The 112,132-nt window shown below is 31.3% G+C and overlaps 3 protein-coding genes across 9 annotated transcripts; 2 read left to right on the top strand and 1 right to left on the bottom strand.

The window, feature by feature from the left end:
* Positions 1-1,101: 1,101 nt before the first annotated feature.
* Positions 1,102-11,892, top strand: LOC143235477 (uncharacterized). The gene is made up of 5 exons (XM_076473691.1): positions 1,102-1,330; positions 7,110-7,214; positions 7,917-7,990; positions 9,763-9,859; positions 11,606-11,892. The coding sequence occupies exons 1-5, from the start codon at positions 1,144-1,146 to the stop codon at positions 11,875-11,877; spliced, it is 735 nt and encodes a 244-aa protein (XP_076329806.1). The 5' UTR covers positions 1,102-1,143; the 3' UTR covers positions 11,878-11,892.
* A 3,135-nt stretch (positions 11,893-15,027) lies between these two features.
* On the top strand, positions 15,028-98,902 carry LOC143235473 (nucleoprotein TPR-like). 3 transcript variants are annotated; one of them, XM_076473686.1, is made up of 47 exons: positions 15,028-15,225; positions 19,439-19,661; positions 20,675-20,853; positions 25,398-25,502; positions 26,966-27,073; positions 27,655-27,794; positions 28,716-28,817; positions 35,245-35,398; positions 36,857-37,017; positions 38,045-38,123; positions 45,182-45,325; positions 48,617-48,790; positions 50,079-50,219; positions 51,199-51,309; positions 52,071-52,140; positions 52,571-52,630; positions 53,120-53,214; positions 54,080-54,134; positions 55,512-55,609; positions 56,090-56,224; positions 56,707-56,781; positions 57,367-57,555; positions 59,538-59,635; positions 59,853-60,000; positions 61,443-61,580; positions 62,770-62,954; positions 63,398-63,623; positions 65,434-65,658; positions 67,036-67,141; positions 69,647-69,739; positions 70,446-70,579; positions 71,405-71,457; positions 75,510-75,754; positions 78,162-78,347; positions 78,952-79,059; positions 81,275-81,377; positions 85,225-85,490; positions 85,817-85,920; positions 86,832-86,924; positions 87,923-88,079; positions 88,523-88,812; positions 93,319-93,517; positions 94,785-94,880; positions 95,010-95,139; positions 96,812-96,912; positions 97,111-97,170; positions 98,559-98,902. In XM_076473686.1, exons 1-47 carry the CDS (start codon positions 15,136-15,138, stop codon positions 98,804-98,806), a joined length of 6,480 nt encoding a protein of 2,159 aa, XP_076329801.1. In that variant the 5' UTR covers positions 15,028-15,135; the 3' UTR covers positions 98,807-98,902. The 3 variants fall into 3 exon arrangements, with proteins under 3 accessions (XP_076329801.1, XP_076329800.1, XP_076329799.1); XM_076473685.1 differs by having other exon boundaries at positions 57,355-57,555; positions 85,820-85,920; XM_076473684.1 differs by having other exon boundaries at positions 57,355-57,555.
* LOC143235475 (uncharacterized) lies at positions 98,903-111,820 on the bottom strand. 5 transcript variants are annotated; one of them, XR_013019210.1, is made up of 8 exons: positions 111,447-111,820; positions 108,247-111,143; positions 107,776-107,885; positions 101,769-101,905; positions 100,990-101,135; positions 100,222-100,386; positions 99,520-99,667; positions 98,903-99,310 (listed from the first exon to the last, which is right to left on the bottom strand). XR_013019210.1 is itself a non-coding variant. In XM_076473689.1 (8 exons), the coding sequence occupies exons 2-8, from the start codon at positions 111,059-111,061 to the stop codon at positions 99,063-99,065; spliced, it is 3,726 nt and encodes a 1,241-aa protein (XP_076329804.1). In that variant the 5' UTR covers positions 111,062-111,143; positions 111,447-111,820; the 3' UTR covers positions 98,903-99,062. The 5 variants fall into 5 exon arrangements, 3 of the variants coding, with proteins under 3 accessions (XP_076329804.1, XP_076329803.1, XP_076329802.1); XM_076473689.1 differs by having other exon boundaries at positions 100,990-101,092; XM_076473688.1 differs by having other exon boundaries at positions 100,990-101,092; positions 108,247-111,091; positions 111,447-111,813.
* Positions 111,821-112,132: the final 312 nt, after the last annotated feature.

Raw genomic sequence — 112,132 nt, 5'->3', positions numbered from 1 at the left:
GGAGTTGTCCATGAAAGTTCTTCAGTAACAGATGGTACATCATTAATAATAATAGATATACACTAAATTACGTTTTCCTTTTTTTGATACATGGTCTTTTAGGTTGTAACATTGTTGGCTTTACTGATGTCCTTTCACATTGTGTGATCTTTCTGTACATTACATATTGCTTAACTGATCTTGTCTTTAATCAGATTTATTCGTATATTTAATTTTTTTAAATATTATCCCTTTCTCTTTTAACTATTCTCTTAAATTCCTGTCACATACCCTTTCATAATTTTTCAGTTCTCTATAAATCTCCTTTTGGTATTATTTTATTTTCTCTCTCTTTCTTTTTATCTCAGTCTAGTCTTCTTTCACATTTTTCTTTACTTTTAATTTTTTGTCTCGTTGTTTTTATCTTATTTAAATTTTCTGTCTTGTATTAATAATTTCGTATTCTCGAGTATTACTTAATTGTCACTGATCATCTCAGGCCCGGCATGGCCAGGTGGTTAAGGCACTCAGCTCGTAATCTAAGAGTCGCGGCCTCGAATCCTTGTCACATTATAACGCTCCCACGCCTGAACGGGTGAGCGTGTTGGTAAAAGAGTAGCCCAAGAGTTGGCGGTGGGTGATGATGAATAGCTGCCTTCCCTCTAGTCTTACACTTGAAAATTAGGGACGACTAGCGCAGACAGTCCTCGTGTAGCTTTGCGCGAAATTCAAAAACAAACAATCATATCGACGCTTCACAGAATGTCGTATTTGGAGTATGTGTTCGAAAGTTTTCAGAACAAAATTTGACACCAAATCTTAGAACTTTCTAGCTTTTCTGTACTGCCTAGCCAAGAAATTACAACATTTAAAATACAATTTTCTACAACATTTGTAGGAAACCTACGCTCTTAATACTGTAAAACCATTTTCATGTAAATTAATCAACTTTCATGAATAATTTTTTTTATTGTCAATATTTGGCACACTCATTAGATGAAGTAAAAGTAACTAATAAGAAATACTTGTATTTTTGTTAGGAGTAATAAAAATATCTTGTATAGTTTTTGAGTAATTAAATTACTGATGATGTTTTTGTATGTTTCTGTATTTTAAACTATAGATGGTACTGAGCAATACATTGGAAATGCGGACTTGCTCTATATGATATGTTTATTTTCTGAGATTTTCAAAATGGCAGTAAATGCGATTTTAGAGTCGGTATTAAGTACAGATGAAATTAAGTTAATTTCGCCCCAGCTAGTGTCCAAGCTTGAAAATTATTTAAATCAGCAATTACAAAACATCGAAAGCCTTAAGAATCAAAACATTCAGTTACGAGCTAGCTCAGGTAAGGTTACCATTCGTATTTGTACTTGTATTTGTTTAACAGTGATAGTGATAATTGATAGATATACTGCAGGATAACTTCTGCTTCCAACTAAACGAACAAACCGATCTCAGTAAGTTCTGGCTACACTTAAAAAGATTCACAAATGAACCCAACACTGGAATATAACAACACCTTAGCACAAACCAACAAAGAAAAAGCAGAAGCCTTCAAACATCAATTACAAAACAACTATTACTTCAATAAAATAAAGAACCACGTAACAAATAACATAGAATTATATAAACCACACTTTCCAGTCAACATTATGAACAGCAACACAAATAATACAAATTACTACAATACAAAACTACTCACCAAAAAAATCAAACTAAATGAACTTGAACAAGCAATCAAAAATTCAAAAAACAAAGTGCCAGGAAATGATGGAATACAAACAATACTTCTCAAAAAAGGCACTTCAAAATTATTTGACCACCTATTAGCCATATTTAACTTATCTCTATACTCCAGATACATCCCAGTTTCTTGGAAGCAAGCTAACATTTTAATGTTCCACAAAGACAGAAAACCAGCCAATAAACCAGTTATCGACCGATCAGCCTGACCAGCTGTGCAGGCAAAATTCTTGAAAGAATAATAAGCAACAGACTCTCCACATTTTTGGAGATTAATTCAAAATTACCAGAACAAAACGGATTTAGAAAATATAGACAAACAACAGATCACATAATTAGATTGACTGAAACATACAATAAACAGCTTTAATAAAAAAGAATGCACTGTCACCTGCTTCCTTGATATCAAGAAAGCATTCGACACTGTATGGTACAATGTTCTTCGGTTCCGTATGTATGAAATGGTACTACCACGTGAAATTATTCGCTGGTTATCCAACTTTTTGGAAAATAGAAAATGTAGAATAAACGTAGAGGGAACTTTTTTGGAGTTCTTCACTCCAGAAGCTGGTATCCCTCAAGGAGGGGTGGTTGGTCCCATTCTCTTCATCATGTATGTAAATAATATGCCACTTAAAGACCCAAACCATGGATACACGTCACAGTTTGCTAATGATGTAGCAATTTGGAAAAGTACCCCAACACCAGAAATAGCAGCCACTAACTTACAACCACAACTAAACAGATTATGTGAATATTGTGAAAAATATAGAATTAAAATAAATACAGTGAAGACACAATTAGTAATATTTTCAAAATCAATGAAACATCATAAAGTTCAACCTCAGATCTACACGAACGGAAAGCTTCTCCAAACTGCTACATCTGCAAAATTTTTAGGGTTAACATATGATTCGAAACTTACATGGATAAAACATGTAAATAACATAAAAACAAAAATTTGGCAAAGAATAAACTATGCTAGGAGTTTTAACTGGTAAAAACTATGGAACAGCACTAGAAAACATTATTAAAATATACAAGAAATACATTAGACCTGTAATAGACTATGCAGCTCCTGCATGGATCAATGTAAGTGAAAAACAAACACAAACCAAACTCCAAACATTACAGAATACACTAATTACATCAGCATACAGAGTACCTAAAACCACTTCCTCAAAATTCATGCACAATTACTCAAATACACAAACAATAACAGATAGACTTCTACATAGTACAATAAAATATTTTGATAAAAATTTGTGAAAAAATGAGGTGTTATGCAAACTAGATAGATATTGCATATATGATGAAGAGAGAACTAAACACCTCTCCCCAATAAATTTGTACAGAAGATCATTAAGATAAAATTATTTAAAATAAGAATAATAATAGTAATAATTAAATAGAACTAAAATAAAATGGGCCACCTATGTTTTAGACTTATTATAAAAAAAAAAGAAAGAACAATATAAATGGACATTGTTCTGAAAAGGACCAGACTAAAATTATTATATTATTCCAGCCATTCAGTATTTACTCGTAATATATTAATCAGGCCACTCCAACAAAGTAATGGAGGAGGAAGAGGTCTAGTGTACCTGACCCTTCTGGGGATACAAGTTTATATACCCAAACACCACAGAGAGAGAGAGAGAGATACACTGCATTGACATGTTGATTTTTAGCATCATATCAATAGCTATAGCTTACACTGTTAGTGTTACATTTAATTTACGTAAGTTACAGTGATCAGAAGTCACACTTGTTAAATCCAGTTTTCATAAATGCTTCATCCATACATTTCCAAATATATTGCATGATGTTACATTGAAAGTTAAGAGAAATTATGAACACCATTTTCTCCATGGAATCATATATGGAATGATTGCTGAAATTTTAATTTATAGGTTTTGTGAGCTGTATCACTGTAGATAGTATGTGTACGTACAACTACAAGTGAAGATACAAGGAGCATGATTGTAGATAGTATGTGTATGTACAACTACAAGTTGAAGATACAAGGAGCATGATTGTAGATAGTATGTGTATGTACAACTACAAGTTGAAGATACAAGGGGCATGATTTTTATATTAAAGTAACAGAAGGTGAACACTTCTAGTGTTAACTTATTCATGCTCCAGTCATTCAAAACCCTGTAATAATGTTTGTAAAGTAGGTCTGTGTTTGTATTTATCCAAGAGTAGACTTACTAATTATTGTTAGTAATTTGTTTATTAATAAACAGATTAAGTGGTGTTGAACATTTAGTACCTTTAACTTCACAAAAGTTACAAATCACGGAAGTATGATGAGGTTTTTGATAAGTCTGTCTGGGTTAATTCATTTAGAATTTATAGAACATTAGTAACTACCACAGAGATCTTGGTCTGTGTGTTTTTGTGAAACTTTTTAAGAATGACTTACATCTTACTTTAAAAAGTATGCCAAATATTTCAGATAGATGGGGGCATCTTAGCTTTTTTTATAAATGATTAATTAGGATGTGGTTGTATAAATTGAAGTGTGGGAATGTCTGGTGGACTGTGATCATTGCATAATTAGATTAGAGGTTCTTGTATATATTGAAATTAAAATAAATGAAACTTTAGCTCTAAAGTTTCAGAAAGCCAATTTTAAGGCCATGAGGGGACTTGGGAAGTTAAAGTATGTATATATGTTTGAGCACAGAGACTAAGAAATCATAAACCATTATAGTTATAGATTTTGTTGGATTTTACTTAGGTTTTCACTTTCTTTGTGCTATATTCTGAAAGTGTCAGGGTTATAGGACATATGATTTACATTTGTAAAAAGCAGATTACATTCTCTTTGAGACAGTTTTATTTTTCTAATAGGGTTATTGACTTATGGAATCTGTTTCAGTGGTTCAGTAGTAAGTCTTAGGGGTTACAATGTTAAAAGTGTGTACAGCATAGATTGCTAATTGTATAGCTATTTATGTAAAAATGGCTTGTTTGGGTTGAGAAAATTTTTTACATAGAGGAGCGAACAATGTTTTTTGATTTTCTTTGGTCATCGTCAGGTTCACAAAGAAAGAAAGAGGTAACTGACTTGAAGCTGACCACATGTTTGAATTAGCTATTTGCTTATAAGCAAACGTATTTATGGAATGTCTTACCACTGTAATTAATGGAGGCTAGCACTTTACATAAGTTTAAGAGGGAAATTTGTAATTTCCTAAAAAGAAATAATGGGTTTACATTTTCACTTTTTCAGTGATGACTTTGCAAAGACATCTTTAAAGGACTAAATGGTTTATAATTTATGTTAATATTTTTTTGTATAAATATTGTTTTGTTGTTATTAAAATCTACAGTAGTTATTTTAATTCTGATTAGGCACTTTCAGGTTTAATCAAGATATTAGGCATAATAAGTTAATACTTGATCTTAAGCTTAATTTACTGTTGTTCTGAACTTGTAATACAAAGTTATGGGATATTAAAGTTATTAAATGTTAGTACAAGCAGAGAGATGTAGTGTACTTGGAAGTAATAGTATTAGGGTTATTGAAAAGAGTAAATTATAAATTGTGAAATAATTAAATATACAATTATTGGTAGATAGATTGGAAATAAGAGAACAGAAACTAGTAAACTATACTGTAACTAGAGGTAGTCCAATGATACATGGTATTCAATGTATAGGATGTAGTGGGTTAATAGAAGTGGATTATGTTTGAAAATAGTGACTTTAAGGAGGCTCAGAAAGACAGTACACTATAGTTGCAGAGCTTGCTCAATTGAGAATAAATTGGATGTTGCTATGGGATGATTGCACTGTTGAGTGTGAAAATAGGTTGTAAAAGGAAATTAAAGAAACAAGACAGAAGTTGAATATAACTAAGGTAAAAGTTCCATTTGAGGAAATAGTAATAGGTTTGAACTGCTGACTTCTTACAATTTGAAACAAGATGTTCAAGAGGTTTAGGTACTGGGTTGTTAGTACATGAATAAAGTTATATGTAGTAGGAAGCATAGAATACTAGGACTAGAATTTTCTTGTCAGGTGCTGAAGTGCAGGACATTGTAGAGCATGTCAACAATTTAACTTATAATAGGACAACAAGGGACTGTTTGTCCATCAAGGCTTTCCCATACACTAAATAAACTTGAAAGAAATGAGAAACACCAGAGTTATATTAAGGATGGTGAGATATTACATAATGAAATGGATTAATTTGTATGTTTGGCAGGTATTTGGTAAACCTTTAATTATAGTAACTACAAAGTAATGCATTTGGATCACACATTTAATATACATGGGAACCCATTCAATAGCATGACTGAAGAAAAGTGTTTCTTGGTATTGATGGCTAAATTACTCAAGCCAGTGAAGTAGTTTATTGTTACTTGTAGTAAAACTAATAAAATTTATGATATTTATAATGGTAACAAGTAAAAGAGGTAATTATTTCTGGACAAATAATAAGTTTAACCACATTTAAAATACTGTGTAAAGCTTTGTTTACCTTTTCAGAGAAAGAGGATGTTGACTTATTGGAAATAAGCATGATTCTGGGAATAGAAGGGTTATCTGATAGTGATAGGTTAAGATCTATTTTTTTTGAGAAAAGAAGGTAAGATGGGATCATACTGAAGTTTTCAAATTATTCTTGGAATCAGCAATACAAAGGTAGTTTTATTTATTTGTGCTGCTTTATGAAGATGATACAATTTCAGATTTATGAAAGACTTGTTAGAGATCTAGTTAAGACAGATTTATTTTTTTTTACCATTATTGTACTGGATGCTAGAACCTTAAGATTTTTAAAGAGGAAGAGGTTATTTCTTGAAAAAATAAGTGGTGTATTTAATTTTTTACTTCTTATTATTTATAATATTTGTATTTGAAATATAATTATTTGTAAACAAATCATCATACAGAATGGTAAAGGTTACAACTTTACAGAGGTTAAGGAAAATACTGATGAATAAATGAGGGATCAGTACTGTTTGTTGATATAAATTGGGAGCTGGGACTTGAGGGGCCAAAAAAAAAAAAAAGCAGGAAGTCCTATAACTCATGGTAATTAATAGTTTTTTCATATAAAAGAGAATTTGTGCATTGGGATTTCTTGTGGAAACTTGTGTGTGACAGTACTGTCTTTCTGTGAGAACAGTAGGACATTATATAAATTGATTTGATCAGCTGTGTTATTGATATGTTATTTTATAATTGAGAGTACATGCTGTAACTCACTGTAAAAGGCTCTAAACTTATAAATAATTTATTTACTGAAAAGACCAAATGAAGAAAGTTGTTACTTGTTCACGTACCATTATTAATTTCTTCCTTACATTGCACATTTCATTTATAACCATTGTAAATTCTCTATTTTTCTTTTTCTATAGAACGTTATGAATTCCAATTTGAAAAGGAGCTCTTAGAAAATCAGAAGAAGTTGAAAGAAGCTGATGAGTTAAGTGAAAAGTTGAAGTCTCAGTGCTCGAATTTAGGTAGTGTTCTCCACTGATGGCCACTTAAAGGTCCTCATTACATTCACTATGTGTTTTATGGTTAAGTACTGGTAGGTTTATGTCACTTAAGTATGTAATAATGAGATTTATCCAGGGTTCTTACATTTAGGTAATGTTTGGAGCTATGTAAAGGTCCTAATCTCATCAGTATATATTTTCTGGTTAGGTAACCTTGCTTGTTAAGTATAATATGAGAAAACATTATTATAACAAGTAAATAATTAAGCAAAAATCAAAGAGCAACCAAAAAGTTTGAGAGCTTTCAGCTTTCTTCAAAAGTCATGAACAGTTACAAATAACTCTGTAATTAAAACCATAAACTTGTTTCAGGTCATTTTGGGATTTTGAACTTACAACAATGTTGATTCTAACTTAATATGAGGAATTGATGGTTTTATGGATGTGGTGTTTTATTTTAAAATAGTTATTAAATAATGTTGATTCTAACTTAGTGTGAGGAATTGATGATTTTATGGATGTGGTGTTTTATTTTAAAATAACTTCATTTGGTATTAGTGTCAGTCTCTAGTTGAATTGAATGTTTACTGGTATATGTATGTCTTTTAACTGTAGGCCATTTTTAGCAAAATACTTGTTTTTGGATGTATCAGTCCCATGATATCAGAGTTAATGAGTGATATGACTAATGATTTTTAAAGAAATAATTGACTTGTTTTATAGAGGAGAAATACTGTCAGAGCCAAGCTGAAGTGCAGAATCTAAGAGAAACCCTCAAACCACTTCAAAATGAGTTGGTAAGTTGATGCATACTTTTGGGACTTTTCTGTTTAGTTTCACCATTTATTGTAAACATGTGCAGATAATTTCAAGTTCAGTATCAAAATTTATGTATATATAAATGTACATGTACAAAACAAAAACAATATGTAACTAAAATTCAAACTTATTCCTCCACTACCATTTCTCATTGTCATCTTTAAGTCTGATGATGCCTGTGGTCGTTATGCTCAAATGCATTGGGAATATTCCATTGATCAGATAAAATCCTGATGCCAATATTAAATTTACTATCAATCAAGGAGAATCAGTTAAGTGTTAGGAGTTGATTGTTTGAACCCACATCTCAACTCCAACTGCCTTCTTTGCAGCCAGTTATGGGAAGGCAATTACCCTTAATATTTAGAAATAACCTTAATTTTGAGTTAAACCAACCTAAAAATTCTACAGTGTAAAACTTCCAACCTCTACTCTTTTATTTGGTATTGTTAAAAATAAACAGTCTTTTATTAGAAATGGGCCACCTTAAATTTCTACAAAACTTACTGAAGGGAAAATAATTGTAATTAATTATTTAAATATTTCATATGTCATGTTGGTGGGCTGATGTACTTATATTATCTTCCCTATGTAAGACCTGCTACTGTTTGGATACCTTGAGAACCATTGAAGATTTATATAGTAGCATGGAATAATGGAGAATGGGAGCTAAGCTACTGTTAAGATTGGGTTTAGTAATACTTTAATATTGTGTGTGTTCAGACATCATATTGGTGGCTAGAATGCTAACTTCAAGAATAACTTTGCTATACTTCTCATTAATGTCTTATATTCCAATTCTTTCTTTCTTATTATTGTTTTTATTTTATTTATTTTTAGTGAGCAATCGCATTTCTACATCTGGCTGTCAAAAGGGTCAAGATGTGGGATGTTGTTGGCGAGAGCACCCACATCTGTTTCTTGTTTTTTTAATTGTGAGTCTGTTAAAATTGAGGTTGAACTGATAGATGGTGAATCACCTATGCAGTTTGAGTCTTACACCTGCTGGTACCTCAAGAAACCAGAGCACATTACATAATGTTTGTTTTGCGACTGCATTTATGTCTGTTCATAAAATTACACTTTATATACATAATTTAGTTTTTACCTTTGAACTTGAATATTTAATGGATTGGCTCTGCTATTTGGAAAATATATATACACACACACACAAATATATGTATATTTAGAGAAAGTTAAGTAAACAAATCAAAAGGAAGGACTGCATTAAAAATAGCAAATCCAAACCTCTGACTAATTATATTAGTTTGTTATACCCAAAAACAAGCTGAAACAAGAATAGATAAAAAAAAACACTGCACTAATTGAAAGGATCCCACGGTACAAGCTATAATGTGGGATATAAAATGTACCCTATGTTTTGGAGGTGACTATGGAAGTAAGACCTACATTGTTGTGGGGATACATTGTCTTTCAGTCTTGACCTCCATTCACCAGTCTCACATAAAGAAAAATAAAGGGATAGCAATAGAAAAAACAGATATAGAAATAGAAATTAGAAGAGTGAAATGTGGGTGCTGAAGCCCACAACATCCTAAATCTATATCACCATCCACTGCCTGATATATTTCTATTTTTTTTCTGTGCTAGATCTTTTTGTGGGTTAATGTAAGAGTTATAGAAGCAAAGAGAGGTACTAGGAAGTAATTGAATAGTATGAGCAATAATTAACCTAATTTCATCTGAGACGTGAATAGTTTTTGTGAAACAGACTTTTTTTTTTTCATAGGATTCCTTGAAAAGATTGTGTGAGGAACTGAAGCAAGATAAAAATAATTTCATCCAACAAGTGGAAAGACAAAAGAAAGAGTATGAAAAACTGCAAGGTAAGATAGTATTATTGCAAATCTTATTAACTGGTATTATATATTAATTTGTATAAGTGTTGTGTCTACTGCCAGTTGAAGAGTCACATAAAAGAAAAATAATTTTCTCTACTGGTCGTATCCACCTTTTTGATAATTTTTCTTTGTTACAACACATAGATATCAACCATTTCTTGTGCACGAAACATAGGAAACTGGAGCACTATGTAACAGATTTACCATTATAGATTTATTAAAATGCCTATGCTTTTTTCTGTATAGTTTTCTTTTTTGAATGTGATGTATATTTTTTACTGTGTCTTGCACAAATCCTGCCTGTTCTCAAAATTGCAGGGTGTTCTTGAGTAAGGATAAACAATGTACTATGTGTATATAATACTTGTGATTGACAGCATTATTGTGAGTTATGGTGAAAGTTCTAGAATCTCATGTGATTTGTATAAAAGGCAGCTAGCAGAGAGATGAGAGTAGTGAGATTATTAGACAGCTACAGTTCGTACGGTATATGCCTAGGAAGCTACACCTGTGATCAATGTCTATCAATCAGAAAACTACAGAACTGGACAAAGAACATTATACATTTCAAACTATTCAACTTTAGTGAATTAATTCAAATGTTATAATTTCTACAAGGACATCAAATATCATCGCTGGAAGAAGTCAGCTTGTACCCAGTGTGAGGCCAATCAGGTCTAGTTAGATTAAATAAAGTGCAACAATATCAACTTAGAATTAATTTGTTTGTGATTGACTTGGATCATCAATAAAATATTTAGTTTTAGATTGGATATAAGATTCAATGTTGTTTGAAAGTTTGTATACTGTTATATATAAACCATCATTTATAATAACTATTAGTAATAACCATTATTGTAAATTGTATTGCTTTTATGTTTATATATTAAAATATATTTGTGTTAAAAGAGGAAGTTGTACCTATCAGTACTGTTGGAAAATAACATAAATTTAATATATATTAACATTTAATTAACTACTAAGCTCAAACAAAATTTTTGTTGTTTGTGATACGTAACGTACATAGCATAATAAATCGGAGACTCTTCAGAAATAAATAATAATGTGTAACAAGTATTTAGTGGAATTGCAATACTGATAGAATTTTGTTTACTACTTACGTGGTTCATGTTATTAAGAGATTCTATAAAAAACAAAATGTATCAAAAAAGCTCATTTATTTTTGGAAGTAAAATCGTTGTTGGTATGCTTTTTTATTGATGGTTGTTGTTGTTTTTTACAACAAATAGTTGGGCATGACCTATCTGTTAGGGTGCTTAACTCGCATTCTATTGGTTGAGAGTTTCAATCCTGTTACCAAACATTCTCACTTTTTCAGCTGTGAAGGTATTCAGATGTAGTAGTTAATCCCAATTTGTTGTTAAAAAAGTAGTCCGAAAGTTTTGGTGGGTGTTGCTGATTATCTGTCTTCTCTCTAGTCTATCACTTCTAAATTAGGTATAACTAATGCAGACAGTCTTTAAATAGCTTTTCACTGAAGTCCAAAAAAAAACAATATTTAATATTTGTTCCTTTGGTTATAGTGGTTTTTACATATTTAAGATTAAAAAAATAATTAATAGAAATAAACTTGTAAGATAGATGGTATTACTTTGCTCAATATTTTGGTTTCTGGTCTTTCATTGGGAAATATAAAATATACTTTAAATATATTTTTAAGGTTATCTGTTATTTTATGTAATACAGTTACAGACTGATTGGTTTTTGTAGAGGAAATTGAATCTTCCAGAGAGCAGTTTAAGTCAGCAAATGAAGCTAAGTATGAAGCTTTAATGAAAATTCAAGATGTTGAAATGAGAGAACTCAGTGTTCAGCAGCAGGAAAAACGACTTGAGCAGGAAAAAGAATTTCTGTTTAAGCAGAATGAGTCATTAAATCAAGAACTGAGTGAAAAATGTCAAGAAATTCTCAACTTGAGGAGAAAAAATTCCACAAAAATCATGGAATTACAGTCTGAGTTAGAGGAAAAAGTGAAGAGGTAAATTAAATCTGTGTACATAGATATATGTGTCAACTTGAAGGTTTTATTTAATCTTTTTGCCACAGGTATCCTTTACTGCTCATGATAGAATGTTTTTAATGTCTTACATTCAAAATTTTATTAAACTACTCTTTGTTTATGTTATACCAATTAGTACAGCATAAAATCTTAGATAATAACCTATATTTTAATAGTTTGATATCCTTAAATTAATAAGGCAGTAGTTAAAGAAATCCTGAATTTTCTGCAGTGTTACTCACATGACACATTTTGCTTGGTATCTTATCTTTTCTGTATTACCCCCACCACTACCACCACAAGAAACAACAAAATTAAACTTATATTACTCACTATAAAATTTTCATTACTCAGACGAACTTTAAATTTTCTCGCCTTCAATTTTGTTTGGATACAGAAGTATCAAATAGAAAATCAGACACCTTCTGTCACACCCACATGTCACATCCTCTCTTTAAGGATTTGTTAATAGTTCTTTCTGATGTTTAATACTATATTATTTACATGTAATAGAAGGCCAAGCGTGATGAAATAATAATCCGTGATGACGAGAAAACCCATTTGTAGAGAAAAATATATATGACGATGACCGAAGAAGGTTGAAACTTTCTCAACCCGTACCAGCCGTTTTTACATATATAATAGAAGTTCATGGTTTTAATTTGTTACTTGACGTATTATATACATTGTTAACTGCCCAGAAAATTGCATTTTTCACTTCAAAGTTTGTTCCCTTGGGAAACACATTGACAAGCTTACTTGAATTTTTAACAGCTCTTGTCAAAACGATTATAAAACCAGAAAAATTGTGACAGTTATAGGGCATTCCCACTTTTTGCAAGAGATTGTTCTGTGTTCTTTGGTGCATTATGTAATTAAATAAAATGATTATTTTGTGCATTAATGTCATTTGTACAAAAAAAAAGTAGGGCTAAGTGTTGTCAACAGCAAAATCAAACTTAAGTACTTTGTTTTTTGTTTTTCATGTGTATTCTTTATTATTGTAAAATTAACTAAAGTGCAAAAATCAATAACTTTTTAGATTAGATAAGTGTAGATCAGGTGAAATAAATAATAATAATAAATTTTCATTATTTAAGCTCACAAGTAGTTTGTGCATCATGTAATTCAATAGGGTAATGTGAGCTACACATACGTTAAGTGATTTATAAATTTTTTTGGTAGGAATATCAGTTTGACATGGTTCAAAGAGATGTAGAACAATAAAATTTAAGTGTAAATAGATGTATACTGTTATGAACTAAAAGCTACTGAGGATAAACAAATTTAGTTTTATAGATACAATTTGAAGTATATTTTAATTGTATATTACCCATAACCAATAGAAAGTCGAGGTGTTCATCTATGAAATGTCATTGTATTATGATGTGTTCCGAATAGATAGGTGTCGGTTTCATTTATAATTCTACTTTGGTTCCCATGGGAATCGTGGGAGCTAGCTTGCATGAATTTGCATAGTTAGAAAGCTAGAAAAAATTGTGACTATTAGAAACATGTCTGGTTTCTTCATTTTATTAGTCTATGCTGTTTGGTGAATGATTTAATTTAAAAACATTATTTAAAGCACTGCTATCATTAATATAAAAAAGTAGGGTTAACTGTCACTAAAGAAGAAACAGAATACTTGGGTAAGTATTTTATTTTCGTTTATTTTTATTTATTATTATAAGTAACTAAAATCTAAAAAATAAAGATTTCTTTAGGCCAGTTAAGGTTAGATCAGGTAAAACAACAGTAATAATGTAACAAAAATATTTTTTGAGCCACACATGGAGTAGCTCATGGGTAATGTAATTTGATAGCATAATGTGAACTGCATGTTTCCTAAGCGATTTACAACTTATAATGGCAAAAATAATAGTTATACACTGTTCAAAGGGCAATGAAACAATAAAATTTAATTCTAAATAGAGGTATATTATTATGAGTGTAAAACTACTTTGGATAAATTAATGAAGTTTCATTCTACATTTGAAGTCTTTTTAGAAAGAAAACAAGGGTAATTTAAAATTATCTTGACTTTTTGGGGGTTATGAAGGCTGTCAAAGTAATCAACCTTGTATAGAATTAGGGTAGAGAAAATAATTTTATTGAAAACAAGCATTTAAAATGTATTTAGGAGGTTTTAGAGATCATATGAAATAAATTTCAGAGTTTTGAGATGAAAAAAGTATTTTTAATCTTAACATGAAAATGACCTCATACACAGATTATTCAAGACAAATCTTCCTTTAGTTTGTTTAAAAATCTTTAATAAAGGTTTTTTTTTACATGTTAAAGGCTTGTAATATTTACTGAAAGATTGCCAAATTTCATTAAGAAATATGCACTGTATCAGAAGTTAGTCGTATCAAATCTGTAAAGACTATACAAGTGTAAAACGGTTACATGGCTGGTCAAATTGATGGAGGTCTTGTAGAGAGAGTTAAAAGTCGAAAAAATTCTACAAAAAAATTATCTTTGAAACCATTCCTGGTTTTATTTATTAATGACTTTTCATATGACATTTGACCTTTAATTAGTGATGGTCACATTTTTCTACATTGTTTGTGGAATTCATAAAATATTTTAACTTTGAGTACCATATTTTCAGGGTAATATATCTATAATTAACTTTTGAGCATAGATTATATTGTGTTTCAAAAGAAGTATGTTTAACTTGTATTGTGAAGTGGTTTCTAATGATGTTTAGCTTCTTAGGATTTTGTGTAAGTGATACAATTCTCTTCAACACAAATCAAATGTAGTTTATGTCAAAAAGTTAATTTTTATAAAGTTACAATTAAATTTCATTGTATTGTGTAATACAAACAATAGCATTTAACTTTATTAATTAAATTCATATTATATAAACATGCCACTGGGGTGATCGTTTTCTTTTCACTTTTTTTGAATCTCTTTAATACAAGATTAATTTTCTTTTTAAGCACTTTATAAAATCCAGTTGATTGTATTTTAAGTATTTACTCAGGTGGGTTTTCTTCTTTGTTTAAACTTTGTTGGTGATTGTTTTATTAAAAATTCAGTGAATATTAGGATTAGTTCAAATAAAGAAATAAAATTATTCTGAAATTAGTTTCCATTGCATCAAAAATATACACTTTTTACATTTTTATCTTTTTTCTTGTTTTCTCAGTTAAGACTTGCTCGTAATCAAAACTTATCCCTGAGGAGTACTCTTGAAGAGAAGAACCAGAAGGTAGAGGACTTGATAGAGAAGATGAAAGAATTGCAGGATTCATGCATTCAGTCAGATGAAAATTTTCAAGCAGAAATTAGAGCACAGGCAAAACTGGTTGAACTTTACAAGGTATGGTTAGAGACAGGAATCATAAACTATTTATGAAACTGGTTGAACATTACAAGATACAGCTGGTTACAGTATATATGCCACATTGTACTGTACATTGTTTATAATGGCCTTTTTCTGGTTATGTTTATGTAAATGCTCAAGTCATTTGGGTTAATATACAGCTTGTTATTTAGGTTTTTTAGTTACAATTGAACCATGTGTTGACTGTGGTCCTGCATATATATTTTTTAATGAAAAATAACTGTGTTCAATGTGGAGAAAGAATTTTATTTTGTTTTATGTTATGATTTTTATTGTGAATAGATCTTGATGACATTGTAGTACTCATTTTATTGAGTTATAACAAAATTTAGCCATATTTGTCAGATAAAACAGAAGAACTCAATATTTTTCTTGAATTTGAATATAGTGATATCTAAATGTAATAAAAAGAAATTTGTGTATTTAACTATTCCTTTTTAATTATGCCAATGAATGTTTTTGCTGTTATACATTACTTCGTAACCTTCTTTTCATCCATTGATTCTGAATGGCAAAATTCGTTGTCACTTCTTTCCCAAAATGAACACTCACCTTTACATACAGAATAACTTCTTTCATCTCTGAGTTCCTATGATTTCCTGAAGAGTCTTGCAGGCCACCAGCTTTGTGAAAACTCCCACCTAATCTCATGTGAAACAACTTCATCTTATGCTGATGACTTATTCATGAAGCTAAACCCTCCACCAGTAGGAATGCAACACGTCTCTTTGTTCAGTGGCTTCCCTTATGTTCGCACTCATGAGTCCTCGTTCTTTTCTTTGATACTGTTAAAAACAGATGTGTGACTTTCAAATATTCATCCTTTACTTAATTTAATTATAACACACTCAGTGTGAACTCAGAGTTCAATGTGAAGTTTTCTTCTGGTCATCTCTCACTGTGAACAAAATACCATATCTTTGGTGAAGATGTGATGACCATTGTCCAGTGTCAGGACTCTTTATTTCTGTCAGTTCTATTCACTTCCTTTCCTCTTCTTTTGAGCACAAAATCAAGGATGCTGAAATTGAGCACTTTTTTCTGCCTCTAGATTCTGCTTTGAGAACGTCCTTATCTTCTGGAAAACACACTCAGTCTTTCTTAGATTTTTCAAAACCTTGTTACTCAGGTTTGAACAGTACTTTCTTTTTTTACCATATCCTTTTATTTTTACCATTCTTTATTATACAACTCTTCTTTGTTTTTTCCCTCTTTCTCTGACAAAGCTGGACATCAACTTCGTTCATGCAGCCTTATGTCTTGTCCCATTTACCTTACTAACTTTCATATTCTTGCATATGTGCACTCGTACTTCATATTCCTTGACACTCGTTCTTTGGAGTCACTCTTGCCAATTTGGGGGATGGATTCATTATCAGCTGTTTCCCTGTCTGTGTACAGTTTACCAGACTTTGAGCCTTTCTCTCTTATCTCCTTAACTTTTCCCCTTCACCTTATGATGGAGATACTTCACTGCTCCCTTAATGACTTTTCTGAGGACTCTAGATTACTACTTTTCTCTACAATGGCCCATTACATTTTCTTTACTCTTTCTATTCTCACTTGGTTTATATGTTGGGACTTTTGGGGAAAGAATATCCCACTTTCTCATATGTGTTTCCTTTTTGTTTTCTTTCAGAATGCTTCATTTTGTCTCTTTTCATCCTCTAGAGGTTTTTAATGACATCACTGATCTTCTCATGAGCTGCAGCTGCTTGCCGGTGATAGTCCATTACTTCCTTAGTTTCCTGTGTGTCTCAGTCTTGCTTTTCCACTTCTCTCTCTTGTTCTTTTCCTGCTTCCTGTTCTGTTCCTATGTTCCAACCTTACATCTCTCCATCTCCCACTTCCCTCAGATGTCTCACCTGCTGATCTAGCTGCTGATGAACATCTGGTCAGTTTGGAACCCATGGGAGTCCATTTTTCCTAGTTTGCAGATCTACAGGGTGTTCGGAAAGTCACTGTGCACTTATATATTTATTAACAGACAAAACTGCACAGTGACTTTCTGAACACCCTGTATAAGCACATTTTTCTGCTGACAGATGAGCTATACAAATTTTTAATATGGATTTTCTCATTGTTTTCCCCCTCTTTTTTCTTTTTTTTTCCCAACCTGTTGCCTTTATAAACCTATCCAATCTTGCTTATCTTAAACATATGAAGTAGGCTGTGTTGCATGTGTTGGAGGAACAGACCATCAAGAGTGTTCATGACACTTTTTGGGTTATTACTACCTCTTCTTTGGTGTTCACAGGAATATCAGAGTCTGACACCCAATTTTTGACCTTTCCTTTATCTTTCCTTGCCTGACCTGTGGTTGACTGAAGCTTGCATATTGTATGCTCTTCTCTACATCCTCACAATATTTTCTCTGATTTATCCATAGGGATTGCATTTTCCACTTCTGTGCAATTCCATTTGGGATAGTATTGGACTTTTAGGTTTTCAATCATATTATGCAGGTTATCACTTGACATCTTCATTTGTATTTCCTGTGATTCCATTTTTACGTGGACATGGAATCTTTTGAATATACTTCTCTCCTTCATGGAGCCACTCATTTAGGGTGGCTTATCAAGATTTCCAAGTCCTCCTTATCATGACCCAGTATTTCACCCACTTGGGGTTTCTCTGCAACTCTCACCTCAGTTATGCCACACTATCTTCAGTTTGCTTACCTGACCTCAAGCATGTGGTTACCAAAGTTTGCACCTTGCTTTCACATTCTGAATGAGAAGTTTTGTCTTTTTTGGGGACCGTGGCTTATTTGGAATTTCTCATTCCACTTGGCTATCCAAATGTGTCCCCTACAGTGAGTATTGGGTGATAAATGGAACCTTTTAAAGGAAAGGATCCACTTTTCCTTTACAATTTTCCCCCCTTCTCTACTGGAGGATTTTGTTTGGTGATTAGACTGTTCCAACACCACCTTCAACATTCCTTCACTTCATATAAAACTGTGCCCTCACTTGTTTACAGACACTTTTCTTTCTAGATAGAGAGCATTCATGAACAACTGTCTGACTGGGTTCTTGGACCTTGAAAGAACATTTGCTGTATATCAACTCTGTTAAACTGTTCATTGTCTGATAGACTTGCGATAATTTCCTTTTTCTCCTTGTGTATTATACGGTGATGATTCACTCAGAAAGCTTCAAAATTGTATCTCATATCAGCTACCAAGGGGACACTTGTTCCACATTGTAGTGTGAAAAGCAAAACAAATAACACCCCCATCAAACCACTGGCATGTGACTTGCAGAGAATGATGGTATAGTTGAGGTGATCACACTGTATATACCAATATGTATCACTCACATATCATACTACAGCAGACAAGGGGCCCATAGTTACTGATGGTTAAGTAGAGTTTTATATAAGTATCCAGTATTCATACTGACTTGATTTCATAATTTCTGAGGGTGGAAGAGATGAGTAAATAAGGTATAGTTTGAATAATCCCCAACCTTACTAAACATATTGGCTTCCTGACAGCTTGTGTGCAAGTACTAAGATGGTTATGTACTTATTCAGCCCATACATGTAACTTGTTTTTGGTTCTTCTGTTGTAATACCTGGGTGAAGAGTAAACTTTGGAGAGAAGAGATGCTGTTTCCTGTGGGCGTGTCCCTGCTATTGGGAGTAATACCCCATGGGCTTCCTTAAAACACTTTCTGAATGGAGCTTTTCAAGGTAATTTGTGCACAGCTCCTCTGCTATCTCAGTGTGGAATTTTAGCTATTCTTTGTATGGAGGTGAGTGTTGATTATAGATGATAGCTTTTTCTTACCTGAAAATGTATTTCCAATAAATACTTACCTCTGGACACATTCCCACCCATACTCTCCATTGACCCTGTGGACTTTCTTATTGTATTGTCAGAGAATTAGGATTCACAAGCACGAATGTGTAGGGAGTCATTGAGCACAGAGGTGTGTTACACTTTTACTGGTGGAGGGTTTTGCTGCATGATTATTTCATCAGACAGTAGTTTAAATCATGTGGTTTCACTTTAGGTGGGAGTTTTCATGTAGCTAGTAGCTTACAAATTTCTTTGGCAGATTGCACAAACTCAAGAGGGAAGAAGTTGTTCCATGTCAAGAGGTGAGTATCTATCAAAAATCATTTTTAAGTAAGGAAAATGTTAGCTTTCATTATATCTGAAACACCATTATTTTTTCTTCAGCAATCTTATGAAGACAGTCAGCAGAAAAATCAGGAACTTCTTCACACAATAGAAGAGATGCACAAGATGCTAAGAGAGGTTGGGGAAAATCATTCTCAGTTAGAACAAAAACTCTCTGAAAGTGATACAAAGTGGGAAGGAATTGTGCATGAGAAGGAACTGGAAGTTCAGTGCTTAAAGAAAGAGCTAGAACATGCTAATGACCTTCTGAAGAGACCAGAGGGTATAAATCTTGTTGTTATCCTATAACAACATAATTTGTTGTGTGCGTGTGTTTGCTTTTTTTTTTTTTTTTTGATAAACCTATTTATGGTTATATTTTGTAGATTTATATTTTTTAGGCCAAACATTTATTTGATTTTATGAAACTAAATCTCATTTTCACATTTTTATGATTTAGGAAGTGAAAAATACACTCTAAATATCATTTTGTGTATTTTACAAAGCATTGCAATGGAAAAAATACAACTTGATATTCTATGGATACATTATTTATATCGTGTTTAATGTCTAAAGTTTCAGAGTTTACTGAAATATATATTGTTTAAGTAAATGATCACTGCTCTCAGAACCTTTTTATTTTACAGTTATAGTTTATACTGGAGCACATACAAAGTTAGCGTTTGTATAAATGATCTGAAACTCCAGAAAACTATTTTACTGTTGTAGTGTATATTACAGTGTGCACACTTTTATTGTTTCTATAAATGACCACAATAGAGAAAACTTGGTTTCATTTCCCATCTGAAATTGTAACCAATATCAGTTGAGTTTGACTAAAACTGTTTCTTTATCTGCTGCTGAAATGTGTATCCAGTGAATACATGATTTTAAACATCAAGCTTGAATATAATAAATTATTTGATATTTGTGTCTCTCACACCAGTACTTACATCATTCTGTATGTAATGAAAGTTTCAGTGTGTTATAAACTTTTTCTGTACCTGTTATAAGGTATATGTAATGAATGTTTCAAATTGAACATCAAGCTTGAATATAAAAAACTTTCTGATGTTAGTGCCTATCATACCAGTATTATGTCTTTCTGTATAGTTATCAGAGGGCTCAGTGTGTTATAAACTTTTTCTGTACCTGTTATAAGGTATATGTAATGAATGTTTCAAATTGAACATCAAGCTTGAATATAAAAAACTTTCTGATATTAGTGCCTATCATACCAGTATTATGTCTTTCTGTATAGTTATCAGAGGGCTCAGTGTGTTAACTTTTTCTCAGGTGTAAGTGAAGAAAGTATTGAAAAGATGTTTCCTATGGCAGCAGCTACCAGTAAGATCTTACGGACAGGGATGACATTGACCCAAGTGTACTCAGAGTTTATTAGAGCTGAAGAGGAGCTGCAGAAGGAAAAGAGTGAAAAACAACAGCTACTTGAGCAATTGCAACAGGTTTTAAGAGTAGGTTTTACTTTTTTGGTCAGGAATGTATAATTTGTTTTATGGGGGAAGTCTGTGTAAATGCTATATAGGTTCTAAAAATGTTTCACTTCAGTATTTCTAAATCAGTGTTGAAGTTCTTTAAGTGCTAACTTTGTGCTTTTTTGTAATTTTAATAAGGTATAATTTTTTTATATGTAAATTTCTGTTCTTCTCACAGTGTATACTGGATGTATTTTATTAAAATAGTATCAATGGCTGATGAGTTCAGAATTTGTATTTTATTTCTGAGATCAATGTAGATATTGTGTGGCTGTATTTAAAAGCATAAAGTGAAGTTTGTAGCATTACATTACACTGTTATTTAGCCCTAAAAAGTTTTAATGGTTCCTAAAATAACTATTAAGTAAATAAAAAGTAATTTAATGTTAAATTATGTTTATTTTTAACTTGATTATGACTATTTTTTAAGCATTATGTTTATTGTTAAAGTATGAAATGATATGTAGTGTTGACTTGGAATATGTAGTCACTAAAACTATTCTTGGAATACATAGCATTATTACAAAGTATTTCACATTATGTAAAGTTGTTACAAGGCACCTTGAAATGTACAGACTGCAACAAAGTGTCTCAGAACAGGTAGAGTTATTACAAAGTGTTTTGAAAATATAGAGTCGCTACCAAATATCATGGAACATTTCGAGCTGCTGCAAAGCATATTTGGAATGTATGAGTTGGAACAAGGTGTGTTAGAAAGTGGAGGGATGCTGTCAAGTATCTTGGTAGAGTTGTTACATGTTGTGTTGGAGTATATAGAGTGCTACATAGTGTCTTGCAAATTGTACTATAATATAGAAGTGTTAAAGTTTTCTGGAGTGATTTGCTTTGAATCATTGCTATAATTATTTCTCTTCTGGAAATAATAGTAAATCAGGCCCCATAACTATTGAATATTTTTTTCTTTCACATTTGTGTCATAGGTTATGTGATGATGATACTACAGACAGATATGTCAGTGCCACGTTTTCAGGAAGTGTTATTTTCCTGTAAGAGATGTTATTTAATTTATCAATCTTGATAAGTCCTCAAAGCTATCATATTCATGTGACAGTTGTATTATCTTCACATAAAACATAAATAACACTATAATCTTCAGAGTTCCTGAAAGTATTCTGTTTCAAAAGTAAATAAAACTAAAATTAAGAGTAACAAATATTTTTATTTCTTGCTTTTTAATTCAGATGTGATGCTGTGTTGTAGCCCACAAAGTGCATAATTATTCTTGTGATTTATGGCATGTGCATATTTTACTGATGCCATGACATTACAAATTGCAGTGTTAAGCATCCCTTGTGTGATATCATTTAAGTGTCTAATGACTGACTGATTGCACACTACTGTAGGGTGATGTGAGTGATGAAAACAGGTAATTCCTCCAGGCATCCTTCAGTACCATTTTGGGAAAAAAATGAAAATAGATTCAAAACCTACACTTGTCAGGTGAAATACTGCTGTTGTATAAGTGTTACATTTGGACCATCACAATAAAGAATAAAGAAAAGCATATCAGCAGAGCACAGGAGGACACATGTGGGCAAAGAATGTTGACCATTACATCAGTAAAGCACATGGAGACACATGTGAGTAGAGAATATCAACAATCATGTTAATTTAGCACAGAAGTATACACGGACAGAGAATGTTGACCACCATTTCTCTGTAGCACAGCTAAACACATTGAGAGGGAATGTAACAACACATCAATATAGCAGAGCAAAACACGTGGTCAGAGAATGAAACAACACATCACTTGAGCACAGGAAGATGTACACGGACAAAGAGCATAATTATATACAAGTAGAGCACAGCAAGTTGCATATGTGTGGATCTCTCTGGAACTTTTGAGAAACTGAGTTACACTGTCATCTTTAATATCGAGAACATCTATAATAATGAGGTATCCCTAGACCCCATGCTACTTTTAGCTGTTGTGGATAAGGAAAAGATGTTACTTTGAACTTATGATAAAATGTCTAATTTTTCATTGTTTTTAAAATGAAATTATCAGAGATAAAAATCTACTTACAGGCTCAATATATTTGAAGACATTTTGTGGCTAGGGTTGATGGACTGTGCATGAGTACTTAAGGGTTAGGCTGTTGACATCATAAAATAATATAAAAACTTACATTCACTCATTACTAGTAACATTGTGCTCCATTGTCTATTGTTATTTAGTTATAATAGTTTTAAGCTGCTTAACACATTCACAGCTGAGTATGCACGTGCACATGCATATTTTTTGCATTTGTTCACATGTATGTTCCTAACTAGTTCATATTCCTGATGATTGAGTGAAATGTCTGTGTAACTATGAACATTAAGTATAATTGTCATACTTCACATTTCCTTGCATGTCTGCATGTGTGTGTGTGTGTGTTTAATTATATGAATGGAATTCACAGGCAAAATAAGATGTTATATTTTTCTTGCTTGAGAAAAACCATAATGTGGTATTAGAAAACTTGTATTTACATATTACAATTTACTCTGATATATTAATTTTTTTTTTTGTATAATCAGTGTTCTGGAAACAAAGTGATGCTATATGATTTTCATTTGGTGGTAATGAAATACCTTTACCACCTCCCTTTATAAGTAAATTACCGAACTGAAACATTGTGTGTATCTTCCCATGTATTCAACAAACCTTCATGCCAAATTTGGTGAAGATTCATCAGCAGGGAATGACTTAGTGGTAACAAATGGGTAAACATCCATAAAATCTGCAAAATGCAAAACTGTTTTCTCATAGACCCAATGAACCTCCATACATCCACCCATGTGTTTACCATGCATGGAGATCTGTGAAGTAAAGGAGAGGATTCTGGTGGTTAGAGGTTTACAGGAGTTGAGGTGGTTATAAAAAAGAAATGCAATAATGCCCATAAAAACTGTAAAATGCAAAATGTAAAACTGAAAATTTGTATGTCTTCTTGCATGGACGTAATGAACCTCCACACTGATTTCGGTGAAAGTCTAATCACACCCTGCAAAGTAGTTACATGGACAGATTACATACAGTACATTTATATTTATATAGATAATAAAATTTATATTTATTCTCCAGTTTATAACATTGTGACTCATTGTGTATTGTTACTTAGTAGCAATATTTTAAGCAACTTATGTTATAAAATAATAAGAAAAGTTACATTTACCCACAAGTTTGTTACATTGTGCTCCATTATTTACTGTTATTTAGCTTTAATCTACTAAGGGTTATAATAAGGAAATTTCACATTCACCTACATAATTTGAATGTTTTTTACTTGCTAGTGTTTTAGAAGTTGCATTTCTTTATGTTAATGACACTTTTCTTGATTGTAAATAAAAACCAGTTATGATTTTTTAATGTTAAGGATACTTTTCTTGATTGATTGTCAGTAAAATATTTGATATTCAGGGTGCAAAAATTCACTTGCCCAATCTCAGAGGTTCCAGTTTTGAGTTCTGCTTGCATGCTTTGAATTCCATATGTTCTATCCTGTGGCTAGTGTAGTTCTGCTTGCCAGGTGTATGTGTAAAACCTAAATATATTGTCAAATAACTACAAGTTATTTTTGTTTCAAATAATTGTCTACCTTCATTGACATTTACCCTTTACTGATTGGCTTATTTACTGGAATACTAATACATATGGGTAACTGACTTGTAAATTAAAATGTTCAATTATTTAGTTTTATTGACATATTGAAAGAAAGTTTATGTGATAAGAGGTGAAATAGCTGTATTTCAGAAAAAATGACTTTGAACATCCAATTAACTCGGCCATTTTAATGTGTATGACGTAAAAGGTTTTTTACATATATATATATATATGTATACATCTGTAAGGTTGTTTTTGTTTTATTGTACATTCACAGACTGGATTATCTAGCCATAGATTTGAAATGTTTCTTTATTTTGAATTGTATCATATTTTTGGTATATCAGTAAAACCACTCTTTCACTTTGGTAAACCTAGTCATAAACTTCACATACCATGTCCCTTAATGGCACAGTGGTATGTCTGCAGACTTGCACCTCCAGTAATTGAGTTTCAATATCCATGAAAGGCATAGCACAGGTAGCCCTTTGTGCAGCTTTGTGCTTTATAACAAACAACATATACTACATTAAATTTTATTATTTTCAGTTTTGTAATAATGAGAGAGAAGTTGCATTAATATGTATATATTTGCAATGTTTAATAATTTAGGTGAAAAAGTTGTGTTTGCAGAATTTTAGCTTGGGCTAGTATATTTCTTTTGTCTACCAGTTAGAGGCTAATATATTATTTTTTTTAACATTTATATTATTTTCCCTTAATGTGTGAGTTTTGATTTTGACTTAATCTGGCAATTTCTTCCCCACCAAGTTTTTTCACAAGTTACATTTTAAAATATTGAAATTATCATTTCTTTGGGCCAAGCTCAATATTTTTTAACTTATAGTACATAATAATGTTATTCTTGCTTCTTTGGTAGTTATGAATTTAATGGTACATCACTTTAAATTAGGAAATTGAGGAGAATACTCCCATTATTAACCAGCGTTGCCAAGAGTATCAGAAAGCCCTGGAAACTATTTCTTGTCTTCGAACCCAGCTTACAGAGTCATTGTCAGTGAGTATTTTTATTGTGAAGTTTGAAATGGATGGTACATAGCTAAGGGCATACGTTACTGTGGTATGAGTAATTGATTTTTTTCTTGTTTTTTTATTTTTATGAGATTATATTATCCTATGTAAAGGAAGTCAGTTTTAACCTGTTCAGTGCTGTAGTTGAGATAATAACTCGTCCAAGCCGATCCGTAACACAGTGCCATGGACGAGTTAATTCGTTTTCAATGATACCTAACTTCAACGCTAGATGTCAGCACCATATGCACATTTGACCTACTTACAAATTGTTTCACTTTCGATCCAAAATGTCGTCACAAAAAATGTTACAAAATGAAGAAGCATTAGAGTTGTATTGTAGCAGCTGAAATACTTGGTAATCAACAGGTTAATGGAGGTTACTTTTCAGGTGTTATTCTTAATAAAGGAGCTTTTTAAAGAAACACGTATAAAACTTATGTTGGTAATACTCACATACTTCATCATTAAGAGTTTTTTTTAATTAAAATATTGTAGCATAACATTCCTGTTACTATTTTTTTTTTGAGGGGAAATGAATATAGGATATAAAGATGTTTAAAAGACATTATTATAAGGTCCAGATTTGAATCTTCTTGAGGGCAGGTATTTGGTTATAGTGTGTTCAGAATAGAATGTTGTAAATTTCAATTTCTTTTTTCCTCAAGTAATTGGGGAAATTTAATTTTTTTCTCTTAAAAATGAGGATTAAACTTAGCAGCAGTGTAATAGAACAAAAATTTGAGTAAAACACTCATTTTGTCAAAAAAAAATCAAAGTAACTAATGCACATATGTTCAGTTCAAAGTGCAGTATAAGTGATAAACCATTTATGTGGTTGTTGCTAGTAATTACTACATAGTCAAATAATAAATCTGTACTTTGTCTAGCTAGAACTAACCTGCAGTTTTGAAGAGAAAGTATTAAAGTAATAGGTATTCTACTTATTGTAGTGAATCAAATTTACAATTTCTTTTGCACAATTTTGCAGTAACTTTGTTATCAAAATAACTTTTTAGCTGCAGTTTTTACTGTTGCATACTAAATTTTTTTCACAGTTATTAGATACAGTTCTTACTCCTTCACATACAAATTTTCAGTTTAACTGTAATTTGAACAGTGTCACATTGAAACTCCAGAAATTTAGCTGTAATTTACACAATTTCACATTGAAATTTTCCATAACTTTTAGATGCAGTTCACAGAGTTTAACATTGAAACTTTCCATACTTTTTGCTGCAGTTTATGCAATTTCACATTGAAACTTTCCATAAATTTGGCTGCAGTTTACACAATTTCAGACAAAAATTTTAACTGTAATTGCAGTTTAAACAATGTAAACGAAAACTTTCTTCACTTTAGGTGTAGTTTACACAATGTCAACAAATATTTTCCATAACTTTAGCAACAGTTTACATCATTTCATACTAAAACTTTCCACAATTATAGATGCAAGATAAACTTCAAGAAGAACGGGATGATGCATATCGTATTCGTTCTCAGTTGGAGAAAGAGAATCAGCGAAAGACACAACTTACTGTGGATCTATCTCAGCAGGTGAGATATTCATGACACAGATTTTTCTTTCTTTTTTGCTTGAAGTTTAGTCTTTATGATATTTAAAAATAACATTTAATGAAACCTATCTCTTGTTGTTATTAATGTAATTTAGCCTTGCAGAGTTTAGCAGTTATGCATTATAAAGACATTGTCATGACTGTCAACAGTTTTCTTCCATAATAATAACGTTGTCCAATTTCCAGTAATAATATTGAACTATACTGTGTTTATATGAACATTATACTGCCATGAAATATTTATGATTAGTATCTATTTCTGATTAATCCAGCCAGAGTGATTTTTTTATTTTGATAAAGATGTCAACTAAGTATTATTTTTATATAGATTAAATATGCAGATATTTATTTAATTTAGAATTATTTGTTTAAAGAGGCTAGTTAATTTTGGTTTTAATAAATTAAATAACAGAAAAGGTGAAGATTTCTTATAATTACTCTTAGGATCACTTTGTATTTTGTGAGTTGAGTGATTTAAGTTTTAAACAAAAAATGTACACAAAATTTACTCATGATAGTGATAAGGAGAGCTAAAACATTGGTTGATTCAACTTTATTCAGGTTCGAGTCCTCATTAAAGAAGTTGAGGAGGCACGAGGGGGTTATGTGGTAACAACTAGAAGTAACCAAGATGAAGAGGTTACCTCAAGTGATCAGTCAGCTTCTAGTAGTATAATTACAAAACAACTTGTTTCATTTAGGTACTGCACTTGATAAAATATCCATGTGTTAACAAAATGCTAGTGGACTTTAGTTTTATTAGATAAAATGTTTGTTTTTTAAAAAATATGAAGTAGCATAATTTTATTTGATAAAATACTCATAATTAAACAGAAATGGCTTAGGTTTATTTAATAAGATTGTTAGTTTTATTTCAAAAATAAAATATCATGTACAAACAGAAGTTTGGAGTAGATTTAGTTTTATTAGATAAAATGTTCATATGCAAGCAAAAGTCTGAACCAGTTTAGTTTTAATGGATGAAATGTTCTTAAGTGAATAAAATTCTGGAGTAGCTTACTTGAGTGAAATATTTGTGTCAGCAAAAACCTGCCCCCAGTGGCACAGTGGTATGTCTGCGGACTTACACACTAAAAACCGGGTTTCGATACCCGTGGTGGGCAGAGCACAGATAGTCCATTGTGTAGCTTTGTGCTTAATTCTAAACAAACAAACAAAGCAAAAACCTGAAGAAGCTAATTTTAAACATCAAGATTGTGACATGAAAGTGTTAAAAACAAGTGTTGAATATTTCAAACAGTAAGGTCGTGACATAGAGGTGTAGGAAACAGTTTTTGAATATTTCAGACAGTAAGATTATGACATGAAAGTACAAGAAGTAGTTTTTGAATATTTTAAATATTACTTCCAGTAAGGTTGTAGTGATTAGATTTCAAACATTGCTATTGTCAGTTGCCAGTATCAGTATCTAAGGTTATGTAAGTGGTACTGATGTTTTATATTTTTTAACTAGTATCTGTGAAGAATAATAGAATGCAAAGTTATCAATTACTAGTGTTTAAAAATTAAACTAATAAAAGTCAAATAATAATAAGGTTTAGATGCTCATATAGACTACTGACATGATAACAGGTTTAAACAGATTCTTTTTTAACTTTTAGGGACATTGAAGAGCTGCAAATGAAAAATGAACAGCTGCTGGCAGTAGTTCGAGAACTGAGTGAGAAACAGGAAGAAATTGAGAAGCAGGCTACTCAAGACAAGTAAGATTGGAAATGCTCACTTGTTTAGTTTTAGTAGTTGAGGTATCAGCTGCAAATAAATGTGACTTAAATTATATTTTAAGTTTATTGTGTGTTTGTATGATTATATATTGTGTGTTGCACATTTTACAATGTCTTTTTTTATGTTAATATCATTTTTACTATTCAAATAATCTTAAGTAGGAGCAATAGAATATTCATGGTAAGTGTGTATATCGTTATTATAATGATTGCAGTAGTAAGAATTGTAACGCTAGAATATGCATGGTCAGCATGTGCAGTGTTATTAGAATGACCAGAAACAACATCAGTTGTAACATTAGTATATCAATGATGAATGTAATGTTATTAGAATGGTTGGTATGAGCAACAGTTGTAACAATATAATGCCCATGGTAAGCATGTGTAGCATCATTGGAATAATAAGTAGCAACATTTAATATTATAACACTCAGGGGTAACAATATACAATATTATGTGAGAAACCACAAGTAGCAACAGTGCTAATACAGGAATATCCAAAGATAGTGATGTGCAGTAATAGTATAATTTTTCATGGATAGTGGTCTTTGCCCATGAATATATAATTGTTATAGTAACTTGTGGCTCATGTCTCTAATTTTTGTTTTCTTTGTCTACTTTGTATGCCTCTCAAGGTGGATTCTTGTACATGGTGAGGGGAACTCCCAGAGAAGGTTTTGTACTTTCAGCTTACCTCCTTAGAGATCTGAACATCTATACAGGTTAGTCATCTGTGGAGACCTGTAAAGGGGGAGAGAGGATTCTGGTGGTTGAGGGGTCCAACCCAAACACGTCATTTTGCCCTTGAATTCTTGTAGATGGGTGGCCATGAGTTGCCCTCTCCAAGGCCTGTTAGCTGGTTCTGTTGGGCTAGGGTCAAATGAGTATCAGTGTTCGACATTCTCAACAGGTGTTGTGGACATTGTGTCTGATGCTGGTGTTTGGATATGGTGCTCATGATACCCTAACATTGTTGCAGTGTCCTTGTTTGGTATTGTAGTGCATTTTCTAGCATGACTCCATGGTGGGTGTGGTCAATGGGCACTGAATCTTTCTTCATTTGTTATGGATCTTCCAAATCCGAATAAAAATGAAATAATAAAAAACCTGCTCATTGGTAAACGACCACATATTGAAGACTGAAGAGCAGTCTTTATCTTATTCTACACCTGTATCTCATTTTCTCATTTTGCATTGTTTGTTTGACAAACCTTTTTTATTCAGAAGGGATAAGAGGGGCTTCTTGGCTTTCCTAAGTCAGTTAAGAAGCTGTGTTCTGGGGTTATTGTGGTGGAAACATCTTCTCCAAAACACAGTAAACTCCTCTTGAATTTGAAGGCTATTGGGGATGTACCCATTATGGTTGCTCCCCATGTTACCTTATATTTTTCATGAGAAGTTATTGTAAAGAGGGATTTGAAGAACACCTCTCAGTTGTAGATTCTTGTTGGTTTCTCCAACCAAGGAGTTTCTGCAATAGAGCATATTTCCACTTATAAAGAAGGAATTATGCTGCTTACCAATGTTATAATTTTGATGTTTACATCACCATGTCCATCTGCCACTGTCAGAAAAGGTTATCTGAATTGTACAGTATAGCCATATATTTCCCATCCTTTTAGATGCTTCCAGCATCAGCATCTTTTCATGGTTTTGTGGTGTGTGCTTATTGTAGTGGCAAAGATCACAATGCGTATGAGTGAGAAATGGACCCTCTTTGTATTAATTGTCGTGGCTCTCACCCCTCTTAGTCTTGTTCTTGCCCTAGGTGAGTGGAGGAAAAAGAAGTACAGTGTTTAAAAACTGTTAACAACATTTTTATCTTGAGGATCAAAAGTTATTGCCACCTCCTCCATCATGGACATATGCTGATGCACTAAATTCCACTGCTGTGGATTTGCAGACAGTGTTTTCTGTACCTCTGTCAAAGATTTTTCACATCATGTGCAGAGTCTTTTGACCTTGATGGATAATTGAGTTAGCAATTCAATGTCTAATCTGTTTCTGTCTCCACTCCTTCTAATGACTGCCAAGTGCACTTCCTTTGTCCCCTGCTTCTAGCATGTGTCAGGTTTACCTTCTTTGGCCCATAGGATGTAGAATGATTATATTTTTACACCCTCATTCTTCAGAATCTACTTTTGCTGATAGACGTCTGCTCACTGAATCAAGGGCAGGATCCTTGGAGGTCAGTATACCTCCTTCTATTAAAGAAAAACACTGTAGTTGTAAATCAAAGGGTTCTTCACCAGTTCTCTTCCACATAAATAAAAATGGTCATTTTAATACACTGTCATAGTTTCTGTTCTAATTTGGATGGCATTAAGGCCTTGATTGATTGATTCCTAACATCCTGCGTGCATTTCCTTACAGTAAACATTTATGAAAGCTGCTAATACAGTCATCTTTTGGCAGATTTTTTTAAATACCAGATTGATTGGTTGTGTGATGGATGAGTGCATGGAGGGATGGCACTGCTGGTCAACCAGCACATGCACACACCCTGTCATTGCAGCTCATTTTACCCTTGGAGGCCATAGCCATCTGTGATTTTTGGGTTGTACCATCACTGTTTCTCTCTCCATCTTTCTCTAGGAAAACCTTAGGTTCAATCAGACCATAATTCTCTTGTTGAATAGTTGCTGTTTTCCTTTTTAATCCTGGGGACTTTAATGAATATAATCCACTCTGGGGTGGTTCTTGATATTCATGGGAGGAGTTGTTCCTTAGAATGTATGCTCTCGGATCACAACATTTCTCTCTTCAGTATTTTATCTTATACTTATTTTCATGCATTTTTCAATATTTTACTGCCATTGATTTCTCTATCTGCTCCCCTTCACTTATCTCTTGATTTTCTTGGAAGGTTAATAGTGACCAATGGGGCAGTGATTATTTTCCTATTGTTTTGAGGGAGCTTGACTGTAGTAAATGCCATCCAACCATGACTTGGTGGAAGTTGTACCAGGCCAACTTGTTGTATTTCGCCACTTTCTCAGAATTTGATCCTGCAGTTGTCTATCTGCTATCAGTAGTTAACAAAGTGGTAACAGTGACTGATTGTATCATCCAGGCAGCTGCTCATTGTGTTCATAATCACTCAACACATTTTCCATGTTATCTTTGTCCATGGTGCCATGAAGCAAATAAAGCCTCAGAAATGGAACTGTGATACCTTCTGACAGTATCTCTCTCTTTTCTAACCACATTTTTATCAGTGGGGCCCATGCCCATGCTCAGCAGTTTAGGCATGAAAATCAAAAGAAACCTTGGATTAAGTTCACAACTTGCATTTTTTCTACCACCAGTTCCAAAATCATATAGGACAGGGTTCAGAAGGGTCCAATGACCAAGAAATTGCTGATGTACAGAACATTGCCAATACTCTCAGTGAGAGCATTTCTCATGCCTGCAGTACTTCTGCTTCTTCTCCCCACCTTCTTGGCTATGAAATCTTAAGCAGAGCAATCACCTCTTTTCTTTTGGGCTGATTGTCTATAATCACCCCGTTACACTGGTGGATCTCAGACTCACTCTTCACTGGTTGGAACTGATGATATTCACTATGTGATGCTGCACAGTCTCTCTCTCCTGCCTATCTTGCTATTCTTCTGGTTGTTTTTAAACTATTCTTGTAGGAGAATGTTTCCCTGTGCTGGGTGCCAGGCTGCTGTCCTCTCTTTATCTGAGCCTGGGTGGGAAGGATCTCACAATTCCTTCTCATTATCATCTAATTGCTTTTACTGTCTGTCTCTTTAAGGTCTTAGAGAGGATGGTTAATGCTCATCATGTTTGGTTCCTTTACTGAAAAATTCTCCTCTTGCTCACCTAGTGAGGACTTTTTTGACAGTGCTCTACCATGGACCACCTGATTCCACTTGAAATGTTGATCATGAAATTCTTCCTCAAGAGGGAACATTTTTTTTCTGTTCACTTTGATCTTAAGAAGGCTTACAACACTACATAAAGGTACAGCTTTTTGGAGGACCTTCTCTCATTTGGGTTGTGTGGTCCATTTACCCATTATTATTTGGAACATTTTATTGGACAAGTAATTCCAAGTCCATGTTGGTTTGACACTGTCTTGTTATTTTCCACGGGAACATGGAGTCCCTCAGGGATATATCTTGAGTGTCACACTTTTCAGTATCAAGATTAATGTTATCACTACCGAAATTCATCCTATTGTTGCAAATGGGCTCTATATTGATGACTTCCATATTCATGTCAGACGTAAAACATGAAGTTTATTGAGCAGTAGGTTTGGACTGCCCTCAATCACTTGTTGAAGTAGACCATAGCAAATGTGTTCAGCTTTTCTTTCTCTAAAACTGCTTTCATGTGCTTTTGCCACCAATAGGGTATACACCCTGATCCCAAGCCCTGTCTCAGTGATGATGTTCTTCCTGTGGTCCCTGAGGCCAAGTTCTTGGAGCTTATCTTTGACCATAAACTGACATTCATTTGTCACATCAAGCAGCTACGTGTAAAATGCATGAAGAAACTGAACATCATCCATATCCTCCTTTCTTGAACCTCTTGGGGAGAAGATTGATGTTCAGTGCTCGAGATCATTCATGTCCTCATTTGATCGAAACTGGAGCATGGGTTTCTGGTTCTGTCAGGACCTCAGCTTTGAAGATATTGGACAGCTTTTAACATCTTGGGCTTTGACTCTGTATGGGGATTTTCTGCACTTCTCAAGTTTAGAATTTGTACACTGAGTCTCATGAACCTCTTACCCTCTGCCATTTGCAACTTTTTTTACCATATGCCTCTGAACTTATTTTCTTACCACAGCATCCCAGAGTTATGTCTTCCTTCTTAATTAGACTATGCTCTATAAGAAAAAATGTTTTTCCATTCTTTGTTTTAGCCTTCATATCTGGACACAGCTGACTGAATTGGATTTGTTGTTGGATGACATTGCTTATCTTCACTGGTCAACCCATCCCACCATGGCTTATTACCATCACCACCTGTGGCCTTTCTCTGAATCATCTGAAGAAGGCAGATACTCTTGATTAGAAGTAGTGTTTTCTCTTTGCTGAACATTTTTCGAATTGTCCTGTTCTTCCAATTTATGTGGATAGTTCAAAATAAGATGACTCTGTGAACTCTGGCTTGGTAGTTGCTCTTAGGATCCCCTCTACAGTTTCTGTGTTCACTGCTGAGTTGTATGCTGTTTATCATGCCTTGGATCATGTAAAAGCTATATAGTATATTGATTGTACTGTTTTTACTGACTCTCTTAGGTCTCTGCCAGCCTTGGAATCATGTAATGTTTGTTCTTACCCTGTTCTTGTTGGTATTCAATAATGGCTTATTCAATTTTCTTTATCTTCTGTTAGTATTCAGTTTTTCTGGATACCTGGCCATTTGGCATTTGTAGGAATGAGCTTGCTGACACCATGCCTGTCTGTCTGCTCTGGTGCTAACACAGACATGCCTATCCCACATATGATCTGTGGTTCTGTATTAAAAACTCGGTAGTCAACTAGAAGTGAACGACATCATAACAAGCTTGCTGACACCATGTCTGTTTTTCTGCTCTGGTACTAACACAGACATGCCTATCCCACATATGATCTGTGGTTCTGTATTAAAAACTTGGCAGTCAACTAGGAGTGAACAACATCATAACAAGCTTTTCTGGATAAAACCATATGTTGTTCTCTGGCCGTCTTGTTTTCATAAGGATTGGAAGGAGAAAGTTGTCCAAATTATATTTTGGATTGGTCACAGTTTTTTAATTCATTGTTTTCTTTTATCTGGGACTGCCTTACCAATGTGTGGCCCTTGTGTCACTGAAGTCAAAATAGTCCAGTTGCTATTACCATGAGTGGCAGCACCATTTTATAAATACTTTTTCCATGGGTTTACCCCTGACAGTGAACAGTGTTATTAGTGATAGTGACATTGCCAAACTTATTCATGTTTTTAACTCTTTATGAGCCATTAACCTTTTTAATTGTATTTAAATCTTCTATCTGAATTTTGTACATCCTTTCATTTTACCTTGATTTCTTTTCACATTTTATAACAATTTTACTTTTTCCTTTTTTTTACTGATTGTTTAGTGCAGATAGCCTAGTTGCTTTGTGCCAGTAAATGTCAAACAACTAACCAGTCTACTTCTTTTGTGTTTGTATTTGTAAAACAGTGACCAAATTCAATATATTTTTAAAGGCTAAGACTTTTGTGTGTTTTTCTTTTCTAAATTCATTTATATTGTATGCTTGTCATTGGAACCATAATAGTTTCATATCCTTTGTAGTATTTTATATATTGTATTTGCAGTTGTAAGTGTAATAGTTTGACATTCTCTACAGTATTTCATGTTATGTCTTTATGGTTAGATAGTGTACATTTTTGTTTAAATCAGGTTTCTTCTATTGTTCTGTAGAATAACAGATTATAAGCACCAATTGGAAGCTGCACTGTTGGAGCTTGAAGATTTAAAGAAAGATAGGGAACGTCAAGCTCAAATGGTTGAGACAATTGTTCAACAGAGGGACATGTATCGATCCTTAATTGCTCAGTATCAAGGAAAACCCCTGGTGAGTTATTTAGTTTTTTAATGCGTTTCAGTCGTAAGGTTTAGATTTACTTGGATATTTTATGGGGGCAAAGCAATTCCTAGAACTTCATTTAATATTTTCCATCAAATATAATGACAAGAAATACTGTAAATGTGTTTCAATAAACCAAATTGGATCTTGATAGGAAGGTTACTGCATTTTACTTTAAAAAAAAAATTGTTTTGTCATAGAGAAATGACACTTGTCCAGTATTAGGACTAAAAGTGTATCTTGTATGTGTTACGTGGACAGTATTTAACTGTAACTTATGTGTGTTATAAGTTATTGTTGACATTGTTTTTACTGCTTACACTATGATCCATTTATTAGAACTCAAACCATAACTTGTGCATATTATCAACACATGTCAACTCTTTTTCCTCTTCACATTATGATCTGTTTATTGTAATTCAAGCTCTAACTCATGCATGTTGTCAATTCATGTTAATAGCCTGTTTACTGTTCACAGTACGGTCCATTTATTAGAAGTCAAACTATAATTCATGTATGTTATCAATTGTTTGCTTATTGTGCTAATGTGGTTTTCAGTTGACTATAATTATGTTTATGAAAATGTTTCAGTAAACATGGGCTGTACTGTTTAATTTTTTAAGTAATTTGTAAAATATTAATTTCTTTTGATGAATTATTTGGTTTCTTGTTGAGTGAATTAAAGTTGCTTTTTTTGGCGTTCAGTGAATGTTTTTGTGTATAATCCATGAACAGTTTGTGTTAAAAGAGACAAGTGTACTTATTCTATTGTCTGACACTGATTTTAATAGACCCAGTACTTTTGGTTTTGTAGATTAAATCATCTTTATAAAAACTATTAATTCCATTATTTTATGAGTGAAACAAAATGTTATTTTTATTATATTGACATTAAATCTAATAGAGTAAAAGGTGTGGTCTTGTTATTTAGTGGGAAACTGATCAATTAGAACTAACATTAATTTAATAATCTGGTAGAAAAGACTGTCACTGATTTCAATTTTTAAAATATTAATTGTTTCAATTGGCTATCTTTGACAAAATGTATGTGTAAAGTGGTCAAATAATGTGAAGCAGGATAAACAAAGAACTGCATGTGTGAGAAGATGTAAGATTAGAAATAAAACAAAAAAACATTTATTTACACTTGAGGTTATCTTTGGACCAGAACTAGCCTGACGATATGTTGCTCATTAACTCAGTGGAGTCATTGAAAATGCAGTGTTACATGAAGTACTTAAAAAAAAAGTGTTGTTTATGGGTTAATACTAAAATGTTAATCTGAAGTTGTTCATCTGATTTGTTTTTAATGTAAAGAGTTATATTCTGAGTTATGTTTTAAATAAATAGGACTTTAAAAGAGATTTATCTAGACAATAAAACAGCTGAATTAATGTTTTCAAATGAACTGTTTAGTAAACAGTATTTTGTTCTTTCTCCCCGTAGCCTCTTATAAAAAGTCCGAAAGAAAAGCAAACTCCAACACAAGGTGGAGCTACCCTCATATCACATGAAGAGGATATAAAGTTGGTGGAGGTGAAAGCTGAACTGAAAAGGCTTCAAGAAGATTATGAGAATTACAGAAAAGAAAAATCAGAAACTCTCAGGTTGGAAACCTTTAGTCATACAAGTAGTTTAGTCTTTCTTCATTTTTTTATTATTAGTTTATTGTACTACTAGAGAGTACTAGTACAAGATTATTTCATGAACTAGAGATGCTTAAAAGATTCTCACTTCAAAGTAAATGTCACTGAATTTTAATATGTTTGGCAATTTATGAGTTTTGCTTTATAATGAGCTGGTTAATTCAAGAGAATAATAATTGATATTATATGGTATTAATATAAATAATTAATATAGTATTAAAACTCCACAACCCCAATTCTGATGTATTTTGTTTCACACCAAATTGATGAAAAATTAAACTTTACCATTTTAGTAATCCAGTTCCATACAGCAACAGGTAAATAGCATTTCAATTTTGCAACTTCTGTTACATCTTAACTGTTTTGAACAATTCTAGTGTTAGACTGGATGTAGTAGATGTGTTGTGGTTGATATGTTATTGTTTACTCTTCATTACTTTTACTTATAAGTTCTCATAAATAGTATTACAATAATTTCTTATATAATCAAATAACATTCTCAAGAAACATGCCAAAGAGATGGCCATGCTTTTTGTAATTAGCTGATGATTGTGTATAACAAGATCACTATATATCAAGCTGTTCTTTATTATGTACATTATTTGGTAAGTAATATATTTGTTTTTGGAAACAGTTGTATTTTATACTCATAAGATATCATCCAATGCCATTTTCTTAGCAATTGGAGCAAATTATTTCCAAAAGAGATAACTGTTTATATTTAAAGCTTTAGATGTTTGATCTAAACTTGTTTAGCCTGTTTACTGAAGAAGTATTCATCCAAATGAACAACAGTTGAAACTTAAAGGTTTTAGGAGCTGTGTGGTATAAACTTTCATCACATATATATTGAGTAAGTCATCCCAAATTGAATGACTACTTCATATTTAAAGTTATAGAAGATTTGTGTAACTTAACACACTAATTGTAACATTTTTTTATTATTTAATGAAAGATTTGTTTACCTGTTGTCATTTTTTGTGAACAGATTTGTCAATGAGCAGCTTAATAAATTTCGTGAAGAAAACTCGGACATGAGGGTGAAGAATACAAAGTTGACATCTCAGGTCTGAAACCTTTGTCATTTTGTATATTTGTTAACTGCCTTTTTTCAGAAGATTTACAGATTAGGAAGCAACAGGTTTAACAGCATGGCTGTCATATCTAATGAAAGTTTATTTTTGTTCAATGATTGTAAAATCCTCTATATAAAGTGCAGAATGTAATAGAAAGAAGCATGTTTGTTATGCAGATTTGAGTGTAGGAAAGTGTTGTATTACATTTACTTGTAAACCATCTACACACACTTGCAACTAACATTATGTCAAAAACTGTTTTTTTGAGTAGCAGTAGTGAAGTGCATGCACACACACACACACCCATAAATATATATAATCATGTAAAAAAGATAGGACACCCTATGAAAGCCTGTGTATTGTTGTAACATTTTTGGATATATAGATATTTAATCTCAATTTTAACAATACTGAGAGATTATAGGAATATAACTAAACAATTAACACTGAAGAAAAGACTTTTCAAGATCTTCTGTAAATGTCATGCTACAAAAATGCATATTTGAACTGAGGAAGAAGTTAGGACACCCTACCCTCTAATAGCTAGTGTTGCCCACTTTAGCTGAAATAACTGCAGTGAGATGCTTCTTGTAGCCATCTACCAGTCTCTGACATAGGTCTGAAGGAAGTTTGCCCACTCCTCAATGCAGAATTCTGTCAGCTGTGAGATGTTTGAGGGGTTTCTTATATGTACAGCCCGTTTCAAATCACCCCACAGCATCTCAGTGGGATTAAGATCTGGGCTTTGACTTGGCCATTCCAGGACATTCCATTTCTTAGTTTTCAGCCAGTCCTTGGTGGATTTACTATGTTTTGGGTCATTGTCGTGTTGCAGGGTCCAGTTCTGCTTCAGCTTTAATTTTTTTACAGATGGTCTCACATGATCCTCAAGTACCCTCTGATACACAGTAGAATTCATGGTGGATTCTATGATTGTGAGCTGTCCAGGTCCTGCTGCAGCAAAGCAGCCCCAAAGCATGATACTTCCACCTCCATGCTTCACAGTTGGTATGAGGTTCTTTTCCTGGATTGCTGTATTTGGTTTATGCCAAACATGTCCTCTGTTCTGGTGTCCAAATAATTCAATTTTGGACTTATCTGTCCAAAGAACATTATTCCAGAAGTCCTGGTCTTTGTCTACATTTTCTCTGGCAAACTTCAGTCTGGCCTTGATGTTTCTCTTAGAGAGCAAAGGTTTCCTCCTTGCACACCTCCCATGCAAGTTAAACTTGTGCAGTCTCTTTCTGATTGTAGAGGCATGCACTTTCACATCAACAGTAGCCAGAACTTGCTGTAGGTCCCGTGATGACATGTTAGGGTTTTTGGAGACCTCTTTTAGCATCTTGCAGTCTGCTCTCAGGGTGAACTTGCTTGGACGACCAGACCTGGGCATGTTGGCAGTTGTTTTTAAAGCCCTCCACTTGTTGACTATTTTCCGGACAGTGGAATGGCTGATTTCAAACTCTTTTGAGATCTTTTTAAACCTCTTACCAGACTCATAAGCTGCTACAATTTGCCTTTCTGAAGGCCTCAGACAGCTCTTTTGCTTTCTCACCATGGTGCTCACTCTCATTTCAACAGTCAGGAGCACACCAAACTAAATGTCTGAGGTTTAAATAGGGCAAGCCTCATTCATAATGCTGAGTAACGATCTTCTAATCACGTGCACCTGGTGTGAAACACCTGTGTGTGAGTTGAGCCATTTTATGTGGGTATAAATGTTGGGGTGTCCTAACTTTTTCCTCAGTTCGAATATGCATTTTTGTAGCATGACATTTACAGAAGATCTTGAAAAGTCTTTTCTTCAGTTTTAATTGTTTAGTTATATTCCAATAGTCTCTCAGTATTGTTAAAATTGAGATCAAATATCTATATATCCAAAACTGTTACAAAAATACACAGGCTTTCACAGGGTATCCTAACTCTTTCACATGACTGTATGTGCGTGGGTGTGCTGGGCTAAGGATTCTTCTATAATAGGTGTCAGTGATTTGTTGATGATAAATTCAAACAATAAACAAATAACATACACTCTGCTTGCTTTAAAATAATATGTATGTACTAAAAACAAGTTGAAACTTGTATACAAAAAACTCTTCACTATGGAGATTATAGTCATATTTTAAATGCTATACAGTTTTCTTGTGTCAAAAGTCTGCTTAGGATTATTCAATTGCTTTAGAATTAAGTTGACAAGCCACATTATTTTTTTCTCTTTTTTTGTTGCAATATTATCAGTATATAATTATGCTGTTGCTGAGTTATTGCTATTGTATACTCAGTTTTCAATAATCGTATGCTTTTTCGTCAAAGTCCACATAGATTGGACTTTAGAACACCATTTGACAAGATAAATTATTTTCTTTATTTCTTTCAAATTGTTGACTGCACTCTAAAATATATTAACTGCCAGGCCTTTCACTTCTATGATGGTTAATTTTACGTTTTCCAACTTTCTTTAACTGAACATCTCTTTTTTTTTTTATGACTGTACTCTTACTCTGTTTGCTGATATTCATGAAGTTGCAGCTATTTATAAATCTGTTACAGAGAACTTCTGGAAATTTCAACAGCCATGACATCAGTGTATCACACAAAAAATAAATAAATTAGTAATACTGCACTGAACATTCATTTATTTCTGACACATTAGTTATTGTTAGCAATTTTTATACAAAGTTGCATAAGGGCTATCTTAAAAGTATCATGATACATATTTGCCAAAAACTAATTGCCAGTAAGTTGTTCCTGATGGCAGTTATTCGTTAAAATTGTTCAAGTCACTTGTCATCATCAAGGTGGTTGAAAATTTGATTGGATGGTTTCTTTTCCTCAGAAGACATGTTGCTGAATATTTTCTGCATTTTAGATTTTTCATTGTATATCTTTTTTCTCTTTGTTTTACTTTACCTGATATACATTGTAATACAATGTACTCTTTGCAAAATAACTATCATCATTAGATATGGTAGTAATGTTTCTACTGGTTGTAGCAGCAATATAACAAGGGAAACTTGCTATAAACAGCAACTAACAACATTATCAAAATCTGATTGAGTATTTATTTAGTTGAACTACCTGTTTGTTTGTTTGAGTTGAAGCATTATTATTTGACCCCTAGGTGTGGATTTCTGTATGTGGTGAGGGGACCTACCATAGGAGGTAAACTGAAAGAACAGAACCATGTATGATGACCTGTGAAGGGGAGGAGAAGATCCTGGTGGTTGAGAATTTCAACTTTAACACACCACTTTGGTCTTGAATTCCTGTAGACGGGCAGCCTTGGGGCAGCCCCACCAGGGTCAGTCGGCTGGTCCATGTGGGCTAGGGTCATCTGAGTACCAGTGTTGGATGTTCTCATTAGATGTTGTGGACATTGTGTCTGATGCTGGTGTTTGGGTATAGTGTTCATGAAACCTTGGCATTGCTGCAATATCCTTGTTTGGCATTGTCATGTGTCCCCTCCAAGAGCATAACGGGATGGGTGGGGTTAGTTGGCACCGATATATTTTTTCCACACTATGAATCCCCAAAATCAAAATAAAATGGTGAAAAACTGACCATAGGTAAATTACTGCATCTTGAAGTTTTTGAACAGTAATCTTCAACTTCTTCAACACTTGTCCCTCATTTTCTGATATCACATTCTTTATCAGACAAATCTTTAGGGCAAATGTCTCACGTTTTTATTCAGAAGGGATTAGAGGGGCTTGCTGGCTCTTTTGAGTTAGTCAAAAAGCTATGTTCTGGGGACATCTTGGTGGAAACATCCACTCCAAAACACAGTGAACTCCTCTTGTATTTAAAGGTCGTTGGGGATATATCCATTGAGGTTATACAGATGCTACTTTGAATTTGTCACAAGAAGTTATTGTTAAAAGGGATTGGAAGAAAATCCTTGAGTCAGGGATCTTATCTGGTTTTTCCACCCAATGAGTTTCTGCAGTGAGATGTATCTCCTCTCAAAGAGATGGAATTATGATGCCAACCAATGTCCTAATTTTGATGTTTTCATCACTATGCCCACCTGCCACCATCCAGGCAGATTATCTAAATTGCAAAGTATGGCCATATATTCTGTACCCTCTCAGCTGTTTCTAATATCAGCAATTCAGCCACTCAAGGACATTTTATGATGCCTGTGAGTGCAAAATGTACCCTCTTTGTATTAATTGTAGTGGCTCTCACTCATCTTAATTTTGTTCATGCCCTAGGTGGGTGGAGGAGAAAGAAGCACAGTGTTTGAAAATGGTTCACAACATTTCGTACCTTGAAGCTCGAAAGTTACTGTCCACCACTCCATCTCAGATTTATGCTGTTGCACTCCATTCCATTGCTACATTGGGAGTGTAGAGAGATTTCATGATGCCTCCGACAGCTGTTTTCAGACCACGTGAAAAGTCTTTTGCCCTCTGTGGACCCTGATGCTCAAATTGAACAGTTTTTGTCTTTTTTTAATCCTGGTGGACTTTGTTGGACCTTATCCTCTCTGGGATGGGTGGGGTCTATCTGTAGAACAAATGCCCTCAGATCAGAACCTTTCTCTCTTCATTACTGATGATTATACTTATTTTCATGCACCTAGTCAGTCTTTTATTGCTATTGATCTTTCTGTCTGCTTCCTTTCACTTTTCTCTCATTTTTCATGGAGAGTTGACAGTGATTCATGAGGCAATGATCATTTTCCTATCATTCTGAGAGAGATTGACCGTGGTTGATGCCACCCAACATGTGTGCCATGGTGGAAACTGGATCATGCCATGTAGCCCTTTTCACTGCTCTGTAAGCCATCAATAGACAACTGTGTGGCAGCAGTAACTGATTGTATTGTCCAAGCAGCTGTTGGACAGCTGATATTTTTAATGTCAGAAAATATTAACCCTTTCTCACTTAGAATAGTTGACAGTACATGTTATAACTTTCACAGAAGTATATTGAAAACTGAACTGCTTTGTTATGAATGTATATTGATAAACTTGGCATCAAAATGTAGTTAAAAATCAAATTTTGATATTGTTTAAGTTTTAAGTTCTTAATTTTATAAAGAAATATATTAAAAAATCTCAATCTCTTTTAGTATAAAAACTGTGTCATTTGCTTTCTGGATCTTTTTTCTGCTCTTATTCATTTACCTGTCCTCATAGAAGTATGGAATTTAATGTGAATTGGTTATATATATATGTTATACAAATATATATTTCACTCAGCCTTCAATCTTATTTGTTTACAAAGCCATAAGCTATGAAATCAGACTCACCTTCCATATTCTCTCTTTCACAAATTATCAGTCATCCTTTTTTGTTATTTTATTCTATACTATCTATAACCAGTAAAAAAAGTTTTAATCTATCAAATGAATTATTAATATTACATTGTTTTTTTAGAGGTGGTTGTTCAGTTTGAAATTTATTCCTGTGGGAATCATATCAGCTAACATATGTGAATTTTTTAAAGGCACATTTTTCACAATGGAAAATAATAACAATAAAAATTCTTTACAAGGTATTTTTGTGATAAGCTCATGCTTTACATAATCCCACACAGTAACATGAGGTACACATTAACTGAATGATATTCAACTTGTGTAGCAGGATTATTAGTTAACCTCTGTTTTAAAATTAATAAAGCAGTAAAGTTAAGCATAAATTAATATACTACATGTGTTAAGTTATTTAGGATAAACAGTTGTGATTTTCTGTTAAAATTTGCAGTTATTTTAGAAGTAAAAAATAAATTTAAATTTATTTCCTTATCTTATATGATGTTTATAGTAAAGAAATTAATATTTATCTATTATTTTATATAAGTTTTTTCTTAAAAAATGTTTGATATTTGTTTTGGAGGCTTTAGAAGTTTGAACTTTTGAGATGATGAAAATTATTTTTAATCTTAACATGAAAAACACTTTGAACTTGGAGTAGTTAACCCTTTGATTCCACATATTTATAGGTGATAATTTTAGTAAAAATACTTATTAAAAATTCTGATTTTTTACCTGCAAAGGACATCAAATTTTTATTGAAAGCATACTAAATTTTATGAAGTTACCCTAAGTACTTTCAGAATTATAATGTATATTTTCATGGTTACACAGTAATTATAATGTTATATAAAATACATGAATCAGTTGTAATATTTAAACACTTGTTTGGAATGTGTAATGAATGCTGTTGAGTTGGAAGCTGTTTGCTTTATGGTAATCTGCAGGGGATATTTTAGAAAATGGCCATGAATTGGTATTTTAATCTTAGAATTTCTACTGATACACCAAAACTATTGTTAGTTATGGATCTCTAACAACATTCAATTCATACACAAAACAATGTAACCCAGAATATCATCATTGATCTACTAATTGCACCTATATATACTAATATGTTTTAAATGGAAATTGAAGATTTAACTCAATTGTTTTGGTCATTTGTTTACATGCAGAATGTTTTAACAGGCAGAAACATACAAGTGCTTGTTTTGTTGCAATATGTAGACTCCACTGGTAGTGAAAGGTTTGAAAACAGTTTGTGTAATTTAAGGGTTAAAATAAGATTGCACACTAACTGACCATGCTTAGGGTGGCTCACTCACAGTGTGTAGGATTGAATCCAGGCTCTAAACATGCTTCTTCCTTCATCTATAGACATTTTATAACATGACAGTCATTTCCTAATTTAGTTTGTGATGAGTGGCCCAACTGTCATTGGTGGATGCTTTCCTCCTTGTTGATAGTTCAAAATTAGAGATAGAGCAGATAGCTTCAGGAGCTTTATTATTAACAAAGAACAGTAAATTTATAATACAAACAGTTATTGCTTCATACATCAGTGCTTTATATAATTTAAGAAAGACATTTCAATAAAGACATCAACTAGTATTTAATAAATTTCATTGTAATTTTATTGTTTAAATATTGTGTCTTTAGCTGATACAGAAAAATTAATGGATCAGCTGCTTTAATTTGCACATCACTTCAAACATTAATTATCAATACCACATAGTTGATTCCTTAATATATATATATTTAAGTGTTAATTGTTGAAATTTCTTAACAGTTGGAATATCTACAAGAGAGATTTGACCTAGTACATAGTAACATGGAAAACTTTAAGAGAGAATCATCAATCCTTCGTGAAAAACATCAGAAACTTAGTAGCAGCATTACAGCCCATGAACAAACCATTAGGACTTTAAGAGAGGTATTTTTTAGTTTTATAATTGTTTCTAGTTTTTATTCATTTGTGAGTGAACATTCTCTGCTCATATGTAAGTGTACATTCAGTAATACTTTGTTATTTGTGTTTTAAAAATCCGTAGTTTTTTTGTTTGTTATTGAATAGTAATTTTTTGGCTTGTAGGTAAACAGTTTCTAATACTTTATTGTTTTTAGATGACCAATCTTCACACTTTATGTATTTGCAGACAAATAACTATGGTTTTTATTGTTTGTACATGAATAATATTTAGTTCCTTCTTATTTGTGGGTGAACAAGCTGTAGTTGTTGTGTGTCTATGGTTAATCTTGTGATGTGTTTTCAATTATAATCAAATCTCTGAATTATGGATAATAAAGTTAGCCTTGAAAATTTAAATTTAATATTTAATGAGCAAGTGCCACAGGTGAAAATCGTTATATCATAAAATTACTGTGAAACAGGAAGTGTATTGTTTGTTGGATTTGGTTTGAATTTCATTTAAAGCTACTTGAGGGTATCTGTGCCAGGAGGGTGTAATCTGTATACATTGTTTGCATCTTTTCATACATGAAAATATTCTATACTTGTATCATAAGGCTACCATGAAACAGAAAACTCTATACTTACACTGTTCATGTATTCTCACACATGAAATATAGTTGTACCATAAGGGGACCATGAAACAGAAAAATCACACTTTTGTTATACATGGAATATACTTATGAGGTTACAAAGGAATGTGACAAAGTCTGTTATTGGTATATCTTAAAGCTGTGGTCAAACATGAAATATTTATATCAGGTTGTTGCATATGAAATATTGGATTTTCATATGTAAATTTGAAACTTGATTTTTAGTGGCTGAAAGAGAAGTAATGTTGTAAGGTTGTCAGAGTAATATAATATATAGTTTGGTTCATTTCAAGCTCACTTTAGTTTTATTATTTCAGAAACTAAAGCGTATTTATATTGATTTTTGTTGTCTGTAAAGTTGATATTCTTGTAATTTTCTTGTACGACTTCAAGCTTGATCAAAATGTGGCAACAGCAGCTTGTAACAGCAATCATGCATTTGGTGATGGTACAGCTAATGAGCACACAGCACAGCATTAGTTTAGGAGATTTCTCCCTGGTTACACAAGCCTTGGGGCTGCCTTCAGACAGCCAATAATGAGGGAGAATTGAAGGCCTTAGTTGAATCAAATACCTTCCAAATTGTGAGAGAGCTTGTTAACAAACTTAATGTTCATTATTCAATAGTATCCTGACATTTTTAAGCAATTGCTAAGTGAAAAAACTCAATAAATGGTTACCTCATGAACTGACTGAAAACCATCGAACAAGACAATTTGAAATTAGTTCCTCACTCTTTACTCCCAGCAAAAACAACCATTTTCTCTGTAGAATTGTCACCTGTGATAAAAAATGTGAATTTTTTGTGACAATTGGTTACAATCTGGATAGTGGCTTGATTATAAGCAGATACCAAAACGTGCTAAAATCAGCTCTTTGTCCTAAGAAGCTTATGGTCAGTGTTTGATGGCTGTTAGCTGTGTGTGATTTATTATTCTTTCTTAAACCCAAAAGAAATAATCACAGCAAGGAAAAATTGTTGCAAACTTGAAATTATGCATTAACCTGTTCAGTGCCGTAGGTGAGGTAACTTGTCCAAGCCGATCGGTAACACAGTGCCACGGATGAGTTAATTCCTTCTCAATAATACCTAACTTCAACACTAGATGTCAGCACCATACACACATTTGACCTATTTACAAATTGTTTCACTTTTGATCCAAAATGGTGTCACAAGAAAAGTTACAAAATGAAGAAGCATTAGAGTTCTATTGTAGCAGCTGAAATACTTGGCAGTCAACCGGTTAAAAGTTGTCACAAAAACATCCAGCAATAATCAAGCTCAGTGGATCCATACTGTTTCATGACAATGTTTGACCTCATCTCTCATGTGTTACTGTTCAAAAACTAAATGAACTTCAGTATGAAATTTTACCTCATCCACCATATAAATGAGATCTTTTCCCTAAATATTATCATTTTTTAAACATTTGGACATTTTTTAAAGGAAAAAACATTTGCAAATCAAAGATTAGTTGAAAGTGCCTTTGAACACATTGCATCAAAGGACATCCAGTTCTTTAAGGATGCCATTTGTAAACTTACAATTCATTGGCAGAAGTGTATTGAGTCTAAAGGATTTTATTTTGATTAAATAAATTAAACAACAAAAAGACGTGCTTGTTTCACATTTTCTTTTAAAAATTCGACATTTCATATGCAACACCCTGATATAAAATTTTGAGTCATGTTGCTTGCTTATTTAGTAAACTTATTTTCTGTGCAGATAGTCCTAATGTAGCCTTGTGTGAAATTCAAAAACAAAACAAACTTAGTTTTAGTCATGGAAATGTGTGATACTATTTTGATCATATAGAATGATATTGTTAAACATACAGTTTTTACAAACACTGATATGGTTTTGGAAATTGGAAACAGTTTAAGGGGAAACTGAAGTTTAATTCATTTAAGGGGAAAGAAAATTAGTTATTTGGATAGTCAGGAGAGTGGAGCAAGTTAATACAGAGATCTGGAGAATAGAAAGAGTTAGTATAGTTACATGAATAATGATGGTCAATAAATCTAGGGAATAAAATTAAATGATATGGAAGTGATATAGTTATCTGGAAAATAGGAAGATTTAATGTAGATATTGGGGCATATAGAAAGATAATAAAATAATGGGCTTAAATATGGATTACAGTAAAACCATTAAGTAGATATGTCCTGAAACTTAGATAATAATAATAAAACAGTTAAGTAGGTCTGGCATGAAAGTTGGTTCATAATAATAAATTAAGCTAATTAGGTCTGGCTGGAAAGTTATATCATAGTAATAAAACAGGTATGTTTGGCCAGAAACTTGGATCATAATGATAAAACAGCTTGGTAGGTCTGGCCAGAAAGTTTGATCACAGTAATAAAACAGTTAAATATGTATGGCCTGAAAATTGTATCATGATAGTAAAATGTTCAAGTAGGTCTGGCTGGAAAGTTGTGTCATAATGATGATGTAACTGATAAGGATTATTTAAAACTTTTACTTTATCGACAGAAGAGAATAGAAATATTACCATGTTAATGAAGTATGAAACTGAGGTTATATGATCTCTTTTCCTGTAAAATAGATACATTTTAATACATAAATATTTAAAACCTTTTTATACAAGGAAATGTTTCGTGTATAGTAGGTGTTGATTGATTATATCTCTTAAATTTTTAGGAGGTGATGAATACACAGGAGAAATTAGCAAAGGCAGAAGCAGTAACAGAACATGTACGCTCAGAAAGAGATCATCTGAAAATTGCTGAGGCTCGGCTTCGTCATGAAAACGAAGCTCTTCATGTCACACAGATCTCTCAATCACGTATTGACGCAAATCTCCAATCTGTCCAGGTAACGTTTTTTAAACTGTAATGATAACAGTGCAACTTTCACTTCTGAGCAGATTTTTCTTATTAGTTACTATCACACACACATACTGTTTACTTCATATGATGCAAACTTGCAGTTTGTTCACATAATATAGTCTTGTAAACTCAGTGATGACGAGAAACCCACTTGTTGAGAAAATTTTTGCATATAAAGTCTTGTAAACTGAAATCATAACAGCTGTAGCTTTCATATCTGAAGATTTTTTTTCACTGGTTCTTAGCACCCATGTTATGAATGTATGATTGGAATGTAGATTTAAAAATTTTGAGTGGATACTTTGAGTATTTGAAGCTGTAATAGTTGTTTATAGAACTTAATATATTGTTAATAATTCAGGGAGCTACAAATCTTTGTCATATTGTGATTCTGATAATTACTGTTGAACTTGTTTTGATTACTTTATATATGAAAGAACTTTACCTTTTTCTTATCACAATAATCCATTAATGCATCATGGTGTATTGCATACAATCCCACCAGTAGTTCAGGATGAACTACGCCACTTTCACGACAGTGAGACATCATGGCATATTACATATTATCCCATCAGTAGTTCATGATGGATAATGTTTAGAATCTGCTCTGACCAACATATAGTCTGAACCAGAACATAAAATGAATTTTTAGTAGTAGAGTGTTAATGGTAGAGATAATTGATAAAGTGTGGTTCCCAATATTTTGGTAATGGAGTGTATGATACTGACACAATTTACAAGGGTTAATGCCCTGGTTTAGTTCTAGAATGTTTGATACTGACACTTTATAAAGATTAATACCCCAATATAATTCAAGTGTCATGCTGGGCTTGTCCAAGTGGTTGGTGTGCTTGGATTATGAAACCAAGGTTTTATGATTTGCTGCTTGCCATCACATATATGTGCTACGCACTTCAATAACTGTGGCTGCTGTATAATAGTGATGGTCAAATATTACTTTTTAATTAGATAAAAGTATCCCAAGAGGAGTGGTATCAGGTGCTGTCAGATAGTTGTTCTTTTTTGTTGTCACTTCAAAATTTGGGATAGCTATGTGCAAATAGTCCTCAGTGTAGTTTCAGTCGTAGATATAGATCAGTGTTCATATAGTCGCATCAACCTACAAATCGTGTGGAAGTATGAACTTCTTGTTCCTTAAGAGTTTTCAAAATTTATGATGTTGATGCAAATAATTTTAAGTACCCTGTGTATTCAGATAGAAGTATATTTATTATAAGTACAACTTGATACTAAGTCTAAAGTTTGTTCTATAGAATAACCTGGAGCGTTTGGAGTCTGAGACAAAGGTGAATCTTCAGCGACAGGTTGAACAACTTAGACAGGATTGCATGCTGTATCACTCACGACTGGAGAGAGAAGAGGAGAATCATCGAAATGCCATTAAATTGTTGGATGTAAGTTTTATAACAATACTATATGTAGTTCAAAGAATTCACAGTTGTGAAGTTCTAAATAATATTATTTAAGTAATGTTAGGGAAAGACCACAGGTACTTAAATTTACAGATTTAATATTTGTGTACCTTATTTTATTAAGTATCCTGTTTAATAAGAATACAATTTCAGTCAGTTGTACCAATGTTTTAACCATAATCATGAAATTATATGTACTATAACTGAAGAGTATCTTCATGAAATTTGACAAGCTTTTATTACAAATCACAAGTGTGTTGTACTTATAAAATTGGATTTTTTTGATTCATTATCTTTACTTATAGATTTGTCTGTGAATTTATGAAGCCTTCAGAGAGTTAGGTTCATTAAAAAGTGATTTTCTTGTTACGAATAAAAATATCTGTTTTCACCTTGCAATTTTCTTAATTTATTTGCATAACCACTAAAAGCTCCAAAAATTATACATTTTTTGAAAACTTTCTTTTTTATTTCCTGTACTCTCTAACACTAACTGTAGTGAAATCGTCAATGTACAATAAAATGAAATGTTGAAAAATATAAAGTAAAATCAAACATACCTTTTTTTCATGTAATGACTACAGATTGTAATAGACCATTACAATTACATATCCTAACAGCCTTGTCCCTCCACACTTATTAGAAACTGGGTTTCAATATCCATGGTGTGCATGCCATAGCACAGATAGCCCTTTGGAGCTTTATTTTCCATTACAACCAAACAAACCTAACAACCTCAGTTTCTAACCTTTTCACTTGTCCTTTTTTTTTTTTACTCTCTGTATCACCAAATTGGTGGCATGATGTTTTTATCTTTTTACATGATGTCTTTATGAGTTCGTTATCTTAATGTGATTTATATCTTGGCGTGAAGTTTTAATTTTTGTTTCATGTCTTTCCAATGGTATGGTGTCTTTATCTTTGCTCAGTTTAACTGCTCTCTTTATTTAACTATATTTAGAAACAAGTAGCAGAGCAAAGAGAGAAAGCAAATGAGGAAGTTGAGAAGAGGAAAAAAACAGAGGATGACCTTGATGATGCTTATGCAAGTATTCATCAGTTGAAACAAGAGGTAGGATGTATTGTTCAACTCAATACATAATGTAAAGTACAATTTTCAATGTTTTTTTAATTTAAAAGAATTTGATTTTTGGCTTGGAAACTATTAAGATGTGTCTTAAATTGTTAATTTTGCAGACCTAATCAGTTTAAACCTTAGTAGAAATAGTAGTACTAAGTGTCATGATATACAAACCAAAACATTTTAAACTGTAAGAGCTTAAATTGTATTCTACTTTTTATTTAATGCTAGTTTATTTAGCAGTATTGCTTAAAATTGTATATGTATTATTGGGATTGATGGGAAAATGTCATTAACAGTGGCAGTGCTAAACTGATGAATCATTGCATTTTAATTTTTTAAAATTTGTTGCTTTATGACTTTCAGTACACCTAATGAGAATAGTACATTAAAAACAGGTATAGTAATTATTATAAAATTGATTTTTTTTTAAAGTTTAAGTTTAGGTTGTTAGAGTGCTTTAATTAGAATTCCATGACAATATTAATATTAGATGTTTGTGGCCCATCAACCAAATCTCTTATAGCTCTAAGAGTTTATTAGTTACTCAAGTTGAAACATCAAAAATGAGATTAAAAATTCTTGTATTATAAAACAATTTTTGAAATGCTAATTAAAAAAAAAGGTTTGAACTAATTGTTTTAATGATAATGAATATTTCATCAGATGTTATAACATAAAACATATTACTGACATTTATGAATTCTTAGAAATAATAAAAAAGTTTAATTTATACTCAATCTGTTTCACAGGTGACAGAAAAGGATGCTAAACTTGCTGCAGTGGAATCTAAGTTATCCAGAATGAAGCCTATAGAAAATGGTAAGTAGAGAAAGAAACTGTAGTTAAACAAAACAAAATTAAGTTTTCCCTGTTTTACAAAACTAGTTATTGTCATTTAGTTTGCTCAACAAAATGAAAAAAGATGGAAAAGGGTTTTCATGTATTTTTTTTTTATTCACGTTGATTGTTGTTTATAAACAATCTGAAGTAAATAGTTTTGACCTTAAAACATCTTTTATTACCTTGATGTGTTTAAATGAGGCAAAATGATAATGCAAAACATTATGAAGTGACTGTAAGGAATGAAAGATGTGTAATTTGGTGACGTCTATGATGAAAATAGTTTTAGAATTAGAATGAACATTCTATAATATGTGCATTATAGAATATATCAAGTGTAAACAATTTCGTAGTGCAAATTAAAAATGACTATTTTCTTACTTTTTTGAAATTCTGTGTGTGTTTTCAGAAGCTACTGAAGTTAAAAACCTCCGTTTACAGTTGACAGAAGCAAGAAATGAAATTAAAGGTTTGTCTTGTTAATTAAATCAGTAATTTATCCTTATACTTATTCAAAGAAAAGATTGAAAGTATTATTTTAAAAACAATGAATGATTCATCTTGTTTCAATTTGCAGAAGCAAAGAATGAAACAAAAATCTGACTTATAAATGTTGGTGATTTGTCTTTGTAATTTGACAGTTGACAAGACCAGATATCATTTGGTTTTTAGCTCTCTTTACATATAGATGGGCTTATTTTAGATGGTTATTGATACAATGGAGCCTTCTCTCCTGTCAGTGAAACATATTTTAGTTGTTAGTTGTTAAAAGCTTGTCTTTGTTAGAAGCTGGATTCTTAGATATAAGTACATATCATTCCCAAATATTTTTAAAATGTATTTGATGGAAGAGTTTGGTCTTGAGCACACAAAAAACAAATACATAGAAATTCGAAAATTTGTTGTTTTTTTTACTAACAACAAGAAAATTAAGCACTGAAAAAAAGTTTATTTCTAGCTCTTGAGGAAAAGTTGGCTTTGTCTCAGAGGGCAACAGACCGTTACAAGACAGTAGCCTCAGAGGTGGAGTTAAGGTTGAAAGAGCAAAACGAAGTATGTATTTAGAAACTAATTATCTATTCTATGTTTTAGTAAATTTTTAGTGAAATACTTTTATTGTATGTTTAATTGTACTATAAGTAATTTGTATATAGATGGAAGTTACATTTTTAGTGAAGTTTGATGTGTATCTCAGTGGGAGTAAAGGTTAATTCAATAATTATAAATAATTGGTGTTTAAAATAAATAAACAAAATGTTAATTATATTGATTGATTAGTACTTAAACTAAATTACATTTGTAAATTACTTAAAAGTGTATAATAATCACAGTTCATTTGCTTAATTTTGTTTGAATCATGACAGCTATTCACAAAATTTATGATAATAATGTCTGTTGTATACCAGATAAACTGTCAAGTCCTGGTATTGGGCTAATGGCCTAATTGGCACTGGATGTAGCAAACGTAATGTATTTGACATGTAGTTACAAATTATTTCCATTCTCTTGTAATTTCTTACAACAGAAAAGCATATTCTATCTATAATGTAGGTGGACACAAGTACTCAGAAACATGGATCACTTTTAGGTTTTAGATTACTTGACCCAGATATAGATGGATTATTATTTTGAGAATTTAAAGAAAATATAGAAAATAAAAGAAACACAGCTTTAAGCTTGTGACTTTGGCTATCCCAGTAAAGATAAGACTAAAACACTCATTTTTTATTACTAAAAGATGTTTAGAGGAGTGTTGAGTTTAACAGCTAGGTAAATACTTGTAAAAAGGATGACTGAAAAAATATTGTTTATCTCATTGTCATATGCAATGTGAGATGATTGTAATTGAGAAAGATTCTGAGTATTTTGTACATAGTGTACTTACTGTTATTTGTTATGTACTTTGTGTGATTCTTAGATCAGCCAGCAGTACAAGAATTCAGTAGAGACTAGCTTGCAAGTTTCTGAAGAAGGTTAGTTGGGTTTGTTTGAAATTTATTCTAGCAAATGGTAATCCTTTACTACTCAAGATTTTATAAATTTTGTCTTCATAAACTTTCTAATGTAACATCTTGTGCCATAAACCTCTTTTAAATACACGTACTTAATTATTAGTGTGCAGAAGTTATTTTTTAGACATGAAATACAAATGGATTATTAGTAGCAATAAAACTTATTACTTACTTTTTTTTGCTAGATTTTTCTTTTAACATGTTCAACTGTACCAACATATTATATGAGTTAAAATAGGTCAAAATTGTTATTTTCTGTCTGAGCATCTCTTCTTTATTTACCACTCCATCAGGAAGTACAAAATTTAACCTAAACCACTCATTATTATGTCATTGCTCAGGTAAAGCATAATATTCATAGCCTTCAATCTTGTTTAGGTGATTTAGATTTTTCTTTTAATGGTTACAAAGTCATTCAAATTGCACAAATAGACTTAGGGTAGAGAAAACAGGTAAAATACAAAATTTTTCTCAAAGAAAAACAAAATTTCTTAAATTTATTTAGGAGGTTGTAGAGATTAAGCAAATGAAGTTTGAGAACTTTGAAATGAAGGAAAGTATTTTTAGTCTTAATAGGGAAATCATTTTGCATTCAGAATAGTAAAGTATATATTTGTTGACAAATCATTAGTAAAAATGCTTTAATAAAAAATTGATTTTTTCTTATTCTATTTTGTATAAAAAGTTATGGTATGGAAACTGTAATGAGTACAACATGGTGACAAGTTTGGTTGAATCAACCAATCTTGTGGTGAGAGAATTAAAAGTTTGGACACGGAGAATTAAATTTTGATTAATTATTCTCTTGCTAGTAAGATTTACTTTCAAGTGTCACAAAAACAACTGAAAATAATTGTTAATAATGTGTTTTTGGTGTTTGTTAGCAAAGTTATTTCGGTATGTGTATAAACATATGCTGTTGGTTTTATTTCCTCTCTGTCACATGGGTATTCGAGGTAGTATTTTTAGAAAAAAAACAAGTCCATAGTGCATTTAAAGGATTTGTAGATACTTGTTCTGTGTTGTTACTGAAATATAGTTTTACATTTATAGATGAATTTTATTTGAAAACAAATATATAGGCTTTTATGTTTTTAAGAAAAAATATATTAGGAGTTGACATATTAGTTGTATGTTTTTGAATAATGTTTTAGATTTTCTAAGTATGTATTTATTTAATGATTTAAGCATCTTTCATTTTCCTGTGCTACATCAGCATTATAAAAAACATTAAAACTTTATATACTCTTAAGTTGTTTCTTCAGAAATCTTTCAGTTACTTTGTAGAATCCTTCACCTTGCATACAATACTTGATAATAATTTTAATTTTTCTTCAGGTCGAGAGAGTCTTCAAAAAGAAATAGAGCATTTAAGTAAACAGAAAGAAGAGCTTCTTCAAGAGAACTCTCAGCTGTCGGAAAGATTGAACAGTGAGGTACGAATCAAGTTGCTCTTGAGCTATAAAGTTGATGTGCTGTTTGTGCATATTTTATTAACATATACACAACTTTAACTTTTTCTTCTAATAAAACAAATATTTCAGGCTTGCTAGCTTTCCAGTTAGAATTACTTAATGTTTTTTGGCATAAAAGTCGCACATAGTTTCTACATTTAAAGCCACGTGAAGACTGGGCAGATGAGAGCTGATGTTAGATGTGGTTACCCTGCATTACTAGACGTGTTCTGTGTTTGTCTAAGTCATTTAGTACACAGGTTTGAATATAGTAAGGATGTCTGTATTTGCAGACATTAAGTTGTAAAATAGTGTTTGGTATGTCAGTTGGTGAAGCTGTGTCACAAAAAGGCATCTGCCATATAAAAGAAATTCAAACACCGTTGAATAAAGGTTATTGGGAAAACTGAAGATTTTTCCTTATATACTTTAGTCTAATGTTGATCTGGTCTCTGTCTTAAGGTGATAGAACTGCGTAAGCAGTTAGCCACTGTCCAGGCAGAACTCACTTCTGCTAAAGAAAATTTGAGTGAAGCAACGAAGAAGGAAATGCAAGCTAGAGAAGATCTTAAGAATCAGATTCATCTGATGAGAGAGGTATCTATATAATTTTTCTGGAGTTTAAGAAAATTTGGTTAAAAAATGAGAAAAGAACCTTTGGATTGAAATGTTCGAGTTTACTTCACTTTTAATAGCTTTGATGATTCTTCAGTTTTTCTGCTTCTAGTTCATTTCCAGTTTTACATTTTGAAATGGCAAATTAAAAAGTTTTCCTAATGTTGTAATGTTTGTAAGTTGAGTTTTTTGTTTCATCACAACTCTAAAATTAATAGCAGATTTTGCTTCCTAACTTCTTTTTTTAATAATTTCATACAGGGTGAAGCTTGTCATAACAAAATAGCATTTTGAATAAGCAATCATGTAATTGAGCCTCCTTATAATACCTTAGTTCATGTCTGTTTTAGTGAAGTGATATCGAAGTGAATCACATATACATAAAATAATTCCAGATGTTTTAGAATGTATGAGCAATAAAAAAAATAAGTGTTGAAACTTCTAAAGGAATAGTCCTTTAACAGGCCCAGGATAAGTATGAACGAGAGTTGATTCTCCATGCAGCAGATGTTGAAGCTTTAACATCAGTAAAGAAAGAGGTAATGGATTTCAGATATTTGTGTATCTTTATCATGCAAGGAGGATTTTATAGATTTTAATAATGGAAAATAATATGTTTCTTACTGAGATAATGAAAATTAATGCATTTCATTTTGAGATAATAGAAACTTCTATGTTTTGTATTGAGATCATGGAAATTAATTTGTTTTGTATTAAGATAGTGGAAACTAACACATCCATTATGAGTTGAGTGGGATCCACCCACCCTGTAACCACAAAGGTATCCATGAGAGTAATTATGTTATGATTTTTAATAATATATGCATATCTTTGCAAAGATCATTGCACATTACTACTGGTATTTATTCTCCTCTTCCACAAACTATAGCTAAACCAGCAATATTGGGTAAAAAGATCAGTTGATAGCAGTGACATCATATAAATAATACCATGTTAAACACACTTTGTAAATAATCATGAGATGTTCATTTTGACTTCCATCTGTGTGATTAGAGTTGATTTTAAGATAAGCCAAATATTTCATAGTTTTTCAGGTTTGTATGACTAAAATATTATTACTGATTTAGAAGTGATTGTATATATCATGGTAGAATCATTTACAGCTTGAGACAGAGCAGAGCAAGATTCAAAAAGCTAAGGAGACAGCCCAGAAGGCTGAGTTTGAACTTGGTGAACAGTTGAAACATCAGGAAGAAAAAGAAAACCAGTGGAGAAAAGAAAGAGATGACATGCTTGAGAGATGCGACCAATTAGAATCTCAGAATAGTGTTCTTCATGAACAGTTGCAGTTGGTTAGTTGTGACTTCTAGTTATTTTTGTTTTCTGCTGATGATTCAGAATGACTGATTAACTTATTGTTGTTGGTTATACATGGTACATCTCTAAATGTTTAATATTGTTTTAGTGCTAGAGGATGTTTTGATATACTGGCTGATAAAATATAATGACACATTTACAATGGTTAGTTTTAATAGTTTTGTTTTAAGAGTAATTACTGATTATAAGTATTATTTTTATTATAAGTTACAGCTTTTACGGTAAAGAGTATGATTCAAAAATGTTTCGATTATTTTGTACTTGAGAATGATTGTACCAATGATCAAAATGTTGTTCGTAATTTAGAAATATCCTATACTGTAAAAGGTGTAACTTGTAATGAAATAATAATTAATTTTATTTTATACACTACAGTTCTAATAAATTATTTTAATGATTGATGAAACTTCAGTGTTCAGTTACAATAATTTTTTTTCTTAGTGCTAGAATATGCAATCAATTTCTTACTGACTTGTAGATTTCAAGTAATGGAACTTGTAGACAGCTAGTTTATGTATATGTGTACGTTTTTATTGTTGGTCTCAGTGTTTTGGTGTAGAGAGGGCTTTATATTTATTGTTTTAATATGTATATTTGAGTTGACAATTTTCTAGTTATTTCAGTTTGTCTTGCAGATTTTTAACATGTTCTTCAGTAGTGGAATTTAGTTGATACCTTGATCTTGTACAGTGTTTGTGTTATGTATTGTTTAAAACTACTTTTTTTTTTTTTTTTAAGTCAACATTATTGTACTGAAACATTGCATTAAACTATTTCTGTAGAGCATAAGGGGTGAGTTAGATATTTACGTGTAGCAAAGTTGAAAACAAAATGCTTCTTTAGTCATAAAGATAGTTAAAAATGAAATCCAAAGAGTAGTGTTTAATAATATTATAATTTATAAATTATCACAAAATTCATAATTCATTGTTTTGAAACTTGGTTTTGCATATCGATATTAGTTTTGAGTTTTATTTGAAACTTCCAAAATGACGTGCTTTTATTTACAGAAATCCATTTCTCTCATCTTTTTGGACCTGTAAATGAGAAAAAAAAAAATTTGTTTTGGATTTCAAAAACAAATATATATATATATATATATATCTACACTCTTTTTTTTTTTGCAATCATGCTCATGTATGTGTCTGTTTCCACACATTTATCTTGAAAACTAATAAACCGATTTATATAAAAAATTGTACACAAGATGGGAAGTTTGTATGAGACATTTCTCCACAAATTTGGCCCATATCCTGATTTTGGGTCACTTTTTATAATTTATAGTTTTTAATCCAAAACCTAGAAAATGTGATTGGATTTCAACCAAATTTCATTAGCATATTAAGTTTGAAACTGATTATCACAATGTGAAAAGTAATGTGGGTCATTTACCATGTTGGATTTGTGAAGGACATTTTCTCCATATTTGTACATATTTCTGCTTTCTGCATGTAACATGAATTCATCAGATGTTTCATTAGATTTCTGCATCCTGCATGTAGCTTGAACTTGTTGCAAGTTTTTTTTATATTTTTATGTTTTTCTGTATTCTTTATATAGCTTAAGTTTAGTCCATAGTTTTATGTTTATCTTAAAGATTAGTTTAGATGGTTTTTAGTACTTAAATATGAGTGAAGATTGGGTATTCATTGTACTGTAATTGTGAGTAGAGGTGAGGTATTTATTATTTTTAAGTGTGAACGATTGAGTTGCATTTAACTATTTATTTACAGTTTCATTTAAATTCTATTTTCTTTAATGGCACATGTGTTTGGTAATGAGTTTATATGTATGTGGTCCCATTCAGAAAAACATGAAAAAGTTAAAAGTATCTCAATTAGCATGTTTGGGATCTCAACCTGTGACAAATACTAGTATTTAAAATGGATCATTTGCATCAGTTTGCTTTTGTTCTTGTGTTGACTGATAAAATGAATAAATTCTTTTCTTCTCACAGATGAGTACACAAATGGCTGCTCTCCAGTCAAAGGATTGGTCTGAAATGCCAACCCAAAATAATGAAAAAAGCAGTGAACAACTGTTGGAGGTGATCAGGTAGAATAGTAATTAGATAGAATTTCAATAGTATATTGATGATAGTTATGTAATTGTTTAATTATTATGTCATGATTACTGTAACTCTTCAGTAACTACAACTCTTTCATTATTATTTGTTTGAATGTGTTATTCTACCAAATATTCAGTTGTCATACTTAAAATGATTAATACTTCTTTTAGGCAGTTTGTTTATTACATTGTTTTGTATTGTTAGGTATCTAAGGCAAGAAAAAGAAATTGCTAGAACTAAATATGATGTCATCCAGGCAGAGCATACACGAATAAAATATCTTGTTGAGCAACTTGAGAAACAGCTGAAAGCCACCAGGAAAGAGTTAAATGATGAAAGACAGCGTATTCAGGTTTGTGTGTGTTCTTGATTCTTGGCAGGATTTCCTATTTTTTTTTCTTCTGTGGCCGAGATGGAGAGTAGTTTCAACAAAAATGTAGTTTTTCATTGCTATTAGTTTCATATCAAAATATGCTTGCTTCTTAGATTAGAATTAAAAATTACGCTTTCATGAGTAGAGGTAATTTAATGTACTGTTCATGTGTTTTTTAGTGATGATTGTAATTTCTTGTAAATCCGTATAATAAGCTAGCATTGCAAAATAATCCTTATATAAAAAATATATAATAATTAGTAATAGTAAATAAATATACATATTCAGTAAGTTCATTTGATGGAATATTACAAAGTAGTAGTTGATGTTTACATTTCAGTACTTTTCAACAATTACAGCAAAATCTCTGATTTAGTCTTTGAAGAAATTATTTTCAATGTTAAGAATTTATAACTTTTCAAGTCATGTAATAAAAGCTGTAACTCTGGTATAAGGTACTAATTACAGTGTTGTAAGTAGAACTTGAGTGAGCAACAATGGATAACTGGGAGGTTTTAAAATCTTGCCAAACCCCTCACTTTGACCAACAAGATTCAGTTTCATTAGTTGTTGCCAGATATTACAGTTGTCAGACTTAAACAGAGATGCCAACCATTACGATTTGAACGTAATCGTTACGGATTTCGTGTATACATTACGACTATACGCTCATACAGACAAATATTATGACTTGTTGCAACTCTCAAATTATTATATATTATATAGGCCTATACAATAAAGTGATAAATTGTTCCCCCAGGGCTTGAAAGGGGTGAAAAGAAAATTTCTAGTGAGATACAAATAAATTTTGATAATAAATAAAAGACATAGTTCAAATGGCTACTTGTGATAATCATATTTGTGGTTGAAATAATAAAAAAATATTTGTATCTCTGATATCTACCAATAGTTTGAGTGCGGTGCTTCTCCATACTGGGTATGTGGGGGAATCCATAGTTACGTCATCAGTGCTTGTCAACCAATCAGCTCTCGCATAGATGAGTATTTCTCATTTTCTAAGCTGCGTAGAAACACCAATGTGATCGTTCACAAGATGGAAAAAAGAGGCCTTGTTCACCAGATTGTTTGGTTTCTGGCAAATCTAAAAGGACTAAAACTGTGAAAGGGCTCTGTCTACAATCATTATGCTCAGTCACTTGAAATAGTTGGCATCTCTGCTTAAAATGATTAACACTTTTTTTTAGAACATTTACAATTTGTTTATTACATTGTTTTATTCAGACTAGATGTTTTCAGCCAGAAATAGAATCATCTATATTAGCTATTTTCAATCTGGGCTCACTTCAGGTGGTCTGTGGAAAAGCTGTATAATTATTGAATGGAAGTGGTAGCGTAATTTATAAATCATTTTGTGGACCATGAACAGAAGAGTTGATGGATTTTTCATTGATTATTTCTAGAGTTTTGCACTTACTGAAGCTCAACACAGTGAACTATTGAAGAAGGTTGAAATGTTGAATCTGCTGACTGAGAGCAATCATCTTCTTCGAGATGAGAAAGAAAAAGCTCTTGAAGAGTGTAGGAAACTTGAAGCTAAGGTAAAGCTGTTTCTGTCAAAGTTTGTGACTAGAATGAAATGGATTTTGTATGTTAAGTTTCCAAAAGATTCAAATTGTGAAACAGCAGTTAGAAACATCATTTCCTTTATCTAAAATGGAAGACAGAGAAGGGGATAAACTTTTGAGGAAAACAGGCTTAAAACCAAAATGGGTATACTTCACTTAATAAAACTTAATTACTTAATTGGAAGAGAAGATAGCTTGTTTATACTTCTAAGTTTATCTGACTATCAAACTAGATTAAGTTGAAAGATATTTGTGGTAAGATGTTTCATATATCTTTAAGAATGATTAATTTTTGAGGTTAGTTATTTTATGCAAAAAAGTGGTAATAATAATGATTTTAATTCTTCAGTCAAGTATTTCAAGTGAGCCATATTCATTATTTATTGTGATGGCCCCAGCACCATATTGTAATGTTTTGTAACTGTTGTGGAGACACAAGTGTAGAAGACAACGTTTTGAAAGTCTTCTGTCTGAAGGCGAGAGGCAGAAGACTTTCAAAACGTTGTCTTCTACACTTGTGTCTCCACAACATGCAGTTGCCGCCCATTCTACAATTTCATTGTGAATACTCTACCTAAACAATCTGTGAAAGAATAATGAACAAAATTTTGACAAAATATTACAGTATTACTCCATAAGTGGTTGTAGTTCCAGGATAATATTGCAACTCTAGCAAACAAATATTTTCCATGACAAATTTTCAGAACTTTTGTTCTTGTGATACCATAAGATGCCACATTTAAAGTATATGGTTTAAAATTAGTAGTTAGTCTCTTTAATATTCTGTTTGGTTCTGATGATGTGTAGCAGTTATTTGAGTGAGCTATGAATTGCACAGTTTAAAGCACGAAACCACACGCAGCACTTTCAACTATGAGTACATATAAAAGTGACAGTTGATTCTATTTTTCTATTCAAAAGAGTAGAACATAGCTTTTATGGTGACAGATACTGTTGGCTTGTTATTTTTCATATGGTTAAAAATTTGGGACAATTATTCGTGAATCGTAGGTATTTCTGATCTAGCTATTTAGTCCATATATACATAAAATGCTGTTCTGGTTTAAAATCCAAAATTTCATTAAAGTTGAACCCAAAGTTTCTGTAAGAGTAGTTTTAATTGCAAATTTTTAAAAATGACATGGTAACTTTCACCTTACAGGTCTCTCAGTTAGAAAATGATATTCTTCCACTGCAGTCCAAGAACAGAGATCTTAACTCTCAGGTTGATGATCTGACCACTGAGACCTTTGCTTTACGAGAAGAGATTAAAAGATGGCAGACACGGACAAATCAGCTTTTAGAAAAATCTCAAGAAGTAGGTCCAGAAGAGATGAAAAGGTTAAGGTGAGGCAGTAACAGTCACTTTTCTTTTTGATACTGACTTTAATAGTTGAATTGCTGTGAATCATTTGAAATAACTTGGCTCACTTCTTTATAAAAGCCCAAGTGTAATACAAAGTATGGTCCTGAGTTGATAGTTGTACTGTAATGTAGTCATAAGATGAGAGCCAGTAATTTCATCATAATTCTGAAATGTAACACATACTGTTTGGCTATGAGAAGTTATTAAAAGTATTGTACATAGGTAAAACAGAATGTATTAATAATTTTATTAAAGTGTTGAGATATTATTATTAAAATGAGGCTAATTTTTCATTAGTTTAATACTAAGCTAATTCTGGTAGGCATTAAACTATATTTCATATTTATGATGTGTTAAAATAGGTTGCATCTTAATGAATATTCTCTTTTGAGTTAAGATGAACATTTTATTATTACTAAATTAGTTCTGAAAATGAATCTATGAAGACAAAGCTTGGCAGCATCTCGGAAGACATTAACAGACAGAAAATGGAAATTAATCATCTCAACAGTTCTATAGCATCCTTGCAGAAGGAGCTCCAGAATGCTAAATCTGAAGCTGAGACTAAGAAGACAGAAGTGGTAAAAGTACGCCAGGAATTACAGACATTAGTCAGTCAGAGCTCAGAGCAGAAGAAAACTATATTTGATGTAATTATTTATTCTTTCAAGTTTTTATTACATTTTCTTGTTTGAGCAAGTGGTTAACACTTTTACTTCAGGTATCTTTTTTGTACAGGTCACAAGGTTGTATTGGGTTACATTCAAAGTGTAATTAAGGTACTTTCTTATTATGCTATTTGAATACATTTGACATAAAAGTATAGCTAATAATCCAAATTTTAATAGTATGTAACTTTTATGGCAACATAAAAAAAATCCTGAATTTTTTCTTGTGTAAAAATTGTGACATTTTCTCTAGGTGTGCCCTCTTCTCTGATATGTTTATTACCTCTCCAAGAAGTACAAAATTTAACTTAAGCTCATTATAATGTTGTTGCTTAGGGAAAGCATAATTTTTATAACCTTCAATTTTGTTTAATTACATAACCTTATAATAGAAAATCAAACCCTTCTTGTCATGTTAACTGTCAAATCTTTCTTTCAGAAATTGTCTAAAGTCTTCTCTGATGTTTAATACTATATTAATTTATAAGTTATAACTATTAGAAAGCAAGGGTTGTAATCTACCAAGTGACTCATTATATATGTTGTAAACTTTATAGAAAATTGCCATTTTCACTTCCACTACAATTTTTGTTCTCATTGGAAACACATCAACAAGCTTAGCTGAATTTTTAATAGGTTTGCCACAATAGTTTGTAAACCAGAAGAAATGTGGTAGTTATGGAGTATTCTCAGATTTTGTGTAAAGGATTATTCTGTGTTCTTTGGTATATTATTTAATAAATAAAAATATTATTTAGTGCAGTAATACCATTTTTATAAAGAAAAGTAGGTTTAATTGTTATTGACAGTTGACAGCAAAATAAAACGATCCAGGTAAGTACTTTGTTTCTCGTTGTTTTTTTTAAGTATTCTATATCTATTCTTATAAAAGTATCTAAATTGCAGAAATCAGTAACTTTTTATGTTAGACAAGTTTAGAATAGGTAAAACAAGTAGTAATAAATTTTTTGATGTAAGCTCACAGCTTCAGCTTGTGCATTATGTAATTCGATAGGATAATGTGAGCTGCACATTTGTCGAGTGATTTACAAATTTTATTGTGGATATACGAGTTATGTGGTTCAAATAGCAATGAAACAATGAAATTTAAGTGTTGGTAGATGTATACTGTTACAAGCTTAAAGCTATTGAAGATAAATATAGTTTCATAGATTCAATTTGAAATAATTCTACAAAGAAAACAATAGATAATTCAGATTTATTTCAATTTTGTTTTTTGGTAGTTAGAAGGATGGTCGATTTGGGGTAGAGAAAATAATATAGGAAATAAAATTTCACTAAAAAGTTTGAAATTTACTTAGGAGGTTTGAGAGATTATGCAAATGAAATTTAAGATTTTTGAGGTGAAGAAAAGTATTCTTAATCTTAATATCTGCTTACTGTTACTCTCATTCCACTGCAGCCATTTATCATGCATATTTATAGAATTTCCTGTTAAATCTTAAATACCCTTTATCTAACACAAATCTTAGAACTTGTTTTAACTATTTAGTTGAAATACGTAAAGACTCTGCCACTTACATTTTCTATCATTGTCACAACACTGCTTTCTTCTTCTTTAGTTGGGATGTAATTGATCAACATCCATTGTAAACAGAATGGGTACATTCTAATAAAAACAAAAAGATTTTTTTAAAGTTTTGTTTCTTTGTATAAGAAAGTGATCTAAGAATAATTGAAAATTGTGTGAAAACTTCATATCATGTGAAATGTTATGTGGATAAGGAAATGGTTAAAACATTAGATGAATATTTTAAAACCACACATACAGGTAAAGAAGATTGCTAGAAAGTACAAAACTCAGTTCAATGAACTCAAGGTTCAATATGATGAACTCCTTTCTAAAGTTTCTGAAAACCCACCTGAAAATTTTATCAGTAAAGAAATTGCTGAAGCATCCCAAGAACAAGCTTGTCAAAAAGTTCGTGAAACTCTTGAACAGCAGTTTAAGGAAGAGAAGGACAGTTTGATACAGGAAATTGATACATTAAAGGAGGTTTGTTTAGAAAAAAAAAATTTTCATCCCATTTTATGTGGCATAGAGTAAAATTAATAACTTTATTTTTCATGTTATGGCATTTACTTCTACAGGTGTGTTGTATGAGTAGTGAAAGTGTTTATTATCCCACTTGTAGCTGCATTGTTTAGTTGTGAAATACTGAAAGAATTAGTATTGTCTAATACTGAGGTCAAGTTAAATTTGCTTTGGTTACATAAATTAAGAAAATGACATTTGTACAGTAGTCTTGGATAAATAACCCATATAAGCATGGTGTTCATAATAATAAAAGCTACATGTGAGAGCACTAACTTTAGTATGTAGAAAATTATTTATTGCACCACTCTGTTTTTGTCTTATTAATTAATTAATTATGCTAAAAAAATCCTGGCTTACAATTTAAAACACATGTTTGTGATACGTAAAAGAACATATATTAAGAGAATGTTTTGTTATGATGTATGTTTGGAAAATTCTGTATATTTTTCTCTTGGTATGACAGCTTTTACAGATCTAATTTTTTCCTTTTTTTCCTTTTGGTAATGTTATTTGACATAAAACCATGAAAGGTTAGCTTTAATTTAAAAATAAGTATGAGAAAATAATTATTTTGGCTTTACATTAAAAGGTATGATGAAGTGAAGTGTTTGTTTGCCTGTGATCAGTGAAAAATGTCATGTATTGATATTTGGTGAGGTTCCAATGGTGGTGTTTTAGTATTTTTCACCTTTTAGTCATTCTGGAATACAGTTTCAACTGAACAAAATTTAATACTTACAATATTTAGAATTAACATAGTTTTTCTGTCATAAGAATAGAGTATCAAAAATTTGTAATGATAATTTCTGATTGATTTTCAATTGAATTTAAAGAAACAACCATAACTGTAACCCAAAATTATTAATATTTAATCATTTTAGACATATATATATTTTGATGAATAGTTTCTTCTGTACACTGTATCCTTCATATATTAAAACCATGTTATTACAAAGCTCACTGTGCTCTATACCTAGGCATAAATATTTCTTAATTTTGGAATTGAGGTACTTGGAATAGACTTGTAAGAACAAGTAGGTTATTAATGTCACTGATACAGTTGTAAGGATTCAGGAAACTAATATAACCATTTATTAATGAATCTGATACAGAACTTTGAAATTAATTTTTTTATATATGTAGAATCAGTTTACAGGTGATTTAGAGAAGATAGTAAAATATTAGTTGTTTTACTAAACATTTGCCAAATCGAGAGTTATTTATTTAAATAATGTAGATTATTTAGATCAACCAAAATGTATGCTTTTCATAAGAGATTTAGCAGCTAATACACTCAAATTACTGTTCAGTATTAAAGAAATTGTTAATATGTAGAAACTGACCCAAGATGAAGAAGCTTCAAAAGTCCAAATGGCAGAGAAGGAAGAAAGAGCTCGAAAGGTGATGTTCCAGGCAAGGCAGAAAATTCAACTGTTGACAAGTTAGTGCTATTATTTTTTCAGTGAGAAGTTTCACATAGTTTGGTTCTTCAAGTATCTAAAGTGTTTAAAGTAACCAGATCTAAACAGTTTCTAAATTCAGGTTTGTTAGATAAGTGTTATTAAGATTAAACTGTTCAGTGCCGTAGACGGAATAATACCTAACTTCAACGCTAGATGTCAGCACCATACATGTATTTGACCACTTACAAATTGTTTCACTTTCAATCCAAAATGGCATCACGAAAAAAATTACAAAATGAAGAAGCATTAGAGTTGTATTGTAGCAGCTGAAATACTTGGCAGTCAACAGGTTAATTTGCCTGAGTGTCTAAGGGTTTCAAAATAAGTAGACTTAAATTGTGAGTTGTGTATCATACCTTCTACTGGTTTGTCTGATTAGCTGAGAGCTTGAAATTAAGTTGATTTTAAACACTGAGTAAATTTAACTTGTTAGTCAGAGATTTATCATTTTTTACAGATCTTATTTTTACTTTTATTTCAGTAACTAGTCTTCCCACTGCCTAGTTGACCAAAAAAATGACAGAAGAAAGTAATAAGTGTCCATGGATAAGCTTATAGTAACCCTATATATGAGAAAATATAATGAACATTAACATTGTCAAATGTAGTTTTAATAGTTTTGTGAAATGATTAAAGAACACAAAACACTTGTATGTTTACATTTGGCAATGGAAATTCTGAAATAAGTATGTTTGGCTCAGAATTGCTTTGGGAACCACACAAAATCAATGAGAAGTAGATAAAATGTTGTCAAATAGAAGAAATGAAGGAGAACATTTAGCTTTAGCAGTGTGACTGTATTGAAGTTTATTTACCTTTCTTTTTTTCATTTTCACAATATGTTTTTAATTTAAAATCTTTTCAGATCATTTATAAGTTGCATATTCTATTAATTGTCACCTTAATGGCGAAGGAACTATAGTAATGTTTTACCAAGAAATTGTATGTTCTACACATTAACAGTCAAAATGTTGAGCTTCAACCAGATTTTGAGGCTTTGTCTTAAAACTACTGAAAAATAGTAACACTGCTAAAACTTTAAAAGTGTTTTAGTTAACTTCTTTTTTGTCTGGATCCATTTTGTTGCTCAATGGTAGGCTTAAGGGGTTCAAGGCTCAATTGATATGGTGGGTACAGCACAGATAGCTCATTATGCAGCTTTTTTTTTAACAGTAAACAAACAGAGTGTCTAACAGAGTTTTTCATAGCAGTAACATTATGGGTCTTTAATTCTAGATTTTAAGGGTGCAGTCTATGTGTTTGACACAGTGCATATTTGGTGCACTTTGCACCTTGAACAGTAAAACAAACAAACATATTATCAGATGTTAGTTTTTATGAGTGTAATAATGAGTCATTATAGCTCTTTGAGAAATAGTATTGCTTGGTGTTTTATGGAAAAATATAAAGTGTGAAATTGTCTGATTAATAACATTGAAGATAACAATCAATATCCTCATTACTCATCATCGTGGTTTTGGTTTTATTCCTGTTTGTATCTCGATAAACCTACAAGAATGAAACAATATTCAGTTTGTTTTAACAAATAAACTTGGAATAAATTAAATAGATAATTTAAAAAATATTATTTGCCAGTTTCAACTTTTGTTTTAAAATTAATACTAATGAACTGAATTTCCAACTACCAAAATTTGGAAGATTTATTGTTAAGAATTTTCATATTATATATTTTGCTTAAAGAAGAAATTACTAATCATATATTGTCGATAGTAAAAACAACAATTTAGATGTAAAACTGATAAATTACAGTTGCAAAATGTGTTTATACACATTTTATGTAAGTTTAAAAACCGGGAAATAAGATGATGATACATGAAAATAGGCTTAATTGCCAGGGGATAGCACTGAATAAGAGAAAAGTGCATTTTAAAGACTTGCAGTTTTTACAGTGCAATACGAAGTAAATATTATTTTATACAATGTTTTTAATACAAAGCAAATGTTATTGTATACAATGTTTTTAATATGAAGTAAATGTTATTGCATGCATTGTTTTTGCAAAGTAATGCAAAATGCATTTTAACATATGGAAAAAAATTATATGGTGTGAAGCAAAATGTATGTTAATGTACAAAGATTTTACAGTACAGTGCAAAGTGTGTGTTATATGTGTGACATTCCTTAAGCATGATGAAAAATTAACATTACAATAATGTGTGCAAAGTTTAACAGTGATGCAAAATGAATTTTTTATGTGTGTAAAGTTTTACAGTGCGATATGACATATTTTTAATGTGTAGATATGTTTTTATGTAATGGTACATGTATGAAATGAGTTTCAAAACTATTTTGTTCTCATTATTAAGAGCATTTTCTGATATGTGACAATTTTGTAATAAATTTGTTTATCACATATTTAATAACCTAGGTTATTATTAAATGGCATGTTACAATTTTTTATTGATTTTGTGTATTTTGCACCAACAGTGTTTTACTAGTTATCTCTTTCAATATGATCACAGCACAAAAAGAAAGCTTACACAAAGAGAAGGAAAAACTGACTCAAGATGTAGAGGAGTCCAAAAAACAGATCACATCTTTAGAACAGTTAAAAGGTAAGTATTTCTAGTGGTCACAGGGTATTGCTAATAAGTAAATGTAATAGTTTATTGTTCTAAGCTATGTTTACAATGTTTTAGGTTGAATGTTGGCTAGAGGGTGCATGAAGCTTAGGTCTAGTAAATTCAACTATGATTTAAGTGCTAGGTGGGTACTTTAGTTATAAATACCAAGCAGTTAGATTATGAGGGCCAGTCCAGGTGAAATATTTAATGAGAGGTTATTTATCTCAGTGTTAGTAGCAAGATTTATTATGTCTTTTTAGCTGTTTTTTCACTTTGTGAGTTACATATTTCTTCATTGATAAAACCTGTCTACTTAAAAGAAGCTAAATTAAACCTACATTTCTCAGTACTTAAACTTTGTATTTGAAGTTAACCCTGTGATTGGTTGTGGAGTTTGTTAAAAAAAAATTCATTTATGAAATTAGGCTGAAACTTAGAAGTGAATGTGGCTGTAAGAAATGTTATTGAAGAAATGATAGATATTTTATTATAAAATATTGGCATTTTTTTCAAGTTAATATTTTTAGCTGGTAATATTACTTTTTAATTAATAGTTTGTTTTTAGTAACTAGTGATAGACGTTTTTGTTTTCATCAATTAATGTTTTGAAATAACATCTAAATTCAATGTTCTCAAACTGTAGTTTTATAAAGTAGTTCTGCTCATGCATTTGTTTGTTTGTTTTTGTAACTGGTAGAAGAAGATTCTCTCCGAGTAAATTCACTGAAGTCTCAGTATGAGACACAGATAACCAAAGTTCAAAGAGAGCTAAAGGATTCACAGGATAATATTACCAAACTTACTATACAGGTTGAGGAACTCACCCAAAAGGTAGTGTTACAATTAATCTGCATTTTATTAAGAGATTTTCCACTTACAAGTGTCACTTCTGCTCGTGTGTCATGGTTATTATTATTCTTATCTTTTTTTTTATTTAAAGGCTTAAATTTTCAGCTCTTGGTTACATGATGTTTATGGTGATGGTAGCTGACTAGTAGCAAAAAAGTACAGATACGTATGTGCGTAAAAAATAGTCAAAAGCTGATTCTTAATTGTGTTTCATTGTAAATACATTTGTTGAGAGTTTAATGTTATTGTTTGCAAAGAAAGATTATACTTACAGCCGTGTGAGTAAATTTGTCATTAAAACTGAGTTGCAATACAATTAGTCATGAGATAAACACAACAATAAATGTCAAAAAACTGGAACTCTCAGCTCCAGAACTTTAACAAAACCTGATACTGTCAGTCTTTTTGACTTTTGTAATTTTTTTTCACTTATAATCAAAATTTTGCCAAAGAAAGAAAAAATTATGCTGTGCCAAGCAGCTTTGCATTGAAGAGTTGATAGTATTAATAATACTTCACCTGCTTGTCACTAATGAAGATCAAATCTAATGCCTTTTATATAGACTTGCTGATTTTAATTTGTTGATTTTTTTTTTTACAAATTGTTAAAGTTTTCTGAATTAAAACTGAAGAACATTTATTATTTAAATTTAACAGTCTGTTAATTTATTTAATATGAGTAATAATATTTTTTGATACACTGCAAATATTTGTGTGTTTAAAGGAATACCTGAAATTAGGGTAATGAAGGTTATTGGAATATCTGTTTTATTGAAAAAAAGCTCATTTAATAAAATGTTTCAACAGCTAAAACAACAACAAAAACAAGCCACAAGACCCACTACTGTGGAGAGAGGAAGGTGAGTGCCATGTCTCACTGCATCTGGTATTATACATTGTTTTAATCTGGAATTGTGATACTGTGGGATTTATAGTTTTATGAATATTGTATTTGAGTTTTGGTATAACAGTTTTTACCCTTTTTATATGAAAGGTTCAAGGTCCCATTTTCATGACAGAATTACATTCAAAATTTAGTTACTTTTATCATTGATAAACTATAGTTTATAAATCATATTTTTATAGTATCTCAAATTTCAGTTTTTTAATTTGCAAATTTGCAAAGGAAATATTTAACAAAATCTTTAATCTCTATCCCCTTAGATCTTATATCTTTGCTCATGCTAGCTGATCCCCACACTTGCAAATGTGAAGGTAAACTCAGTGTGGTGAATCTAAATCACCTTCAATTTGCCACAAACTTAAATAGAGATTCATTATTACTTTTTAAAGTAACGTTTACAACTCTTCGATATACAAAACTGTTTATTGTAGATATTATTAATGTATTTTCATAAAAGTAGAGTTAAAAGTAATTATTTTAAAGGTGATAATTATGACAAGTTTGATTGTGTAACTTTGGTAAGAGTCATGCATTGTGTTTGCAATTCATTGTCATTGAGATTTAACTAATATTATTGATGTCACATTACTTTCATTGTTTTTTGAGGCTTCAGTGAATAAGGTATTCATATAAGTGGTACATGTGTTAAAGTTAAGAACAAGAAGAGAGAACTAAAGAAGTTCAGTTATAAAAGGTGAAGCTAGTGAGTGAATAGGTGTAATGTGAGTTTCACAGTTTGATTGAGTTAAGGAGGATAACTCATTATGTAAAATATGCAGCATATTTTGTTTAATTTTAATATGTTTTGTTTTGGCTTGAAAAAATTATGGCTTAAAAATATGTTTGCAGTATAATAAATTGGATTTGCTGTTTTTAATGCAGTCCTTCCTCATGATTTTGTTTACTTATTTAACTTCATTTAAATGTGTTTATTTGATTTCCTTAATATATATATATAATGTAGTATGATAACAGATGCTTCAAAGTTATCATTCTTACATTCATAGCTTTTTTATACTACTAAAGTACCACAAATATGATACATTCAACAGCTTCAGTAAACTAACTAGCATAAGTTTAATACTTTAAGCAGTGTGGCTAATGCAGCTTTCAAAGCATCAGCTATAGTGGCTAAAGGATTTATGTGGCAAAAGTGAGAAGAGCATGTAATCAAACATACAGCTTTCAGAGTGTCTAACCATTTAGAAACACAAATGATACACAATTACAAGCAGTCAGAATTTGAATCTCCAACTTTCTTGATTTACTGAGATATTAATTAATAAATTTGTCAAATTTACTAGACAAGTTCCTCTCATCTTTCAAGAGAATTATATAATCACTAATGGACATGTTTATAACCAATTGAAATAGTAGATTCTCCTCTGAATTAAGATTATTACATCTGTTTCATTTTAGCAGTAATATGTTTTTGTCTGTGATCATTGTGTTTTAACAGCTGACAGAATTTTTTGAACTATTTCTAATTTGAGATCCAGATAATTTAAAGAAGTTTTAGGTTGTATTTTAATGACTGATTTTTAGGTGCCAAAATGCATATTTGATAGCTATGTGAATTAATTTTTGGACATTGAACCAGTCTTGAATCAAGTGCTAAATTTCTTATCTTTTATGTGCATTTTTATTGATTGTTATATATATTTTTAACAGCATTATAAATAAATAAATAAAAGTTTTCAGTGTATTTGAACAAAACTTTTCAAAACAAATCTTCTAAAATTACACAATTATGTGATCGCTCACACATGACATTTGAAACTAGTTCACAAACTGAATATGTAATTACTCTGCTGCAAACATGTAATAAGTTTCTGCTGTTATATATTGCTTTGCATTTGCTTTACTGTGTAAAGTTTGCAATAAAACTAAAACAGATGTAAAAAATGTAAATAACTGAAATCAAATACAAGTAAATTATGAATCTTGCAAAAATAATGCATTCAAAGTAGAAGAAAAAGCTATTATTATTATTTTTATTTTGTATTTTTCAACTTTTGATTTTATTGTACATTGATTATTTTACTGCAGTTATTGTTAAATACCCATTTAGGAATTTATAGAGGTAATTTAATGTAGAATGAAATTGTCAAATAAAAATGGTCATTTTTTATTCATAACAAGAAAATTATCTTTCACTCTGACTGACTCAGTACCTGCTTTGTGATTTACAGACATATATTTTGTAGAAATACTTTATTAAAAATTGTGATTTTTAGTATACAACAGGTTTATAATGTTTTTTAACACTTGCCAAATTTCATGAAGATTTATTCAGTAAATTTGAAGTTATAATGTCTATAGTTGCATGTCAAGGTCAGTTACTTCAACTAACTTTGTATAGAGATGTTTAAAAATTACTACCTTAATTTTATAAATGTGATATTCTAACATCTTAAACTAGATTATATTTTGTAACTGAATAAATATACATTTTTGTAGAACTTGTTGCTCTGTAAGTAGTGACACATATTCCAATTAGATATTTATCTGATAGACTATTGTAATCTATTATTGTGTTTCAGCGGTTGGCGTGCCAAACTTTAAACCTACAGATTTATTGTTTGTGTCACATTAATGCATAGCAAACAAAATGTGCTGAACACTTTAGGACTATAATTATTAGTTTAAAGAAGACATCACAATTATCAGCAAGATGAGTAGCTTAAGAGTTGGATGTGGATCTTGTAAACTAGTTGTTTTTCTTCTAGTCTGGCTGTTCAAAATTAGAGATAGCTGATGCATATAACCTCTGAGTCGCTTTGAACAAATACCCAAAAGCAAGAAAAAGAGTATTAAAGGAACTTTCATAAAACAGTGTTTTTACCAGCTGTTGTCATTTATGCATTTTGTTGTGAAAAAAAAAGGAGAGGGGAGCACTTTTAACTCAGTTTTAAAAATATGATCTGAGCATTTAAGGCATCATAATATTTTGCCTGTTATATTCACTAAACCTAACTAAGATTATATCTTCTCATTGAGGAAAATTTCTGTAGCTTTCAAATTGATATAATTTAACATGAAAGCACTTTCACGAACAAAAAAGAACATCTAAAGAAACACTAAACTACTCCAGATCTGTGCTTTGTTCCTTGATCTTCAAATTTTGCCATGGAACAGCTGCAGTCACTGCAACTAGAGCTCTGAGTAGCAACTTTTCTATGAAACTATAAACTACAGCTCAGACTACCTTATTTATTGTACAATGAAATGAAAAACGATAATGTATATGATCAAACCACTTGATGTAACATGATAAAAGGCATGTAGAAAAACTAAGTGTAAAAGGATAAGTGCAATACATGAAAATCAAGAAAAAATTGATCTGAAGGGGTTGTAGTTTCCTGTCAAATTTAAAACTTGCATGAGATGAGCAGAAAAATTCTAAAGACACCAAGTGCCCTTGTTTATGGGTGAGATCCCTTAGAAATGCACAAAAATGAAAATTTGAACATACCTTACACTTCACTTTTGAACTGTATTAAATAAATTATACAAAATGACAGAATGGTGATTTTAACATTTTAAAGCTAAATTCTGAAATTAGAGTTAAAATTATTATTTTCCTTTGAATTATGAAATTTGATATGCAGGGAAACTCACCATGTTAAGTAAGATGCTGTAAAGTTTTAGTTAATACAAATAAATATCATTTAGATGGAACTTGTTGAGTTTTTTTAGTCACAGCCTTTTTTATTATGTCAGCATATAAGAACCAACTTAAAATTTGAGTATTGGAAAAATAATATCTAAAGAAATTGATGGTGAAACATGAAATGTGGAAACCTGGAGAAAACTCTGGTACGTTCTATGGATTTATAAATTTGAGAAAGAGTATTTTTCATTTTGAAAAATATCATCCATGTTTGAGGTACAGACATGTGAAAAGTGAAAGTATTTTGGTGCAGGTAAAATTTAGTCATATTTTTTATTAGCAGAAATTTGTTGTTGTAATCTATCAGTTTGAAATGTTATATATTTGATTTTTAGCACCATGTCTTCTGAACCTCTTACTGCCAACATTAAGCCACTTTCTCAGCCTGTACAGACAGCAGTTCGTCACCACACCACTCTGGCTCACACTGCTCTACCACCTACTCGTACCACCCCAACAGCAAGCATTCGACCCATGGGTATCAGTGCTAGTGTATCTGCTACTGTGCCACATAGCACTACACGTATGGCAGCAGTGCTGCCAACATCAGTGACAGTTGGAACTGGCCCTTCTGTGGAAGGTATTCTTTTAAAAGTTTGATATACATTTTAGAGCCTTTAATAGATGTAATTTGTGCAAGGTCTGTGTGTCATTTTTACTTTGAATTATTTTCTTTTAAATCTTGTATATTTATATATGTATAAGGTTTTAGGTATTAAGTGATGATTCACTTTTATGATGAAAATTAACTTAAAAAAATAAATGCAAACATGCTGAGAATTCATATTTATATAAGTACTGAATGAATCTGCTTTATTTATTATTTGAAAGGAATATTATCACATTTGGTTTGAAAATAATTACTTCTCATAGCCTTTTCTTATATCTTTTGTAATAACTGCATGTTTGCAGCTGAGTACACAAGTAATGACCAGTGATAGTCATACTTTGTTGTGGCATATATAGCTTCTGCTTCTAGTTCACACCTGATTATTAGATAAGTAACTACCACTGGTCAGAACACTGTGTTGTGGCTCGTATGGTTTTTGGTCTTAGAGCACACCTTTAGGTAAGTAAAGACCAATGGTTATGACACTGTGTTGTTGCTTGTGGCACTTCTGGTGGGGTATGTGTGTGTGTGGGTGAGTGAAACTTTGTGGGTGTTGTTATAATAAAGCTAAAATAAAGATGTAGTGTGGGATCACCTAGTTTTGAGTCAAGTGCATAAACTTCATCATGAAAGTAAAAATATCAGTTCAATTTTTAGCTTAAACCTTTTCTGAATTAAGCTATTTTCTGCTATATCACAAATGATTTTTAATAAAAACAAACCTTTTCAGTTAATGTTGATTAAATTAATAAAATAGTAAATATATTTTCATGTTTTACTGTCTATAGATTTCAGTTTATACTTTCATAACACAGACCAACAACAATGAAGTTGTCCTTTTGTTGCTAAGCAACATGACATAAGAGCCATTGTTTGAATGTAGTGCTACCATAATCTGTAATTGTGTCTTAGTTAGTTTCATGAATGTTTTTAATTTTGATTGACTCACAAAGGAATTTTTAAACTTTTAACTGCCTCTTGTTGGTTGAGCTTGATTTCATAAAATTTATTTGTATCAGTTGGCTATGAAATGTGATGTTAGGGTACAATATGAGGTGGTGTGGTAGTACTTGACCATCATTTTTGATTGGCTATATGCTAGTAAACAATCAAAGAAGACCCACTTGCCACTCCCATCTGTCATACATTGTCAGTAATTCTCTTTGTGTTTTATCGTATAATTTGTAACGAAGTTTTAATCTTCAGAATGACATATAACTAGATGTTTTTGGTACAGATTAATATCAGTATTCTTTTTAGTTTGAAAGTTTATTTCATGGTGTTTAAATTGACCAAATATTGAAATTTTTTAAATGTCTGTTGTGTTAGTTTCAGTTTTAGTTAAATTATAATAGTTATGGGACATTTTTTTTGTGTGTGTTGTTATTCTGTGTCCTTAGGTGTACTATTTAAGTAAATTAAAATCATTGTGTTCTAGTACATAAGACTTAAATTTCAGTGGCATCTGTCAACAAAAAAAATATAAGTACTATATTGCTGGTTTTTTATCTATATATTTTGTGTTATAAAAGTAACTAAATGTAAGAATTAGAAATTTGTTAGATTAGGTAATGTAATGTAAACTTATAATAATAATAAACATTCTTCACTAGGTATACTAAGTAGCTTTTGTCTTACATCATTCAATGAGATAAAATAATCTACACATTTTTCAAGTGATTTATGACTTGTGTAGAGGGATTATTAGTTTTATATAGTTTAAAGGGCAATAACACAATAAAATAAAGTTTAAACCAATGTAGACTGTTACAAGCTTTAAGTTATTTGGGATAAACAATTGTATTTTATGTTACAATCTGAAATTAGTCTAGGAAGAAGAAAAGGGTAATTTAAATTTATTTCATATTTTTTATGGTGGTTACAAGGTCATTCCAATATACTGAGTCCACATAGAGTTAAGGTAGAGAAAAATAATATAAAACATAAAAACTTACTGAAAAAACATTTGATATTTATGTAGGAGGTTTTAGAAGTAATACAAATGAAATTTTAAAATTAAAGATAAGGAAAAGCATTTTTAATCTTAATGTGAAAATTACTTTGTACTGGTGTCAGTAAATGCTCTTTCTCGATGTATTTGCTGGCATATATGTTGTAAGAATGTTTAATTAAAAGATTTGATATTTTGATTACAAAAGAACTGTAATGTTTACTGAAACCTTATCAAATTTTTTGAAGATATACAAAACAAATCAAAAGTTATAATATGGAAACTAATAGCTACTTTGTGGCTGCAAGATCAGTTACATTGGTGAACTCTATATGAAAAGAGTTAACACCTACTCAGATAAGTAATCATTATGGTAACAAGTTTTAGCTAGAGATACTTGATATTTCTAACTTTGCTTCTTCCAAGAAACATCAACATCTGTGTCGGGGATTACCTCGCAGCATGCTCCTCTGTCTGTTCCCTATGCTACAGTGTCACCAACTTATGCAGCCCCTCAAGTAACAGTTACAGCAACTGTTGCTCCAACATCATCAGCATTCTCTACAGAAACTACTGTTTCTTCAACAGTAAGCGAAACCACCCAGTCTGTAGGTGAGGATTTGTTTTAAAATCTGATTCACAACATAATTTTTGTTCACACATTTGATGTTACAGATATTGTCTAAGCTGCTCATATCTACCATATTCTAGCCAGTTTGATGAGTACTGGTGTGGGTGAAAGGCCTCACTAGTACTGAATGTGGCAGATATAATGTGATTATTACATATTCTTCATTGCTTTCTTCTTAACTTCTTAGAAATGGTATTAATGAAAATCCTCAAAGTATGTTTAGCAACGTAAGCTGTAAAAACAGTATTTTGAAGTATAGGTTAACAGAGCATTAAATAATTGTATGTAATAGTTCTATCATACAACATTAAAAAGTATTATTAATTATATGTTTATTCTATTATTATATATATTATTCTAAAATTTTGGTTTTAATGTGTAATATTCGATAATGTTATGATCCTTTATGATAACATCTCTAAATGTCTATTCTCATAATAACACTTAATCTGTTGCTGATTGCTTGAATATTATGTTTGTTCTTTTAAATATATTTTTATATGCATAATCAATTTTCATAATATTTTAAGCAGTTTCTATGTACAGAAATGGGTTTTGTATAAAATGTTTGTTTTTATCTTTTAGCTTTAGCTGTGAGCATTCCAGAGGAACATCAGAGTTCTACAACAGAAACTACAACCTCAGTCTTGACTCCCATGATGGCTTTAGTAAGCCCAAGGTTAGAAGGACCAGGTGAGTAGTAGTATTTAATACACAAGTTACGTGACTTATTTTTAACCCTTTCGTGTCTGCAATCTTATTTACTTCAGATGTGCATGAAACTTATTGATGTCACTTGATATTAATGTAATATTTAAGTAGTTTGTTTTACTGCAGTATGAAACACTTTTGTGAAAGTGGAACAGTGCTTTTAGTGTTAGCACTACCATTTTACAGAACTGGGCATAACATATAATTCAAGTAACTTGTTACTATAATAATATTATTTTGTCAATAGCAGCGTAACAATGCACTAGATTTTAATAGGAGTGATAATTTAGCAAATTTTCACTTTCTTTAGCTCGGGCCGTGGTAATCCAAACTATTGCATATTTTCAGTGGATGTTCTCTTCGTTAAGAAATTATTTATATATAAAATCTCCAATATTCATTGAAATTTGTCCTTTTTCTTTTTTTTTTACACCAAAGTGTGGACACTATTTGATAGAAAACATACTAAGCTTTCATGGATTTCTTTTTTCTTTCAAATTTGGTAACTGATAAAACTTTACAACCTACAGTTAGGACTCAAATGTTGAAACTTTGTAGAATGGATTGCAACTGCCTGTTGTAGAGACACAAGTGTAGAGGACAACATTTTGAAAGTTTTCTGCCTTTCGTCATCAAGACTTGTAAATATCAATTTATAAATTCTAAAGAAATGTGCAAATCACAGCTGCAGAAATTACCTCACAAAATAACTTTCATACAACCTTTATCAGTACAGAGGTGTTTTGCTTGCTTGCATAAAGTGCATTCAGATTCATATACATTTAATAAATTATTTTCCAGATAAACTTGAGAAAGTTAAGATAGTCAATAATTTAGAGTCTAAACCTTGACAAAAATTACAGTGTCTGTTTTAGGAGGAAATGCTTTTCTAGTCGGTTTAATGTTGGAAGCTAGACCTAGACACAAGTTAAAAGGTTTGTTTTATAAGGAAATGCTTCTGTGGGGATTTGTAGTTTGTTTAAGGTTAAAGGCTAAACATACACACAAGTTACATGGTTTGTTTTAGGAGAAAATGCTTCCCTAGAAGGGGTGGTTTAATCAGTCCAAGTTTGGAAGTTAAACATTTCACATAAGAAATAGTTGTTGAGTTTAGCCACATTTAATTAAAAACTAAATCTGTGAAGCAACCTCTACACAACATGAGTTACAACATTTTCTATACACTGTATCATTTTAGTGTTGGGTTCTGTGTGACTAATTTTTGTAAAGTGCATGTTTGCTATAAAAAAAATATAAGATGTTATAGTTTACATTTACACCACAAATCACAACCATCTTATTTCTGTTTTAACACACATGATGTTGGGCTTTGGAAACCACACAAGATGTAGTAGTTTAAATTTTGAATACTTGATGACAACTATCTTCAGTTTTTACAAACAGTATGATGTTCAGTATTGAAGATATAATCTTGAGGTACTGAAGCAAAAATATTTTATGTGAAGTTGTACCTAGTACTTTAAGAATTGTATTACATGTTTATGAAGTATTAAAATAAATATATTACAGGTTGTACATGAAATATCAAAAATATTTATTATTGCAAGATTTATTTTATGAGGAAATGCTAGTGTAGTCAGTAATTATTTATTATTAGTTACTTTTTGATATATATATATTATAATATGTTTATTATTGAAATATTAAAAACATTATTATTATTGCAAATATAAAAAAGTGTATTATAGTGGCTTTACAAGATTAGAGCTGGGCAGTTAGTGGTATTTGCTAACTGAATAATTGATATCCGTATTACTCGGTCTCTCTCATTTTTCTTTCTTTCTTTTTTTTTTTTAAAGAAAAAAGGATTATCTTCTCTCTAGTCAGAAGTTTCTAAAAGAAGAAAATGAGATTTTGTACACTAATATTCTTATTAGCTTTGCCATGATAGTAACAAGGTGAACTTGTTTGGTGCCAATAGCATCTTGGTTATTTTTTTGGATAGTTTGAATAAACAAAAATAGTAATAAATGTAAATCAAAATTTTGATTAATCAGATGTTGGAATTGATTTTGAACAATTGATTAGGTTATATGACTAACCAGTGTAATCATTACTCGTAGGTAGGTGATTAATTATGGGCAGCATTAAAAAGAAATATATTGTTGTGGAATATGTCTGCTTTTAGTGGAGGATTTGTTTAAACATATTACTCATGGAATTTTTTTACCCCCAGAAGTAACAACTGAGGCAAGCATAGAAACTTTATCAGCTGCTGGACCATCTCAAACTCAGGCTGTCCATCCAACCAGAAAGAGACAGAAAGATGAAACAGTGATGTAAGTTGTATCTTTTTCTGCCATGCACACATCTCCATTTCTAGAACACCACCATATAAGCTTGAAAGTTTGTGTTATCAGGAATAATGAATATTTCCCTCCATATTTCCAAAGTTTACTACTTTAAATTTCAGGTAACTAATTAAATATTGAAATATATTTTGCCTTTAATGAAAGAAATATTTATTTATAAACATGATCCTTTGGAACTTGTTTATCAATAAATGTGGTACTGGGAGAGATATGTAACTATAAATATAGTACTGTCAGGATTGTTTGTTTATAAACTGGGAATGTTGCTTATAAATGTAGCACTGACAGGGTTGTTTATCTATAAAAAGTAGTAGTGACAGGGTTGTTTATCTGTAAATGTAGCACTGGAAGAGATGTTTATCTGTAAGCATGGGTCTGGGAAACTTATTTATCTATAAACATAACACTGACAGAGTTGTTTATCAATAAATATGGTATTGGGAGTGTTGTCTGTCAATAAATGTAGTACTGGCAGAGTTGCTTATCTATAAATGGGGTATTGAGAGTGTTGTTTATCATTATAGCACAGACAGAGTTCCTTATCTATAAATGTAGTACTGGAAGAGTTCCTTATTTGTAAATGTGGTACTTTGATTGTTTATAGATATGGTACTTGGAAATTTATCTATAAATGTGGCACTGAGAGTACTGTTTATGTATACAAAACTTGACACTGGGAATGTTCATCTATAAATGTGGTCCAGGAGTTTTTATATATATATATACAAGTGTGGCACTAGGGGAGCTATATGTGCAGCTGTTACTAAATAGTAGTGTAAATGATTTAATGATGTGTAAGTAAACAAAATATTTTGATATGGAGTACTGTATTCTTGATCTTCAAAAGCTAGTCATTGTGCAGGTCAACTTTGAGTTATAGCTTGCAGGACTAGAATGGCTACTGCCTATGAAATGGTGTATTGTTACAAATGAAATAAAAGCCATTGCTTCCTTTGCTGTACAGGAAGAGAGAGAGTGCACTTATGAATAGTGAAGCTGATTAGTAATCACCAGTATAATGTAAGAAACAAATAATACATCAGTTGTATTGAGAGCATATGACCTAAGCCTAATGAAAATACTATATGTATTTTATCTAATCATTTAATATAAGATGAAAGGAATAGCATACAACTCTTAAAAATAGACTGCTAGAAGAATGTTAAGAAAATAGTAATGTAAATTTCATATTTTTTAGGTTCATGAATTTGGAAAGTTAAACATAAAATGCATACTTACTTGAAATCTACTACTTTCAATATGTTTTTTTATTTGAATTTTTTTTGACAGATATAGGCAAACATTGTGCAGATATACTGAAGAAATTTCAGAAAGTATATTTTGTACAAAAATGAACTTAATTCTAGAACTTTACACATGAAGATAGAAAAAATCTAACTTAGGGTTAGATATGTATCATTATTTTTTCATAAAGTTATATTTTAATTTTTAGAATGTTTATACAAAATTTAAAATATAGACATTTCCAGAATGGTTGCATATGAGTAATAAAGATATTTTCCAAAAGCATTTTTGATGATTATGCTTGATTCTGTTGAAATGCCAAACAAGTTTGGGTTAAGAGATTCAATGTCCTCTTAACCCAAAATTACTGATTTATTTCCATGCTATTCAGTAGTGATGGGTACACATATTGCAGAGATGCCAACCATTACGATTTGAGCATAATCTTTACAATTTTGGCATATACATTACGACTATACGCTCATACAGACAAATATTATGACTTGCTGCAACTCCCAAATTATTATATATTATATAGGCCTATATAATAAAGTGATAAATTGTTCCCCCAGGGCTTGAAAGGGGTGAAAAGAAAATTTCTTGTGAGATACAAATAAATTTTGATAATGGCTACTTGCAATAATCATGTTTGTGCTTGAAATAAAAAATATTTGTATCTCCGACATCTACCAAATCAAATTTGAGTGCGATGCTTCTCCATACTGGGTACATGGGGGAATCCATAGTTACATCATCAGTGGTTGTCAGCCAATCAGTGCTCGCATAGATGGGTATTTCTCGTTTTCTAAGCGGCATAGAAACACCAATGCGATCATTCACAAGATGGAAGAAAAGAGGCCTCGTTTACCAGATTGTCTTGTTTTTGGCAAATTTAAAAGGACTAAAACTGTGAATCAAAAATTTAGGAAAGAGTATAGTGCAAAATATCTGGTCATTGCATCAAAAGTCATGCGTGTTGTACAGTTTGTCACATCGATTTTTCTGTGGCGCATGGTGGGATAAACGATTGTTCCATACATACAAAATCTGCATCTCACCAACAAAAGGCTGAGGCGAAGACAAAAATGATGCAGATAACATTTATGAGTAAGAATTCAGAATATGAAACCATAAATGCAGAAGTGATGTTTAGTGACTAAAAACAAAAGCAGTCAAATGAGACATTCTCATGAAAGCAAAGGCTGCAACAGCTGCAAAACTATTACAATAAGTGTCATAAACATGATATAAACTAGTCCTTACACAAAGGCTTTATCTGATTACTGTTTGTGCACTGTCAATGTTGCTTTACCAGTATGTTTGTTACTCTGAACTAAATAAGACATAATTTCAAAATAATTTTTTTAAATTTATTTAGTAAATACACAAAATACAGTCATAAATGAGCAATCTATAGCAGTAATAAATAATAATAGTTATAATAATAATATAATAATAAACAGCTTAGAGACATTGGTCAGGCCTAGTAGCTGCAAATGATAAAGGGTTCTGTCTACAATCATTACGCTCAGTCATTTGAAATAGTTGGCATCTCTGATATTGATTCAAATGGAGTAATTTTTGTGTTGTTGTTCTTTCATGTTATGAGACTTAGTAGGGAATGTTTTGTTTAAATTTCTTGTTTGGCATGTATATCATTAAGGGCCTTGAAATTAACAAAGTAACAAACCCAAAACCAAAATGGTGCATAAACAGTGTAGAAAAATGCAGTTGAAAAACGAGTGTGTGCCCTATAAATAATTCCAGTGGATGTAAACTGTTGTCTCTATCAAACACACATATACTCCCTTACATATAAAGACCTTGTAAAATTGGACCAAAGATTTATTTTTCTAAGCTTATATTACAGTGAGTGTATACAACTTATTAAAATAATTTTGTCTTCATTGTACAATCAGAGACCTGATAAAATAGGAACAACAGCTTATTTACCTGGATCTAAGTAAATGTTTCAGCCTTTTTTTCTTGAGTTTAAAGCATTAGAATTGACAGCATGGGATCAGCGATTTTTCTTGTTCTATCTCCTGATTTTAGAATCGTAAATTTAAAGACTTACAGCTGTCCCACTAGGAGTTCAATTCCTTTCATTGGACACAACAGATAGTCTCATGTGACTTCGGTGTAAGAAAACAGATACATGTACTTTTGTTGTTTTAAACTTTTTTTTAGAAGAATTTTTATGTCTCATTGTCAGGGTGCTCATAATTTAGGATTAAAAATTTTTGATTTTTTAAGCCTTTCTTTAAACATTTACATGTAAAGAGAAGTGATAATCTGGAATGAAAGTTTTGATGTTCTAAGGTTTTGTTTGAAAAAATATAACCCTTGATTTTATTTATGGGTTCTTTTAATGTAATAAGTTTTGTGTTGTATTTAAATTTGTTTTTCTTCACTTGGCAGTAAAGTAACATATTTTGGGATCAGCTATTTCATTTGCTTTAAACTGAATCTCTTTTTATGCTTTACTAATATGCACTCACTTAAATTATCATTTAAACAAATACATCAAATTTTTTTTGTGTTAAAAATTTTTATTTCTCTTAACCAGTGACATAATTGATGATCTGGGATCAAGGGAGGTGCCTCAGGTGAAGCGATCTCGGACTCTTCCTGACAGTTCCCAAACCACACCAACACCATCTGTTTCAGTAATGCCTGTGCTTGGTACTCCTCTTGACCTTTCTACTGACCAGCATCCAACTAATGAGGACACAAGAGTTATTCAAACTGAATCTTGTGAAGAAACTGCTGTGGTTCCTGAACCTACAGAAGCAATGAAAGTCGAAACCAGTATTTCAGAATTACAAGACCAAGGTGCAGTAATGTATCATGACTTATGAAGATGTGTGAAAGCTTTAACAGACTGTTACATAATAGAAGTTCTGTGTAAAGTGATAATGTGTGAAAAATTTTATTGTCCTGACTAGTTTTGTATCTACAGTAAAACGAAGTATGGATATTTAATGTTTCTGACTGTAGCTTAGTGGCTACAATAAACTGAAGTGTAATTTTATTGACCTGGTTTTACTTTGGTGTGTTTAGGTAATTCAAGTAATTTTGTTTTGTGATGGCACTTTATAGTGTAACCACATGGAAGATTGTTATTAAATACATAAATAAAAAAGCGTATCTTTTTCCAGAAGGAGAAACATCAACAGCCACAGTACCTGAGCAGTTGACAACAGTTACAACAGAAGAAGTTATTGTTGTAGAGAGTGATGATGAAACTAGTCTAAGTGCACAGGTGAGAGAGAAATATATTGTTGCACATATTAAGATGCATTTTGATGTATGGTTGAATTGTTGCATGAATGAACAGAGGAGGAAGAGAGAGATCTTCATTGTTATGTGAGAAGAATTATTTGGTGGAAAAACAGGTGAGAAGTAATTCCATTCTTTCTTGAGGTTGAAGTCTTAAGCATAAAAAGTAAGTGACAGACTACATCATTGTTATTTTAAACACAAATATTTAACTTTGAAATGCAAGTGATAGAGTATATCATCATTATTGAACATGCGAATCTTAAGGATAGTAATACAATTGACACACTTTTTTGTTATTTAACTTAGAATTATTAAATTGAGTTGTTATGTTTTTTGTTTATGGGTAATCTTTTGTCTAGAACAGTAAAGGGAGGAGGGATTTAAAGTAGTATTGTTGTTGAATATTTGTGACAGTGCAAGATAAACATTCTAAGATAACATCCTGATACTTGATAGTGTAAAGTCACAAGGTAGCATTGTTGTTTTTGCAAGAAGGTGTAGTAAAAGGGTCTTGGTAATGTTAGTGTATGCACTAAAATATGGGATAAAGATGCCCAGGTTAACACTATTGTACATTCAAGGAAAGGTAATAAAAATATGTGTAATATTGTTAAACTTTAAAGTATGTGGTAAAGGTGTCTTAAGTAATATTGTTGTACTTTCAAGGACGTGTTAAAACTGTTTAGGTAAGATTGCTGTACTTACAAGGATTTGTGGTTAGTGTTCCAGAGAACATTGTATTTATTTGTTTAGGTATGAAAGTTTGTGTTAAAAAAATATTGTTGTATTTGTAAGGATGTGTATTAAAATTATGAAATAGATTAGAATAAGCTGGAGGTTATGTTATTGATAAATGACATAGTTATATCATCTGTGATGCTCCTGTTGTAGAGAGATGACTCTAATGATGAACAAGAAGATGAAGGAATGGAAGATCAAGGATTTTCTCCTGCCACCAGTTATGCTGATGATACAATGCAAGAGGTATTATTATGATATTCCGTTGCTGATGTGAAAATGATTTATATGTGATTATACTTTGTGTAAATTTGTAGTCTTGGTAACTTGTAAGGACATGTTGATATGAAACATTTTGATTTTGGGTATATTTTATGTAGTAGTTTAAAATATCAGAATACCTTGTGTCGTTCATTCTGTTCGAAGTATAGTTTATCTTTAAAAATGTATTTTTAGTGAAGGGGTGACACTTATTTTAATGAAAATAAACATTTATTTCAAGAGGAAAAGCATTTGTGCAAAAGAAGAACAACTTTTAATGTGGTTACTTTCTGACAAAAAGGATCAATAACTTTTTAACAGGAAACAGCTGTGTATGTTATTCCTTTTTCTATTAACAGAAGCAGCAGTTATTTTCCTGCTAATAATAAAAGCAGCTGGTTATAACATTATTTTTCTTCTGAAAGGAAGCAGTAGTTGACATTGTTTTATATTTTCAGGAGGCAGCTATATTCTTTTATCCAGTGACAGGAATGGCTGTTTACATGATTATTTTTCTACTGAATGGAAGCAGCTGTTTATCTGGTTCTTTTTTTACTGTGAGGAAACAGCTGTTTATCTGGTTCTTTTTTTACTGTGAGGAAACAGCTGTTTATCTGGTTCTTTTTTTACTGTGAGGAAACAGCTGTTTATCTGGTTCTTTTTTTACTGTGAGGAAACAGCTGTTTATCTGGTTCTTTTTTTACTGTGAGGAAACAGCTGTTTATCTGATTCTTTTTTTACTGTGAGGAAACAGCTGTTTAAATGGTTCTTTTTTTACTGTGAGGAAACAGCTGTTTAAATGGTTCTTTTCTACTAACAGGAAGGGGTGTTTATATTATACATGTAATTTTTTTCTACTGGCAAGAAACATTTGTTTATGTTATGTATATTCTTTTCTCTTGACAATAAGCAACTGTTTATGTATATTATTATTCTCTACTGACAGGAAGCAGCTGTTTGTATTATTCATTTTTTTCTAACAGGAAACTACTGTTGTGGATGAGATGTCTCAGAGTGTTCCAGGAGAGGGTGTAGAACTGGAAGTAAGGTCAACAGCTGTTGATGAAGATGATGAAACTTCTGAATGTCAAGAAATGGTGGATGCTGCTGATGATAATAATGATGGAATAGAGATCATTGGTTATTATGTGCATTTAAATTTTGAAATAATGCTGAGCTTTAATAGCTACGCTCTAGTCCTTGTTTCTCATGATTTTATGTTTATTAGTTGAATAACGTGTTAATTGAATGTTTTTTTGTTAGTAGATAATATGACTGGAATTTAATGTTCATTATTACCTATTCAACAAATACAATTCTAAAAATGTTTAGAAAAAAACCTTGTTTTTACTTTAAGAAATTCTTTGGCTGGTATTACTATTTTATTTATTGACAAAACAGTAATTATTGTTAAAGTGGAGGACAATAAATTACTATGTCTCAAACGTTATGTTTTTAAACCTTATGTGGAGCTGCTAATATTCAGAGCATACACATAGAATAAAATATTATACAACAGTAGTGTTAGTACAAGAGATTAAGAACCTAGCCTCATCTTTCAGGCTACATAATTTTCATTACAGATATCCCTGATGATGGGGATGATAACCAAATGGAAGATCAGGAAGCTGACCCTGTGACATCATCCTTGCTGACCAGTACAGCTGCAACAGTACCAGTCTTCACCAATCAACCAGACACTAGTATCTCATTATCCACTGCTCCTCTCATGGTAGTGCCTGAGGTGACTGTATCTGCTCCACCTACCATCCAGGTGACTTCAGAAGTTCGTCCACTCCTTCCTCGTATTCCAATGAGAACAGAGAGACTACCTTCGATAGGAAGACAGACTTTTAGTGTCTTTAGTGTATCTGTAAGTGAGAGAAAATGATACCATAACTCACATTTTTTCCCCTCCATTGATCAAATGTTTAAATTATGTATTGCTGCAGTAAAATGTCATGGGATGTAATATTTGCTTCCCTTTGAAATTATAATATGTATGTTGCATGTCCTTTGCATTATAATCTTCAGCTGTTTCGTTTTCACTACAAAAATTGGCATTCATCATACAAAGAGTTGCACAATACTTCCAGCAGTAACTTGGTGATTTCATTGTATTCATAACCTATTATCTTGCTCCTTCCCCATATTTTTATTTGGAACTTCTAAAAATATTCCAGATGAATTTGTTTTACTTTCGTTCATTTTTTGTAGACTGAAGAAGAGAAATCAGCAAAAAGTGAATCAAAACATCAATTAGTAATAAATTACCTTAAAACACTAATTTTGTTATTTTACTTTAAATGGACATTCACCTTTCACTTTACATATTTTTCAGGAGTATTCCAATAGTGAACTAATGGTGTAACTCAAAAAGAGCAAAGGTCCTGAGACTGAATACAGAGGTATCCCACTTGTGACATTAATTCAGTTTGACTAAACTCCATATGTAATAACCCTTTGCTTTCTTCCATCCGACCACCTTTCTATCCAATTTCTGAACTTATCCCACACATCTATTGAGACATTTTTTACAAGTTTTTTATGTGGCACCTTGTAAAATGCTTTCTGAAAATCCAGATATACCAAATCTACACCCATCCCCTCTTATACATAAGCAGTAACCTTTTCAAAGAATGTCAAAATATTTTCTCTTTATGAAACTATATTGATTATCCAAAAAATTCTAAATTGTTAAATGACTTTGGAAAGCATTTTTAACTAACTTCCAACACTTTTCTCACAACTGATGTAAGACTTAGCAGGTTTGTAATTACTGGAACAAATTTTATCACCACCTTCTAGCACTTGCCCACTGTTCAAGGACTGACAAAATATAGAAGTGGTTCACATATCTAATCTTTATCTTTCTTCTAAACCCTTGGGGAAATATTATCTAACCCAGGAGACTTGTCACTTTTTAAATTTCCCAGTTTTTTTCTTTAACAAGCTCAGAATTAATTTGATCATCTTATTTGATTTCATTTCCATTTATCAACTGTTCAAGATGTAGAATATTACTTAAATCTTTCTTAGTAAAACTGAAAGAAAAAGCAAAATTTCATAACCCAGTCATCACATAATCATCAGATACTGGCCTTCCTTTATTATCTCTCAAGGATTTTACTTCCATTGTAACATTTTGTTTACTCTCAATATATTTAAAGAAATCCTTACTCTCAACTATTACATCTTCGACCAACTTTCTTGATATTTTATAATCATCTAAGTCTCCTGTCATATCAACCAATTTAAATAGATCAAATTTATGAATATTTTCTTTAATTTTGTCTCATAAACTCTTTGTGAGTGAACGTGGTTTTTTTGCTTGCAGCTTATCTTTAAAACTTTTCCACATCTGATCATTGTGTCCAAATAACTGGGTTCACAACAGATAATTCTTGTCATATTAGCTCTTTTAAATTTTGTAACTAAAACATCATTATTCCTTATATCCACATGCAACAAAACATCAGACCTAATGGAACAATGTTCACTTTCACCAAAATATTCCCTTATTCCAACCATTTCAATTATTTCTGTATTTGAAGTTAATAATAAATCAAAATTAGGGTAGTTTTTCAATTCCTGTTAAATCACCTGAAGCCCTATATTTCAAAGAAACTTTTGTTATCAAAGTCATCTTTGTTTAATCACTTTTCAGTTATACCCATTACAACAAAATCTTCCATTTCTACCAATGTTCTAAAATAATGTTTTATTTTTTATACATTTAGCATTACAATAGTAACAATTAAGCCTGTCTTTATAACTACTTGTATACTTGCTTCCTATGCTAAACTTTTCTCTGCCTGTTATTTTGTTTGCATTTAGTTTTTCGTGACCCTCATCATTGTATAGTCCTTGTTTAAAACTTCCCTCACAGCTAAGTTAATAGCCTTAGCAAACAAGCGAGCCTCTACCCTTTTTAAAATGTAAACCATCCATTCCAAAATGCTCTCCCCCCACTTGACCAATCTCACAAGTCCAACTAGCCTATCAGCTCATCATTACATACTAACCTAAGCCTAGCATTTAGCCTTAGTGACCTACTTATAACTTCATTCCCCACAATTAATTTTGGGGAGTATTCCTGCCAAAATTAAGTTATGACCTTTTTCTTTAAATTCCTTTATCGACCCTTTGTATATATTAATTAACTGTTGTGACATACATTTTTCAACATCATTAACATGCATCTCAAATCTGTATCTCTGCTCTGTCAGTTATATCCTCCATATGTGCCCCTGGTTAGCATAATCTAATTCTTTTCTCCCTATTTACCCCACAAGCTATTCTATCCACATGCATTGTCAAGGAATTACCTATAATTATAACCTTCTTATCTGCAGAAGCCAAGGTCTGAAGTTTGTTGCTCAGTAGAATAGGCTCATTATAACTAAATACACTACTTTTTACTCAAATAAATAATATTCTTTCTAGCTTTCTGAGTGTCACTTTTAGCTGATGTACCCATTGTATGTAAAAATGTAAGCTCCTCCTGAAATTCTGCTGCCATTTCTCGGTCTGCACATCTCTTTATCTGTTGCATCTCCTTTAATTATAATAGCTTCCAACTACTTCTCCTATCTTCAAACTATACATACAAACTGCACAGCTTCATTTGTAGCTTGTTTAAAGGCACATGTCTAACAAGTTGTGAATGCTTAACTCCTACACTACTTTTAATCATTGTATTTATACTTACAGTCTGAAAATAAATACTTCATACCAGATACCAGTAGCCTATTGTTAACACTTTTACTGTTAAGCCTGAAGTTTAAAAACCAATATTATTATTTTTTATTACTACTTTGTTTTCATACAAAATTTTGTATTTAATTGTTAAGAAGTTAGAAACAGGAATTAATTTATTAGAACTAACAGTACAGGTAGTGTTGCTAATAAAACATATTTAACTTGATTTATATTCTATCTATATGTTATAACAGCATAAGCTGAATTTAAAGCAACAAGAAACAATAAACTAGTTTTTAGATTGTATTTATTTAATAAAACAATGTATCTATCCTGTTTTACAATGTCCAAGTAAGCTGAAATATACCTAAAGTACTATTACTACAGCTATTTTAACATTGTAGTAATGTTTTCATCATTAATCTCCAAATTAAAACATTTACTGTCTTACTTTTTATTCACCAAAATTATTATATTTATTATTGTATTATTTAACTCAAATTACTACAGTTATAAATATTATAATTTGTAGCAATTATAATATTCATATTATAATTCACAGTAATTTGAGTTATACATATTAAATAACTTTCAGAAATATCTAACAGCTTAACTTTTCAATGCCATTCCTCTTCAGTTGTGACCTGTACTTCCTCCCTCTACTAGAAGATAGAGGAAGTTAACATGTTAGTTTGTAGCTTAATGTATCACCTACAATATGGTTCAATTACATAGGAGATTAAAGTATTTAACTTGTTAGAATGTAATTCAATAAAGCACCAATAATGTAGTTTAATTATTTAGGAGATAGAGATTATTAACATGTTAGAATATAGATTAATGTTCTGTTTATGACATGGTTTAATTATGTATGAGACAGATATGGTTAACATATTAGAATATTTGCTTAATAAATCATCCACAATGTGTTTAATTACATAAGAGATATAAGAGTGTTAACATGTTACAACAAAGCTTAAGGTATCATCTACAAAGTGGTTTAATTATGTAGGAGATTGAGGTGGTTAACATGAGAATATGAATCAGAATTATGTAGGAGAGAAGAGATGAATCAGATAAGGAGCTGACCCAAATGAAAACGAAAGATTAAAATAACATAAAGAACATTTTCAGCACTTACTTGGGAGAGAAAATTTCCGAAACAAATCCTTAATTCAGCAAATGCCTATGTCTTATTTATTAACCATAGAATTTGCTTTAACTACTTTACTGGAGACAGGGTAACAAAAACTGTAAACAAATATCAACAACATTGCAAATGCACTAAATATTGCTGATGTTCCACAATTTGTGACAGGCAGAAACAAACTGTTTAGTACAAAGCAATATGTGGAATTCACTTGCATTGAGTGGTACACAAATTATGTGGTAAATTGAATATTAAGTTTATAGACCCTTATCTCAGTAATAATATACTTCATGTTGTCTCATAAATTGATAATAATGCACACTGTTCTTCCAAGTTCACAGCTAGTTAATCTTGCTGACCATGTAAAAGTGACATTTTAGCAACTTGTAATTTAATCATATTTCTGATTTTAAGTCAAGGTATATATGTCATTGAAACAGCTATTGTCAGGTTGAAATTCATTACATTTTTAATATTTATTTGCCATTAGCAGTATGTGTATGTGTAATTTAATTACCATATATGCAGGGTCAAGGTTCTGCATTTGATGATGGAGATGATAGTATTGTCCCAAGTACTCCAACCTTGTTTGTTCCAAGACGAGGAGATGGGTTTGCTGAAGCTGTTAGTTCTCCTCATGTTCCTCAGGCTCGTTTTATTTTCAACAATGCTACCGAAACGTCACAAAATCAGCAGTTAGGTGTTTCTCAGTTGGCAACACAGGAAGGTAAGTTTACAGACTGGAAAAGGAGTACGTCCTTTTGCTCTTATTGTTTTTTTCAGTTGTCAACACAAAAATGGTTTTATACTGGAACTAGGTTTGATACTATAGTTCTTATATTTCTTTTTCTTTATTGGCAACACTATAAGGTGAGTTTTTAAATATGAACTGGGGTGATCCTAGTGCTAATTATTCATTCACATAACTAGATGTAAACATAGGTTTTATGCCTTTATTTTATTTGTTTTATTTTACCTTAATTTCCTTTTATAAATTTCCTAATTTTACTTTAATTTTAACTTTTTACTGGATGTTTGGCACAGATAGTCTATCTGCCTTTATTTTATTTTACCTTAATTTCCTTTTATAAATTTCCTAATTTTACTTTAATTTTAACTTTTTACTGTATGTTTGGCACAGATAGCCTAGCTGCCTTTATTTTATTTTACCTTAATTTCCTTTTATAAATTTCCTAATTTTACTTTAATTTTAACTTTTTACTGTATGTTTGGCACAGATAGCCTAGCTGCCTTTATTTTATTTGTTTTATTTTACTTTAATTTCCTTTTATAAATTTCCTAATTTTACTTTAATTTTAACTTTTTACTGGATGTTTGGCACAGATAGCCTAGGTGCCTTTATTTTATTTGTTTTATTTTACCTTAATTTCCTTTTATAAATTTCCTAATTTTACTTTAATTTTAACTTTTTACTGGATGTTTGGCACAGATAGCCTAGGTGCCTTTATTTTATTTGTTTTATTTTACCTTAATTTCCTTTTATAAATTTCCTAATTTTACTTTAATTTTAACTTTTTACTGGATGTTTGGCACAGATAGCCTAGCTGCCTTTATTTTATTTGTTTTATTTTACCTTAATTTCCTTTTATAAATTTCCTAATTTTACTTTAATTTTAACTTTTTACTGTATGTATGGCACAGATAGCCAAGCTGCTTTGTGCCATAAAACACCAAATCAACCAACCAATTGTTCACATAATTTTTCAAATTGGAATTAATGTCATTACTTAAGAGTTGTTTTACTGAGTTGGCAACTGAAAAAAGAAATTTTCTAACTGATGTTTGTGCTAACAGTTGTTTTACTGAGTTGGCAACTCAAAGAACTTTTTCAAACTGGAACTAGAGTTTATCTGAGTGCTAATTGTTTTCATAACTTGTCAGCACAAAAGTTAAGCTTTCTATTTGTTATTAGGTCAGTCTTGTTGAGTTTGAAATTTAATTATAACCTGACCTTGTTTTGAACTTTCTCATAGCATTAGGAGTAGATGACACTCGTATGGATCTTTCCCAGTTTGATGAAGGTGGGGGACGTACTGTACCAACAACACCATTACAAGTTTCTCCACCCGGTGAGTGTCAAACAGTGTATCATAATACAAGTGGTTCTACATTTTAATGTCAGAAAATAATCAGTTTTACAAAATGTAATCAAAATGCCTGCTTCAATTTTCTAATGGGTATCCTAATTTTTATTTTAGCTGAGAGTGAGCTTCCAGAAATTGCTGTTACAGAAACAGTAACCACAGCTGCTGCTGTGTTGGAGATTAGCCAACCTGTGTCAGTCACGAGCTTAGGAGAAGAAGGGAAATCTGGTTATGAACAAGCCAGGTTAGTAGTAATAATAGAACTAAACAATATGTAGGAATACACGATATTGTTTCCACTTGTCTTCATTCCACTGGGTGATCTCGGGAATTAAAATCTGTACTGGTCTATCCAGTGATAAAAAAGTCTTGTGCACAACAATTGTAATGTTCAGCCCAGTGGTTAGAAATCTTTGGTTCCTTGCCATAAAACTATAACATTCTGTTTAGTTGTAAGAAATTTATTGTTCCTTGGTACAAAAACTGTACTGTTTCAACCCAGTGGTAAAAAAATCTTTTGTTTCTCAGTATAAAAACTGTAATGCTCTAACATTTGACAAAGACTATGTTAGTTGGTATAAAAATGGTAATGTTCTGTCTAGTAGTAAGAAATATTTTGTTCTGTCTGTCCAGTTGTAAAAAAATTTTTTGTTGGTACAAAGAAACTGTAACATTGTGTATTTTATTAATATTAACATGTGCATTCATTTTACCATATCCAATGATATAAAACTGACCTTTTGTCTTTACGAAGTTACCTTGTCCTGGCTGTTTTAGAAGATTAGTATTTTGTAATATGTACTCACATTTCAGAAAAGTTCTAAATAATTTAAACTTATTCTTCTTAAAATAAAGAAGTAAAACAAACAGTTATATCTTCTAGCTACAAACTGTGTACTCAACTGCTGCTTTGAAGTGTGTTGCTAAGCCTTTTAAAATGTTGCATGTGGAGGATACGAAATTATTTCTTTTTTAGGTTTTATATGTACAATTGAACAACTAATAAATCATAAATTACTATATTGATACCATGGAATTCCACTATAAATTATCAAACTTAGTAATTAACCTGTATTTAGGTCTAAAAGAATATGAAATTTTGAACAGACTAAAGATACAACCTGCCTGCTTGAAATCTTTGTTTGAAAGAAGGAAGCCTTCTATCACGTTAAAATGGCTGAGAAAACTACTACTAGGGTACATTTTAAGTTGTCCATTGATTATTCACATGTCATATTGAACTACGTGTATGTAAGAGACTGTTTCCAAATATGGAAAGAGGGGACAATGGGACCACTATGTTTGATATAGTACATATCTTAGCAAAATGACAAGATACGAGATTTTTATTTTATATCTTGTCAATATCGATAATTTGAGTTACTAATTCATAAGAAACTATAGACTTAGTATTTTGACATCACAAAAATCTAATTTGAACCAGTGCTGCATTCAACATAACATGTGACACACAAAAATCAATGTTTAACTGTATATGTAGAAACGGCTGGTTTTGTGAACCTGACGATGACTGAAGAAGGTCGAAACGTTGTTTGCTTCTCTACATAAAAATTTTCTCAACCCAAAACAGCTGTTTTTACATATATATTTTTCTCTACAAGTGGGTTTTCTCATCATCACTAATGTTTAACTCTGTTTTAACATTTAAATTAACAAATTGAATACTGTATAATACTAAGATGTGAATTATAATGTACAGTTTGATACCAAACTTATCATAAATTCATGAAATAATTCAATAAGTTTTAATGTGAGTTAACAAATGTGATGACATGGCATTTGACTGACCCTTTTGTAAAGGGTTAAACATAAAAGAATTTTGTTAATTTTACTCTTCTATTTTATGGCATGAACATCAACTGTGAACTAACTAAATAATGATTTACTTATTACAGTGGTCCAGAAGCCCCCAAGGAATCTGAGGAAGTATCACCTGTTTCAGAAACTGAAACAGGGCAGCCACCAGAGGTGAAGAACGAAGCTGCTACTGATCAAGGTGGGTGTAGTTGCTGTGTAAATTCTCCTTCTGCTCATGATTTTGAGAAGCAGTAGCTTCTCTGTGATATATTGAATTTCCTTCACACTTTAGTTAAATATGTATATTTTTTAATGACAAATTAAATTTACTTGTATTAACACAACATAATCCTTAAAATTCTGATTTGGAATTTAAGTATTTTTCTGTCATGATTAGGTGACAGTCCTGGTATTCAGTTTGGGGGTGAGGAACAGACAGAAGTTGTACCTTCAACAAGTAAGTTATCTTAGACTTCCCATTGATTATTCCACTAAGGGAAGTATAAGATTCTTATTATTAACCTTTTTGCAGTGAACTGCTTATAATATACACAAGTTCATATATGCACAGTTGCACACGTTAAATTATTTATACTATATGTTTTGATGCAGTTTGTGCATCTTCACAAAATTTGTTAGAATTTTAGCAAAGATTATGTTTTTTAATGATTCATTGGTAGAATATTTAGTGTTTTGTTAATTGATTTTCTTGTTATTAAAATCTATTCTTCACTCCAACAATCTCAAATACTATTTGAGTTATCTCTAAACCCTCATAAATATATTTGAAACATTAAGTGGTTTTATATTTGTCTGTTATTTTCTCTACCAAAACTGTGTGATCACAGGAAGTATAAATTACACTTTTTTCATTCTAGAATGACTACTGAAGAATGCATATGTTCAGACTAAACAGTTTAAATTCTATAACATTATCCATTTATATATTTTTATTATATTCACGTTACAGAACTTGTACTAACACAGCACACTTGCACTCGTGTTATTGTATGCAATAATATAGTTCTGACATTTATGGTCTGTATAAAATAACCTCGTTTTGGCTGTGTTTTAGTGGACTAGTAATATTTTGTAATACATATTATTGCATTTCATTTATTATACATTATATATGTATATAGTTTACTGTGTAGAAGTTTGTTGATGCTTGATGTAGGTTGTGAAGCCTTTTAACATTTTGCATGTGGAAGATAGGAAACAAAATGTTTTTAGATTTTAATATGTACAGTTGAATAACCAAGAAGTCAAATTACTATATCAATACCATATAATTCCACTATACTTTTTCAAGCTTAGTAACTAAGCTTGACACTTCAAACAGACTTAAGAAACAACTTACCTCCTTAATATCTTGCTTTGAGGAATGAGGCCTTCTAACAGATTAAAATGGCTAAGAAAACCACTAGGGGGACATTCTAAGCTGTTGATTTGTTATTCACATGTCATATATTGAAGTAAGTGACCAGTGTTTGATTCAGTACATAGCCATATCTCAGTAAAATGAAAAAGATGAGATTTTTAGCTTATGAACTCAAATTACCAATATGGATAATTTATACAAAACTCTAGTCTTAGTATCTTGGTGTGTTTTTTAATACTTTTAGATTAACTAGTGTATAATTTACAGTTTTATAAAATTTTGAATGCAAGTTGACATGACCTTTGATCTACTCTGCAACTATTAAAATCATATTGCTCCAATCAAGTGAGATGAACTTACTGTAGTGATCACGTATCTTTAGACAGTTATATGTATTTAGTGAAAATTAATCCTTAAAGTTACTGTCAAACACTTTCTAAGGTGAAATAACTTTTTCAACCCAGGTGTTGGTAATCAGCCACAGCGAAAGCCAATTGTGTGGAATGAAAATAACAGTGGAGACAATACCTCATCATCCGGCTCATCACAAATTAATCCAGAGCAATTTCCAGTTCCCGAGGTCAAGGATCAAGGCGGTCAGGCCGAGGACGACGTATTAGGCTCCGTGGCACTAGCCCCTACTCCATGCAGAGGGGATTCCCAGGACCCTGGTCATCTCCTCGAAGAGGTCGATTTTAATTTGTTAGGTTAAGCACTCCAAAGCTTTAAGTTTTTTTCTGATGATGGAAATATTGATTGGAGGAAAAACTTTAGCTACATTTTTAAATAAAGATTTTCTGCACCATAATTATTTTTGTGCACAGTTTTATTGCTTTAAACAAGTGTATTACAATAATGCAGTTGGGCATTTATATACACTTATCTCAGTGTATTAAAAAACAAATACAAATTTCCTTGGCCTTAATGATTTTGGGACAATATTTTTCTACCCTACAAAACAGGTTGTTTTATTTAACTTTTTTACCTGTTTTATTCACTACATTGTTTCCTCCAGATGTGGAAGTGTCATCCTCACACTGACCAGCTTTATTTAAACTGGCTGTTGTCAGAGCATGGATTTTATGTTTGATTTCATCTTTTACATCAGCAGTTGCTACTCTCAAGTTAGCTTTCTTAGCACTATTTTGGGATAAAGCTTTTAAAGATGGACTTTGACAGCAATGTGTATGATCATCGCTTTCAGTAGTAGGTAGATCTAACAAGAAAAATTAAATATGCTTTTTATTTTTAAGTGAATCTGAATAATAAATGGAAAAGTTTTGAGACACCATTATTGATTTCTATATCTAAAAACTTCAAATTATTGAAGAATGTTCTTAAAAGCTTAGTTAATCATGATAACTTCTTAATTTTCTCAGAGTAGAAATTAATACACGTGTCACACTTTCATGAGTGCTTACTTACCAAACTTGCATTCGTGGCTAAAAACATAATAGCCAGATTCATCATCTGCTCGGGCCATTTTAAGAAGCTGTAAGCTATGTACAGTCTGGATACCAAAGTTGCTATTCTTGAACTCAGTGTAATATGATGACTTAATATGTTTAATTCCCTGAAAGAAAAAAACAACATTCAGAATGTTGAACAATTATGACTGTTCATTTCCTGTAAAATTATGGTAATCCTGATAAAAGTAATGCTTATGGCATCAAATTTTTACTAGATAGAAACTAGCATTGGACACTATCCTTCCCACAGTCTCTATAAGAAAAAAAACCTGTAACTTTTTCTCAATCACAAAAATTAATAAATGCTTTCAGAAGCTTAACTAGGAGAGAAATCGGGTTTTGGATTTAAGTATGTGGATTATTTATGTATTTATCAACATTCATTGTAAATTTTATTCAATAAAATCTAAAATAAGATAACTTCATTATAGAGAATTACTGTATTACTCAATTTTTTAATACCAAAAATTGTCATGGTTGAAGTTCTTTTATTGCCTGGCAGGACAACATAGCAAGGAAAGCTTTCCAGATTTAATACTTAAGGAAGTCTCACCGATCATTAACATGAACCTTGTCTCTTATGGAGTTTAGCTTTCTTCAAGATTAGATACCTAAAGAACAGCTCACTAGATCTTGTCTACTGGTGAATTCAACTAACCTTCTTCCTGAGTTTTGGTGAACGAGACAATTTCATGATAGTCAAGTGAGCTTTATAATCTGTTTCATCTGTTTCTGTCAGTCCATTTTCATAGAAACATCTCGCCACAGCTTCAGCTATGCAGTCAAGCCTTTCTTTTCCATTTTTGACTTTTGCAAACAATACCTGTGATAGATTAGATTTATTATGACAAATTTGGAATAAAATGAATTTTATCAATAAGTAATTGAATTCACCTTATCTCTATACATACATACATACATAGAGAGAGAAGTTGCTACTATTTACTAGACTCAACAATTATAAAATAAATCCTTGACAGTGAGAATTATCACTCTTGTAGTAAACCTTTGTTTCCTGGTAACTATCTTGTTCTAAGAATTTTTACAGCATCATCTAGAACAAAGTCTCATTATGATGTTTATGTGAGATTATTTTATAAGACATTTGATAATTCAGTCATGTCATTCTTTCCTGGTTTATTTATAGGTTTCCAGCTAAAAAGGTACAGCAGCATTGCAGTTGCTCCTCATTCATTACAGCTGTTGCCAAAAAGGCCTTTTTAACAAATACCAGAGCTCACCATTTTAAACTAACTTCTAGTTTTAACACTACTGATACATCAGTAGTTTTTGACAGTAACCAATACAGTCATCAACCCTAAAATACTTCTTAAAATTTCCCAACTCTGTTCTTTAAGATTGTTTTTCATAGAAACATTACTTGTGACCAGTTCCATCTTGTATGTATAATAAGAAAGACACTAACCTGATTCTGAAAGTGAGATAATCCATGAAACTCTAGATGGATGGGGTTAGCATTGATATTTTCCTTGATATTATCATAGCAGGATGATAAAGTATTGCATGCTCTATGCAAAGAATAAACACTGATCTCGTAAAACCAGTATTGAACTGGAAAACAAAGCATTATTACTTTTAAGTGAAAATAACATCAGCACAAAAAATAGCTTTGATACATGTAGTAGAGAAACAGGCTTAGTATTTCAGTAATACAGAAATACAACAAGGGGGTATAAATAATAACTGATAATAAATTGACTATTTAGTAAAATACAGATATAAGGGATGTAAAGGATCGAAAGGTAATAATAATATTTTATTAACAAAGGAATATACAGAAAAAAATCTATACAATTTGGAAACAGAAACAAAATACAAGGGGTGTAAAATAAAGGTAAAGATTGACCCACTTTCATTAAGAATATTGTGAATGTATATCATGTGGTGACAAAATTGTCACACTTTCCTTGTTGTTTATGCTTTCTTTACCAAACTTGGTTTTTGGATTTTCTATACAAGTTTCTCTTTTCCAAGGAGCTATATACATGATTTGACATGTGAACAATACAGTTTTTAGTAGTTTACCATTATTTGACACTTTTACATAAACAAGCTGTCTCTTTTGTATCTTTCTTGTTTTTTTCATTTTCGCATATAACTATTTTACAAATTATTTATTCTGTGAAAGGAAGTTTCATCATGTGATTATTATTTATAGGTACAAGTTACATTAAGTAAAATTACCTTTTCATGTCTTCTTCATTTTCAAGATGCATGACAAGTAATGTTAGATGCAATGTTGTCAAAGGAATTACTGCCAGCTGGAGGTTCTTCTCAATTTCCACAATATGATCTTGTACCTTTTTGATATGGCAATGTACCTGAGAGTACAATAAAAAAATACTACCACTAAGGATGCAGAAGATTTTCATTCAAAGTTCAATTATCTAGCTGAATACTATTCTTATTTTTCTTACATATGTAACTTATTCATACTTGAGAAAGTCATAAATGAACATTTGGAAGATTTGTTTGAATGTTAGCTACCAATACATCAACATATATGACTCAGTCTTGCAGTACAAGCTACAAAAAGGTAATTCACATTACCTGTTCAAGTAATATGACATTACTACTACATGTATTGTTTTATTAGCCCAATCTCAGTTTTGTTTTACTTTGAACTTTTTCCCACCATGTGACAGAGCTGAAGTTTTTAACTCCCATATAAAAGCTGTGAGTGTTAAACACATCTGATGATGTACACAAATTCTTGACACTGAATGTCTCAGCAAAATAAATGAAATGATGATGAATATAAAACATTTCAAACAAAGACAAATCATATAAGAAAAACCTGAAGCAGAGATATGAATGCATACACACTTGAATAACACTGAATTTGAAGAAAAGAAGTCATACTACCTCAAAGAGAGAGACTTCTACATCTAACTGAAAAATGAGGACCCTCACAACCCACATTTAGGAAAACTCACTGATATAAAAACAATACAAAAACTGTTGGACATTGCTAAATAAAGATAAAGAGTATGGTCTGAATAATAATTATAATAAAGTTAAGAATTTCATACTAGAAGTTGAAATGGACTTCTTTCAAAACCTCGCACACCATCCAGAACCACATTTGTAAACATGTGATTAAGTAATTTAATTATTTAAAAAACTAAATCTCCCATAATTATGAGATAAAGTTTAATGTCACATTACATAGAGTTGTGCTGCTGTAATAACTTTCAGATTACCAATTAAACAATTGCCATAATAGGCCAATTAATCCATATTTAATCAGTATATTCCTCATGAAATGAAAAATGGGGGATTGGAGGTGGCATAGCAGAAAATTTGTGTATAGGAATAGAGTTAGGAATATGAAGTTTATTTGGTGATGTAGTGACAATCTGAATAGTCTTTTTTTTTTTCCCCTCCTATATTTAGTCAGTTTAATAATCGATTTTATAAAATTGTGAGGAACCTTGATTAGTGTAGTGATAGGTTTAAACTTTGGTTTTATTATACTAGTTAGTTGTAACATTGTTAGAATGAAGCAGACATGAATGTTCTACTTATGTACCAAGCTTATAATGTTGTCTTCATAGCTGTTTTTTTTAATAATAGGTTACAGCTTGATCATTGGTGCATCATTTTAAAAAAGTCAGCTGGCATAGTTTTGATGAAATAATGTAACTTTTTACTTTAAGTATATTTTAGTAGCTCTTTAATTAGAAAATAAGTAGACCTTTTAGCACAATCGAATACATTATAACATCTGTTTCTCATGCCATTTGTCATAACAAAGGTCTTTGTATATAGCAAAAAAAAAATCATTTACATAAGGAAATGCTACCACATTAATATTAAAACATATAATTCTATAGACATTGCTCTATTCTACGATATTAGAATTTAAGTGACTTGTTACAAAATAGACATCTGGCTGTTGTTACAATAATGAGCAATGATAATACAATTATTTTTAATATATTTTTAGTTTGATTTCATTTTTGTGATTAACACCCTTCATTTATTCTTTGCATCACCTTATTTCAGTGGTATTTATACAATAACTGTGGTAAAATAATGCCAACTAACAGTAGAGCATCCTAACCACCAGACCATGCAAAGCTTCTAGAATCAAAGATAATTTGTTTTCTACCAAACACTAACAATAATTTCATCACACAAAATCTACAGACAATTATTCTTTATGAACAATTAGTTTATTTGGTAATAGCATATTAAAGTCTATCTCAGTTCTGTGTAAGCAATGTACTATCTAGTAAGAGAGTCCTAAACTCTTCTCAATCTTAATGACTGAACATTTTTACACAGCATACAAACCTGATACTATTATATTTAATATTTTTCAGATTTATCTTTGCTTTCATAATGTATTGTGTATTTTTGATAAAAACATTTAGAGATTTAGTAAAGAAATTTGAAAAGATATAGGGAGAAAACCACAGAGCAGTAACATTTTTATCTTGTTACAGGTTTGTTATACATTATGTACATGATACATTTTCATGTACAACAGTTTAGGATTAGGAAGTAACTTTGTCCTAAATTGTACTTGAAGATACTGTAATATTACATGAAGAAAATTTTTTAAAATGTCTTTAAGAAAACAAAAAAACCAACAACAAATTGGAAATAGGATTATTAGTTTCACATAGGAAAAGTGAATTCATTTCACTTTGAATTGAGTGAATGTAAATTAAGCCTAGATAAACCAACAGTTCTGCTTTTTAGAGCTTGAATAAAGATGGAGAACATTTGAGAATTAAACTATTACAGGTTTCTGAAAATTATTTAATATTTATATTATAGTTCATTGTAATTTGGGTTAAATAATACAATTATAACTAGATGTAGTAATTTTGGTAAACAGAAGTAAATATTAAAAAAATTTAAATAAGAGTTTAGTGTTATAAATTTGATTACAATGTTAAAATAGGCTTATTACATGTAATGGTACCCTAGGCTTAGGTATACTTAAACTCACTATAAAATCATAAAACAGGATAGATATATTGTTTTATTAAATAAATATAATATAATAAGCTAATTTGTTTGTTTCTTGGTGTTTTAAATTCAGCTTACACTAGTATAACTTATCAACTGATTATAAATCAGACTAAAAAATGTAGGGTTTAACAGTGCTAAGAACAGACTACTGGTATTTGGCATTATGTATTTATTTTTAGGCTATAAATATAAATACAATGATTAAGACTAGTGTGGGAGTTAAGCATTCACAACTTATTAGATGTAATAGGTGCAATGAGTGGGCCTTATTTGGAAACTTGGAACTGGTATGTACTTTTAAAGAAGCTACTAATGAAGATATGCAATTTTTATGTAGAGTTTGTAGATTGGAGAAGTTGGAGGCTATTATAATTAAATTAGAAGCAACAGATAAATAGAAATGTAAACTGCAGAAAATGGCAGCAGGATTTCAATAGCTTAAGCTTTTACATGCAAGGGTTACATCTCATAATAATGATATTTAGGAAGCTACAACAAGTACTATTAGAGTAAATGTAGTTAATTTAGTTATAACAAGCATATTCTCTTCAGCAACAAATTCCAGCCCTTGGCTTCTGCAAACGAGGAAATACTGGAGGGAAGGGGTTAAAAAAAAAAAAAAAAAAAGGTGAGAGAAGGATGTCAATATTATTATTATTTTTTTATTATGCCACTCGATTCCATGAAGGAACATAGGGACGCAATCACTCGTGGATTCATTAACAGGCTGGTTTTTTAAGTGAGCATATTGTTTCCCTACAATTAGACGTCATGCACAACCCCCAACCAGGAGGAGAAACCTGAGTTGTCCCTAATTTTGTAGTGTAAGACTAGAGGGAAGGCAGCTAGTCATCACCACCCACTGCCAACTCTTGGGCTACTCTTGTACCAACAAATAGTGGGATTGACCGTCACATTATAACGCCCCACGGCTGAAAGGGCGAGCATGTTTAGCTCGACTGGGATGCAAACCCGCGACCCTCGGATTACAAGTTGCACGCCTAACGTGCTCGGCCATGCCGGGCACATGTCAATGATAAGGAGGTTATACTTATAGGTAATTCCTTGACAATGCATGCGGATAAAATCGTTTGTGGGGTAAATAGGGAGAAAATAATAAGATTATATAAAAAAATAAGAGCTAGTTAATAAGCACAAAGGGTTTGTAAAAGCATTTAAAAAAAAAGATCATAATTTAATTTTGGCAGGGATACTCCCCACAATTAATTGTGAGTGTGGGGAATAAGTTTGCAAATTGGATTGAAAAGTAGTTGGATGGAAGAAAACAGGATTGTTAAAAAATGGAGTTCAGTCAGACTTGGTTAATGTCATATGTGGGGCACCTCAGGACTCAGTCTTAGGACCTTTGCTCTATTTGGTTCACATCAGTGATGCAGGTGAAGGAATATTCAAGACATTGTTTAAATCTGTAGAGATATTAAGGTCTTGGGTGTTGCTAGCTGTGAAGAGAATGGTGCTGCTTTACAAAAGATTTAGGTGATTTACTGAGTTGGACAAATTAATGGCAGATGGGTTTTAATAGTGATAAATGCAAGACAATCATGTGGGTTATCATAATTTGAATAACTAACAGTGCCATGAAAGAAAGAGATCTTGCTGTAATAGTTGACCATTCTCTAAAGTCATCCAAACAGTAGGCTGTTCCTAGTGGTAGGGTAAACAAGGTTTTAGTTTGTATCTACAGAAATACTGAATACAAGTCTAAAGAGATTATAATTTGATTCTACAGGTCACTGATTAGGGCCATATTTTGAATGTTGTGATCACTCTTGAGCTCCTCACCTTAGGATTTTCACCAAAATGTATGATTCTTGTGTTATCTTTTGCCATTCTTCCCCACATGCTTGGATTTATCAACAAAAGGATTAATAGCTTTACAGCAGCCTCATAATGCTTTTGAAACTTCACATTCACAGACATTATATTTTCAAAAAAATACCTATAACTTCATACATTATTTAGATTATTTTAATATGATTTGAAAACAAATAAAATATTTGTGAAAAACATATTTATCATGAATGGCTGATCTGTGTGCTGAAAGAGAAGAGACTAAATAGTTTAAAAGTGATTAATATGCACAGAACTACTTATACAAATGGTAACACTATGGTGGACAATAAGTATGATGATACAGACTATAATGCCACTGTCAAATGATGTTCCTATCATGTGAGAATAATCAATTAGAAGATTCCATATGACTTAGGAGTCTCTTCAAGTACATCAATTTCCATAGTAGTATCAACAAGTGCAATTGATCTACATATTTAAGCTATACCATTAAATTAAAATATGGTAGTGTATGTGCTCGTATTATGTTATACTTATTTTTAATCATAAGATGGTTTTCAGTAGACTGTAAATGTCATATGATGAAAGAGTACTTCTGAGATACAAGATATTACTCTTATATAACACAGGCAACCATTTCACACAGAAAATATAAGAATCATTACATATTCTGAAGTGGGAGAAGATATTGGACATAACGTGATTGCTTCTGAGATGTAATCAAAATTCAATCACCATATGAATGTCTACAATCATCCTAGCTTCCAAGATTTTTTTTTTACCAGAATGGACGATCCTTGTGTTATCTTTTGTCATGCTACCCCACCAACTGCTTGGATTTATTATCAAAAGTTGATAACTTTATTCTCAGGCATCACTTAAAACAGTTTTATTTTTTAAACAGTTAAATGAGTACCAACATCATTAACACCTTAAACAAATTTAAAAGAGGAACAAATGAAACCTTGAAAAATAAAGGATGGGTTTAACAATTTCTTTTCCTTGTGGGATGACTTAGAAAGGACAATCTTTAATGACCAAATGGACTCCTGCCCACAGGATATATAAACTTCTACAACTAAAAGATATTCATAACAAAAGTCTTGAAGGGCTAAACAGACTCTTGTTTTCCACAGATTATGTAAACTCCTATAATCAGAAAATGTTCATAATGACTATCATCTTTAAGGACCAAATGGATCCTAGTCATCCACAGATTTTGTAAATTCCTGTAATTAGAAAATTTTCATAATGTTAGTATTTATGTACTAAATGAATCTTGTTGTCCATGGGTTAGGTATTATTCTGTAGTTACAAAATGGTCATAAGTTAATAGATTGATGAATTAATGTTACGTAAAGAACATTGTACAGAAAACAGTTTGAATCACCTCTGGATTTGATACTTGAATGGCTACAAAATAATTTGGTCTTTGTTTTTTTGGAGACTTTTTCATGTTCTTTTTCACAATTTTCTGTTCATCTTGTTGAAACAGTTTTCCTGAAAAATAAAAATCTCTATCATTACTAAATAATTTCATTTAATCAATAAACAAATTTACTTGTTATTAATTACTGTACACCTCATATGGCCTGTATTCAGGTACTTTACAACATTTACCTGTTATTAGTTATTCTGTACCTCATATGAATCAGTATGTTGTTTTTTTTACATACATGAAATGATTGTAATTTGTCAAATTTTTACTTTACAGCTTTACATTCTTACATATACAATCATTCAATAACCAAACTTTATTCCCTTTACTTTTTATAATGATAAAAAAAGTTTAATTTTCTCACAGCTCTTTGCTAACCATGTAACAATATTCAGTTTCTTAAGATGGGAATATAATACTAACCTGAAAACAAGCTTTTCAAGTTGTAGACACCTTCATCTTCAACATCTGTATCTTCTGTTTCAAGGGCACTGCTCAGCTTGGGTAAAGCATCAAATAATAAGGATATTTCAGATTCTGAAGGGCAAAATAATTGGTCTTCTGTATGATCAATTATTTCTTTCTCAACTAGACAATCACTGATTTCTTTCACTTTTGATACTGAAGACAGGGACAAAAAATCACATTTCTCACTGTCAACAACTTCCATTTTACTTTGTTCATCATTACTTTTACCTACTAATGCAGTGGCTACTGTTCTAGGTTGATCAATATAAGATCCAGTGGTGTGTTTGTTGATCATGCCATCCTCATGTTCAGTAACTGAAGATATGGTTATTTCATCAATTTTGTTTTTATCCAGAAAATTTTTTTCTTGATGTCCTGAAACTGAAGATGTGATCACTTCACCATTCTCATTTTTATCAAGAACCAATTTTTGTTTATGTTCTGTAAATGAAGATATGATAATTTCAAACTTATTTTTATCCAGAACCAATTTTTCTTGATGTTCTGTACCTAAAGATTCTGGCATTTCACCAGTATCATTTTCATCCAGAACCAACTTCTCATGGTGTCCAGTAAATAAAAATGTGGTCATTTCATCAATATTGTTGTTATCCAAAACAAACTTTTCTTGATGTTTTGTAACTAAAGATGTTGACATTTCATCTTCATTTTTATCCAGAATCAATTTTTCTTGATCTTCTGTAACTGAAGATGTTGACATCTCATCAATTCTGTTTTTATCCAGAACCAACTTCTCTTGATGTTCTGTAACTGAAGATGCTGGCATTTCATCATTCTCATTTTTATCCAGAACCAACTTTTCTTGATGTTCTTTAACTGAAGATGTTGACATTTCATCAATCTTATTATTATCCAGAACCAACTTCTCTTGATGTTCTTTAACCGAAGATGTTGGCATTTCATCAATTTCATTTTTATCCAGAACCAACTTCTCTTGATGTTCTGTAACTAAAGATGTTGACATTTCATCAACTTCATTTTTATCCAGAACCAACTTTTCTCGATGTTCTGTAACTAAAGATGTTGACATTTCATCAACTTCATTTTTATCCAGAACCAACTTTTCTCGATGTTCTGTAACTAAAGATGTTGACATTTCATCAACTTCATTTTTATCCAGAACCAACTTTTCTCGATGTTCTGTAACTAAAGATGTTAACATTTCATTAACTTCATTTTTATCCAGAACCAACTTTTCTTGATGTTCTTTAACTGAAGATGTTGACATTTTATCAATCTCAATTTTATCCAGAACCAACTTTTCTTGATGTTGTTTAACTGAAGATGTTGGCATTTCATCAATCTCATTTTTGTCTAAAACCAACTTTTCTTCATGTTCTGTAACTGAAGATGTCATTTCACAACAGAGTTTCTCATCTGGAAAGAACTCTTTCTGGTTTTCTTTAACAGAAGATATAGGTGCTTCAATAAACTTTTGTTTCTCCAATGTCAATATTTCTGGTTGTTTAACTATTGAAAATGTGTCAAGTTTTTCATATTCATCACTTTCACGAACCACTAACGTTTCTTGGTGTCCACTGATTTTACATTCTGGAATTGTATTTTCTGAATTCTCATTACTGAGCATTTCCAACGTGACTCTGTGTTTGATATTTCTACATTCTACCAGTGACACGTTATGAAATCCACTAATGTCATAATTCACACATGATGTCTCTACACAGTGATAATCACTATGTTTTGGTCTAACCAAATCAGTTTCAACAGGTGTGAGTAACTTTTCACACTTTTTCATTTCAAATTCACTCTCTGTTTGCCTTATAGGTACAAACATTTCAAGTTTACTTTTTATTTCATTATCTTTTTTAATAACACTATACAACTTCTCACAAGTAATATTTTCATTTGGCTTCTGGTATTCATTCTCTTCAAGTGAGGGGTCTGTAAAAACTTTTGGTTGTGGAAGTAATTTTTTAACAGTCAAATTTTTTTCTACACATTCATTTGAAAAACATGCTGCTTTATCATCTAAAAATGACTGAATAGAATTTTTTACTTCATAAGCTTCCTTTTCTGTGATAAGCTGGTTTTTATTGGGACTTAAAATAAGCAACTTTGGTGGTGGAGACTGTAGTGATCTTTCTTCCTTACTGCTAACAGCAGAAATATGTACAGGTTCTGTTGCCACCCTAAAAGGTGCAATCTCTTGGACAGTTTTCTCTTGTGAGCTAGTGTTATCTGTAGTTTGAGAATTTGTGTGAGAAAGGCATTCAATGCACTGTGATTGGACTTTTTGAAAGTTTTGATCACATTTCTTTTGATGAGTAGTAGTTGAATACAGAAAGTTTGATTCATCTTCAGTTATAATAGAAATTCCTCTTAAGCCATCAACTACAGTGCTTTGCTTCAAAATACTGGTTGTTACATGTGGCTGAGCTTTACTTTTGCAAAATATTCTTTTTGAAAGTTTTTGGTCTTCAAATTTTTTATCCATTTCACTAAACACTGGTAAAGAAGCAGGTTCATCACACTGCATATGCAATCCAAATATATTTAAAGATGTAGAAGAAACATCATCATCTTTAATTTTTGTCTCTGTAATTTCAGAGGCCAAAGTTTCCATATTACCTGAATAATTCTTGGAAAGTTCTAAATTAAACTGTTCTTTTGTTAAGTTAACTGCTGAATCAGATGAAGTAGATGGCAAAAATGCTGGCTGAATATTTGCATTGCTTGACAATGGGTTACAGATTATAGCTTTCATTGGTACCTTAGTTTTTTTTTCCATGTCGGTAGTCTTGAAATGTTTGCAATGCAACTTGATTAGGGGTAAGATGGTAGTATTTGAGAAAACATTAAATCGTCCTGTACTTGAAAAATGTAATATAGAAACTAAACATTTAACATTAGAAAGTAGCAACAACATGAATCCAATTATTAGCGTAAATGAAATATTTCCTCGAGTCCTATTATTTTATGTAAACATTTAATTTCATCCTTCCATAATCATCTTGTTACGTTAACAAACTTGCCAGTTTTTTTAAGCATTATTATACAAAAAGTTACAATTTTAATGTATAATTATAACTTGCATACTTTTAACACACAAAAAGGGGATTTATTGCCGTTAGTTTCAGAGTTCTACTTCTAGAATATTAAATATTTATACTTACAAATGCGTATATGCAAATTTCAGTGCTCATTTAGTATCGTTTCAACATTCATCTAAATCGAAACATAATTTGTACGTTATGGGATTCATTTGATCTGAGCATTAGATCTTATCCAATAAGAATTTCAACAAGTTACACAACATAAAAAGCGACAACTTCAACCTTAGTTTTACCACAAAAACAAAACTTCAAAATCCAATTTCAAACACGTAGGCTTATCAAAGTTTTTATACCTGACCACCGTTTATTACTTAATTCTAGTCTATAATGGATGTTGAAAAACATTTCGAAATGTTTGCTTTTATATAAAAATTACAAATATAACTTAACTTGTTCAACGCCACCAAACACACGCTTCTAATGTTTCCTTTTTTAAATTAACAGCTCCCCCTATGCATTAACAAATAGATTTTAGTGTATGATGTGCTAACAAATAATACAAAAAACAAACAAACAACGTAGTATTACATACAACGTGTAAGGATTTATTGTTGGTTTAATATCTGCTTTTATTTCAGCTTAACATATATTTAGAAATGTAGGAAACTTATATTGTTAAATATGTACTGCACAAGTTCCGCCTGTTCTCTATATTTGCATAAGATTCTCGAGTGTAAGAAGCAACAATTTATGTTTTACGAAAGCATTAGCATATCTTCGAATATTGTTGTCAAGTGAGCGTTCGA

This window comes from Tachypleus tridentatus, chromosome 12, assembly GCF_004210375.1.
Source record: "Tachypleus tridentatus isolate NWPU-2018 chromosome 12, ASM421037v1, whole genome shotgun sequence".
Taxonomy (NCBI): Eukaryota; Metazoa; Arthropoda; class Merostomata; order Xiphosura; family Limulidae; genus Tachypleus; species Tachypleus tridentatus.
Note: the sequence above shows the minus strand (reverse complement) of the source record. Positions and strands in the feature narration are given on the sequence as shown.

Excerpts from the sequence above, each read along its gene's own strand:
- LOC143235473 (XM_076473684.1), top strand. The coding sequence starts at position 15,136 with ATGAAAGAATTGCAGGATTCATGCATTCAGTCAGATGAAAATTTTCAA. Across the intron at positions 27,074-27,654 it reads CTGTGGATCTATCTCAGCAG|GTTCGAGTCCTCATTAAAGA; the intron begins GTGAGATATTCA and ends AACTTTATTCAG. Across the intron at positions 37,018-38,044 it reads GAAAAATCAGAAACTCTCAG|ATTTGTCAATGAGCAGCTTA; the intron begins GTTGGAAACCTT and ends TTTTGTGAACAG.
- LOC143235477 (XM_076473691.1), top strand. The coding sequence starts at position 1,144 with ATGATATGTTTATTTTCTGAGATTTTCAAAATGGCAGTAAATGCGATT. Across the intron at positions 7,991-9,762 it reads AACCACTTCAAAATGAGTTG|GATTCCTTGAAAAGATTGTG; the intron begins GTAAGTTGATGC and ends TTTTTTTCATAG. Across the intron at positions 9,860-11,605 it reads AGAGTATGAAAAACTGCAAG|AGGAAATTGAATCTTCCAGA; the intron begins GTAAGATAGTAT and ends TGGTTTTTGTAG.
- LOC143235475 (XM_076473687.1), bottom strand. The coding sequence starts at position 111,199 with ATGTTGTTGCTACTTTCTAATGTTAAATGTTTAGTTTCTATATTACAT. Across the intron at positions 101,906-107,775 it reads TTCAAGTATCAAATCCAGAG|GTACATTGCCATATCAAAAA; the intron begins GTGATTCAAACT and ends TTGTACTCTCAG. Across the intron at positions 99,668-100,221 it reads CACCAAAACTCAGGAAGAAG|GGAATTAAACATATTAAGTC; the intron begins GTTAGTTGAATT and ends TTTTTCTTTCAG.